Source organism: Phascolarctos cinereus, unplaced genomic scaffold, assembly GCF_003287225.1.
Source record: "Phascolarctos cinereus isolate Bilbo 61053 unplaced genomic scaffold, phaCin_HiC Scaffold_2;HRSCAF=192, whole genome shotgun sequence".
Lineage (NCBI taxonomy): Eukaryota > Metazoa > Chordata > Mammalia > Diprotodontia > Phascolarctidae > Phascolarctos > Phascolarctos cinereus.
The window spans coordinates 244,848,224-244,992,402 of record NW_027555625.1 but is presented as its reverse complement, the minus strand read 5'-3'; the positions used below and the strand labels follow the sequence as shown (position 1 = coordinate 244,992,402).

The window sequence follows — 144,179 nt, the reverse complement described above, 5'->3', positions numbered from 1 at the left end:
TACTTCCTGGGTGTGTGCTGATTCCTTCTAGCCCCCACCACATCTCTACAATATAGCTAAGTCTGGTGTTCCTTGTCAGCAGAGGTTTGCTTGATTTCCCCTGGCTCAGATTCCCAACTTCCCTCACTGAACCAGGAGTATAAGTTCCTGTGGCTGAGGCAGCCTCCCCACTTAGCTAGCCCCCAGGGCTTGCTGCTTATTGTTTAGTGGATTTTGGAAACTAGCCTGGAGATGCTTACTCTTCACAGGGACCAAACCTTTGTCCTGGGATTTTTCTTCAGATCTTCTCTAATTATCCCAGGAGGACCTTGTTCTACTCCAATCCTTTTTTATTTTCTCAGCATTCTATTTTTGCCTTGAGGCACTGTTTCATCTTTTTTTTGTGTGTGTGCAGCAAATCTTGAAAGATTGGAATTTGCTGACCTACTCTATCATCTTCCCACAATCCTCTACTACACTATTTCTTGACTTTTAACTTCATGTTGAAGTTGGGCTCTGTTCCCAGGGTGGAGGGGTGAAGAGTCCCAAGCTTTGGGTTTTTTTTTTTCTGCAGCTGTTTTTAGAGCTAATTCTGGGAGTCTGTAAGTTTTCAGTTCTTCCAAGATGGTGTGATCTAAAGAGATGTGTGTTTACAACCCTCCTGGATTGTACTCTGGTCTGTGAGTGACTACAAGCACTCTTTTCCACCCTGGAATTGTGAACACAGTTCTACCCCTATGCAGCCACAAACTTTAATGTGCTAAAGCTCCTTTTCACCCTGGGACAGTGACTCAGGACTGTCACCTGGATCTATATATGGTCTACACAACAGAGTCATGTACCCAGTGCCAGCAAAAAAAAAAAATAACCTCTGTCATCTCTTTTTGATCAGTTGTACCCTTACTATCTGTGGACTAAGAACTCCAGAAGCCAATGTGGCTAATTCATTTCCCCCAAGGCCTATTGCTATCTTGCCAGTGGTTAGTTGCACTGGACTGTGCTCCACTCTCACCTTGATGTGACAGACTTTTCCTGCTGACTTTCTAAGTTGTGTTGTGCTGGAAAATTGTTTCATCCCAATCTTTAGTGGATTCTGCAACTTCAGAATTTATTTTGAGACATTAAAGTTGTTTGCATGGGAATTTGAGAGAGCTCAGGCAAATCTCTGCCTTTTCTTTTCCATTTTAGCTCCAACAAGCAGAACTTTATTAAAAGTGCTGAAAATTTTTGTTTACATGCAATTGAGAAAAAAAGAAAATTAAAATTAAATGGGAAAGTAAAAACAGAGCAAAATTGGCCAAACAGAAAAGGAGATACAAAAACTCAATGAATAAAATAATTTCTTAAAAATTATAATTGAGGGGAGGTGTCAGTGAAGTTCCAAGATGGTTAGATGAAAGCTTGCTATGAAAGCTATTTTTTGGGTAGCATTTGGGGAGATCATACCTAAAAACCAGAAAGCCATTGCTAATGCCTTGAAATCCCATAATGAATATCTTATGACCATATTGGCTACCCTGCCTGAGAAGCCACAAGTGATCAACTGAGCTTACTACAAGGAAAACATGGCCAAGTCTGGCCTTGTGGATGAATTTGAAAAGTTCAATGAGCTGAAGATTCTTGTTCCAGAAGATAAATTCACTGCCCTAGTGGAAAGTGAAGAACAGGAAGATGCAAAAATTGGTTCTGATTTTGTAAAAGCTTCAAATGCTAAAATTGCAGAACTTCAGAAAGAGATGGAAAATCAATAATGTAATTCCTTTTGAACAGATGACAATTGAGTATTTGAACCAAGCCTTTCCTCAAACCAAACTGGACAAGAAGAAGTATCCTTATTGGCCCCACCAGCCAATTGAAAATCTCTAAAATTTGGCCTCAGAGGAAGCTACGGCCCTCCTTTCACATGCTTCTGAAATCTGAAATAAAGCAATTGTATAGTCTTAAAAAAGTTATAATTGGGCAAGTGGAAGATAATAACTCCATGAGACATAAAGAACAATGAAACAGAGTCAAAAGAATAAAAAAAATACAATAAAATATAAAATATCTCATTGGAAAAACAACAGACCTAGAAAATAGATTGAGGAGAGATAATTTAAGAGTTATTAGACTACTAACTTAAGAGTTATTAGATTCAGTCTGATATGTAGTAGAAAGAACATAGAATTCAGGAACAGAGATGTCTAAGTTGCAAGAAGAATCTACTGCTGTATTGGCATACCAAAATGGATTGCAACTCTTCATCTTCATCATATTTGATTTTTATCCATGTTGTTTTATAAATCTTTCAAAGAAAATTCTTTCCATTTGCCAGGGACTTCCTTTAATTCATTTGATATCATGGGGCTATGGTATAGCATTTGTATTGTCTATCTGTGGTTTCTGGTTCTTGATAAATGAGAAGTTTTCTTTCATTCCTTGCTTCCTTCTCTTCCTTTTCCTTCCTTCCTTCCTTCCTTCCTTCCTTCCTTCCTTCCTTCCTTCCTTCCTTCCTTCTCTCTCTCTCTCTCTCTCTCTCTCTCTCTCTCTCTCTCTCTCTCTCTCTCTCTCTCTCTCTCTCTCTCTCTCTCTCTCTCTCTCTCTTCTCTCTCTTCTTTCATACTTATCCTTGATAACATGATTTATGCTAGGTGAGGATTATATTAAATAGTGCTAATACAATGATGAAGATGAGGAAGATGGTAGTTCACATTCACAAAGATTTTTAGTTTACAAAGTCCTTCCTAAAAATAATATGATCAGATAAGTAGTGAAAGCATTATATCCTCATTTTAAAGACAAGAAAACATCTTGGTGTCATATTGGGGGGCCTTATAGTTCAAATCTCACCTTGGAAACTTACTAGATGTGTGAACTTCAACAAGTCATTTAACCCAGTCTATAGCTTCCTCACCTGTAAAACTGGGATAATAATAGCACTTATATAAAATTGTAGATGTGAGAATCAAATGTTATGATATATGCATGGTCATTTACACAATTTAACGTGTTATAAAAACACATATACATTCACATGTATTGGTCTAGAGTCTCTGGAAGATTCTTTCTGCCTCCATAAAGGGCAAATTATAATCTGGGTGGCTAAATACATCTGATAGGTGTGGAAGTAATTTCATTATTCTGTTAGTGTCAAATTGTATGTACAATCTTAGATACCCCTTCCATGTGTCTGAGACAACCTAGCATGGCAATTCAGTGCTTTCTTCCATTTTAGTCAGTGTTAATAATCCCAGTTCACAGAACACCTTGAAAATGTGCTTAATAATAACAGTAATGGAGTTACAGAAACTCATGATTTCTTGGTGCTCTCTGCATGTTGCAGGAAACTGTTTGATCATATTGCTGGCCTGTTGAGAAAATGTTTCTACTCTCACCAGGTCACTAATATTCTGTGGGTTGATTTCTTCTTATTCTCTCCGTGCATAAAAGACCTGACACCACATTCACCATTTTACTGAATAAAGTCTAAACCCATCAAGTTCAAGTCCTTTCCATCAGAGAGAATCACAACAAAAAAATGAGATTCTCTGTGTGCTGGGTATTAATTTTTTTTTTATCAAGACTACCAAAAAGAAGAAAAAAAATAGAATAATTACCTGTGCTTACTTTGGGAGCAGAAATTTTTTAATCTTGAAGTTGACATGGGAGTGCAATCCCATTAAATTTACACCAACAAGTATTCATTAAACACCAGTTAGTACAATGCTCTTCTAATTCATAAGGAAGCAGTAACAATGCAAAGAACACTGGCTCTGGGTTCAAACCTCAGCTCGAAGCCTAATCTCTCTTGGCTTCAGTTTCCTTATCTATAAAATGAAGACGTTTGACAAGATGGCTTCTGAGGTCACTTCCAACTATAGATGTATAATTGCATGATCCTAAGAGAAGAAGATATGGAAAGGAATATGATATAATCTTTCCTATTAATCTGGTAAGGTGGTAAGACAGAGGTTGGCAATCTAATACCTTCATGGAACTGTGGGTTCACCAGTACACTTCCTTTCTTATCAATGCAGATCAAAAATAAATGATTCCTTAGTAAAATATTTTGTGAGCTTTTATGACCCAAAATGTCATTACATGGTGGCCAGTCTTCCTGTAGTGAGCCTTTCAGATTGTTTTGCAGGATGACCTCTAAGGCTTCTTCCTATTTCAAAACTATAAATCTATATTCCTATTATTCCTTGACTTAACATAGTCAAATTTATATCCCTGAGTTCATATGTTAAGCATTTCTAATTTGGTAGGATCTGTGAAAATTTACACTGTTAATATAATCTTAGAAAACTTAAGTTTACTTCCACATCAGGATGAGGCAGGCAGCTACGCTGTGTAGTGTGCTGGGCCTGGAATCAGGAGAACCTGAGTCAAATCTGGTCTCAGACTCATCTGGAAAATGACCCAGACAAGGAAATAACAAATCACTCTAGTAACTTTGCAAAGAAAACCCCAAAAGAGATCACAAAAAGTTGGACATGACTAAAAAAAAATGACTAAGCAACAGCAGGTTGAGGCATCAGAGCTGGACTATAGTAGAAGAATAAGTGTAAGAGAAGCATGAGAAGAGGTATAAGTCAATGTGGAGGAGAGTAAGGCCTATTTAGATTTTGTGTCAGGTCTCTCTCTACACGTCTGTTTGCCTCTTCCCTATACCCTTTGCTCTATCATTATCATTTGTGTTCTACCCCCTAATTACAGGTGTATCACACACAGGGTTCTGTCCTGAGTACTCTTCTCTTGTCTTTCTTTACCTTCTTTATTAGTGATCCCATTAGCTCCTAAAACTTCAACTATCATTTCTGTGCAAATGAATCCCAAATCTGCATATCTCAAATTGAATCAAGTCTCTCTATCTATATCTAAATGCACATACATATAATCATTACAGTAATACCATTTGCTTTAAAAAGGAAAAAAAAGAAAAGAAAAGAAAAGGAAAGAAAAGAAGAGAAAATCACTAAAAGGCAGATAAAATGCTTAGAAATGGCCATGACCAATCTCAGTACCAGAAAATAAATGAAGAATTATCTCCCTTGGGGATGATGGGTGTGGCAGGTTCCTTCAGTAACAAATTGTGTTTCATTCAATAATACCTTGTGTCTTTTGGTTTTGATTTAATTTTTTTAGTTTGTAATGGAGGAGGCCTCCTTTGGTGGTGGTGGGAGGGGTGGTGTTAGCAGAGGAGGTTAATGTCAAGAAATGATCATGATGCAAGGAAAAAAAGTCAGTAAAATGATTTTAAAATAAATTTTAACAATATATTGCATAAAAAAGATTAAAAAAATTCTGGGAAAACATGGTATGTATGAGTACACAAGAAAAGATATACTACGAGATTTCATAACAAAAAAGGATCACATCTGGCTAAGGGCATTAGAGAAGGCTTTGGGGAAGAGATGGCTCCTTTAGTGGATCTTCAGGAATGGGAAGAATTTCAACTGGTAAATATGACAGTGGAGTGACTCTAGGCATAAGGACCCGAACCAAGGCACAGAGGTCACACTTACAGAATTTTTGTATTCTCAAATGACTTCATATTTTTTATCTATGTACAGTTTGCCACAAATCTATATTTTTTTCCAAGAATGAGATATCAGTAAGTATGTAAAAGTCAGTGTTAAACCACACACACAAATACAAAAGCAAGAGACTAAAAATGTGGAGTTATTTTCCTCTTTCAACATGCTTGCTACCTTAATGATAACTATAGTTCTTCACTGGATTGGATGTTTATTAAATCTTCTTGAATCAAACGCTAAGAACAAAGGTTAAGTATTCATTAAAACAATCCAGACCACAATTTCCTAAGAAATTGAATTTGCTGTAGAATTCTAATGATTCAAAAAGGTTGGTGTTTTGTTTGAGGAAATGGGAGGGAACCATTAGAATTGATTGATCAGATGGATATTTAGACAACTGCTTCCCCACCCCCTGATCTATTATCTCCTAATACTGAAGCTATTATTGGAAGACTTGCTATTTATATAGATGCAGAACACTGACTGGTCCAAAAGAAGAAAGAGGCTACAAGTTAGGTATGCTAATTTTGAATTTGTTTATTTCCCCCACATCACAGTCAATTCAAAGGAATCCAGGAAGTGTCTGAATGCAGTTGTAATTACTATAATTGATGACTTATCTCCTCCCTTCTGCTTACTTGCTACTACTGTTAATAACCCTCTTTGAGAAAGATTACAACTTTCATTAGGATGGAGCAAAACAAAGCCAACCTTGATGATGTTCCCAACCAAGATCCCCCAAGCAAGTATTACGTGAGCATCTTTCTGGAGAGAGTCTGTGTGCATGGAAGGAAGGTCAGACACTGTGGGAGAAGTGTGCAAAGTGCAAAGGAAGCAGAGCAGATTAGGGTTTTGTCAGGCTTTGGTTCTCTGCTTCTCTCACATCCAAAAAATCAGAGTTGTAAAGGACCTCAGAAAATGTTGATATAAGCTCTGAATTGAACAAACATGCTCTTCTGGAATATATGAGCAAAAGTCACCATCCAACCTTTGCTTAAAGGCTTCCCATGAGGGGGATTCCATCACTTTCTGAGACAATCAATCAATCAATTAGTTGATACGTATTTATTGTATCAGTCACTGACCTAGGTGCTGGGCATACAGAATCTAAATTGAAAAAATTCCAGACCCAGAATTCTATTCATTTTGCCACCTAGCTACCCATTTTGGATATAATGGTCTGTACAAAATAGAAAAAGTCAGTCAAAATGTATTTGTTAAATATGAACTATGTCCTAGGCATTGGCCCATGTTCTGGGGGAAAAAAGGCAAGTAGGTATCAAAGGTGAACCTGTGCTGAACTTGAAGTCAGGAAAAGATGACTTAAAATCCTGCCTCAAACACTTACAAGTTGTACGATCCTGGTTTTATCATTCAATCTCTTTCAGACTCAGTTTCTTCATCTGTAAAATGGAAAGAATAATAAGTCCCACCTCACAAGGTTTTTATGAGCATGTGTTATTATTAAATAGATACAAGGTGAAAGGACTTGATTTATTAGGATAAAATGCTCCTTTAAAAACTCTCTTCTGATTCATTCAACCAAATCATTTAAGATTCCTTGAAAGATCAGTCAATCAGCAAACATTTGTTAAGCATCTATTATGTGATAGACCTCTTCGAGGCAGTGGGAAATAATCCTGTTCAGTGGCCCTCTATTCATAAACATCAGAGAGAGAGAGAGAGACAGGAAGGAAGAAGAGAGAGAGAGAGAGAGAGAAGAAGAGAGGAGAGGAGAGAGAGAGAGAGACGAGGAGAGAGAGAGAGAGAGAGAGAGAGAGAGAGAGAAGGAGAGAGAGAGAGAGAGAAGAGAGAGAGAGAGAGAGAGAGAGAGAGAGAGAGAGAGAGAGAAAGAGAGAGAGAGAGAGAGAGAGAATTTATGTATTAAGAGATTAAAAGGATGGGCCCTTTTTTTTCCTATGAGAATATTAAGGTCATTCAAGGAGCTCTGTATTTTCCTGAAGATAACCTAACCTACTCTTCTCCTCTTGTATGACTTTATGTCAAATTGTCTCTCTCAAATGCACAATTTGATATAATCTATGGGATGGACTTCTTCATTCACTTATTCTTTCTTCCCTGGATTGCCAGAAGTAGCTTCAGATCTCTTTCAGGAGGCTCTGCATTATTCCAGGGCTGAGAGCAATCAACACAATGCCAACTGCAAACACTAATATCAGGAGAACCGCCCCACTCATAGGGAATTACTTAATTTGGCCTTTCTGCTGAGTCTCCATTCCAGTGACAGACACCTTTGGTGCACACACATCTATCTCTGTTTTATACCTTATCTGATGTTTATGAATAGAGGGCCACTGAACAGGACCTCTACCTTAGAAGCTTATATTCCAACAAGGGTAGTAGATAGGTGGTGCAATGAACAGAACACTGGACCAGGAGTCAGGACGACCTGAGTTCAAATCCTGCCAGACTATTTACTAGCTCTTTAAGACATGCGACCTATTTCCTCATGTGTAAAATCAGGATAAAAATAGTATTTACCACACCCTGCCCCCCGGATTATTATACTGCTTAAATTAGTTAACCTATATAAAGTGCTTTTAAAACCATAAAGTGTTACAGAAATGCTACTATTATTACAGTTACTCAAAGGGGTCCAAACTTTTATTGCATCCTTTTACAAGATAGAGATTGTAATCTCCCTGATGGTTTAGTAGGAGGTTTCATGGATTACTATGTACATCATCTATTGATGAATCTTCCCAAATTTAGCTTGATAGATCCTCAGACTATAGTTGTACACACATATCATTGCAAGCTTCTACTTTCAGTCTTTCCTCAGGGTGACCTGCTAGAGATTATATACTGTTAGCATAACTTGTGCAAATCTAGGGTCACTTCAAAGCTACTATGGGGCATTAGAGGAGTATCTGAGTAGGGGTTTGAAGGGAAAAAAACTGGCTTATTTAATTAGTCTGGGAATAAGAAGAGTAAAAGAGAATTTCCATTTAGTAGACAGGGAAACTGAGACTCATGAATAAATATTTGAAAATTGATGCTATTAGGAATTATATCTAAGAGTGTAGAAAAAGATATCTGTGCTTCTTGATCCAGAGATTCTATTACTAAGCATAATTCATTAATGAGGTAAATGACATAAAAACAGGTCCTAGGCATATAAAAATATTGATACTTGCACTTTAGCTTGTAACAAAACATTGGGAACAAAATTGTTACCTATCAATAGAGGAATGGGTAAATAAACTGATACTTGAATACAATTGTGGAAATAGTGTAGTAAAAAAAATTCTTGATTTTAAAGTTTCAGAGAAACATGCAGAACATTGTAAAGGTCAATGCAGGGTAAAATAAACAAGACCATAAAATCTATATCTCTATCTATAATTGCAGCAGCATTATTATGTATAACTTCCAAACATTATGTAACTATAGTGATCAGACTTGGTGGGAGAGAAGAGTTGAAAAAATGCACCTCCTTCCCTTCAGTGCAGGAAGTAGGAGCCTATGGATACAAAAAAAGTACATTAATTGTCAGAAGTAGTTAATATTTTGGTTGGTTTTGCTGAATTTTCTTTCAAAATTTGTGTTATCAAAGGTGGCTTACTGGGTTAAGAGGCATAAAATATATGCTTGGAAATTAATGTGATATAAAAACACAAACCATAAATAAGTTTAAGTAACAGAAAAAGTAAAAGAAAATTTAAAATTATGAAGCGAATGTTACCGCTGATTTATTGAAAAATCTATCACTCACAGAATAACATAATTTCATAGTTGAAAGTGACCTCAGCTGCCATCTACTCCCACTGACCCTCAAAGTAATTTCTGCTAAAAACCTACCTGTCATGAGGTCATCCAACCTCTGTTCAAAGCCCTTCAATGCTGAGAAACTCATTACCTCCTGAAACAACCTGTTACGTATTTGAGCAACTCTCATCATAAGAAAGTATTTCCTGACATCAAGCCAAGCCTAAATATACCTCTGCAACTTTTCCTATTGCTCCTGTTTCAGCCCTCTTGGGCCAAATGTAAGTCCAAATCATAGCACCCTTTTAGCCTTGTCTTATCCCATTAGAAAGTAAGTTCCTTGAGGACAAGGACTTGTCTTTGATTTTGCTTGTATTTATATTGCCAGTACCTAGAGCAGTGCCTGGCACAAGGTAATCTTTAATTAATATTCTATCAAATATGATCTAATTCCTCTTCCATATGTCTCTTTAAATGTTTAAAGGCAGCTCTTTTACCTTCTCTCTGCTCCAGGCTTTACTTTTCCACATCCCTAGGTCCTTAACCAAATTAATAAATGAAGTAACAAGCATTATGTCAGTGTCTACTATATGCCAGGTCTGTGCTAGATGCTACCATTAAAGAGGCAAAAAATAAAACAACCTCTTCTCTCAGGGATCTTATATTTTAACAAGGAAGACAAGTAAGTATGTAGGAAATAAATAGAAAGATAGTTAATGCCAATAAATAAAATGTAATCAAATACAAGGCTGTTAGAGAATGAGGGCATTCGCATTTGGGGAATCAGTAGAAGTTTCCTATAGGATGGTGATTGAGCTATAGCTTTATTATCATGCCTCTAGGACTTAGCACATTGCCTGGTACACAGCAATCACTTAATAAATGCCTGTTGGCTGACTGACTTACTGACCGTCTTGAAGGAAGAAAGATGTGACCCAGACATTGATCATTATGAGTTTAATGTTAATACTTCCTGGTCAGCAGCTTCAAATTCTTCTATAGTTATCTGTGGCACGATTACTTCACCCCCAACGGAACTCCGTACTTCAATCCTAGAAACCAGAATACTAATAGATAAGCTTTAATCTTTATCTTGCCCCAAACTAGGCCTTTACTTCTCTTTCTGATCACCAGTTCCAAACCATGCTGTGTAATATCCTATGACCCCTACTGTCTTCTTTCTAACTTCTCTTTATGCGTCTTTTTCTTCATCTGAATATAAACTCCTTGAGAAAAAGAATTCTTCCCTCTTTTTATGTTTGTCCCCAGAGCTTAGCACAGTGCCTGACACATAGTAAACACTTAATAAGTGCTTTGTCTATTTAACTGTATAATTATAACTCTTTATCCTCTGCTAGATTGTAAACTCCCTGAGGACAAAAACATATCATATTCATCTTTATAATACCCAGGAGTCCCAACATGACATCCCGAACACAGCACGATAGATGTTTCTTGGATGAATAATTGAATAAAAGCAACTATAAGGATTTCACTTATGTTTCTAATATTATTAAAAAGTAAGACCTGGAAATGTATGGAATATACCAGATTGGGGCATTTCCTATGAGCCTTTTACTAAAAAAAACTAGAAACACTGATGGATAAGATTGAATTTTTCCATCTAGCCAAGCTGCATATTACATTTTTATTCAGAAAAATTGAGCATTTGAGATACAGGAGACAGATAAAAGTCAGCCAGAACTTTGTCTTTTTAGCTCAAGAATTTATTCTAATGTTTGATTTCTCCAAAGATGCAATGAACTCTCCATAGCAATCCTCAGGTGCTTAAAAAAGGAAAAAAGAAAAAGAAAAAGCCAGCATTCATTTCAGTTCAGTTAAATTTCAAGATTACCATCTGGCACCAAATCAGTAGAGCAAAGTATTCATTTCATTACACTTGTATAAAAATACTATTTCTGACAATGTCAGTCATACAGATACTCCTTTGGTTTGCTTGGGAATGAATCCCATGAAAATACTTTCATTAAATAAAATCTACCAAAATTATAGTTACATTTGTTAGGAACTGCCTCTGGGAGTCTTGTTTAGTAATGGCCTTACCCAGGCCAAGCAAATTGAACTCTACTGTCTACAAAAATAGGACAATATGACTTTGCTCTTATAAATTCAAAACAGTTACTTTTTTCAGTTCAATGCACATTTGGTAAGAAAAACAGGTAAGACTTTGTTAGGCAGTGGATGCATAAAATTAAAAGTGGTCCTCAATGAGGTTTTTAAATTTTATTTTATTTGATTCAACCAAGGATAGAAGGTTGAAGAGAAGAGATATTGTCTGTACACAGTTAAATATACCAAAGTAGAATCAGAGATCAAAATGCTCCAAGAAAATTTGAAGGAAAAGAGAACACTGTCACTTGGAGGAAATAGTGAAGACTTCATGGAGCAGTTGGAAACTGAGCTGAGCCTAGAAGGAAGGCAAGGATTCCTAGAGGCACAAACATGGCAAGAAAGCATACCAGGCATGGGTGAGAAATTGCACAAATGCAAGAGATAGAGTGTTGAGTCCTGGGAACAGATGGTAATCCACTTTTGCTGGAACAAACACTTCATGAGGTGAAGTAATGTGAAATAAGAACAAAATAGCTAGTGGTAAACAGATTGTTGAAGAGCTTATGGTCTAGATGCAACTGGCAATTTGGGAAAAGAGCAGTGATATGGTGAGAAATATGTCTTAGGAATGTAATTTTGGTAAGCTTGTGAAGAACAGGATTGGAGAAGGGGAAAACAAGGGGCAGAGAAACAGGAGGCTATTGCAAATAGTCCAGGTGAGAGGCAATGAGGAAATAAATTCAGGCAATGGAAGTATGAATGCAGAAAACAAGATGGGTGCCAGAAATGTTGTGGAGGTTGGATTAACAAGACTCAGGAAATTATTGGAACTATGAATGTTTAGCCTAAAGATCAGAAATCTGGAAATTTAAGGGAGGGGGTGGGGCATGATAGCTGCCTTCAAGTATTTGAAATGTTGTCATTTGGAAGAAGTATTAGACTTGACTTCTTTGGTCCCAGAAGTAAGAAGTGAGAGCATTAGAGAGTAGTTACAAAGAGAAAAATGTAGAGGATAAAGGAAAAACCTTTTCTTATAGAGTAGAATGGTCTTTACTTGGAGTATTAGATTTGCCCTCACTGAAGGTCTTCAAACAAACACTGGATAAGTAATTACCAGGTATATTATAGTGGGGATTCTTATTCATGTATGAATAGGACTAGATAACCCTTAAGATACATCCATCTCTGAAATTCTGTGATTCTATGATTGATTACAAAGGGTGAAGGAGAGAAAATAGTTACAGGAATCTCCAAGGTTTCATACACCAAACAATCCTCACCTAAGCTGACAATACAGTTCATGTATTCTGTCATTAATAATTTACCCTTTGTTAAAAATGACTGGGCAGAACCTTCACATTTTGATCCTAGAAGTCTTTAAAATTTTTATTAGACCATGAGGAGGTTTGAAGGTGTTGTGAAATGTGGATTCTGCATACAATTCTGGTTTCTTGGTTCTGTTTGTCACTGCCAGATGACACTCATCAGCCTTGATTCTTTAAGATGAACTTAAAAAAAAATCTATCTTCCTATAGTCCTTAAGTAAACAAAAGCATCACAGTGATTCTCCCATGCTTCCTTTAATCAAAGCTGTCTATGTTGAATTTTATTTTTTTTAAATAATATTGAGATTGGCTAATGCCTTGCTGCTTCAAGTTTGATTTTTTTTCATAGTACTTTGCACTTATGTTCCACTCACCTCCAGACTGCCGACAGATTTCTCATATCTGACAGGCACACAAATACACAGTTTGTGGAACTGTGAATTGGTCCAACCATTCTGTAAAGCAATTTGGAGTTATAATTTAAAAAGCAACAAAAATGTTCACAGCCTTTGACCTAGAGATCCGAACACTAGGCTTCCTTCCCAAGAAAGATAAAGATATAAGGAAAGTACCTTGTGCATACCAAAATACTCATAGAAGCATTTTTTTTTTTGTGGTAACAAAGAGCTAGAAACAAAATAGATGCTTTCTGCTTGGGTAACTTCTAATGAAATTAATGAATATAATAGGATATTACTTCACTACAGGAAATAATAAATATGAAGATTTCTGAGAAACATAGAAGACACAAAATGCTGCAATGAAATAATGAAAATATAAATGCACATAGTAGCTACGGTAATGTCAACAGAAAGAATAATAACATGAAACTGAATGCTGTATACCCACAATGACCAGATTTTGCTTTGGAGGAAATATGGAAACATACATCATTTTTCACTGGAGAGATGGGGTACTGTGGGTATAGAATGTCACATATTTTGTCAGACATGTTTGATATGTTGATTTTGCTGAATAGTTTTTTTCTCTCTTTCTCTCTTTTAATCTTTGTTATAAGGGAAATTTCTATGTGTGAAGGGAGAGTAGTGTATTCAGAAATGAATATGATATAAAACAAAAGGCATCAAGAATATATTTTTAAATGCTCTAAATCACTATTGATTAGAGAAATATAAAATAAAACAACTCTGAGGTACTCCCTCACACTTATCGGAAATGACAAATGCAGGAGGAAATGTGGGAAAATAGCTACACTAATGAACTGTTGGTGGAGTCATGAACTACTCCAACCATTCTGGAGAAAAATTTGGAACTGTGCCCAAAACGCTATAAAACTATTTATATCCTTTGACCCAGCAATACCAACATTAGATCTGTATCCCAAAGAGATCAAAGAAAAAGGAAAGGTATGTATATGTACAAAAATATTTATAACCTTTCTTTTTGTGTTGGCAAAGAATTGGAAATTGAGGGGATATTCAGTAATTGGGGAGTAGCTGAACAAGTTGTAGTACATGATTGTGATGGAATACTACTCTGCTATAAGAAATGATGAGCAGGATGGTTTCAGAAAAAAATGGAAAGACATATATATATACATTGATGCAAAGTGAAGTGAGTGAACGAGGAGATCATTGTAAAAAGTAACAGCAATATTGTAATGATGATCTACTGTGAAAGACTTAGCTACTCTGATCAATACTATGATCAAGAAAATTTGGAGGGACTCGTGATGAGATTGCTGTTCACCTCCAGAGAAAGAAGTAATGAACTCTGAGTGCAAATTGAAGTATAATTTTCTAATTTTTTCTTGCTTTTTTATTACATGGCTAATGTGGAAATATTTTTGCATGATTTCACTCATATAATGGGTATCATATTGCTTGCCTTCTCAATGGCTGAAGAAGGACTGAAAGCAGAAAGAAAATGTGTAACTCAAAATCTTTTTAAAATGTTAAAATAAATAATAAATTTTCTATAAAAGATTTTTTTTTTATTTAAAAATTTCCAGTTTTTCTGAAACCATCCTGCCCATCATTTCTTATAGCAGAATAGTATTCCATCACACCACACCTTGGACTTGGTAAACATGCTTACTCTCTTCTTCCTTTGCACTTTAGGCCACTCAGTCAGACTGATAATAAAACTCTGTTTTCTGCTTAGTCTTTCAGGATACAATAGGAGGACAGGCAGAGCTAGGTTGTGATACTCCCAACTAGCTGATTATATGATTCTCTACACCTCAGTTTTCCTCAATGTAAAATAAAGAACTAATAGGCATACCCAATCTTTCAATTTTTTTTTCCATATAACGTTCTATGAATTTATGGTGGGTAGAACCAGAAAAGCAAAAATGTGGAGGGAGGAGTTGGATGGGACAAGAGAGAGGCAAGAGAAAAAAAAATAAGTATGAGAATTGTTGCCTAAAGGGGAAGGAAATGGAATATACACATATTAAGTGCCTACTATGTTCCAGGTACTAAGTTAATTGCTTTATAAATGGGGTGGGGGTGAGAAGTCTTGTGATGATTATTAAGAGCAATTAGCAGACCCAGAGAAAAGGAAAACGATGGAGGATATGATTTAACCTGTGACCTAAAAGAGAAAACAGGACTATTAGAAGCCAAAATTGGGAAATTCACAGAGACTGTGAGTCCAGATGGCTTGAGAAAGAGGTATAGATCAATCTTTAACCACAGGTCCAAAATTTGAGGGACGGATGAATATACCAATCAATCAACCAATATTTATTAAGCAACTCTATATCTCAATAGCATGATTCTGACTTTGTTTTTGAATCTGTCTCTCTCTGATTCTCTGCCTCTGGTGTCTTTCTGACTGTCTCTGTTTCTTTTTCTCTATTTCTGACTCTGTCTCTGTGCTTCTTTGTGACTCTTTGTCTCTTTCAGTCTTTGTTTCTGCTTGACTTTTGTCTTTTAGTCTGTCTGTTTGTTGGTTTTTATGTTTCTATCCACCACGCTCCTCTCTGCCCTCGTCACTGTCTCTCTCTGCCTCTCTCTGTCTCTCTCTCTCTCTCTGTCTCTCTCTCTCTCTGTCTCTGTCTCTGTCTCTCTCTGTCTCTCTGTCTCTGTCTCTGTCTCTGTCTCTCTCTGTCTCTGTCTCTGTCTCTGTCTCTGTCTCTCTCTGTCTCTCTCTCTGTCTCTCTCTCTGTCTCTCTCTCTCTGTCTCTGTCTCTGTCTCTCTCTCTGTCTCTGTCTCTCTCTCTGTCTCTCTCTGTCTCTCTGTCTCTCTCTCTGTCTCTGTCTCTGTCTCTCTCTCTGTCTCTCTCTGTCTCTCTGTCTCTCTCTCTCTCTCTCTCTCTCTCTCTCTCTCTCTCTCTCTCTCTGTCTCTCTCTCCTATCTCTTCTTTCCCTCCTTGCTTGAATTTTCCTTTGCATTTGTGGACCTACTAATACCTGTTTACTTTTTTTTTTGTTTCTTTTTGCTGCTGTAATAGTTGGGAAGGGTCATTTCAGCATTTACAAATGCTTAGACTGTTTTCCTGTTCCAAAGCTTAAGCCCTAAAAAGCAAAAAAAAAAAGCAATTTAAACCAAAATGTCTCAGAATAAAGGCTCAGAATGAGTGACTCTGCTGGATGGAGCTGGTAAGAAGCCATTGTTGTGATTGGCCAATGAAAAACTGAACCAAAAGCAGTAGACTAAACCTTCTCAGGCAGCCTCAAGGGAAGCAGGTAAAGCTTTCCATAGAAGGTCATCCAGTTACATGAAATGTTGGGAACACTTTGTGTCCTCCCATCTCTTTGTTCTGCCACTTATTTCTTGCTCACCCTCTGTGTTACATTTGAGGATAAAAAATAATAATAAGATAAGCAGTAGCTGGGAAGTAGTTTGGTGATCAGAGCCCTACAGTTAGAAGCCACAATTCATTTCCTTAATTACACTGAAAATCATTTGCTCTGCATGTTAACACATTTCTGAATGGTAATGTATGTAAAAGCCTGTGGGGTTTAATGAATTATGTAACATATGTTTGCTTTCACAGGGATTAGAGATTACTCGAACTTTTCCTAAACATAGGACCTTATTTTTAGAATTTGGGGAAATTTAGCTGTCAAATGATTTCTCATCATTTATTCTTTAGAATAAGACTCTTTGGGCCTAAGACCTGTAAAAAGTAACATTTAAGGAAATTTCAATAATTGATATAAATTTTTTCATCTTGGTTTTCCAAGCAGGGTCATAGAATCTCAGAATCGGAAGAGATCTCAGAAATCCTCTTGTCTAACCTATACTGGAAGCAAGAATCCTTAGTTCAACATTCATGTGGCCCTCTACCTTCTAACGAAAGATTTCTCTTGCTGGAGAGCTCAATACTGCCTAAGGCATTCCAAATTCTTTTTGATAACTCTAATTGTTTAGGATTCTTGTGGATACCAATCGAAAATCTACCTCTGTAGTTTATATGCATTTCTCCTCATTCTGACCTCTAGATCTTAGCGCAGTGGTTGGCACATAGCAAGCATTTGATTAATGCTTATTGATTAATGCTTATGACTGATTGACTAGATCCAGGCAAAGCACAAACAATTCCTGATCAACATAGCAGTCCTTTCAGTATCATTCCCCACCAATATCTTCTCTTTTCCAAGCTCACTCTACCCAGTTTCCAGTTTCTTTAAGTAGTCTTCATGCTGGATAGTTTCAAATCACCTATCTGTCATGATCACCCTCCTCTGTATGCATGTCACTTGGTCAAAATTCTTTCTAAACTGTGACTATTATAAATAATCCCATTTATCCTGAAGAATTTATCACTCCCAGGATCAAATATAAAACTATATATTTGGTGTTAAAAGACCCTCAAACCTGGCCCCATTCTACCTTTCCAATCTTCTTGTACCTTCCTAGGCCTTAGATACTTTGCTATCCAGTGACATTGCCTGTTTACTTTTCCTCACACAAAAATCTTAATTTCTCAACTCTGGACATTCTCACCATCTGTCCTGAAACCCAGAATGCTCCCTCTTGTCATCTCAGTCTCCTGACTTCCTTCAAGGTTCAGATGAAAATCCTACCTTCTACATTTCAAAATTCCCCTAAATTCTAATGCTTTCCCCTGTATTAATTATCTCCAATTTGACTTGTATGTTGTCTCCTCTATTAGACTACAAGCTCCTTGAGAGCCAAGACTATATTTTCCCTTGCTTTGCATCCCCAACACTCAGCACATTGTCTAACACATAGTAAGAGCCTGATAAATCCTTGTTTACTGACTGGTAGTGAGACAAATTCTGGAATTATCCAGAAGAACAATGATATGGAGGTCATTAGACAACCTGTACAAATGAGTATAATAAGGTTCTAGACAAGTATGGAATGAATTTTGGAGGAAGAGAGGGGGTTATTGAGTAGTGATGACAGAAGAGTTAGAAAATGGCACAAAGTAATTAGAAACTGGGCAATTCCTTCTGTTGACCCTGTGTGACCAATGTATGAGAGAAAAATCACTTACCCTTGGAGAGAGTGAGAAGTGATGCTAAGCATTTTCAGAAAAAAAAAACTAATGCAAAAATATGGATGGAGTATTCTATGTGTAGCAGAAAGAGAGAGCACTGTTTTGTTCAAGCTTCAGCTCTTCTACTTACTACCTGTGTAACCCTGAAACATAACCTAACCTCTCTGGATGAATGGATGAAACAACATTGATTAATTGCTTAATTTGTAGCAAGTGTTATGCTTAGCACTGGAGATACAAAAACAAAGTTAGAGTCAGAATCTCTCTTTAAGTAGCTTGAATTCCAATAGGAGGAGATGACACATGTTGGGAAGTAGCAGCCAAGGTACTTTGATCTAGACAATTACAAGAATGTTGAGTGACACATAGGGAAGAAGGTTGATCTACCCCATTCTGGTACAATGGTAAAGTTGATTTGCTTATTGTTACAGGATGAGAGAGTAAGGTAGAAGAAGAAGGAAGAAAGAGCAAGGTGGTTGGCAATGTTATTTGCAGATGACGAGAAAGTAAGAAATAAATCAAAATATTTCTGGGGTTTTCTGAAAATGGTAGACTAAGAGATGCCCTTCAACTCTCTGAACCTCAGTTCCTTTAGCTCTAAAATGAAGAGTTGGAACTAGATAATATCTAAGGTCTATTCTAGCCCTAAATATATGATTAATTCTAATGATTAGAGTTAGAGAAGATCTTGGAGGTCATCACATCCTACACTGATTCTAGAATCCTAATGGTTCAGGTACCTAGACAAGGTGGCTCAAAGGGTGAGGAGGAGACTTCCTCCTCCTCTTCCTCATAGTAACATACCCATTAGGAAGGAGTGTGGTGGCATAAGATGTGGGTGGTTAGCAATTGGGGGCCAAGTATTGCAGAGATGCATAACCATTGTCAGGTAGGGGCTGGGGTGTCAGGGTTGAAGGACGGTAGAAAGAATAGAAGCATATCTCATGGGGGCTAGGCCACCTTCTCCCCTCCCCATCCCATGTCTTAAGCACATCTGGTCTGACAAGGATGAAGGTTGAATCATAAAAACAGCCTGAGTCCATCATTCCTCTGGATCCAGGACCTTACAATCTGTGAGCTCCCTACCTGTCTTCTAGTTCTCTGGTACTTCCAGGTGTCCTTCATATTCAAATATTCCCATTAGTCACTTGGAAATTATTCCTAAAAGTTGTCCTCTGTTGTTGATTACTGTATTACATTATCATTGACATATATTAGTATAACGCTGTATATGCTCAATTCAAACTCCATCAAACAGAGGATAGTGGAGGGGGCTCAGTGTCATTCTTTTTGTGGCATACTTATGTTCTTACCATGTTTATGGACCAGTTCCATAGTTAATCCTTTTATTGCAAGTGATATAGAAATTCTAACTATTGTTATTGTGGCTTAGTCTCTGCTACTTTTGCGTGTCTGTATTCTTCCTATGGCTATCTTAGTCTTCCTTCAGTGCCTGTAAATCCCAGGTGTCAGTTCCAAGGACCATGAAGCACCATGTCTTCCATTCATCTTATCTCTTTCTGTATCCTTAAGATTATATTCTTGCAACAGTGTTGAAGGACCTTTGCCTCCACTTCTTTAGATCAGACCCTGTATTAGTCCTGTCTAAACTTTGGTCACTTATGACCTGGGTCAGTTTATCCCTTTGATGATCATAGCAATAATATTACAAATTAGAGGAGTCGAGTAAGCAAGATACCCTTGGAGGAGGAGGATTCATTTTGCAAGCTTAAAAGCTTCTAACTCATTAACAAATAAGAAGAGAAAGAAAGTTAATAGTGTGGGGAAAGTAGATATGGGTGTAGATAAAATCACCAATCCAATCTCCAGACAATGAAAATCTGAATCATAAAAAGATTTTTTATACATAAAATGCACAATATTTTACTTCCTACTTAATATTACCCAACTATAGCAAAATGACTAGAAGCATCTAGAGTAGAGATGGGAACAAACAATCTTACCAGATTAATAAAGGTTTTGATTTTCACTGTAAGTGTTCTCTGTTACTTGCTGCTAGAGGAGGGCCTAATGCTAGTACTCTCTTAGTTCAGGTTCAATGATGGGGAAAAAATGAGATACTCACACATCATTGAACAGTTAACAAAAGGAGATTTACTTTGCCCTAACACAGCAAGTAAATGTCCTAACATAAAGTCATTTAGCTTCTCTAAACACAGCCCCCCTCCCCTATCTCCATGTGGACATGAGCTTAGTAAGCAGGGCAGCATACAGTAACCTCAGTGGTCTTTAGAAATTCACCAAGTTGGAGGAAACCTCAATTTAATGAGTGGAACTATTTTATGTTCTTAGGTGAGCAGAAAGCTGCCTCAAAGGAAACAAGGGCCAGTCAAGTCCAGGGGCAACTTTGCTGGCTTTGAGTGTAAGCTAATTCCTTTTGCAAAAGGCAAGTGAAAAGGGGCAGCTAAGTGGCGCAGTGGATAGAGCACCAGCCCTGAATTCAGTAGGACTTAAGTTCAAATCTGGCCTCAGACCCATAACAATTACTAGCTGTGTGACCCTGGGCAAGTCACTTAACCCCAATTGCCTAAAAAAAAAAGAAAAAAAGGCAAGGAAAAGTATGTACCTAATGGGGGTAATATTGGAGCTTTACCTATGTTGTGGGAAAATACTGGTAGATGTTAGTCCCATCATAGCTGTCTTGAACAAACCTAACACAATGAAGTATTTTTGTTGTTTTGGGGAGATTGGGCAGAGATTTTTTTATTTATTTATTTATTTATTTATTTTTTGTTTGTTTTCATTTTTTGATTTTGGTTTATTTGGTTTTTTGGTCTGGTTTCTTTTTGAGAAGAGAATTTTATTTTGTTTTTCTTAGTGATATTATTGTTACCACTAATGCTTCTCTTCCTTTACGTTTCCATTGCTCTGAAATTTTTGTTCACATCACCTTTCATTTACTCATTCAAGAAATTTATCATATGTTTTATAATAAATGAATGTTATAAAGCATCATTTTCAAAAGTGATACTCACTATCTCATTGTCATACAAAGGTCCCAGTAGAATGCAAACTCTCTCAGGTACTAACAAAGCAGTAAAACCTTTAAGTTCAAGTCAAGTGATGAGGAGTGGATTATTTGTTCTCTTAGGACCAGCCTAGCTAAGTGTGGAAAGGATGACCACCAGATGATCTACTATTACTACTACTACTATTTGTCATCATCATCATCAATCAATTATCATCATCAGTAGTTTTATTGTTATCACTATCACCCATAGCAGCTTAAGAGGAATGGGTGAAATTCTGTGTCAGATCAATTAGCTAAGACTGGAGACACTATAGCATGGTTGCTCTAAGACTGTCAAGGATGGAGATCAGATCATTTTAGGGTAAATAAGAATCGAAATAATATAATGATATTTTTGTCATAGTGTTAAATTCTATATTGAACATCATGTTATAATAGTAGAATATTAGGAAGGCCTTCTTTAATAAAAAAAGGGAAAATGAAAGCTTGAGAATGGGTGAGAGGTTGGGTTAAATAACTTTGAAAATTCTTGAGAATGTTTGAGAAGCTAAGTTAAAAAACCTTGAATGTTCTTTCTCAGTGTGCCTAAAACCGTGCAAGGCACTGAGGGGAAGCAAAGGAAATGTAGGTCATTGTCCCCAATTTGGGGGCTTGCCTCTCTGCCTATCTGATCACATTTAAATCTAAAGAAATGAGGCTTGCCCATGACCTATAGGTCTCTTATTTCTCTCATGGTATAGGAAACTAGTATACAAAGGAAGGATAGACCATACTGATGTCTATTTTGAGGTGGAATTATGTTCCTAAAAGTTCCTTGAAGAGTTCTCTTTTCTTCATCTTAAGGACTCATCCATTAAGGATTTATGTGTTTCTCTGTCTCTGTGTGTGTGTGTGTGTGTGTGTGTGTGTGTATTTAATACACACCATGTACCCAATCTTGTTGAGATCATGACGTAGAGATTTCAAAAGAATATGCTTGCTGCCCTTGAGAAGCCTAAAATCTAGATGGGAAGAGAAGACTGGTACATGTGGAAGGAGCTTCTCCACGTCTCCCCAATTCTTTTGGACCAAAGAGACTGCCTGTCTAAGGAAAATATATGGGTCTGCAGTGCAGTGATGATGAAAGAGGTATAAAAGGAGCTCTAGGGAAGCCAGGAAAGAGGAAGAGGAAATAAGAGGAAGGAAATGGCTGGGGAATTCAAAGATCTGATCACCACCCACCTCACCTCCACCCCATCCTTTCTTTATCATATGTTACCTACTACTAGGTGACTTATGGATATTGAGATTTCCCCTTAGCTTCTCAGGGATATTTCTCTCTCCTACTAAGCAAGACTTCACTCAGGAGTTTATGTGATTATTGCTGGCCAGTTCTTTAGTTGACTAAACCATCCATAGCTTGGGCAGAGATTAATTCATTTAAAAAAAAAACCTCAAATTTTCTTGTGACAATAGATGATACTGACAGTGTTCTTTTATTTTTTTCCCTTGAAAATGATGGATGCCCTAATTTACTGAAGATAGAAGTATCTTACTTCTTACTTGCAAGACATTCCCAGTACTGAACTAGCTTTTAATCTAGTCCATTATTCTGATGAAAGTGAATTACCTCCTCCTTAGGGGCCCTGGTAGCCCTCAGCTTTTGGGGGCTCACCATATTGCTGGCAGACTTAATATAGACACCTGATTGACTTTGGCAATCATCGCTACACCTATGATCTCCACAGCACAAATGATCAGCCTCAGCCTCCCCAGCATCAGGAACTCCAATCACACACCATCATGGTGGCTTAATGGGCAAATCTTAAACTCTGTGAGCTCCCTAGTTCTGTGTTGTACCAATGAACCAGCCCCAAGGTCAGAAGGAGGGACATAGACTTCCCAGGATTGTAGATGTGAGAGATGGTTTGCAGTGAGAGCCTGTAAGACAGAATCTATATTTCTGTGTGTAGGAGGAGAATTTTTCTTTTCATTAACCTTGGTACTCTGCTTCATTAAAAGTCTTTTATTTCAAACCAGTAACCCTTTAGTTATTATAGTAAAAGGAGTCATATTAAAGGAAAGGAACCTGTGGTTTGGATTGAATGCTTACCTGAAAAAGATGCCGTGAATGTAAGGTAGCTTCTTTTTTTATTAATTTATTTTGATTTATCAACAATCATTTCCATAAGCTTTTGAATTTTAAAATTTTCTCCCCCTCCATCCCCACTTCCCACCCCAAGACAGTATGCAATCTGATATGCGCTAAACATATACATTCCTATTAAACACATTTTTGCATTCGTCATGTTGTAAGGAAGAATTAGAACCAAAAGAAGGAACCACAAGAAAGAGGAAGCAAAACAAAAGAGAAGAAAAAAAAAGAGGAACTAATATGCTTCGATCTGCATTCAAAATCCATAGTTCTTTCTTTGATGTGGATAGCATTTTCCATCATGAAGCCTTTGGAGATATCTTAGATCCTTGCATTGCTGAAAAGGGCTAAATCTATTAAAATCAGTTATCGAACAATGTGGCTGTTACTGTGTACAAGGTTCTCCTGTTTCTGCTCACTTCACTTAGCATCAGTCTATACAAATCTTTCCAGGTTTTTCTCAAGTCCACCTACTCATCATTTCTCATAGCACAATAGTATTCCACCTTGTTCAGCCATTCCTCAATTGATGGGCATCTCCTCAATTTCCAATTCTTTGCCACCATGAAAAGAGCTGCTATAAATATTTTTATACATGTGATTCCTTTTCCCATTTGTATGATCTCTTAGGGATACAGCCTTAGAAATGCTATTGCTGGGTCAAAGGGTATGCACATTTTTATAGCCCTTTGGCATAATTCCAAATTGTTCTCCAGAATGGTTGCATCAGTTTACAACTCCACCAACAATGCATTTGTGTTCCAATTTTCCCACATCTTCTCCAACATTTGTCATTTTCCTGTTTTATCATGTTGGTCAATCTCATAGGTATGATGTGGCACCTCAGAGTTGTTTTGATTTGCATTTCTCTAATTAATAGTGATTTAGAGCATTTTTTCCTATGACTATAGATTGCTTTAATTTCTTCATCTGAGAACTGCCTGTTCATATCCTTTGACCATTTATAAATTGGGGAATGACTTGTATTCTTATAAATTTGACTTAATTCTCTGCATATTTTAGAAATGAGGCGTGTAGGGTAGCTTCTGAGGAGTCCATGACTGAGAGGATCCTAGGCTTTACACAAGACAAGTTTTAGGGAACAATGTAATACAGAATACCATTTAGTGTTGTAATATGTGGCATAGACTCTAAGTGCTGTGGGATGATTAGAAGTAAAGAAGTCTGTGAGGTCAGAAGTAATTTCTGTAAAGAAAGAGTAGGATTTAACATCATAGAATCCCATCAGAGTATCTCAGGATTTAAGATGGAAATCATCTTAAAAATTATCTCATACAGCTCCCTCATTTTATAGATAAAGAAACTGAGGCTCAAAGAGTTTAAAATCACACAAGTTGCAAGTGGCAGAACTAGAGTCTGAATAGAGATTTTCTGATTCTAATTCTGGGGCTCTTTCTATTATACTAATACTTGTGGACATTTTAGGATATAAAAATGGCATTTGAGGGAGAAAAAAATAAGCTCATTAAAAGAAATCCACTGACCCAGGACTAATACACACACACACACACACACACACACACACACACACACACACACACACACACACAATGTCCACAAAGTCTAGACCTGCATTTTGTGCCCTAGGAGCCACTTGGTGATATTTTTATGTCACTCTATGGGAAGACAAGCAGCCTCCTTAGTTCTAGCAATTAGGAGAAAGCTGTCTCTGGAACTTATACTCATCTTGCAAGGTCTGAAGGCTGTTTTCACTAGAGTGACACATGTGTAACACTTGCTGGCATTATTGTAAGTTAGATGCACAGCAAGGACAGAAGAGAGTCTATAATGTACTGGTGAATGTGAATTAGTACACTGTTGAAAGGGATGTCAGACATGCTCAAAGGTTCTTTATTACATTAATGTCTGATCACTCTAACGTGTCTGTTATTTCTTCCTTCAGCTGGAATGTAGCATGGCATTTAGAATGGAGGATACTCATTCAGAGGTGACAGACATCTGTTTGCAGCTCAGGTGCACCAAAAGCTAGAAAGTTAACAAACAACTCATGTAAAATGACATTATTGTGATTATTTCAATGATACAAGTCTCAAGTCCATCTCAGTTAAGGCACATTTTGTCTTCTAAAAAAATGTACCTGAGTATTCACAAGAAATGAGTGATGAAGAGAATCACCTGGGGTCATTTTACTGTTTTCCTAGCTTATCTGTGATCATGTGAAAATAGGCCATTACCTCAATTTATGCAAAATTTGAAGATCCAAGTGCTTAAGGCAGGGAATCTTAATCTGGGGTACATAGACCCTTAAGAAGGTCCATGGATAGATAAAAAAGGTTACATGAACTTGGATGGTAATTTTCCCCCTTTTTTTCCAGTAAACACTAACTGAAATTTAACATTTTCTTCAATTATGAATGTAGGCATTATTCTGAGACTGGATCCAAAGGTTTCACCAGACTACCATAGGAATATGTGCTCTAAAAACAAAAGTTACAGACCCTTGGCTTAAGGACTAAAGGATGAAGGACTAGAGAAAAAAGATAAGGTCAGAAAGGAGTTAGGGTGTGACAGAAAGAAGGGGGTAGGAAGTAAAAATAGAGAGAAGGAAAGCCGCATGCTGTCTCAGTCTTTCCATATGTTTGTGAGCTCCATAGTGGCTTGTTCTGTGGTGTTAAATGCATTGGTAGCATAGCAGCTGCACTTTTCCTAAAACAGAGCTGGAAACTTGCTTCATTCCAGATGGAAGAAAATGGAGAAAAGAGGACTGACAGGAGGCCAGTGCAGCAGGTTGGGGGAGGGGGACAGAAAGAAAAAAGTGTGCTGTATATTCATATATTTTTTCCCCACTAACTGGAAACCAAACCATTAATTTATCTTTATCACTCACTCTTCAAAATCTGCTTATTTTATAGTTGGGCAGCATCACCAAGTTGTGGCAATCAAAAGGCCCTGGCCAATGAACTGGAGAGTTTCTAATTCACCAACCAAATTTATATGGCTCTAGAGGTGTAAGCAGAAAGAGTATTGTGTCTTCATTTCCTTCCTAGCACTCCATCAACCTTTTCTTCTGCTGATGTGAGAAGTCAATAAAATCCCATTAACACAAAGATCTTGTATTAAGTTTGACAGTTTACAAATTGCTTGGGTTTTCATTTTCAGTATTATCAGTCTGCTCAGCTCTGGAGCTATACCATCCTGGGCTGGTGAAATTTTGAGTAATGTTGATAGAATCATTTCATATTGTTTGTTGAGAGAGAGAGAGAGAGAGAGAGAGAGAGAGAGAGAGAGAGAGAGAGAGAGAGAGAGAGAGAGATTAAACCTCTCTGTCAATTTCACAGAGCATGACTACGTATGACTGCACAAATTCAAAGTAGAAAAGATGTCCTGCTGATCCATGGTCTCACTGGGGTACCTATATTTATAGGTGAAAGGGGCTAACTAAATCATTCAAATGACAAGTTATTGAATATCCTATCTCTGTGGAGAAACAAACCCTAACACCCTTCTAAAAATTTATACCAAACCTGAAAGATGAATTGCCAATAGGACACAAAGATTTGAAATAAGGAAAATTGTTACAATCCCAGCTCTGCCTCTAGATAATGATGTGCCTTAGATAAGTTATTTTTCCTCTCTGGACCTCAGTTTCCTTCTGTATTAAACCAAGGGATAATCTCTAAGAATAATAATAGCCCTAAAACTCTGATTATATTTAATATAGATAGCCAGGCCTATGTTTCCATTTATCTATAGCTGCTTTATTAATCAGGATTGAAATTGTTCTAGAAAGAATAAAACAGGGCCAAAAGGGGGACAATAATAAATCAGAGTATAATTTTTGGTCTTTCTGTAGCTTCCTTTCAAATGATGCAAACCCTTGTGAGAATTGTGGAGAAGAGAGCATAAATGTTCATGGATTAGTTTAGGTCCAATCAGAGGATCAACTGTTTTGAAAAAAAATTAATTCTTCTGTTGCATAAGAATTTATTAAGCATTGACTACATGCCAGGTATTGTGTTAAGAGTCTGGGAACATGAAAACAAAAAAATAATTCAGTCTTTATCCTTAAGTAGTGTGTTTTCCTTTGGAATATACATGTATATACATAAGTAATTGAAATATATAAAAAAAGAATTTGGGGTGTGGTATCAACAACTTGGGGAAATAGGAAAAGTTTGCTATAGTAGGTAGCCCTTAAGGTTAGCCCTAAAAGAGGAAGAACCTTTCAAGAATGGGAATAACCTATGTAGAGCTATAGAAGAGTGAGAAGGAATTTTGTGTACAGGTCAATTGGGCTAAAAGGATAGAGAGGATAAGGCAAAGTTATGCATAACTGGCTTAAAGAAAAAGTCTAGATTTAGATTCTGAATGGCTTACATGCCAAGCAAACAAGTCAGTTTTTATTCAGAGGCAACAGGAAATCACTGAAACATATAGTCAAATTTTAGGAATATCAGATTGGCATTTGAGTAGACTACATATGGGAGAGGGGAGAGATGGCATGCAAGAATACCAATTAGGAGTCTATTGCAATAATCGAGGCAGCAGGTAGTATGGGTCAAAATTAGGATAGTGGTGGCATGCAAGGAAAGAAGGAATTTGTGAAAAATATGCTATAATAAAAAATATGCTATAACAAAACAAATTATTTTCTAATTGATTATGTGGAGTGGCGAGGAAGAATGAAGTATTGAGACTTATTCCTGGGTTGTGAATTTAAGGACAAGAAATGTGATGATATGCTCCATAAGACTAGTGAAGTTAGGAGGAGAGGAGGATTTAGGGGAAACTAAAATGATTCAATTTGGGATATGTTGAGTTTGAGATGTTTAGGGAATATCCAGGTAGACATGTATAGCAGGCAGATGGACTACAAGTTCAGAATAGGCTATGATCTGAATATGTAGATTCACGAAGCATCTGCACAAAGATTGATTTTCAACTCACTGTAGTTGATGGGATGACCAAGAGAAAGAATGTAGAGAGAGAAGAAAAGAAGGCTCATGTGAGTGCCATATGGATATGGCACATGGCTGATGAGAGTGCATAGGAGATTAAAGAAGATCAATCAGACATATATGAGAACCAGGACAAAGCAATGTCACAAAAATTCTAGGAGAGCTGCAAAGAGCCCCTAGCATTGATCATTAATAGAGGACAGAGAAAAAAAAAGAAAGACAATTATTTTCTTAGAAACAAATTGAGAATAAATGATAATTCTAAATATTAAAGCAGATAGTGAAGGGCACAACTTTAAAGTTGGGAATTAGAGGGGATAACCACAAAAATGAAATAAAATTGTGAAGGAAGCTTAAAATTCAGCCAAAGCAAGAAAGCAAAGGAAAGTTATCACAACTCAGAATCCTCTAGATTCAAAGAATGAATACAAAGAGTTGTCACAGAAGAATGACCATGAGAAGGCAAGGCACTTAATTTAATTTAAATTTTCAGACTACTATCCCCTATATTCCAGCTCTGATTTCTAGGTTGAAAGGGATCCATATTTCCTCTTTTCCTTAAATTCAACTGCACTCAATATGCTGTACTCCTTGTTGGTCACAAGAGGATGTGGGGAGAGATGTTTTAAAGTCAGCATCTCCCTGGAGGAGGATGATGTGAATTAGTGGGATATACTGTAAGGTTCTGCTGCCACAAAGCTGCCTCCTTCCCTTCTGTTAAATATTATTTTAAAAATATTTTGTTCCAGTTAGACCAACCAACCATCTGCTCATTCAAACAACCACCAACCTTTAGGAATGATTATAAACCAAGCTACCTTGAGTTGGAGTTGACAACTAAGGGATGTTTAAATCACGTGCTGGGGTTTAAGTGCAGGTGCAGCCACAAAATCAAAGACCTTCTTGTAATAATCAGTATTTAAAAAAAAGTCAATTCCTCTTCACTTTTTCATCCATCTTTGCTTTGCACTCTCTGCCTTTGAAAAGGAAGAATAAATGAATGAGTAGATGCATGAGTGCATTAATAAGCATTTGTCAAGCACTTATTATGTACTTTGATATATAATGGTATGTTAAATACTTAAGGGACTACATGTATAAAAGTGCAGAAAGTCCATGGCCTCAAATTAAAATTACGTTTTCAATAGAAAAGACATCACATATAAAGGAAATGGTGGCCAGAAAGGGGTATTGTGGTTTGAAAAGTTAAAGGGATGTTGATTGGAGTCCCAGAAAATTAGACTGGTCCACTCTTTCCATGAGAAATGACAGGATTGAATTGATTGTGGCTCTAGACCTGGAAAATAGAAAGGGGAAATAGCAGAAGATCCAGCATCAAGGAAGGTAGGGAGAATCTTGCTGGGAATACAGTGAAGTATGGCTGGAGCCTTTAAATAGGTAGGTAGAGAGACAGAGATGATATATAGATATAGATAGATATAGATGATAAAGATATAGATAGATGTAGATATATATGATATAGATATAGATATACACATATGTATGTGTGTATGTATATGCATGTGTGTATGCATATGTATGTGTATGTATAGTGGGGTATTTGAGACACTCTTCAATCAGTACATTGTGGCCCCAGCAATCAGTAAATTGGGGCCCCAAGGCCAGAATTATAAAATTGAAAGAGTAAAATTGTCTTGGGCAGAGTCATCAAGCTCTTAGCCTGGTCGTGTGGGATCCCCAACACTAGAGGGTTGTCCAGAACCATATTAAAATGTAATTAGGAAATGTTTCCGAAAACAAAAGATTGCAATAAAGCATAGACAGGGTTATTTTAAATAAGATTTTCTAAGTAAATATACGGCCCACTGGGGTCTGTTTCTTTTTGAGTTTGACACCACTGCTCTATGACATAATCTTTGATGCAAGCAGTACAGATGGCTGTTAAGAAGACAGATGGTAAGTAAAGTGAATAGGTGGAACCTGCCAAGTTATAGTTGGCCAGGTAAGGCACTCACTTGAGGACAGGAAATATAGCACAGAGCTTGCAAATGTTCAACTCTGGATGCCATATTCTAGGAGGACTGTTATTGATCTGTACTAAATCCAAAGAAAGGTAATCAAGATGGTGAAAGACACTAAAATTATGTTATGCGAGTATCAGTTAAACAAACTGGGAAGATATAAACAGGCTGAGAGGCTGTCGTGGTATATGTTGTCAAGAATTTGTATGACTTAGGGGCAGTGAGGTGGCGCAGTAGATAAAGCTCCAGCCTTGGAGTCAGGAGGACCTGAGTTCAAATCCAGCCTGAGACAGACCACACTAACTGTGTGATCCTAGGCAAGTGACTTAACCCTGATTACCTCACCAAAATAAGAAAGAAAGAGAATTTCCATGATTGTAACATGCAGAATGGATTAGATTTTTTTTTTCGGTTCAATACCAAAGGTTGGAATCAGAAGCAATGGATAGAAGCCACTGAAAGGACAATTTAGGCTTAATGTAAGGGTAAAAAACAATAAGAGATGTCCAGAGATGAAATAGGCTGCCTTGTAAATTAATGTCATTCTTCTTTTAGTTGAGGCTGGATTAACACTTATCAGGAAGGTTGTTAAAGAGGATTCCATTTCAAGTGTAAGTTAGACTACATGATCACTCTAGACCATTCCAACACAGAGATTTTGTGATTCAATGAAATGGAAAAACATTGATATGTCTCTTGCTATGCCTTAAGGGGGAAAAACATAAATGGCATAAATGATCAGCAAATAAGTAAACACAACCTCAGAATAAGGCAGTTAGACTATTAGATAAATCATGGGATCATAAATCTAGAGCTAGCAGGCACTGACATCTAGTCCAATCCTCTAATTTTACAAATAAAGAAACAGAGGCCAGGGAAGTTAAGTGACTTTACCCAAGATCACACAATTTGGAATTTGAACCAAGCTTCTCTGATTCCACACAGTGCATTTTTTTTCTATTGTACCAAAACTGATCAAATAACTTAGTGGAAAACAAAACAAAAAAACCTCTCAAATTTTGTGCCTATAGATCACTTTCTCAAAAACCTCCCAAGGCTCATACAGAGAAGAATGCCCAGAGGTAGTATTCAAGGGTTCTCCAAGACTCAAGAACTGCATCCTACAAGAGCTTCTTTCTACCAGTGAGTGCTTAAATTCTATATTTTCCAAACTTTCCCCATTTGGTCCTTTTAATACTGGTGGACCATGATGTTCTTGTTCTAGGAATAAAAAAGGTTAAAGGCAGATTTGATTGAACAAGAACACAGCATGTTCCTTTCCACTAAGTGCTACTTGAACAGTTCATTTCCAGCAGAGACAGACCTGATGGAGAGATTGCTATTTCATCTTTCTCTGAAGATTGAATTTAATTGAGCAGAGACAACAGATATTTCTCTTACAAAAATCTACCATGGTTAAAATGGCAAGTAAGGGTTAAGGTGATCTATGCATGTATATACGTGTGTGTGTATATGTGTATGTATATGTCTATATATATATGTATATATATGTATATGTATATGTATACACACATACAAATAAATATATCCATATATACACATACATATATATGTGTGTGTATGTGTATATATGTGTGTGTATATGTGTATATACACACACACATATATGAATATATATATATATATATATATATATATATATATATATATATACATACACACACACACACATATATGTATGTACTTTTCCAAAAGTCTTTGTTGTTGTTGTTGTTCTGTCATGTCCAGCTCTTCAATACCTCATTTGGGGTTTTCATATTGAAAAGGGTGAGTAACTTAAACAAATGCACTAAGGCAGGAGAAGTCAGAAATTCTAGTTTAGCTAAAAACATTTTTTCAATGACTGTAGTAAGAAGTAAGGCTATTGAGGTAGGTTGAAAACAGATTGGAAAAGATTATTTTGTTATCCTATAAGCAATCAGAAACCTCTGTTTATTTGTTTGGTTTTGAGCATGAAATTTTTGAGATCAAATCTATTGGGAAGATTGTTAGGGTAGCAAGGTGAAGGATGAATTAGAGGAGGAGAGATGAGAGCCAAATGACCATTTGGGAAGTGAAGAGTACTAAACAGGGATGGAAGGTGTGGGTGTAGAAAGGAGGGACAAATGTGAGAGGTATTATAAGGATTCCTTTTTATTCTTGCATCTCCTTTAACTATGCCAATTACTTTGACATGAATTTTGACTGCTTTGTATAATACGTATTTCTGGTATAAGACAATTCCTCAACATAGGGACCATGGGATCTAATAGAGACAGTAGGACACCCATTCCTTTATGGTATCACTCACAGCTCTAGCACAATTCACAGTAAAGTCTTATGCTTAAGCATTTGAATAGATGCTCAAGAAATAAAGTAATTGATCAGAGAACTTTTAAATAAGTTGTTGCACACAAAATAATGGAATATTACTGTGCTGTATGAAACAATGCATATGATGAATACAGAGAAATATAGGAAGACTGAAAATATACAAAATAAAATGAACAGAGCCATCAAAATAACATACTGCACTCCAACAATGCAAATAGAAAGAGTAATAATAACAAAACAATGGAAAATGAAGTCTATAAAAATTAAATGAACATGATTGGTCCTAAGCAAGATGATATGAGAAAACATCCCATACTCATCAGCTTTTTAAGAGGCAATAGATTGTGGATGTGTAACACTGAATATGATGTCAGACATCTTTGATTTTTTGGTTTTTAATTGAACTCCCACCCCTAACCCCTACACATACTTTTATTCTTTGTTATAAAGGAGGGAGGAGAGATATATTGGGAAATGTAGGTCATGTAAAATCAAAAGATATAAAGAAAATTATTTTACGAAAGAAAAACTTCCTGGATTAAATCGAATATATTTTCATATTATTTTGTGGGTGGAATGAGTTTAAATTCTGCAATGCCCAGTCAACACTTTCAGAAAGATTCATTATTTGACTTCTCTTTTCATGAATTTCAAAGGACTAAAGGAATTACTTGCAAACTTTATCATTAATTTTCTGGGTGGTTAACTTAATAACGTTAACATTTACACCAATATATTCCTAATGGAACAGTTGCAATAATTGATTCATCATTTCAAATTTTTTCTACATAAAAGAATTATCAAGTAAACAAACATGTTCATTATGTATAAAAATTCATCAATAAGCATTTATTAAGTGCCTACTATGAGGCAGCCTCTGTGCTATAAAAGTTTTGGGGATGTCAAGGCTATAGTAAAACAATCTCTCCCCTCAGGGAGTTGATATTCTTCAGCAGAAATGGCAATAAAATATAGCATTCACATGTCTTCTACATGAGATTTTCAGACCTACAAAGAAAACCAAAGTACAAGGGAAAAATGATTAAGGAGAACTGACCATCTCCTTTTTCCATGACTCATTTTCACTGAGAGATGATAACTCAGGAGACTTAATTATGTCTATCAGAAGAATGCTTCAATACTCTCCCAGACAAGTGTATGGCAAACAAAACAAAACAAAAAAACAAGCAAACAAAAACCAAAACAAAACAAAAACCCAACAACAATACAGACTTCAGGGGTTCTAAGGGAGCTGTCAAAAGTAAAGTTTGACAGCTCCCTTAGAACCCCTGAAGTCTATTATAGCCAGTTAGAAAATCAGACCACAATATTAAATTCTCAATGTATGTTCTTTTGAGACCCAGTGCAAAGCCTTCAAGAGGTTCTGATACCATGATGCTTCAATTAGGTGGAAATTAGCACTGGATCTGTTAGAGATGCCAGAACTGCCTAGTTCTGTCTTGAGGCCAGGTGTCTTGAAGATATGATACTTTTACCTAAGACAAAGGCTCCCATCAAACCTTATGCTATTTGCCCTTTGGTGGAATCATTTTATTTGCAACCAGATAGAACACACACACACACACACACACACACACACACACATCCACATCCACCCTTCCCTCCCCCCCATGCACACACAATTTTTCTACGGAAGTAACAGATTTGGTCTAGCCCAGCATATGATGGGATTCTAATTTATGGCCACAAGCTTAGAAAGATAGATATCTTTCTTTTGTATGACTAATTCCAAGATAGTAGCTGAGTCACTGGGAGAATATGGTTTAATTTACTCCATGAAATTAAATTTCGGATCAACTTTAATAATACTACACTGCAATACAATAAACATTTACTAAATGCCTCTTACATGCAGATCTCTATGCCAGGTGTTGGGGAGATAATAAAGTTTAGATGACACAGCATCCCTGCCTTTCAAGGCCTTTCATTCTGTTTGGGGGATGATTCCAACTCAAATGGTTACTGTGCACAATGCAGTTCATTCAATTCAGTAGACACTTCTATTTTAAATGAATTTTGTTGATAATATTTGCTTTCACATTTCTGATATCTCCATCTATATTCCCCTCCCACAGAATCATCCATTTATAACAAAGAACTTTAAAAAAAAGAAAACAAAAAGAAAAACAATAGGGAAAAATCAGTATAACCAATCAATTCACTGACAAAAATAAAATGTTTATTGGCCCATACCTGTAGACAGTCCATCTCTACAAAGAGATGGGGAAAAGTGTCTTCTCACAGCTCTTATTTGTGACCAAGTTTATACTTTGTAATTACTCAGTATTCATTTTTTATTGTCTTGTTTTTGTTCTTTCCATTTACATTGTTGTAGTTATGAATATTATTTTCTTGGCTTAGCTCATTTCACTTCCCATTTGTTCATGTAAGTCCGTGCTTCTCTGTATCATCATGTTTGTTGTTTTATAAAGAATAATAATATTTCATTGTACTCATGTTCCACAGATTTTTTAGCCTGTCGATATACTATTTCTTTCATTAGAAGCCCAATCTAGCTAAGTTTGGTGAAGCTTATTATTAGAATGTTGTCCAGTCAATGACGAGTTTGTTTTGACCACAGCAATTCATGAAGGCTGGTTTATAAGATATAGAGGGGCTATAGTTTGTGTTGGTAGAAGGGATTTCCCACATTGATGAAATGAATGAATAAACAAATGAAAAATCATTTGTTAAGCTTTTACTCCATGAAATATTGGAGTAAGAAGTATTGAATATGGTGATGTTGCATTGAAAAATTCTAGGGTGAGGAAATAAAGTCTCATGCATATTCCAGTAGAGAACATATAATCACTGGCAATAAAGACAAAACAGGGTGTTAGCTCATGATGATAGATGGTTTCTATCTCCCTACCCATCTGTTATATTTCTACTTTAATTCAAGGATGTGGTTGATCATTATTATTATTTTTTATAAACACATCCCTAGCTAAAATAAATTTAAACATTCACGTATTTTAAAATTAACCATGCATAACAGATTTCTGAAACTTGATTTAATGAATCAGTAAGTCAATGCTTTATGAATATTATAATTTTTAGATGGCCCAGTTCAGGTACCTACATAATAGTACTTAGGTATGTATGTTTAAAGGGAAATACAAAAACAATAACACTAATAACAAAATAAAACACCATGTGCATAAATCTTGAGATTTTCCTCGTATAGTAGAAAGAACCCTGGATCTGGAGTCAGAGGATTTGGGTGCAAATGCCTTTAGTTCTTCCACTTACCAACAGTTGAGTTTGAGCAAGTTGCTTCATCTTTTGGGGATTTAATTTCCTCATCATACAATGAGGGAGTTAGACTAGATAGCACCTAATAACTCTTCAAACTCTAAGACAAGGATGCTGTAATCTTGTGGAAACAAAAAATTCAACAATTTAATCAAACTGGATGAACATTTATTAAGAATTTACTTCTTTAGGGGCAGCTAGGTGGCACAGTGGATAGAACATCAGCCCTGAAGTCAGGAGGACCTGAGTTCAAATCTGGACTCCAACCAAACACTTGACACTTACCAGCTGTGTGACCCTGGGCAAGTCACTTAACCCCAATTGCCTTAAAAAAAGAGTTCACTTCTTTTATTTTCTTTAGAACTTTATGCTGTATAATGACGGAGATATGAAGTTTAGATAAGACATGGTCCTGACCTTCTTGAAGTTCAAAACCACAAAAGGAAATATGAGAGAAACAAATCACCTAAAATGCAAGACAAGTACTATATGAAGTTCATTAGGGGGTATGCCATAGCAATTCACTATGGGAGTTAGTCACAAGAGAATCCAACAACAATTACGGAAGACAAATGATTAAATACATCATTTCCATCAAATATAGAAGTAAAAAAAAAACTTTTTCACTGACCTGTTTACTATTCTGTCACAGCATACTAATTGCCATTTATACTCATAATATAGGCTACTGCTCCACATAGAAGAAAACATAAAAAAGATACAAGGAAAAGCTTCCATCTTCTAGCTTATTATTGATGATAAAATTTTCCTTTTAAAAAATAAAAGAAGAGGGGGCAGCTAGGTAGTAGAGTGGATAGAGCTCTGCTCTTGGAGTTAGGATGACCTGAGTTCATTTCCAGCCTCAGACACTAGACACTTACTAGCTGTGTGATCCTGGGCAAGTCACTTATCCCCAGTTGTCTCACTAAAAAGAAAAAAAAGAAAGAAAGAAGAGCTCCAAAGCACAAATAAAAAAGAAAAAGAACTGAAGTGGCAAAAGGGGGATTTCGATTTATGTAGGAAAGTAGAACAGGGAAAAGTAAGGGTCACTGAACACTAGAAAACTGCCCCTATGGAAGTCTTGAACCCTCACACTGAGGAACAAACAGTTGCTTACTTTCCAAGAATGATGATGTGGATGCATAGCTGTTATTAGTAGAGGCATCAATCAACACTAAAATGAAGAATAGACTAGTGATGGTTGGTGATTTCTTGCTATTGGTTATCAAGGCAGATATTTCCTGATTGAATATTAGTAATACTGAAATCTATTAGAATCCAAAACATTACAAAGGATGAAGTTCTGAGGATGGAAAAGAAGGTCTTAGGCTACAATTGACATGTTCATCACAGATGCTGATCAAAAGCATGATCATTGACCCCATTTTTCTTTCCTTCTTTGTAGCACCAAGCCAACACATGAAAGTGAGGGGGAGGAAGAAGCTTAAGAAGAAAGTAAGGTAGAAATTAAGGGAGAAAAAAGTAGAGTAGGAGAGATATTTTTAGCAATACACCAAAACCTCATCCAATCACTCTGTGCAAACATCTAACTCAGGGGTATCTGTTGTAGGTATCCTTTGCTAGAATTTGAAGAGATTTGCAGAAAAAAAGGGATTAGTCAATCAATGCTAAAAACAAGCAGCAATGTAATTTGGTGTCATAAAGGAGAAAGGCATGGAGCTTAATTTGAGATACCCAAGGCAATGGGAGCATCTACAATAAAAGAAGAAGAGTGCTAGGGAAGCCAAATAAGTACCTTATTTGGGGCCAAGAACCAAAACCTGCAATGTAACAGCTGCCCAACTCCCTCACAACTGTACTAGGGCCAGTAGCTTCAAAATGGGATAACTCGCCAATCTCTCTCACACTGAGATCACAGCCAAAACTTCCAAAGAGCTAGGAAGGGACAGTAAAAGAGATAATTGGGGTATTGCTAGGGGGATTTAAGCATAATACTCTTCAGGGCAATCAGGGAATCCATGATGTTCTAGAACTCCTAGGTCCATGTGTCAAGTGTGTCTAAAGCAGTTCTGAGATCAGGAAAGATCTTGGATGTGAGTTTCTTATGTGTCTTTTACTTAAAGCAGAAGATTCCCATTCAAAAGATATGATCTGTTCCCAAACTGATGGTCAAAGGAAGAGAGCAATCAATTATCAAGGAAACTGGATATTCTCAGATCTGAATGTCCTAAATATAATAGGTATTTGAGAACTGACTGGCATTTTGAGATTTGGATGTCAGAGACAGAAGCATTTCCTCTCAGCCCCATAAAATAATTTGAACTATCATGATCTTTGAGTCAGGAAGCAGACTCAAGTCATATTAGGGAGTTCACACACACACACACACACACACACACATACACACACACACACACACACACACACACACACACACACACACAGAGTCTACAATAGAATAGAGTGGGAGGAAAATGCCAGGACTGCATTAACTGAGCCACAGCAGCAAAAGTTCTATTATTTCTCCAACTTCTTATCCCTATCCCTGTATGATGATAGACACAGATATCATCTTTACTTATTTCTTTTTTTTACATCTAAACTGCTTCCCCTATTCTAATTTTGTTTTATATAAAAACTTATCAGTCATGAAAGCTTTTATTACATTTCTATATTCTTAATCTATAATAAGAAAAGTAGAATGGAGGAAGCCAGGGATTAACTGGAAATCTACACAATTGCAATGAAGGCAAAAGAGGGCTCTGAGCTATTATGATTTTTTAAATAACTGTTTGACTGATACAAGCTGTATAAAGTAGCAGAGACAAGATCATGTGGACTTAAGGGTCATTACATAGTCCCCAAACTAAAATTAAGCAAATTGTAACAGTGTGGCTAAATACATCTCACCTTCTACTTGAGGATAGAGCAAAAAGCAAGACTGATCAAAGGGATGATTATATTCTATACCAGCTTCATGGGAGGAGATAGGCAAGGCCAGAGGATTTAGATCAAGCTCTCAGCTAAAGGGTAGAGAATAGAAAATATGCAATGCCAGCTAGGCCACAGTACTTTCCACAGTGGCAGTGGGATCTTAGGTTTTAGAAATGGAGGTATCAGCAAAGGAGAAGGGATTGGGGGATTATGGAGGAGAAAAAGGACATGCCAAATGAATAGTTTTTCTTTTTGAGACAGAGAAAAACTAGGCCAGATACCAGAAGTTTTTCAGGCTCCAAACACTCAAGATCCGAACAGATCATGTCAGGCTGAAATAGGGTTAAATGTAACAACACATTTGTCATAATCAGAATAAATGTTCCATTTTTGAGTTCAACCAATCAACTTCGACTCTGTGAGATGGAGGAGATATTTCTATCTAGCATTTCTTTTACAAAAGATCTTGGGGTTCAGTGGATGGCAAGTTTAATCAAAACAATTATATGGCACCCAGGAGGATCAATGGAAACTGTTACTTTTAGAAAAAACCATGTCGAGACTGAGAGATATGACAATCCCTTTGCATTCTGAGGTTCTGGTCAGACTACATCTGGAATACTGTGTTTAGTTCTCACAATCAACTCCATTCTTCCTCCCTCTGAATTGAACCCTACCTTATGAGAAAAAAAAAACAACTTTAAGCTAAGGCATCTTATGCAATGACCACATTTAAAAAACACGAACACTTCTTTTCTCCTAACAATCTCCTATCCCTATTTTGAAGAGGGGGACAGGTTGCCTTATTTTTTTTCCTCTAAGACTTTCAGTGTTCACAGTTAAACTTCTTTTTAGTGATCATTTTGTTTCCTTTGTCATAGCCACTATGCATATTGATTTCCTGGTTCTGCTTATTTAAATCATTCCATACAAAACTCAAATTTTGAATTTCTCATATCTGTCATTACTTTCTGAACAAAAATATTCCATTATATTTTTATGAACCATGAGTTTTTTGGCCATTCCCAAAATGAAGTTTGTTTCTAGTTCTTTACTACCATACCTGGGTACCAGCTCATAGGAAAAGCACTGATTAGCTTGATGGTGGTATAGAAGAGAATGGCAGAGATGAAGAAAGGCCTCATATCCAAGTCATACAAAGTTCAGTTGAACAACATGGAAATGCTTCACCTGGAGGTAAGAAGATTTGGAATTGGCATAATAATCAGCTTCTAGAATTGAAATGTTTTTATATGGACAAGAAATTAGATGCGTTTTGCTTAATCGTGGTGGATAGAACTAGAAGCAACTGATGGATGTTACAGAGAGGCAGATCCTGGTTGAAATTATCCAAAAAAAAAAAAAACTTCCTAAAATTTGCAATGTTAAAAAGTGAAATGGACCATTTTAGAAAACAGTGTGATTATCCCCACACTGCAATTATATTGTTAAGTGAAGATTGAATGATTACTTTTTTCGGAAGCTGGAGACAGAAATCTTGGTCAGGCATAGGTTGGGCTAATTCATCTCTGAGGTTACTTGCCTTCTGAAGTTTTTAGATTCTCTGGAATTCTAAAGAGGAAAAGATGTTGTTAGGCACTGAAGGGATGAGGGAAACATTTATGGGAAAGATTCCATCTAATTTAGGCTGACTGAAAAGTGGGAGGAAAGACACCCCAGGATTAATGAAGAGTGTGAACCATGGCACAAAGGAAGAAAAGATGAGTGTCTATTTGAGGGATAGAAATGTTTGCTTTGATTGAAGCATAGAATACATTGAAGGAAATGGGAAATATGGGACCAGATTGTGGAGATCTTAAATGCTAGGCACACAAGTTAGAATTTTTATCAGTAGGTAAAGGGAGACACATTTTGTTATACTGGTTTTTATTTATTTGTTTTTTACTGATGAATATACAATAAATATTACTCTGGCAACAACATGAGGCACAGATTGGAAAGGAGAGAAAGTAGAAGCAGAAAGATGTTACCAGACAATTGAAATAACTTAGGCAGACAAGGCCCTACTGAAGTAGAGTGGAGACAGGGGAAAGATGGAGAAATGGACAGATACACAAGATATTTCATATATATATATATATATGTATATATATATATATATATATATATGTATGTATATATATGTATATATACATATATATGTATATATACATATATATACATATATACATATATATACATATATATACATATATATATGTATATATATGTATATATGTATATATATGTATATATATGTATATGTGTGTGTGTGTGTGTATGTTAGAAGCAATAGGCTTTCTTAATTTATTAAATATGAGAAGTGAGGGAATAAGAAGAGTCCACAATAACACTGTTTATTTACATGGGACATTGGGTGTATGTTTGGTACCATTGATGGGCAGGAATAGGTTTATAAGGAAAGATAACAAATTCGATTTAATACATAATTTTGTACATATGTCTAACTTGTATTCATTAACCAGCAAGATACATTTCATTAGAACAATGTACATAACCTAAAAGAAACCCAGGATTTTTCTCCTTTTACTATTTATTGTATCAATCAATCTATTTAGCAAATATTTTGTGACTATATACTATGCTCTCACCTGCCTTCAAAGACATCATGGTCTCCTTATGTATTTAGATCGTGTGATGGATAGAATACCAGAGTCAGAGTAAGTCAGATCTCGGTTCAAACCCTGGCTCAGTAGCTTACTGGCTATGTAATCCTGGGTAACCTTTCTTAGTTAGTCTCAGTTTCCTCATTTGTTTAAGAGATAGTTGGACTTGATGATTTCTTACATCCTTTTTAGCTGTAAGTCTATGATCATATGACCATGTCCTTTTCCTATTCTCTAAGCATTCCTTCTTTCTCTGCTTCTAATCATTTTCTTAACCACTTCAATATGGGTGTTCCACAAGGGTCTCTCTTTGAACCTCTTCTTTCTTTGCATAATTTTCCTTTGCACTTTCCTAGCTCTAAGGAAGTCTAGCAAAGGAGAAGAAGAAAGCAATGCAGCCCAGCTCTTTCCCACAACTACTCCGACAAGGCCCAAGGAAAAATTCTAGATTAACTAGTGATCATGTAATTCAAGTACCAACCACAGTGAATTTTTTTTCCTAGAAGAAATTCACTGATTGAGTCTATATAGGCAAGTGACAAGGATAGGAGCTGAAGAAGTAGGGATGGGCTGGCAGCTTTACTGATCTGAAACTAGAGGGGGATCAAGAATTCAAACCAGAGTGCAGACCAGTGGTGGGCCTGAAGCTCTAACACTCTAACTTTGGGGCAAGATCCCTAACTTGGATCAGTGGCAAATGATCGGGACATGAGCTTCAGTCCTGGGATTAGTCTACAACTGAGTCTTCCAGCTAGCTGATAGGGGCTGAAAACAGCAAATGTCTACTGGAGCTCCACTCAGAAGACAGACTGCAGTCATATTGTTCAGACTCAAACTTTGGTCCAAGGACTACAAAAACCAGAGTGAGAGGGAAGCAATATGACTATGTCCTAGATAGGAATGCTTAGATTCTAAACCTTAGAATATACTGAAACTTTGCAGTTTTCTGACCTGACCACCCCTGAGATCTTTGATGAACATTGCACTCATTACCTGGAGAATGCAGTAGGAATCTTCAGATAGCATAAACATCTCCACACAATACAAATAACATTATGCAAAGCCCCAGAATTCTTTCTAGAATTCCCAATGGTGTCAAACTCAAATAGAAATGGGGGCCACGAAACCATATGTAAGGATCCCTGACAGCACATATTGACTTAGAAAGCCACATATTAATGTTATCTGTGGGGGGGTTTGCATTTGATTTTATTAAATGTTTTCTAATTATATTTCAAACTGTTTATCTGTACTAGCGAGTGTTGCTGGCTGTGCTTGATGCTTCTCATATAGCCCAACCCCCTGATTTTTATGGTTGAGGGAGCTAAAGTCTAGTGTGGTTGAATAATTTTCCCAATGTCACAGAAATAATAGTTAGAAGATCGAGAACACACATTTGTAATTTCCAACTCCCATTCTGGTGTTCTTTCTTTTAAAGCAGTTTCTAAGCTCGATATATTTTGTTTTTGTTATATTGTTTTTGTTGACTCCATGGTCATTTATACTTTGTTGTAACCTCTTCTTGAAGACCTTAATTGCCTTTTAGAGTGGGTCTCTAGTGGCCACTGACATAATATAATACATGTGTTCTAGCCTGGCTTGAGGAGGATAACACAAAGATGACTGACTATCTGTGCTGACAGTGTGTTCATAAACTTTTCCATCTGGAAATTAAGCAATGGATAGGCCATGGAGGAAGGGAGGGAAATTTCTGTCCCTGGATAACTTTAAGAATAGAATTAATAAAAATCTGCCTAAAGGCTAGACTACCAGATTTCTCTAGGATATTTCCAGTTCTAACACTCCCAGGCTAATTTACATTTCTGAAAGATTAATATCAAAGCAGAGTGAAATGATAAACAGCTAAGGTTGACAAAGAAATGGTAGGTGAAAACTTAAGATGTGGCACTTTGGGATTAGTGAAGTTCCACACATGTGATAGCTGATTTAGGTGTCCCAACATGAGTTTCATAATAGATAGTTATGGTCCTCATTATCAAATGCTGCTGGGACATGTACCACCAGTAATAGACCAGCACCCAATGAGCATGGATAAAAGAATTATCAAATATATCAAATACATGGAGTCTGTGACTACTGCACAAGAAATGAGATAGGGTGGAAGCAGAGGGAGGGAATTTATTTTATACTTGTCTTCTAGGAAACAAATTACTTTTCCAGGCACAATAGTTGAAACGAACTAATAATGTCTTTTCTGTTACTGTATATAAAATAAAAGTATAATGTGCCAATATGGTACCAACAGGACCAAAAATCCCAACTGATTCTCCTAGACAATTTTATGCCAGCTGATAAAATCTTGTTGACTTTCAGTGAACTCCCAAAAGCAGCACCAAGAGATTTCATTCCCAAGCTTCTAACAGTAGGCGTTTTCTACAAATACCAAAAAAAGTTTTTTAAAATTACAGGTGAAAAGAAGCAGGTTTCACATAGTGAAACCAGTCAAAAGACCTAGAATCTTATCTCTCCTATGCTTCATAGACTGTGAAAAGTTGTTTAACCTTTTTGTAGTTTAGTTTCCCATCTGTCAAATGAGACTAGGCAATATATATTGTTCTCTGCTGTTTTAATATTCTAGGGTTCTGTGGTTAGATTCATAACTTATCTAAGGTAATGGAATCACAGATAGAAAGCTGAATGATCTTTAGAGATATTTTAGTTTCTGAGTGTTTATCTATAAGGAAGGCATCAAATATAGTTTAACAGAATCTTAGCACTGTAATGGTCCTCAGGACCTCAGGGACTATGGTTATCTAATCAACCTTTCACCCCTTGAGGAATTCCTTCCATAATAACTCTGACAAGTGTTCATTCGGTTTTCAGACAGATACTTCTTGTGACAGATCTTTCAAGGCAGCTAATTCTCTTCTTTGAAAACTGTGATAGTTAGAAAGTCCTTCCTCATAGAGATGGAAGGGACCCTCAAAGTCAAGGTTTTCTGTGTCTAATACATATTCATTCACTTATTTTAAAAATGAAAAATGGATCCAGAGAAAGGAATCAATTTGTTCTGGGTCACAAAGCAAGATAATAACAGAGCAGAGACTATAATCTGGACTTCCTGGCCCAGTGCCTGTACATCACACTTATTTTGGGCTAAAATCCACCTACTTGTAGCAGCCACCTTCCTTGGTCTCTGTTCTGCCCTTTGAAACTATATTAAATGTTTAGTGTTTTGTTTTATTTTCCACTATGAGATAGACTTTGAAATATTTGAAGACAGTAATTACAGTCCTATTCATCTTCCCCAAGGGGAACTCAGTTTACCTCTAGACCATGTCTACAAATAATGTCTGGGTCAGCCTCTGGGAATGAACTGACCAGCCAATTGAAATGACTCTTCCTTTGCTGAATTATTTTCATGCTGGACCAAATTATTTGAATAGGTACAACCTAAAAGGAGGGGAATAAAATGAAGCTTTCTCCAAGCCTTTGACAATACAGAATCAAGCTAGTTTTTGCCCCCTACATGACACGAATTTCCAACACAGAGAGGACATACATTGCATAATGGGTAGAATGATGGATTTTAAATGAGGAACAACATGAGTTTGACTCTCACCACAGACACTGACCCTGTGTGATCCTGAGTAAGTCACTAATTACTTTGAACTTTTTTTCCTAATCTGCAAAATGACAGTAATAATATGTTGTCTTACAGATGAAGTTCTTATTTGTCAAAAACAGTAGGAATGGACAAAGTACATGTAATCTATTTGAGTTTCAAGAAAAGTTTCACAAATGCATTTTTTTTCAAGTTACAGACTCAGACTTATACTCAGTATGTTGAAGTTTAAATGAAGAATAGAAAATGCTATTCCTGCCTTCCAAGAATTTACTTTGAAGGGTAAGTACATAAGGACAGGCTCCAAAATTTCAGAACTCTGTGAGCTTGTTACCCAAGGAAAGTCATCTCTTTTCAATAAAAAGATGAACTTAGCTTAAATTCAGCCTGTCTTTTGAAATGACACTTCCTTTATTGGATCATTTTCTTGCTGCAAAGAGTAGCAAATGAGGGCAGGTTCCACATTTTCAGAATACTCCTAGTTGACACCCAAGGATGTCATTTCAACAAGAAGATGAATTGGGTAATGCTGCAACAATGACTAAGATGCTTTTTCAGGATGTTTCTACTCTTCAGATCAGGGATCTCATCAGTATGTATTCTTCCTTTAAGGGTGAAAATCATTCAGACCTTCAGATCTCAGGAGAAAGTACCCATGAGTTTCAGGTGGCCAGACTTCAAGTAAAGACCCTCCCAAATCTCAGCTGCATTGATTCATGGATAACTGGCACAGAATCTGTGCCTGGGCTCATGTTGTCCTAATCTGAGCTTGAAGTACATTCCAGTTCCATAACTATCATCCCATTGATCCCATTTCATTGAACATTTGCTAAGTGCCTATTATATGGTAAGTACTATTAGTACTATTCTATGTTCTGAGGATACAATGACAAAAATAAAACTATCCTTGACCTTGAGGAGCTTACATTTTATTGGGGAAATAATAAGTGTCTATCTATCTATCTATCTATCTATCTATCTATCTATCTATCTATTATCATCTACCTATCTATCTGCACATGTATATATATGTATATGCATATGTGTGTCTGTTTATAAATTTATATATGTATATGTGTGTATACATGTGTCAGTAAACTGATTGTGTAAGTATAATGAAATCAAGGACAACCATGTGTTGCATGCAACCATAGCATCTTCTCCATGGCCTACTGATCATTAATGGTCATATATATGTATGATATGATATATATATATAAATATCATATACATGTATATGCATGTGATGCTTACATGTGATTAGTGATCATATGTATGTAAGTGTATATGTGTGTATATATGTATATGTGTGTGTATATGTGGCAATATATGTGTCAGTAAACTGATTGTATAAGTATAATGAAATCAAGGACAACCGTATGTTCCATGCAACTGTAGCAACTTCTCCATGGCCTAATGATCATTAATGGGCTGATATCAACTCATATGGATGTCTCCAGTGGAACCCTAAGGGAGCTACCTTCACTCCAAGGGTGTGTGTGTATATATATATATATATGTGTGTGTGTGTGTACATATATACATATACACACATGTATGTATATATGTATATATATGTGTGTGTATAAATGTATATATGTATATGTGTGTATATAGATAGATAAAGACATAGATGCAGATACAAAATTTGAATGAAGCCATGGAAAGTTTTCTTGACAGATAAACAGATTACAGAAAATAGTGTAGGGTAGTCATGACATTAGATAAGAAAGTTAGAATCCTAAGGAACTTGTCGGTAGTCACATAGCCAATAAGCAACTGAGCTAGCTCTTCTGATTTTAAATCCTATTATATTTCCTAAGTATCTGGTAGATTCAGGGCTCAGAATTAATACTGAAGTTATTGCCACTGGCAACTTACAGGACAAATACACAAGAAGCTAAGTCAGTCAGTTTCACTGAACTTTCAGTCCTGGTATATGCTTTCCAGGGCACATATTTACATCCGTGGCTAATCATCCTTACAGTCTAATTGGAGTACAGAGAAAAAGAGATTGAAGTTGAAAGGACTTATTTAAAAACAGTTTAAAATTTAAGCACTGTCCTTAGCTATAAAAGCCCACTCTTGTTCTAGAGAAACATTAGGGGTTTAAAACACTATTCCCACATGTTTACACTATCTGTTCAAAGTCCTATTAGATCTAAACTCTTTGATGTATGACCAGCTTCTTCAGTTGTGGCTTTTTGTTAACTTGAATCTAAATCCAATGGGGAAAAGGACAAAGCAGTCCTTTTATCAAACACTTTCAGCATCAACTTACAATGAACCTTTTTCTTTTCATTGAAAAGCTGCATGATAAGTATATGAGCAGGAAACAATGGATAAATATGCAATAGAGAACTCGATTAGAAAATAAAATCAGATATGTCCAAGTCAAAGGAATGCACACATTTCTATTTCAGACTATCAATTACTCCAGGTTTAGTTTTTTTTTTTTTTAACCAGCCTCATTACAACTGTGTGGACAGTTTTTTTTCCTTAATATTAGAAATTAGATGCCAGTACTGAAAACCAAGAAGATTTAGACAGGATGCTGCAGTAGAAAGACCTATGAAAATAAAACAATGACCTTGGTTGGAGTAACTGGCTAAATTTGAATGCTGTCTCTGTCACTTATTATTTGGGTGACTTTCGTAAAGTCACTTATCCTCACTGGGCTCATAGATTCTTCACTTAAACAATAAGGGGATTGGACTAATTGGCTTCTAAGATGCATTCAAGCTCTAGATCTATGACACTAAATAATCAATCATGCTGACATTTCAACAGAATAGCCATAAAGCCCAGCCAAGATCTGGCAATTAACCTCAGAGATTATGAATCCCAAGGTTTCCAAGCCCTTCTAGGGACTCAAGGGGTCGTGAAGTGAGAATTTCAATATTGCTGTTTCATTTTATGCCTTGTCACTGGAATGGGATCTCACATTTAGAATCATCAGAATTGAAAAATGATCATAGATAGTCTAAAAATTCATGCTTAGTACTCTTCTTCTCATTCTCCTCTTTCTCCTCCTCCTCCTCCTTCTCCTCTTTCTCCTCTTCTTCCTCCTCCTCCTCCTTTAAAAACCATCTTTGTAGAAGTGCAAAGGGATGCACGACACTGGACTTCTTTTACATGGTTGCTATGACCAAAGGATTCATTGCCTCATGGCCAACTTCCCCATACTTAGCTAAGAAGACATAATATTTCATTGAAATTTTTCAAGACTCTGCACAATGGAAGAACTACTCAGAACTGGCACTCCATTGGCACATTAGCTACTTTAAGAACCAGGGTCACTTTATCCACAATGAAAACTGATATAAGAGGTATTTTTTGGGTGGGAGATGATATGCAGTACAAATATTATTATTCCCACTTGACGTATAAATAGAGACTTGGAGAGGTTTATCTTTCCTTAGTCACAGAGCTAGTATGAGGAAGAATTAGAATTCAAACATAGGTGGTAGAAATTGCAATGATTCTGGAGCCAGAGCACTTAGGCAAAAATCTCTCCTCTGACACTCTCTGAATGATTTTGAATAAAGTCACTTAAACTCCTTGGGCCTCCATTTCATCACCTGCAAAATGAGGGGGTTGGAGTACATGACCCGTGGGATCCCTTCCACTTGAGGATTCTATGCTCTTGTGACTCTATGAGTTTAAACCTTGAAAAAAGAATTTTATGTGGAATGGAGGAAATAAAATGGAGGATCATAGGTGAATGATGGGTGACAGTTCAACTTTAAGGATCACAAAATGTTTTCCTTATTAACACAATGGATGAAAAAGGAGAATTGGGGAGTTACAAAGATATATTTTGCCTAATTCCTAATTTTGGAAAAGGCCAACCTTGTAGAATGAAGACGCTCAGAAAGTATACCTAGTCATTCCATCACCCAGTGGACCCAATCATTCCATCAGACAGACAAGCATCCCCAGAGGTTCTTAAAGTGCTCAAAAATAGTAACAAGCTAGTGAGATGGTTTAACATAAGTAAGCAAATATGAACTCATAGGCTATTACTGATAATGGTAGGATGAAGTCCATCAGTATAATATGTCTCTGGAAGGTAATGTCCACTCTGTCCCTATCTGTCTCTTGTTTCTCATCACGTATATGTATATGTGTGTGTGTGTGTGTATGCATGCATGTGTATATGTATATGTGTATATACATATGTGTATACATATGTGTATAGACACATATAACATGAAATAAACTAACTCATAACCAAAACAAACAAAAGCAGTTAAAACCAATCAACAAATAAACCATATCTGGTAGCATATGAAATATTCTATATCTGCAGTCTCTCCTTTTCTCACATGAGAAAGTTATATTTTCTCATCTCTTCTCAAATAACCAAGATTCATCATTATAATTACATAGCATTCTGTTTTGTTTTATTTTTAATGTGCATAATTGAAATCATTATTTGTATTGGTTTCCTGATTCTGTTTACTTCACTCTGTATCTGTTTGTAAAGTTCCCTTGTATTTCTCTGAAATATTCATACTCATTGTTCATTACAGTATAATAGTATTCTCTTACACTTAGGAACAATGATATGGTCAACCAGTCCCTAATCTATAAGAACCCACTTTGTTTCTTAATCCATTTAAAACACAAAAATTCAAGATTATGAAAGTTTTGTTATAGATGGAACTTTTTTTCTGACTTTGACCTGCTGGGAATATAGGTTTAGCAACATGATCTCTACAGCAAAGGTTATGAATAATTTAATTAGATTTGTTTTGTAATTACAAATCATTTTCCATAAAGTTGGACCAATTCAGAGCTCTGCCAAAAAATGTATTTTTTATCTCTGTATTTCTGCAGTCCTTCAAACATTGACAATTTCTATCTTTTATCACTTTGGTCAGTTAGTGGCATTGTATATAAAACTGTTGTACTTGATTATGCAAGGAAATCCAGAAAGCAGGAGAACAGGATTAAAGAGGAAAATATGGTATAAAACATTTGGGTAAAGATTAATGGAGACAGAAACAGAAGTGATAGGATTATCAGAGTGTTCTAGAGACTACCTAGCCAGAAAGAGAAAATATTATGAGTGCTTGGAGAAAATATTTTCTTTTGAAGCAGACCTACTAGAGTTTCAATCTCTCTCTCTCTCTCTCTCTCTCTCTCTCTCTCTCTCTCTCTCTCTCTCTCTCTCTCTTTCTCTCTCTCTCTCTCTCTCTCTCTCTCTCTCTCTTCTCTCTCTCTCTCTCTCACACACACACACACACGCACACATATACATACACACACAATTTTTGTGGCTTGAATTAATGATAATTTAATTTTTTTTTCAAAAGTAGAGACATCAGTGATTGAAATGTATAGTTTGGATCTGCTTCTCATTACCAAGAAGGAATTGGTGAGTGAGATAGAAATAATGGAAACGTTAGGAGGATGTGATGAATCTAATTTAGAGAAAGAAGGTAAAGGAAGGAATACTCTAGATTTTGGCCAGCAGATTTCTGAGGTTCAGAAAAGAATAGAACAAGTGCTATGGACTAACTACTGAGTATGTCAGCCTAGGAAGAATGAAGAGTCCTCAAGAAGGAAATTCTGAAGCCAGAAAAGTAAAACAATTTTTGAGGAGGAAAAGAAGTTTGGGAATCAAAGAAGACTGAAATGGATGCGCAGGGAACTCATCAAGGAACTCAAGTTTTTTTTTTTTCAGAAAGAAAATACAGAATATGGAGGCAAGTAACAGAAGGCAAATACAGGAGGCAGAGTCCTGTGAGAGTGCTATCAGTGTATCAAACCTAAAAATGAGCAGAAGCCAGAAAGCAAAGTTAAATTTGGCCTACTATGGCTTGGTTTATATTTGGATCATAGACTTAGGGAACAGGGGAAGGGAAGAAGCATCTATTAAATGCCTACTAGGTGCCAGACACTCTCATAAGCCCTTTACAATTATTATCTCAGTTGATCCTTAGAACTAGAAGGAAACTGAGGCCCAGAGAACTGAAGTCACTTTCCCAAAATCACATATGTAACAATAAGTGGCAGAGACAGGATTTGAAACCAGGTCCTTTAACCCCAAATCCAGTACTTATTATCAATCATGACAATTTTGCCTTATTTGGGTTATATTGGGCAAAAGAGAAGGATTAAAAAAAAAGAATAATTACTGCTCTGGGTAAGTAGAATGATGATAACAGATTATATAGATAATTTTAATGGATAATTTGTTTAAATTTTGTTTTTCTGTTTTATCTGATAGAGAATGATATTTAGCCTGGAAAAAAATGAATAAAATAGCAAATAAGGCATAAATAATGCATACGATAAGAAAGAAGATAATAAAAGAGCAATGGTGAACCATGGATGAGTTCAAGTCATCAGTCCCAGATGAAACATATGTTAGGGCACTAAAATAATTAGAAAATATGATTGCTAAGCCACCTAAAAAGATTATGGGGGAGTCTTATTAAAAGGATAGTTAATAAACATATAGAAAGAGAATTAGTGACCACGAATTACCAGCTTGGTTGCATTTAAAATAAATCTTTTGGTTGACCCTGTGCTAATTAATCTTTTTTTTTAATTGAAGATTTGGATAAAGTCAAAAATTCTGCATTTAAAAATATATAGATGGCTTAAAGTTGGAAAATATAACTGACTTACTAAGTAGTGTAGTAAGGCTCCAAAATGATTTTAAAAGATTTTAAAAGAATGTTAGACCAAGTGTAATTAAGGTGAAATACTTGCTTTCAACAAAGACATCTTCAAAAGTAAAAGATGGGAAGTGTATGAACATCTGTTCCTTTGAGAAAATTAAAAAAAAAAAAGATAAGAGAATTTTATTGGACTACATTCACAGTATGAGTCAATAGTATGGTATGGGAGCTCCCAAAAGTCAGCATTATAATACACATAATGTCCAATACTAAAGATTATACCCTTCTCTGGTTAGATCATATCTGAAGTATTTTTTCCTAAATATTTATTGATATTTTTTCATCTCAGAAAAACTTTCCCCAGAATCCCTACCCTGGGTCTGAGAGCCATACTATATAACAAATAATAGTTTTAAAGAAAAAATAGAATAAGATCAGCAAAATAGATTAATACATGAAAAAGGTCTATGTGTATGTGCAATATACCATACCCATGGATCTCTTAGCTCTGGAGAGGAGTGAGGGTGGTAATTTTTTCAGATGTATCTTCTCAGGAGTCAGGCTTATTCTTTGCAATTTTGTGATATTATCTTTTGGTTGTTTTATGGTTGTTCTTTCCATTTACATCATCGTAGTTGTTGTGTATAATGATGTTTTAGTCTAATTACTATGCTGTTTAAGATCATGTAAATCTTTCCATGGTTCTCTGTATTCATTATATCTATCATTTCTTACAATATATCCTTACATTCAGGTATGACAATTGCTTAGCCATTGCACAATCAATAGGCATCTGCTTTGATTATAATTCTTTGCTATAAAAATAATACTACTAAAATCTTTTTGATGTATATGGTGAATTTCTTCTTATCGATGATTTCCTTTGTGAATAACTCCAATAGTATAATCTCTGGCTCAAGAAACATGGATATTTTAGAATTTGCATAATTCTAAATTTCTTTCCAAAATGATTGTATTGATTCACAGCTCCACCAACAATGCAATGGTGTGCCTATATTGTCCCAGCCCTGGCCATTCCCATGGGGATGCATGCATGCATGCATACATACATACATACACACATACATACATACACATACACACATGTATGTAAATAGATATAGATAGATATACACACATATATGTATATGTGTGTGTGTGTGCGTGTGTGTGTGTATTCACCAATTTTCCGGATGTGAGGTGAAACTACAACTTTTGTTTTGTTTTGTTCTTTTGGCTAGGCAATGGGGTTAAGTCACTTGCCCAAGATTACACAGCTAGTAAGTGCCAAGTGTCTGATACCAGGTCCTCCTGACTCCAGGGCCAGTGCTCTATCCACTGTACCACCTAGCTGCCTCCACAATGTTTTTTCATGTACATTTCTTATTGGTGATTTGGAACATTCTTTCTTATGATTGTCATTAATTTTTGTTTCTTTTGAAATTTTTTTATTCATATCCTTTGACTGAATATCTATTAGGGTATGTTTTGTTTTCTTTGTTTCATATACATACATATGTATATAAATGTAAAAGCATGTGTGTGTGTGTGTGTGTGTGTGTGTGTTTATCTTGGAAACCAAACTGTTTTCCTAAGATTTTGCTACAAAAAAAAAAGCCACATTCAACTTTTTATCCTAAGTGTTTGATCTGATTTTCTTTTAATTTTTGTACTATATTGTTTAATATTAAGGTTATGTATCCATTTCAAATTTATTGTAAAAAAAACAACATAAGGTGTTGGTCTATTTTCTACCAAACTGTTTTCCAGTTTTCCCAGCAATTTATCAAATAGGGAGTTATTTACAAAGTAATTTATGTTTTCCAGAATATCAAACATTGAATTATTGAATTTTTTTCTGACTCTTGCTTTTCTGTTCTGTTCCCTCAGTCTGATTTTCCAGTTTTTAACCAATACCAAATGATTTTGTTGACTGCTGCTTCATAATATAGTTGAGTTGTAGAAGTGATATGCCTCTTTCTTTTTTACTGAAGTTATATTTTCCTTGATATTCTAGATATTTTATATCTCCAAAATAATTTTGTTATTATTTTATGAAGTTCTATAGATTATCTCTTTGACAGTTTGATTGGTCCATTTCTGGAGCATCATGTTCAAGTACAGTTTGCATACTTTAGTTAAGACATTGCAAAACATCAATGTTTATATAAAAACATCTAAGATGTTGAATTGTCCTGAGTTTATACTCAAAAATGGGGAAGGATCCATTGAAGGAACCAGTTAAATTTTTTGTTGAACCTGAAAAATAAAAGTCATAGAGCAGAGGTTCATAAATTGTGTGTGTGTGTGTGTGTGTTTGTATGTGTTTATGTGTATGTGTGATAGATCTGTTGGCAGTCTGGTGGAACCTATGAAGCCCCTTCTCAGAACATGCTTTAAAATGAGTTAAACAAAATATTGCAGGTCATAATAGGAATCAGTCATTGACCTCAAATTAGTAACCCCTGCAGAGGGGAAACCATAAAAGCTAACTCTAAGTATACAAAAGGCTATCACATGAAAGAGTGATTAGACTTGACTTTCTTGTTTCCAAAGCACACACCTAGAAGCAATTGATGGAAAGCATCATAAGGCAGAATTCATTTTTGCTATAAGGAAGAATCTAAAAAGAATTAGAGCTACACAAAGTGAAATGACCTTTCCTAAAAGGTAGCACATATTCCCTTGAGATTTTCAAGCACAGACTTTTTCGTGGACCATACTTTAGACGGGATTCCCATTCATATCCACGTTGGACTACATCATAGGATTGGGCACCTGGAGTTAAATGGGCCTTTGAAGGGTCCATCATTTAACAGTTTAGGGAATGAAGGAACAGGAAGTGAAATTACTTTTCCAGGGTCCCAGCAGTAAGTGGCAGAGCTCAGATAGGAAGCCAGATCTCAAAATCAGGATTCTTTCTACTGGACCATGCTACCTCCACAATAATCATTGAAGTTTGAGGTGTCTTCTAACTCTGAGACTTTCTGATTTTAAGATAGTGAAATTTAAATAATTGTTGGGGGAAACAAATTATTCACAGGATCAAGTATAACGAGTATTTTGCCACCAACGTTTGAAGGGAAAATATGCAAAAATATTTTATTTAATTACACTGATGCACACAGAATTCAAGTTTCTTGAATTTTAGCTTATTCAGGACATTGAATGAATCCTCATTGTCTATCTGTCTGGGCTATCTCAGATTATTGAGTGTAATTATTCTATTGTGTTGTTCTAGTCATAGGATAATAAAATATATAACTATGGAAAGATTTCATGTCTTTGTTGTTAGATAAATTAATGTTCCTTAGGTACTCTGACCTTAACATACAAATATTGGTGAACCTCCCCACTTTCCAATGTCTCACATTCTCATAGTTCTTTTTCATCTTACTCCATTTACCACTTAGAATCCTTAAAGAGTAAATATATTTTCCCACATCTCTCTTTATAAAAATGTTTTTAAATACCCTAAATAGATGGATATTAATTTTAATAGCTAGCATTGATAATATTTGTACTGAATTTCTCTGGTAAAGATTTTATCATTATTAGTGCATTTCAAAGGAGCCTACACAGACAGAGGGCATGAATTTGAATTGACTATGTGGTGATGATCTGTAAAAAAAGTTAAAAGGCAAGAAAGAAGGGTACAACAGGAGAAAGAAAGGAGAAGTAGAATGAGGTAGAATTTTTCTCACATAAAAAAGGTTTACAAGGAAGAGCTTTCATAGTGGAGGAAGAAATGGGAATAGTGATAGTGGGCAATGCTCACTCTCATCAGAATTAGTTTAAAGATGGAAGATTATATATACACATTTATATGGGTAGAGAAATCCATCTTATTCAAAGGGAAATAGGAGGTTGAAAGGGGTCAGAGAAAGGACAGGTGGAACGATAAAAGGGAGGATACTGTAGGGGAGCAGTGGTCAGAAGCAAAACAGACTTGTGAGGAGAGAGGATAAAAAGAAAAAAAGAAGATAGAAAGAAGAAAATAGGATAGAGGGAAATGCACAGTAATTAGAAGTGTGAATGCGAATGGGATGTTTACCCATAAAACATAAGTGCACAGCAGAATGGATTAGAAATGGGAATCCAATAATATTTTGTCTATAAGAGACACACTTGAAAGAGGAAGACACTGAGAGTTAAAATAAAGGATTGTAGAAGAATCTATATTGCTTCAGCAGAAGTAAAAAAGGCAAGTATATCAATCCTGATCTCAGACAAAGCAAGAACAAAAATAGACCCAATTAAAAAGTTAAAACATAATCAGGGAAACTACGTTTTCCTAAAAGGTAATGTGGTCAATGAAGATTATATGTATGTATGTGTGTATGTATGTATTAGTTTCTCCTATAATTCCTCATTTCCCAAATAAATAGGGAACTGAATCAATTTTTTTTAAAAATGAGCCATTTTTCCCGTGGCAAATGGTCAAAGGTTGTGTTTGGGCAGTTTTCAGAAGAAGAACTGAAAGCTTTCTATAGCCAGATAAAATGATCTCAATCACTATTGATTAATGAAAGGTAATGTAAAACTACTCAGACTATGTCACACCTATCAGGAATGACAAATGCTGGAGGAGATGAAAGAAAATAGGTACACTATCAAACTGTTTTTAGAGTTGCAAACTGATTCAAATATTCTTAAAAACAATTTAAAAGTGGGCCCAAAAGGCTATAAACCTGTATATACCCTTTAACTCTGCAATATCGCTACTAGGTCTCTATCCCAAAGAGATCAAAGAAAAAAGAAAAGGCATACAAAATATTTATAGCAACTCTTTTTGTGCTAGCAAAGAACTGGAAATTAAAGGGATGTTCATCAATTGGGGAATGGATAAATAAATTGTGGTATATGGAATATTATTGTTCTAATAAAAAATGATGAGGGGTGTGGTTTCAGAAAAAATGTCAAGATCTATATGAACTGATGCAAAGTTAAGTGAGAAGGACTGGAAGATCATTGTGCACAGTAACAGCAATGCTATAATGATGAACTGTTAAAGGCTTGACTACTCTGATTAATACAATGACTGAAGATGATTCCACATAACTCAGGATGGAAAAATGTTATGTACCTCCAGAGAAGGAACAGATGAACTCTGAGTGCAAATTGAAGTATACTGATTTTGCTTTTTTTTTTTGCTTATTTTTTGCACTATGGATTATATGGAGGTGTTTTACATGATTTCAGGTATACAATAAATTGATATTATTTTGCTTAACACTCAGTGTTAATTTTTTAAAAAGAATGTTAAAATATATAAATAATAAAATTTTAAAAATTTATGCGTATGTTTTATTATATGCATTTTACTATATTATAAATATTGTATTATTATCAAATAGTGTTATAAAGAATAACGGACAATCGGAAATAAGTGAATAGTTGCTGCCAGAGGGTTTGTGGGGAGATAGGCAATCTATTGCAATGTTGGTGGAACTATAAATCAATATAACCATTTTAGAATACAACTTGAAATTATGCAAATATAGAAACTAAAATGTCCAATCTCTATTACTAATATTTTACCTGAAGGAGGCCATTGATAAGAAAAATGCCTAAAATGCCTTCAATCATGCCAAAGTATTTAGAACAGCTTTTTTTTTGTTGTTACATCAATGTCTTGGAAACAAAAGTAGCTAAAGAAATTGTAGTAGACAGATGTAATGGAATATATCTATGCTGTAAGAAATGACAACTATGATGAAAATAGAGCATCATGCAAAGATGAACTGATGCAGAATGAAATAAGCAGAAACAAGGCAAAATTATACACAATGAGTATAACAATGCAAATGGAAAGAATAGCCACCCCAAAATTTAAATTTGCATATTGCAAAATCATAAAGGATAAACATAGCTCCAAGTATTATATATGAAAGGACACCCTTATCCCTACTCCACTGCAGAAGTTGGAAATCCATAAGCATCACATATTACACATATTTAAGGCATTTTAGATATATTTTAGAGGTACTGTTCAGTAATGTTTGTTTTTCCCTTTCCTTTTTTTTCCTTTCTTTGCTTTTAAAATAGGTATGGAGAAGAGGAGGGATATTGGGGAAAACCAGGATGATACAAGGAAAACAAAAGACAATTAAAAAATCTTTTAAAAATAAGTTTAATCAAATCCTTTGAGTCTTATCATTTAAAAATGAAACTAAGAGGAGTAACATAGCAGACCAAAAATATGGGAATTTTCTTTAATAGGTATTGCCACACTTAGTGATAGTGGAGCTACTACAATTTCAATTTAACTTTGCAGTATATGATTTATAGCACAAATGTAATGTGGGCTAAAGAAAATAAAGTTAAAAATAGTAGCTTGATTAGTCCATAAATACATAGAGGAAAACTATGCTGGAGACACCAAGATTTTGAGGATATTGAAATCTTAATTCTTAAAATATTTGAAAGAGGGGAGGATATCAAACACTTTGAAAATTTTATAATAATTATTTGTATAAAAGAATGTTCAAATAAATATTAACTACAAAACCCTATGCCTATGTTCTGACTCTGTTTGTATGTATGTATGTATGTATGTATGTATGTATGTATAAATATACATATTTGTTTTTTCGATGCATAATTCCACAATACCTTTCCTGAAACTATGAGAAAAGCAGCAGGCTTTTGCAAATAATTTCCCACTATAGACAAAATCTTAGTAGTCATGAAATTGACTGAAACATAGAGATGATGAGACATCGCTATGATTATTAATAATGGAATTTAAAAAGTATAACATTATCTGTGTGTAGTAGCACATGTTTGTGATCCCTCATACTGGGGAGTCTGAGACTTATGGGTTGCTTGACCTTTAGAGTCCTGAGCTACAGCAGAACTAAAACTGATTGGGCATCCACAATAAGTCCAGCATTAATATGGTGACTGGGTAGTTCCAAGTTGACTACAGAGGGGTGAACTAAGTCAAGTCAGAGGTGGAAATGCCGAGCGTTTCAATGCAGTGGGATAAGGACTGTGAATGGCTGCTATTCCACAAACCTGAGCTAGATATGGAGACCCAGTCTCAAAAAGCAATTTGGTAGAACATATGTTGCTCTGAAGGCTCTCTTCCAACAAGAAATATCCCATGTATATGTCAAAATTATACAAGGTCCTTGAAAGATGTAACAACTTAATCTTGTCATTATTTAGTCATGTCTGACTCTTTGTGACCCAATTTGATGTTTCCTTGGCAAAGGTACTAGAGTGGTTTGCCATTTGCTTCTCTGGATCATTTTTACAGATGCGGAACTGAGGCAAACAGGGTTAAGTGACTTACCCAGGGTTACACAAGAGGCCAGATATGAATTCATGAAGATGAAACTTTGTGACGCATGGCCTGACACTCTATCCACTGTCCCACCTAGCTGCCCAATGTAACAACAGATTTGACTTTATTAAGTAACCCTCTTACTATTAATAACAAGGAAAACATAAAATAAGAAGATCTAAGTTACACTAACCACATCATGGTAAAAGTACAGTTCAGAATCCAAAATGGAAGAGCATTCCCCCTTAGATAATAGTCATCTTCTGTGGATGACACAATGCTATTTATATAAAGTCTCTGAGCCTTACAATGACCATTAAATCAAACCTATAGTTCATTCTATCTATGTACAGGAGAAAAAAAAATTGTATCATCTTGACTCTACTATGTCATTAGACAAATCATGTAGATGGACAATGAATAAGACCCATAATTATACAGGTGGATTGGATTGTCTGTGGAAAAATACTGTATTTTTAATATTTTCATTCTTTCCCCAAATTAAGATCCTTCTTTTTATCACCAATATATTTCCAATGAAGCTAGATGTTTGCAAATTATAAAATGTCATAGTGTCCTAAGGACTGAGTTTGAAGATTACTCAAACAATGAAAAAATCATGATTAATTTTATAGGATGCACCTCATTGGCAATGTAGAATCAATTATGGAAAGACATATAAAGATGTAATAAGAAAGTTGTATGACCATAGAAGAATGGTGGTTTTTCTTGAAACAAGAGCAGAGAGTGACCAGTGGATGGACTCCACTCTATGCACACATGTTCCACTGGCATTTGTACAAGGTAAATGCATATGGACAGGAGTCCCCAGTTCATTGAGTGAGCTCCCTATTAAAGATTCATCAAAGTACATGGAAAATAGTAGCATAAAATAAAAAAAATTTCATCTTTTCAATGGGAGAGACTGCCAACATGCATGAGATCACAATATTATTGAGTTATTAAAATGTTAAAGAATGAGTTATAGGAATAAATAAAAAAGGAAAATAAATCCACAATATTTGTGGGTCATAATTTCATAAAGGGGTTAAAGTAGCTACCAAAAAAAGAAGTAAATAGAGAAATAGACTACAGGCAAAACCAAACATAGTGATTGACAGAATCTTTTAACTTCAGGTTAACTGTAAGACCAAAAAGATGAAACATCCAGTTAACTGATTTTTAAAAATTTAATTGACACATCATCACAGATAAATGGCTAGACAAATGTCAAAACAGCTGAGCCATCTCCCAATGTAGACCCAACCAAATGGAAGTAGTGAATTAAGATAATAACCTAAGAACCCCAAGTCAAACCTTCCATTAGACACAAGGAGTGGCTTGAAGACTGTTTTCCCCCCAGAATGATTCCTACTTTGATCAAATTGACTAGACAAATATTTCACTCTGCCCTTGTTTTGTGACAGTATTTGGTGAGTCATTGGCTTCCTTACCTTATCCCTGGGTGCTGTCCTTGTAATGCTCATGATAAGGGAGGGGATAACTTGAAGTTTCATTCTTACAAATTCCTGAAATAGCTTCCAAATTTACGACTCTGAGGGGATAGGCTTCTTTGTCATCTTATTTCCAAATACAGTCAGTCTCTCCTGGGCGCAATACCAGCCCTCATTAAAGTTATCGAGATGTCACACCACCCCTGATTTCCAGCTCCCAGGGTCTCATTTGCCTTCAACCCTAATGGTATTCCTGTTAATGATGTGCCCTCTCCCTCACCAGAGTGAACTACTTTTTTTAGTCTTTTCCTTTTTTTCCCCCTGTGAAGAAGCTTGCTCTTCAATATTAACCACTCTGCCTTCCTGTTGCTGAAATGTCATTGGATGTCACACTGCATTGGGCATATGAGATGGAAAAGATGCCCGCAGGCAGCCTCCAGAAGTAGGTAGTTAAGTGAATACATATCTCTATTAATTATGCATCAGCACAAGGTTAAAGGAGTGCAAACTGTGCAAAAATGCATTTTTTTGGAAATAATATTTTATTTGGAACAAATTTTCTAATTATGCATGTACAAAATTCCAGATCATTTGTCTGCTGTAAATTGTCCCTCTTATAGCCCTGCAGTGCATCAACAAAACCACATTAAAATATGAGTCTATTTATTGTATTTAGCCTTAAAAAAAACAACTTGCTAATATATATCTTTTCAGCTTGAGGTTTTAATTTAATTAAATACTCCAAACTGAGTGAATAGGGCATAAATGTGCATATAGATTCAAAGTTCAAATTCTTCAATCAAAAAATTAAAGGCAATTATAGACAAGGCCTACTCAAAACAGAAATCTGGATTATGGCTCTTAGTAAAGAGACTCTCTTCCACTACAGAAAAAATTACAAAACTTTATCTAATGACAGAATAATTAAACAGACATAAAATAATCACAAGCACATTGACAGAAACACTGGTGCTTAAATCCAGTTACAAGTATCAGCAATTTCAGGTACCCAGACAGTCGTGTTTGCTTTCCCTGACTAACTCCAATCAATGCATCAGCTGCAGTGGATCGAAAGCCGCAGCGATGAAATGCCACCTTAAGAAGTAATTGCCTTCATAGATCTGGCCAAATGAGTCATAAAACTATTCATCAATATCTTTGGTTGTGCAGCCAAGTGCTGTTACACGATAAGCTCAAGGGATTCTCTGATCAGAAAAGCTTATTGTACAATACCTCTTGCAGTCCACAAATCATCATTGCTAGAGTTTGCAACTGGGGTGGAGGAATAACTAAAAATATCCCCTGCCGTTAAATAGGGGCTAACAAGCCACTAACTTCTCTGTTAATAAAGACAAGGGATTTAAACTAATTTAAGACTTGTTAAATTCCAAAGTATGTCTTATTGTTTCATTTGGTCTAAACAAGTGTTCTCTTACGTATCTTTTTCTTTTATTCTTTTTTTTTTAAATTTGTTTTTTGGACTGGGAAACTCACAAGCACATAGGAGATATGATTATAGATGTGAATTCTTTCAACCCATACTCTTTTAGCAATAGCAATGAAATAGTACCTTACGGAATTTTGGGAATATGGCACAACTTGAGAAGCAGTTTAGAATGAAAAAAAACTGAATTCAAATCCTGTCTCAGACAGTTATGAGCTGTATGATTCTGGACAAGTCATTTATTCTTTCCTGGCAACAGTTTTCTTGTGTTTAGAACAAAACGATTGGACTCAATGTCTTTTAAGCTACCTTGTAGCTCTAAAGCTATGACTTTATAAATTTGTGTATAGCCTACTTGAAAATGTGAACCACTTACAAGAGTAAGACTTTTATTGTGCCAGGAAGCTTTCTTAGAAAGCTGTATAATCCTATGGTTTATAGCTAGAGTTGCCAAATCTCCAAGACAGCTAATGTGATGATTTAAGGTCAAGTGGTGAGAGATATGGGAGAGTACTCCCATACATATGCTTTAAGAATACAAGTGACTCTATAAATTTGGATCTTTTGAACTCTAAGGAAATGGATTTGAATCGCCACCTTAAATATTTAGTCTACATGTTCTATTATCCCAGTGGAATTTAGGTTCCTTGAGGGCAGAGACTTTCTTAGTTTTGTACTTTTATTTCTGGCATCTAGGTGGTGCTTTGTACATAGAAAGTTCATAATAAATAAGGAATGAGCTGACTCAAAAACTTGTGAGTTCTCTCTCACTGATGTAAGTGGAAAAATTCTGAAAATTACACCTATGCCAAAGTAGAGTGGACTGCCTTGAGGGATAGTGGGTTCCCTCTTCCTACAGAGTTTTAAACAATGTTGGTTTGCCCTTCCACACACACTTCCCAACTTCTCAGTACTCTTCTTAAAATATACCACCTATAAGTGGACACAATATTACATATATAGTCTGTTATGAGTAGAGTATACCTGTACTCTTATTTCCTTAAGCCCAGAAATAGTGCCTGTTTATAAAATCCAAGAACACATTAGTTTTTTGCTTATCATATCACACTATTAACTCATATTGAGGTAGGTGGTGCAATGGATAGCATCGTCCCTGGGGTCAGGAAGATGAGTTCCAATCTGGACTCAGATCCTTCCTAGTTTTATGAGTTTGGCAAACCACTTGAACTCTGTCTACCTCAGTTTCCTGATTAATTAAATAGGAATAATAACTCCCAGGGTTGTTGTGAGGATAAAATATGATAATATTTATAAAGCATTATTCAAGTGTGAAATTTAAATGCTTATTATAAATATAGCCCCCCAAATTTCCAGAATTTTTCAGAAAAAAATTCTTGTCATGCCTTATATTGTGAAGTTGATTTCTTAACTCAAACATGACTAATTCATGTTTGCCCCTATTAAATTTCATTGTATTTGATTTGACTCATTATTTTAATTTATAAGAGTCTTTTAGCAATTCAATCATTTGGTATATTGGCTATACCTTTAAGGTTCATATAATCTTTAAAATTGATAAGCATTCAATTTATGTCTTTCTACAAATCATTTATAAAAATCTTAAACAATTCGGGACCAAGCACAGACTCACATGTCACTTCACTAAAGATCCCTTCCAAGTTGACATCAAATCATTAATCTATCAAATTACGTCTTTGTTCTGATCTGAATTTGTTTAATTGTGCTGTTGTCTAACCCATATCCCTACAACTTATTCTACAAAATCAGCACAGCAAACTTCATCAAATACTTTAATAAAAACTAGATAATCAATATTTATATCTTTTTTATTTTTTTATTTTTATTTTTTAATGTAACTTTATTATTTTTAGTTTTGAACATTCACTCCCACAAGTTTTTGAATTCCAAATTTTCAACTTATCTCCCCCCTCCCCCCACCCCAACATATCATGCATTCTGAATATCCCTTCCCCTAGTCTGTCCTCTCTTCTATCTTTCTCCCCTTCTCTTATCCCCTTTCCCTTCTATTTTCCTGAAGGGCAGGATAGACTTCTATACCACATTTCGTGTATTTATTTCCCAATAGCATGTGAAAACATTTTTTCAAACATATGTTCTAAAAACTTTAGGTTTCAAATTTTCTTTCTTTCTCCCTCCCCACCCACCGTCATTGAAAAGGCAAGCAACTCAATATAGGTTGTACATGTGCAGTTATGCAAAACACGTCCATAGTAGACATGTGAAAAACTAACTCTATTTCCCTTAATCCTATCCTGCCCTCCCCTTTATTCTATTCTTTCTTTTGACCCTGTCCCTCCTCAGAAGTATTTGCTTCTGATTACCCCCTTTCCCAATCTGCCCTCCTCTCTATCAGCCCCCTGCTCTTTTGTCCCCTTCACCCCCTATTTTCCTGTAGGGTAAGGCAGATTTCCATACCCAATTGAATGTGTATGTTATTTCCTCCTTAAGCCAAATCCTATGAGAATAAGATTCACTCATTCCCTCTCACCTTCCCCCGACTCCCCTGCAATGTAAGAGACTTTTCTGGGTTTTTTTTGTGAGATAATTTATCCCATTCTACCTCTCCCTTTCTTCTTCTCCATGTATAATCCCCTCTCCTCCCTTAATTTTAATCTCCAGATATGACCCCTTCATCTTCAACTCATGCTGTGCCCTCTATCTATCTACATATAAATACATATAATTTTTTTCCTCCAACTACCCTAATACTGAAAAAGGTCTCATGAATTATAAATATCATCTTTCCATTCAGGAATGTAAACAGTTCAATCTTAATAAGTCTCTTATGATTTCTCTTTCCTGTTTACCTCTTCATGTTCCATTTGAGTCCTGTATTTGAAAGTCAAATTTTCTATTCAGCTCTGGTCTTTCCATCAAGAGTGCTTGAAAGTCCTCTATTTTACTGAATGACCATTTTTTCCCCTGAAGGATTATGCTCAGTTTTGCTGGGTAGGTGATTCTTGGTTGTAATCCTATCTCCTTTGCCCTCTGGAATATTATATTCCATGCCCTGAGGTCCTTTAATGTAGAAGCTGCTAAATCTTGTGTTATCCTGATTGTGTTTCCACAGTACTTGAACTGTTTCCTTCTGGCATATTGTAATATTTTCTCTATGACCTGGGAACTCTGGAATTTGGCTACAATATTCCTAGGAGTTTTCCTTTGGGGATCTCTTTCAGGAGGAGATCTATGGATTCTTTCAATTTCTATTTTTCCCTCTGGTTCTAATATATCAGGGCAGTTTTCTTTGATAATTTACTGAAAGATGATGCCTAGGCTCTTCTTTTGATCATGGCTTTCAGATACTCCAATAATTTTTAAATTCTCTCTCCTGGATCTATTTTCCAGGTCAGTTGTTTTTCCAATGAGATATTTCACATTGTTTTCTAATTGTTCATTCTTTTGGATTTGTTGTACAGTGTCTTGATTTCTCATAAAGTCACTGTCTTCCAATTGCTCTATTCTAATTTTTAAGGAAGTATTTTCTTCAGTAATCTTTTGGACTTCCTTTTCCATTTGGCCAGTTTTTCTTTTTATGGCATTCTTCTCCTCATTGGCTTTTTGGACCTCTTTTGCCATTTCAGTTAGGCCTTTTTATTTATTTTTTATTTTATTATTTTAATTTTAGTTTTCAATATTCACTTCCACAAGTTTTTGAGTTCCAAATTTCTCACCCCTCCCACCACCCCAAGATGGCATGCATTCTGAATATCCCTTCCCCTGGTCTGCCTTCTCTTTTATCTCTCTCCCCCTCCCTTCTCTTATCCCCTTCCCCTTATATTTTCCTGTAGAGTAGGATAGACTTCTGTACCCAATTTCCTGTATTTCTTATTTCTCAGTTGCATGTGAAAATATTTTTTTAAAACATGTGTTTTTAAAATTTTGAGTTCCAAATTTTCTCCCTTCCTCCCTCCCCACCCACCCTCATTGAAAAGGCAAGCAACTCAATATAGGTTGTACATGTGCAGTTATGCAAAACACTTCCATAGTAGACATGTGAAAAACTAACTCTATTTCCCTTAATCCTATCCTGCCCTCCCTTTATTCTATTCTTTCTTTTGACCCTGTCCCTCCTCAGAAGTATTTGCTTCTGATTACCCCTTTCCCAATCTGCCCTCCTCTCTATCATCCCCCTGCTCTCTTGTCCCCTTCCCCCCTTTTCCTGTAGGGTAAGACAGATTTCCATACCCAATTGAATGTGTATGTTATTCTCTCCTTAAGCCAAATCCTATGAGAATAAGATTCCTCATTCCCTCTCACCTTCCCCTGTTTCCCCTCCACTGTGAGAGACTTTTCTTTTCTGTTTTTTTTTGTGAGATAATTTACCCCATTCTACCTCTCCCTTTCTTCTCGAGTATCATCCTCTCTCATCCCTTAATTTTATTCTCCAGATATGACCCCTTAATCTTCAACTCACCCTGTGCCCTCTATCTATCTATATATATCATACAATTTTTTTCCTTCAACTACCCTAATACTGACAAAGTTCTCATGAGTTACAAATATCATCTTTCCATGCAGGAATGTAAACAGTTCAATCTTAATAAGTCTCTTATGATTTCTCTTTCCTGTTTACCTCTTCATGTTCCACTGGAGTCCTGTATTTGAAAGTCAAATTTTCTGTTTAGCTCTGGTCTTTTCATCAGGAATGCTTGAAAGTCCTCTATTTCACTGAATGACCATTTTTTCCCCTGAAGGATTATACTCAGTTTTGCTGGGTAGGTGATTCTTGGTTGTAATCCTATCTCCTTTGCCCTCTGGAATATTATATTCCATGCCCTGGTCCTTTAATGTAGAAGCTGCTAAATCTTGTGTTATCCTGATTGTGTTTCCACAGTACTTGAATTGTTTCCTTCTGGCAGCTTGTAATATTTTCTCCTTGACCTGGGAACTCTGGAATTTGGCTACAATATTCCTAGGAGTTTTCCTTTGGGGATCTCTTTCAGGAGGAGATCTGTGGATTCTTTCAATTTCTATTTTGCCCTCTGGTTCTAATATATCAGGGCAGTTTTCCTTGATAATTTCTTGAAAGATGATGTCTAGGCTCTTTTTTTGATCATGGCTTTCAGATAGTCCAATAATTTTTAAATTCTCTCTCCTGGATCTATTTTCCAGGTCAGTTGTTTTTCCAAAGAGATATTTCACATTGTTTTCTAATTGTTCATTCTTTTGGATTTTTTTTACAGTGTCTTGATTTCTCATAAAGTCACTGTCTTCCAATTGCTCTATTCTAATTTTTAAGGAAGTATTTTCTTTAGTAATCTTTTGGACTTCCTTTTCCATTTGGCCAATTTTTCTTTTTAGGGCATTTTTCTCCTCATTGGCTTTTTGGACCTCTTTTGCCATTTGGGTTAGGCTATTTTTTAAGGTGTTATTTTCTTGAGTACTTTTTTGGGTCTCCTTTAGAAAGCTGTTGACTTGTCTTTCATGATTTTCTTGCATTGCTCTCAGTTTTTCCTCTACTTCTCTTACTTGCTTCTCAAAACTCCTTTTGAGCTCTTCCAAGGCCTGGGACTGATTCCTCTTTTTCTTGGAGGCTTTGGATGTAGGAGCTTTGACTTTGTTGTCTTCTTCTGGTTGTATATTTTGATCTTCTTTTTCACAAAAGTAAGATTCTATGGTCTGACTTTTTTTGTGCTGCTTGCTCATGATCCCAGCCAATTACTTGAGTTTTAAACTCTTGGTTAAGGTAAGAGTCTGCTTCCAATGTGGAGATTGTACTGTCCCAAGCTTCAGGGGTTTGTATAGCTGTTTTCAGAGATACTTGTAGGGACCTGTAAATTTTCAGTTCTTCCAAGGTGGTATGCTAAGGGACGAGGTGTTTACTCCTTTCCTGGCCTGTGACCACAAGTATTCCTTTCTGTCCTATAACTGTGAAGAAGGGTTCCTCTCCACAACCACTCCAAGCTCCACCAGCTAGTGCTCCTCCTCACCCCAGCACCACCACCCAGAACTGTGACCCAGATCCAAACATGGGCAAAGCAAGAGATTCCTGCCTCAGCACTGGCAAAGAGATTCCTGCAATCCCCCTCTGATCAGCCACTGGATTCCCCCTCAGTCTGTGGGGAGAATCTCGGGAGGCAGCTGCCCCCCACCCCGGCCACGCTCTGGAATGGATCTGAAACCCCACCTCTCTGTCTCAGCACCGACAGAAACAGACTTTTCTCACTGAAGTCCTAAGTTGTCTTTGGCATTCATGGATTGAGGAGTCTGGAAACCTCCACAGATGCTCGAGATTCAGTCCTCTGAGGACTGCTCCAGGTTTTCTGTGGCCTGCGCACCCAACGCCTGGCTGCACTGTGCTTCCAGCCCCGCATGATACTCCTTTCTGATCAATCATCCAGGTTGTCTTGTGCTGGAAATTTGTTTCACTCTGTCTTTTTGTGGGTTCTGCTGCTTCAGAATTTGTTTAGAGCCATTTTTTATGAGCATTTGGAGGGGTTTGGAGGAGAGCTCAGGCAAGTCACTGCTTTCACTCTGCCATCTTGGCTCCACCCTCAATATTTATATCTTTAATGAAAACTCACACCCAGCTACATATGACTCTCCTCACAGATGGAGATTGATTACTCAGTGCTCCATACCTGCATGAGTGTTGTGAGAGAGTAAAAGCGAGATCTTGTTATTCTGGCTTCCAACTTTAAGATACAATATATGTGGTTCAGATTCTCTTCATAATGAATTCCCTGGAGGGAAATGAAGGCCCTGTAAAGAATCTGACATGTAGAGGAGCTGGCGTTCCAATCAGGTCCCTATCCCCAGGCTATAGGAACTTTGAGGAATTTGTCTTTGAGTGAAATCTCTCTAGATATCGTTTGGTATATTATTTCTGTACAACTCTCATTTCTCTTTGCTATTGACTTGGATAAACAGGTTTGTTATTCACTATGTGCATCCTCTACATTACTAGCATTTGGTAGGAAAGGAGCTAAGCCTTGGAAATATAGTTTAGACCCCTCTTTTCCAGATAAAGGATAGTGATCAGGATCTCAGCCTGAACCTAAATATTGTTTCACTTAGACTAATAATGTCATGGTTGTTCAGTCATTTTCAGTTGTGTCTAACTCTTTGTTACCTCATTTGGGGTTTTCTTGGTAGAGAGATGGGAGTGGTTTGCCATTTTCTTCTCCAGCTCATTTCACAGATGAGGAAATTAGGCAAACAGGGTTAAATGATTTGCCCAAGATCACACAGTTAGTAATTATCTGAGGACAGATTTGAACTCAGGTCTTCTGACTTCAAGCCCGGAGCTTTATGCACTGTGCCACCTTGCCTGTCTAACAAAATTTAGGAAAGTGATGTATTCCCAACCTTGTATTTCTTCTCTGAAGAGAACAAAGCAGCCAATCATGTAGCCCTATCTCCTGCTTGCCCCTTGTAGTAGGAATCAAAGACTCCCTTGGAGGAGGGTTGGCAGAAAGGACTCTAGAATTATCTTCCTGCAAGCCAGATCTATATAAATCTGTGGGATTACTCATACCTTAAGTGGGCAAAACACACAGAGATACACATCATTTCCCAGCTCTTCCAGTTTAGCTATCTTGTTAAGAAGAGAATAAATTTAGTCTGGCATGACCTATTCTTGCTGAAGCCATTTTATCTACTTATAATTACTGCTTCCATTTCTAGATGTTTAGTGAACATCCTTTTACTAATAAAGTTTAAAATTTTACTGGAAATTGAAGTCAATATAATTTACCTATAATTTACCAGTTCCATTTTCTTCCCTCTTTTAAATATTTATGAAAACATTTGCTCTTTTCCAAAGCCTATAGGAACTTCCCTCATCCGTCATAATCATTCAGAGATTAGCAATCTGGCACCAAAATACAGTTCACCTGAATTAAATGACTTGCACTAGTTAAGGACTGTTAGGTACTCTCTAACTATTTATTTAATTACCTTATGTGTCAATTTCCTAATGGGCATATTTATGTTATACTTTTCCAGTCCAAAGGTCATTCTCTTAAAAAAAATTACTTTGTTGATTCTATTGTCCTTTTACATAATTATCACCTCCCAATCAGTTCTCAGTAGAGACATTCTTTGCCCCAAGTATAGTCACATAAAACAGTTGGTCATATCTGAATATGTATGTTTCATTCCATAAATTTAGTCTATCTCCTGTCTCTTAGGAAGAAGATGGTATGTTTCGCCAAGTCCTCTGAAGTCAAGATTGGTCACTATCTTAACCAAAGTTTTGACATCTTTCAGTGTCATTCTTCAGTTCAATATTGTGGTCTACAAATAAATGGTTCCCTTGATTCTGCTTACTTCACTCCATATCAATTCATACAGGTTTTCCCAAGTTTCTCTGAAGCCTTCATATTTATAATTTCTTATAGCACAATATTTCATCATGTCATTTATATACCATAATGTGTTCAGCCATTATCCAATCAATGGGTGCTCATTTTAATTCCAATTCTTTGTTACTACTAAAGGTATTGTTAGAAATATTTTTTTTGTATATATGGTATCTTTCCCTCTACCTTTGACCTCCTTGGATGATACGTGTAGCAGTCATATTACTAAGCTAAGAGCCAATTTAATGATTGTTAGTATAATTCCAAATTGTTTTCCATAACAACTGTTCCAATTCATAGTACTAGCCAGATAGCATTAGTATGACAGTCTTCCTGTAGTTCTTCCAATACATGACATTTTCATTTTTCATCTCATTTGCCACTCAGTGCAAGATAGAACCACAAAATGTGATTTGGAGGCTTGTTTCATATGGTTGCTGAAAGTTCATATTTTCTTGTTTGAATACTATTTGTATCCTTTTACCATTTATACATTGAGAAATAGTATTTGTTCTTATGTATTTATATCAATTCCCTAAATATTTTAGATATAAGTAAAGGCTATTCATGCTGACAAAAAAGGAAAAAAAAAGTAAAAATTAAATTGTTCAATCTTTTGTCTGTTATTAATGATCATTCTTTCCACACTGAGAATATTTCTGCCTTCTTTGATACTTGTCCTTTTACCAATATACTTTAAAAAGGGGGGGAAACAACTCTTCTTGTTGTTAGCTTTCCTGTAGGATCATAGATATAGTGAGACTGCAGAGACCATCCTGTATTTTACGGTTACTCCCTAATTTTACAGTTTTCCAAACTGAGGTCCTGGGAGGTCACCACTTGCACAATGCCATAAACGTAGAAATCATGAAAGGTGAGATTTGAACTTCAGAGACAATGCCCCCTTTCTCACTGTACCATTCTTAGTTGATATATTAGATTGTAAGCTCCTTCAGAGCAGGGACTAATTTTTGCCTATTTTTTGTACTCCAGAACTTAGCACAGGGCCTGGAACATAGTAGGTACTTAATACATGTTTATTATTTGATTGATTCTGAGCTTCACAATTTTTCTTACAATGTTACTCCATGCTTCACATTAATTTCTATTGCACAGCCTTACTTCCATCTTCTCTATATCTATTTTCAAATTTAATTTAAAATTATAGATTCATTGGTGAGATTACTATTCATTCACTGGATTTCTCAATTGTGAAATATGACAGCTTCTTTTCAGCACTCATTCTTCTTGACCTCACTGAACATTCTGGCACTATTAACCAGCCCCTCCTCCTGCATACTCTTTTTCTTTTTTTTCTTTTTTTTTTACCCATTAAACATATTTTCACATTAGTGAAGTTGTAAGTAAAAATTAAAACCAATAGGAGGAACCATCAGAAAGATGAAACAAAACTCAACTGAAGGTAAAATTAAGTGAGAGTAACGAGACTTCCATAGTTCTTTCTTTAGATGTGGACAGCATTTTCCATCCTGAGGCCTCTGGAGATGTCTTAGATCCTTGTAATGCTGAAAAGGGTTCAGTTTAACATTCTTAGTCATTGCATAACGTGGCTGTTATTGTGTACAAATCCTCTTGGTTCTGCTCACTTCACTCAGCATCAGACCATATAAGTCTTTCCAGGTTTTTCTGAAGTCAGCATGTTCATCATTTCTTATAGAACAATAGTATTCCATTACATTCATATACCACAACTTGCTCAGCCATTCCCCAATTGATGGGTATCCTCTCAATTTCCAATTCTTTGCCACCACAAAAAGAGCTGCTATGAATATTTTTGTTCATATGGGTCTTTTTCCCATTTGTATGATCTCTTTGGGATATAGCCTTAGAAGTGCTATTGCTGGGTCAAAGGGCATGCACATTTTTGTAGTCCTTTGGGCATAGTTCCAAATTGTTCTCCAAAATGGTTGGATCATTTCACAACTCTACCAACAATGTATTAGCATTCCAATTTTCCCACATCCTCTTCAACGTTTATCATTTTCCTGTTTGTCATGTTGGCCAATGATAGGTGTGATGTGGTATTCAGAGTTGTTTTGATTTGCATTTCTCTAATCAATAACGATTTAGAGCATTTTTTCATATGACTATAGATGGCTTTAATTTCTTCATCTGAGAACTGTCTGTTCATATCCTTTGACCATTTATCAATTGGGGAATGGCTGGTGTTCTTATAAATTTGTCTTAAATCTCAATATATTTTAGAAATGAGGCCTTTATGAGAGAGACTGGTTGTAAAAATTATTTCCCAATTTTCTACCTTCCTTCTAATCTTAGTTGCATTGGCTTTGTTTGTGCAAAAACTTTTCAATTTAATGTAATCAAAATTATCCATTTTGCTTTTCATAATGTTCTCTATCTCCTGTTTGGTCATGAATTCTTCTGTTCTCCATAGATCTGGTAGGTAAACTGTTCCCTGCATACTCTTTTTCTACAGCTTTTCTCACACTGCCAGCTGTGCTGGATCAACTTCCATGACCTCTTGGTGTCCTCTGTAGCTTTGTTCTTTGCCCTCTTCTCCCTATATATTCACTTTTAGTGAAATCCTCAGATCCCATTTAATTTTATTCCCATCACTACAAGGTAGAAGTTTAAATCTATATACCCAGCCAAGCCTAGTTTGCTCTCATGAACTCCAATCCCTCATTTTCTACTACCTGCTGGACATTTCTAAGTGGATGTGTTATAGCATCTCAAACTTTCGATTTCTAAAGCAGAACTCACTATATTTCCTTCCCGAACCCATTTATCCTCCAAATTTTCCTGTTTTCTGTTGAGGCCACCACTATCTTTCTCATCTCCCAGGTTTGCAACTTGAGAACTAGACTTGATTCTTCCTCCTTCAAGTACCCTATATCCAATCAACTACCAAGCCATTTACAATTCTAATACTACATTGCCTCTTCCATTCATCACACTTTCTCTTTTCTCACAGCACTAATTTGGCCAAGGACCTCATCATATGTCACTTGGACAATAACTTACCAATTAATCTCCTTACTCTCAGCCTCCCCCTCCCCAATTCCTCCTCCATGCAGCAGCCACATTGTTATTTCTAAAAAAAACATGATCAGCTATTCCTTCTTGCCTCCAGGATAAAATAAATATTTTTTTAGCTTAGTCAGACTCCTACTCACTTTTTCCAATCTTATTTCATAATACTCATTTCAATTTATGTTCCCATATAGTAGCTGTTCCTTGTTTACATAGTGTAGAGTTGGTAAAGCAAATCCTATAGTCTTTTCTGACCCCTCTCCCTCAATTGTTAGTGCTATCTCTCTCTCTCTCTCTTGAAATTGCCTTCTATTTTAACCTGTTAACATGTTGCATACCCCCAATAGAATGTAAGATACTTGATGGCAGGAACTTGTTTGTTTTTGTCTTTGTACTTCCTGAACCTGGCCCAGTATCATGTACACAGTAAATATTCTATAAATACTTGTAGAATTAGGATTTGTTTTCAGTTTATTCATTCAACACTGATTAATGCTCCTTATGTGGTAAATCACTCTGAGTTATATAAAAATGAGCCAGTCTTTACCAGTACATTAAGGTCCCTAAGTGAAGGAGCTCTAAGACAAGTACAAAGAAAGGAAAGAAAAGAGTGATTGGTTCTCATACTTAGAACTGTGTTCTCTACCCCCAACCTTGATATGAATATTGTTGTTGTTGTTATTCTTATTGTTTTACTTTCTAGGATGAGGTAAAATGCTACCTCTTCCATTAATCCTTCCCCTTCAATAAGAATGGATGAATGAATGAAAAAGCATTTATCAAGGACTTAACTAGGTGGGCAGGCATGTACTAAGCATTGGAATTACAAAATGCAAAAGAAAAGACAATTCATGACCTCCAGGAGCTTACATTCTAATATCAAGAAATACTTTCATCATCCTCTGAACTTCCATAATGCTTAGTACTTCACCAGATACACCTCCAAATATCTCAATGAAAAATGCTCTTCAGGGCAGTATTCTTAGAAAGCCCTCTATTTATTCCAGTGATAATTACTCTAAGTATGTTTCAAATTTCATTTTGGGATTGACCTTTGGAACTCCTTTACAAACCACCAAGAAACTAAATCTCATTACTTAATAATCAAACTATGCATAACTAATTTGATTTGTTCTCTAACAAATATAGAGAGCTCTAGGCCTCCTCTTAAGTAGCTCCCCTTACTTCTGCTATTTGTTACTCCTATCATAACATTTAAATAATGTTAATATATACTTTGCCAACAAAATAGTCAAAATAACCCTCCCAATACTGAATGATCACAAAATCCCCTTAAGTCCTTTTATTAATCCTTTGAAAGGACAATATGTTCTGATATAAGACTTGTCAAGATGTCTTTCCTAGGTGGCTTAGGTTAAAGCTGTGCTGTTATTTATTTTGTTTTTGTTTTTTTTTTTAAGAAAATTTTAACAAGCATTAGCAAGTGATTTGATTTCCATATATATTATCATAAAAAATGCCTGAAAGCCTAGAACTGTAGTAAATTTGTAATTAGTTTTGCTTGGACTCTCTAAAGTTAAAATTGGGTATCTAAAGGTAACTTTCTTAAATTCAAGCTGGAAAACAAGGATCTTGTGACTGGGCATTGATTCCACAATTAATGCCCATGTCCATTAAAATTGATTAAAATATAACTGAAATGAATTATAATATTGAAGTTTCATCTGAAGCAGTAAAATGAACACTGGTTTGGGAATCATAATCATCAGTGTTAGGTAACCAATTTTGCAGACTGAGAAACTGAGGCCCAATGAGACAGAGGTAATTTTCTTTGAAAATATTTTGTTCCATAACTAGTATTATAAACCAGGACTTCTAAAACACTTTCCTACAGTGACATTCATGATTATTGAACATTGATAAAATGATATAATTTTTGTAAAGTGCTTAGGAGAGAGCCTGGCATAGTAGAAGCCTAATAAATGATTGTTTCATTTCCTTTTTTCTTTCCCTCACTGGATTCTTGAGGTAGCTAGTGGTAGAGCAGAATGTTGGGCTTGGAGTCAAGAATACCTGAGTTTAAATCTGGCCAAAGACACTTACTAGTTACATGATTCTGCGCAAGTCATTTAACCTGTCTGCCTCAGTTTTTTCAATGCTAAAATATGCATGATGATAGCACACACATCCCAGGTTTTTCATGAGGATCAAATGAAACAATGCTTATAAAGTGCTTCACACTGTTCTTGAAATAAATGTTTCTTCCTTTCCTTCTTTGAATTTCAGTTGCAATTAAATTTGGGGACTATGTATTCTAAATGTTTCTTTGGCTGTTAAAAGTTCAACCTTCTTACATGAAAGGTGACTAGGTGCAATCCAACTGTTTCAGCTGGGGTGTATCAGAATTGCTGATATGTGATGGAAGAAATCCTTGGTTTCTAACTTACAGCTAATTGAGACTTTGCTTTCCATCCGTAGCAATATGGTACAGTGGATAGAGAAGAAACCTTGAAATTGGGAAGGCCTCGACTCAAATCCCACCTCAGTCACATATTGACTATGAGGGACAGGGTAAATCATATTATCTCTCAGCAACTCTCTAAAACTCTAAGTTACAGAAGAGTAGGTGATTTATATTTGCATGCAGTGTTTAGTTTCCTCACCTGGAGTTCCTGTTCCATCCAAAAATGATGTCATTATGACCAACAATCCTACAAATAATAATAACTGTCAAATCACTTTTCAGATATTACCTTGTTTGAGCCTGTGTGGTATATAGTGAGGTGCTGTTCCTCATTTTACAGATGAGGAAATTGAGGCTCAACGACATTAAGTCTCTTGCCCAGAGTCACACATATTGTAAATGTCAGAGGTAGAATATGGACAAAAGTCTTCTGGGTTTCAAGTCTAACACTCTATCAAGGCCTCAGTCTGCATTTCTTTGGAGATTTCTTCCTTTCCTACTGTAAGCAAGATAGCTAAGTTGCTGGCTTGCTCCACAGACTCCAGGATATTGAGGCTTCTAATTCTGAAAATAATTCCTACAAGAACATTAGTAATGTACAATATGTTATATGTCTTATAGAAATAATAAGGAGCTACCAAGCTGTCTTTAAATTGAAGTATTTCTGTTTCATGTTCATTGTTATTTTCTTTTCTTATCTTTAACCTCGACATTATTAAAACTGCACCAAGAAATCTATTTTTAAAATCTTTCCAGTGACATTTCAGCAGTAGAAATGACCTTACCACTTTATAGGTACTGCAGTAATTTGGCAGAATACAACTTGTATTTTTCCTTCAGTAAATCAGCCCTCTAGAAAATGCTTGTTTTAAAAGGCTTTGTAAGATGCAATAGGGTATAGTAAAAAAAAAAAAAGGCACTGAATTTGGAGTCAAGGGACTTGGTTGTAAATCAGGACTCTGTCCTCATTATTAGCATGTGAACTTTGATAACAACCCAATCCTCATTTTCCTTATCTGTAAAATGGGAAATTGAGAAGGGATTGAGTTGGACTAGATCTGTCATTCCTTTTCTCACCGTGACAATCTAGAAATTCATTATTGTTAGAGCTATGACAGTCTATGATTCCACTCTTTTAAATCACAGATCTTAAAATCTAATAATATCACTGATGTTGGGCTAACAAACCACAGAGCTTGCAAACCCGAGGTGACATTTCACTGTGTATCAATAACAAGTTAGTTGTTACTTTGGAAAGTAACAACCTGTCTGGGCCTCAGTTTCTTCTGTAAAATGATGGTCAATCCAAGATTAACATCGTATGAGCCATGACTACAGATTTAAGGTCCTAGATTTCCATTCCTCATGGAAATTCTTGCAAGTCAACTCCCTTGAATATCAAATAAAATATTCTCTTAGGTGAAAAGATTAAGGTACAACAAGGCTTTGAGTGTTTTGGTTTGGCAAGTCCAACAAATCCATAGCTACTGTAGCTCTTTCTATAATGCCTGGCATTTGTAGCTCTATACCCCCTTTTTATTATGTATATAAAAGCATACTTTGACTACGAATGCTATCATTTGTTGTAAGGAATCTGCATTGCTTGCTATAGAACATGTATATAACATTATACATTTGTACATAACTATATTAATAAATAAGAACATGATGGTAGAACCAAGATAGTAGAGAAAAGGCAGTAACTAGCTTGAGTCTCCCCTAAACCCCTCCAAACACCATTAAGTAATGTCATGAAACAAATCCTGGAGTAGCAGAATCCACAAAAGTACAAGGTGAAACAACAGCCAAAGACAACTTAGAAGGTCAGCAGGAAAGGGCTGTCAAATCTGGGTGAGAGTAAAGCATAGTCCAGCTAAGGCTGTGCCAGTATTGGTGCTGCCCCCATAAACCAGGAGCAGACCTTGGGAACCACTGAATCATCATCATCAGCAATTAGTGCCAGAGGTCTCAGCTCACAGATGGTAAGGAGGTCAAACAACTGGTCAAAAGGAGTTTACAGGGAGCTCTTTGCTAGTACTGAGGCAGGACTCTCTTGCTTTACCCATACTCAGATCTGGGTCCCAATTCTGGATGGCAGTCCCAGGGTGAGGAGGAGCACTAGAAAATCACAGCTTGCAGCCACAGGGTAACAAGGACTGTCATTATATTTTCAGGGACAAAAAGAATGCTTGTGGTTTCTCACAAACAAGAGCACAGACCAGGAGAATAGTAAACACAACTTTTCTTAGATCATACCACCTTGGAAGAATTGAAAACATACAGGTCCCTAGAAGTATTTCTGAAAACAGCTACACAAAACCAAAGCTTGGCACAGTGTACCCTCCACCATGGAAGCAGAATCATACTTTAACAAAAAGTTAAAAGTCAAGAAATAAGCTGGGAAAATGAGCAAACAGCAACAACAACAACAACAACAACAAAATAGATAGTTAGTATGGTAACAAGGAAGATCAAAACATATATTCAGAGGAAGACAAAGTCAACACTCCTACATTTAGAGCCTCTAGAAGAATATGAATTGGTCTCAAGCCGCAAAAGAACTCAAAAAGGATTTTGAAAATCAAGTAAGAAAGGTAGAAGAAAAATTGGGAAAAGCAATGAGAGTGATTCAAGAAAATCATAAAAAAATGAGTCAACATCTTGGTAAAGGAGACAAAAAATACTGAAAAAATACCTTAAAAAACAGGCTAAGCCAAAGGGTAAAAGAAGTATAAAAATTTGCTGAAGAAAAACAAAACAAAACTCCTTAGAAAGTAGAATTGGCCAAATGGAAAAGGAAGTACAAAAGCTCACTAAAGATAATAATTGCTTAAAAATTAGAATGGAGTAAATGGAAGCTAATGACTTTATGAGAATTCAAGAAGCAATAAAACAATACCAAAAGAGTGAAAAACATAGAAGATTATATGAAATATCTCATTTGAAAAATAACTGATGTGAAAAATAGATCCAGGAGAGAATACTTTAAAATTATTGGACTACCTGAAAGCCAGGATCAAACAAAACAAAACAAAGCAAAACAAAAAAAGCCTAGATGTCATCTTTCAAGAAATTATTAAGGGGAAAACTGCCCTGGTAGTCTAAATCAGAAGGTAAAGTACAAATGGAAAGAATCCACCAATCTTCTCCTGAAAGAGATCTCAAAATGAAAACTTCCAGGAACATTATAGCCAAATTCTAGAGTTCCCAGGTCAAGGAGAGAATATTGCAGGCAGACAGAAAGAAACAATTCAAGTATCATGGAGCCACAGTCAGGGTAACACAAGATTTAACAGCTTCTACATTAATGGTTTGGAGGACTTAGAATATGATATTCCAGGGGGCAAAGGAGCTAGTATTACAACCAAGAATAACTACCCAGAAAAACTGAATATAATCCTTCAGGGGAAAAAAAATAGATATTCAATGGAATAGAAGACTTTCAAGCTTTCCTGATGAAAAGAGGAGAACTTAGTAGAAAATTTGATTTCCAAATACAAGACTCAAGAGAATCATAAAAAGATAAACAGGAAAGGGAAATAAGTGACCAAATAAGGTTGAACTGTTTGCATTTCTACAGGGGAAGAGAATACTCATAACTCATAAGAAATTTCTCATTATTAGGGCAGTTAGAAGGATTATATATAGGCAGAGGATAAATATGTGATTTGAATGTGAATGTATAACATCTAAAAATAAGATTAAGAGGTGAGAGAGGAATGTATTATTTTAAAGGGAAAGGGAGAAATAGAATGTGGTAAATTATCTCACTTAAGAGGCAAGAAAAAGCTTTTACAGTGGAGAGGAGGGAATGGGGAGGGGGAATGAGGGAAACTTACTCTTATCAGAATTGTCTCAAAGAGGGAATAACATGTGCACTCTATCTTACCCTAGAGGAAAATAGGAGGGGAGGGCATTAGAGAAGGTGGGGGGGTGATAGAAAGGAGGACAGATTGGGGGAAGGTGTTGTCAGAAGCAAAACAATTTTGAAGAAGGGCAAGGTGAAAGAGACAGGGAATAGAATAAAAAGAGGTGAGGAATAGGATGGAGAGAAATATAGTTAGCAATAGTAACTGGGGGAAAAATCAAATCAAGTTTCTCTGATAATGGCCTCATTTCTCAAACATATAGAGAACTGAGTCAAATTTATAGAATAGCTATTCCCCAGTTGATAAATGATGAGAAGGTATGAATAGTTTTCAGATGAAACAATCAAAACTCTCTATAGCCATATTAAAAAAATGCTCTAACTCACTATTGATTGGAGAAATGCAAATTAAAACAATTCTGATGTGCTACCACATATCTATTAGATTGATGAATGGGATAGAAAAAGAAAATGACAAATGTAAGAGGGGATATGTGATTAATTCATTGTTGGTGGAGTTGCGAACTGATTCAACCATTCTATAGGGAGATTTGAAGCTATGCCAAGGGCTATAAAACCATGCATACACTTTGACCTAGCAATACCATTACTACCTCTCTATTGCTAAAGAGATAAAAAAGCAGACAGGAAAAGGACTTCTATGTATAAAAATATTTATAGCAGCCCTTTTCTGGGAGCAAAGAATTGGAAATTGAGGGAATGCCCATCAATTGGAGAATGGCTGAACAAATTGTGGCATGTGATTGTAATAGAATTCTATTGTGCTGCAAGAAATGATGTCAGGATGTTCTCGGAAGAAACCTGGAAATACTTCCAGGAGCTGATTGAAAGTGAAATATACTGTATGCAAAGTAACGGCAGCATTGTAAGATGATCAGCTATGAATGACTTAGTTATACTTAGCAATACAATGATCCAAGACAACTCTGAAGGATTTATTACTTTATTATGAAAAATGATATCCATTCCCAAAGAAAGAACTGCTGATTTCTCAATACAGATTGAGATTATTTTTCTTGAGGGTTTTTTTTTTTTGGTCTATCTCTCCTTTCACATGAATAACATGGAAATATTTTAGATGACTACTCATGTATAACCTATGTCAAATTGCTTGCCTTCTCAATGGGAATGTGGGAGGGGGAAAGGAGGGAGGAAGGGAAAGTATTTGGAACTCAAAATTTTAAAAAGAAATGTTAAAAATTTTTTTACATGTAACTGGGGAAATATTAACTATTTTTTAAAGTAAAAATAAATAAGGGAATGTTATTATCCTTGCATTTGGGAGCTTATATCTCTCCTCACCCCTGTGAAATTTGAATTAGCATTTCACATATAGAATCTCAACCCTTTATCTCCCCTGCAAAGAAAAACAACAACTTAAGCACCTCTGTCAGATCTTTGATTACTTACTTAAAAGACTAAACAAAGTCCTTTCTTCTGTCACTTATCAGATAATAGGCATGTATCCCTTACTTTTTTCACCCCTAAAATAATCCAAACTTCCACTTCTTTTCCTATCAATTTCATAGATGAATTTTCCTCAGGTCCCAGAATCCCCTATGACCCCTACCATCATAGTTAATAACTTCCTTCTTAGTCAACTTTGAGTAAATCATGGAACACTAAACTCCCATTCCATACCCCCTCAAGCTTTACTATATTTGAAGATCCAGAAATCAGCAAATAACACCTTCCTTTCCATTATTAATCATGATAAAATAACTCCTTCCCCCACAAAAAAAGAAGGGATCAGCTCTAACACACATCAGAGACAGGGCATTTCCTATGGAAACAAGGAAAGCTGAGGAAATACCTTTGGAAATGTCACAGATTCCCAGGCTGGGGAATTACCATACCATTACCCCTCCTAGACAGAGATTTGAAGACCCACAGCATCATTCACTTGTGTTAAGATGATTGAAAAGAATATATTTTAATAAATCTCTTTTGGACACATAAATCTGGCGCATGAGTTTATTTTTCCTTTTCCTATTGAGGAGGTGTGGAATAGTTTATACTCACTTATTTGGAGAGGTACTTGACGCCAAATGAAAGATTCAAAATGGGTAGGAAAAAACTGATCAAATCTCCTCCCTAAGGGATATTAAAAAAAAATTTATCAGCCTCCAGAGCCCTCATTCTAATTACTTCAGTGAATGGCACTAATTTATTTGATTCCCATTTATGAGCTCGAGGAGAGAGGGACAGAATCAGCAGCAGCAGGTTGGCCCAGTGCATTGCATACAAGCATCCAAATGGCCAATGTTCAAGAAATATGGAAATAATCTGAGACTCTCAGAAAAATGGCACATAGGCATAAAGCAAGCTCTCAGTTACCCAGGGTGGTCTATTCACTTGGTGAATTATTCCTGACTATGTTTCAGTGCCTGCCTCACTTCTTACCACTCAGTAAATTCTGGGCTGCTTTTGCCCACCTTTAGGGAATGCACTTGTCTTAGCATCACCAAGCTGGATAGAATATGAAACTTATATTTGATGCCAAAAAAAAAAAAAGGAAAGGGAAAAAAAACATAAGGTACAGTCTAAAACAATATAAAAATATTTTGCTATGGGTTTTCCTGGATTTTTCACAGCATAGTTCTTTTATTAGCTAGCCTGGCTAATTGGAAGTTGACTACATAGAACATTTAAATAATGATTTGTTAAAAATTCATTTGTTCATTCAACAAACGTTTGAATGTTAATTACAAGTAAAGAAGATTTATGTCACTGTTGTTTTCTACTCCCTCTTGGGAAAGAGCACCAAGAGATTTGGTTAAACCAGGCTGTGGTTAAAAAAAGTCCCATGGCTTTTGGGAAAGACAAACCCTGCCACAGCTAAGCAGTGGCAAGTTCAACATTTTGGTAAGTAATTATTTGGAGCTTGGTGGCCTGGGAGGGATTTAGTTACTGTGGGAATGAGCTCTGCTCTCTGAAGCATTTCATTGAAATCCTGGCTTCAAATTAGTATTCTGTAAAGGGGAAACTGAATTTTGAGTTAAGATTTCAGAGGTTCAGCACCAACAGAATTTAATTCCCACTTCTCTTTAAATTTCTTTATAGGAGCCAACATTTCTATGTACTGAAGCTGGGGAAAATAGTCTTTTAACTCGTATATATTTTTATTCTTTCTGTTCATAGCATGTTTAATCACTCTTTGAAAGATTAGTGAACTGTCACCAAGACCTGGATTCTTACTTTGACTCCTTTCCACAACAGCAGATAGCCATCTAGACTTCTGGCATGTGTGTGTGCATGTGTGTGCATGTGTGTGCTTGTGTGTGCATTTTGGGTCATGTTTATTTCATTTTGGCAAGAAAAAGTTTTATTTCTTGAATAAAGCAATTAATTTCTATGTATATATACATTTTGGTATGTCCATATATAGATATATATTATTTACTTAATACAAAAATATATAGTAATTTATGTGTATGTATAGAACAATTGTTTTATATGTACAGACACATTTACACATTTATATGTATGTATATATTCACTGTTTGTTTCTTCCTTAATATAAATGCATATTAATTTATTATGCACATACATATAAATTTTTTTTTCTATTCAACAGATTAAAACGTATGTGTCTTTATATATATAATTCCAACCTTTGTGAAATGAAATTTTGAAGAAAATTTTGATCTTGCAATGAGATCACAGAGAATATAGAGGAAATGATTGTTACCACAATCAGAAAGTCAGGGCAGTTGAGCTCTTGGGACAGAAGCGAGCAGCTGCTGTCAGTATCAGTGACAGGTGCACCAGTTTCTCCACCATACTGAGGCAGGCTGAAGCTAGCACATAAAACCTGAAAGAAAAAGGATTCTCTGTGGCTGTTTGATGGCTAGACAAGTCACACTGCTAGCACAGGAAGAATGTGTAGTCAATGGAGAAGGGGAAGAGAGAGGGTCAAGTGGAATTTCATAATGGCAGGACAGCATAACTGTTATGGTCTGGGTGACTTTCCCAAGGTGTCCTTATTTACATTCTCCTATATTTGTCCCCAAAGAAGTCTTATTTTCAGGTCATGCTTCTAAGGTGCTTATAATATTAGGCAGAGAGAGCACTCTGTGCTTTTTTGCTCATATGAAATTCACCTCGTACCATGGTCTAACTATCTAACACATCTTTTAATGTCTGTCTCTTCTATTTCTTTGCTCATTGCTAGTGTGGGAAAGCTCCCTTTACAGATCTCACATAGTACTTCCTCGCTGAACTTATATAAAACATTGCATATTATAAATATTTCTGTTTGCATCCTATCCCCCTACCAGACCATAAGCTGTATGAGGGAGGAGAAGCATACTTTACATAAGTTTTGCATATGAGAATAATTCATGAAAACTAATTATATACAAGCACAGTGGATAGAGCACAAGACTGCAGTTCAAATCTGACCCCAGACGCTTAATAGGTTTTTGACTCTGAGCACATTACTTAACCTCCCTCTGCTTTGGTTTTTCCATCTGTAAAAATGGAGACAATAATAATAATTTTTTAAAAAAACTCTCTGTGTTATTGTGTGTGTAACATGAAAAGTAATTAGATGAAGTGGCATTTAGGAGAAATTGTAGAAACAGAATAAAGATTATGAGAATTACCCATGACCAGGAATCAGCAGGATAGAATTTTAAACTAGCAGCTCACTCATTTTTGAAATTGACCCCAGTTTGGGTAGAGATAAGTCTTCGAAGTTAAGGGATAAAGATCATGATAAAAACAAAAAGTAGATTCCATAAGAGTGAGGTAATTGAAGAAGTGAAAATTATACTAGAGAGGGGGATTTTTGAGAATATTTAACTATTTATCAATTATTGTTTAATCTGAAAAGGAGGTACAAAAGCTCACTGAAAAAAATAATTCCTTAAAAATTCAAATGGAGAAATGGAAGCTAATGAGTTCATGAGTATTCAAGAAACAACAAAATAAAACCAAAATAATGGAAAAAAATAGAAGACAATGTGAAATATCTCATTGGAAATAACTGAACTAGAAGATAGATCCAGAAGAGACAATTTAAAATTAGTGGATGACCTGAAAGCCATGATAAAAAAAAAAAAGAGAGAGAGAGCCTCAACATCATCTTTCAAGAAATTATCAAGGAAAACTGCCCTGATAGTCTAGAACCAGAGAGTAAAATAGAAATGGAAAGAATCCTCCAATCTCCTCCTGAAAGAAATCCCAAAATGAAAACTCCCAGGAATATTACAAACAAATTCTAGAGCTCCCCAGTCATAAAGAGAATATTGCAAGCAGACAGAAATTAAAAAAAATCAAATATCATGGAGCCACAGTCAGCATAACAGAAGACTTGTCATCTTCTACATTAAAGGATCAGGACACTTAGAAAATGATATTCCAGAGGGCAAAGGAGCTAGGATTACAATCAAGAATCACCTACACAGCAAAACTGAGTGTAATCCTTCCATGGAAAAATGATATTCAATGAAAAAGAGGTCTTTCGAGCATTCCTGATGAAAAGATGAGAACTGAATAAAAAAAATTGACTTTCAAATACAAGATTCAAGAGAAGCACAAAAAGGTAAACAGGAAAGGTAAATCATAAGGGACTTAATAAGGTTAAACTGCATACATTCCTACATGAGAAGATGATACTTGTAACTCATAAGAACTTTCTCATTATTAGGGCAGTTAGAAAGTTTTTATATATAGACAGAGGGCACAATTATGAGTTAGTTATGAAGGGCTGCTATCTAAAAATAAATAAAATAAAACTAAGGGGTGAGAGCAATGTACTGGTAGAAAGAGAAAGGGAGAAGTAGAATGTGGTAAATGATCTCACATAAAAGAGGCAAGAAAAAAAAGCTTTTATAGTGGAGGGGAAGAAGAGTGGGTGAAGGGGAGTGAATAAACCTTACTCTCATCAGAACTGGCTCAAAGAGGGAGTACTACACACACTCAATAGGTGTAGAAATCTATCTTGTCCTATAAGAAAGTAGGAGGGAAAGGAGATAAAAGGGGGTGGAGGGCATAGAAGGGAGCATAGATTGGAAGAGGGGATAGTCAGAAGGAAAACACTTTTGAGGAGGGACAAGGTGAAAGGAGAGAGAGAAGAGGAGAATAGGATAAATGGGGGGAATAGAATGTTGAGAAATACAGTTAACAATAGTAACTGAAAAAAAATTTGAAGTAAGCTTCTCCGATAAAGGCCTCATTTCTCAAACATATAGAGAACAGAATAAAATTTATAAAAATAAAATCCATTCCCCAAATGATCAGAAGATATGAAAAGTTTTTGGATGAAGTATTCAAAGCTATTTAAAGCCATATATAAAAATACTCTAACTCACCATTGGTTAGAGAAATGCAAATTAAAACAATTCTTACCTACTTTCTCATATCTATTAGATTGGCTAATAGGACAAAAGAAGAAAATGAGAAATATCAGAGGAGATGTAGCAAAAATGGGACAATGCATGGTTGGTGGAGTTGTGAAATGATTCCATCAATGTGGAAAGCAATTTAGAAATATGCCCAATAAAACCATGCATACCCTTGGACCTAGCAATACCACTACTAGGTCAGTTCCCAAAGAGATAAAAAACAAAAAGGAAAAAGACCTATACGCACAAAAATATTTATAGCAGCTCTTTTCAGGGAGCAAAGAATTGAAAACTGAGGATGTCCAATAATTGGGGAATGACTCAACAAATTGTGATATGTGATTATGAGGGAATACTACTGAACTATAAGAAATGATAAGCAGGATGCTCTCAGATAAACCTAGAAATACTTAGATGAGTTGAAGCAAAGTGAAATGTACTGTGTACAAAATAACAGCAAAATTGTAAGGTGATCAACTGTTAATGACTTAGCTCTTTTCAGCAATACAATGATCCAAGACAACTCTAAAGGACTTATGATGAAAAATGCTATCCATCCCTAAAGAAAGAACTGATGGTGTCTGAATACATATTGAAGCATACATTTTTAAACTTTCTTTATTTTTATTTTTCTTTAGAGTACTTTTTGTCCATGTTTTCTCTCACTACAAGACTGTAATGGAAATGTTTTGCATGACTACATATGAATAATCTATATTGCTTACCTTCTCAATGGGTAGGGGGTTGGGGTGAAAGGAAGCAAGAAAATTTGGCACTCAAGCTTTTAAAAATGAATGTTACAAATTATTTTTACATGTAACTGTGGACATATAAAATCTTAAAAAAAAACCCATTGTTTAATCTAACCTTGCTTCTCTTTCCATATTTAAGTAGGAAACAATATTCTAACTCAGCCTAAATATTTTCCCCTAAATTAAAACAGTTCTTGGCAGGTATAGTAGTCAAGTTCAGACTCTCAAGGCATCAAAAGCCCTTATGGTAGTAAGAGAGATACTTGAGAACTTTCAATTTTATGAAGGAGAGAGACAGAGAGTATAAAGTTACCTTGTTAGCATTTCTAATTTCTTCCTTCATTCTCATCACCAAGAAGAAAAGTAGAAAAACCTTCAGTAGCATTTGTTTTTTTCCTTATAAAAATCTGTGTTCATCTTTTTTGAAACAGAACACTTTGAAAATAGCTGTTTTAAGACTCATGATTGAAAATTCTATCCATATCCAGAGAAAGAACTTATCAGTCTGAATGCAGATGGAAGCATCTTATTTGCTTTCCTTTTCTTTTGTTGTTTTGTTTTGTTTCTCCTTTCTTATGGTTCCTCCCATTAGTTCTAATTCTTCTTTATTTCATGACTAATATGAAAATACGTTTAATATGAATGTATAATTAGAGCCTATATCAGATTGCAAGCCATCTTGGGGAGGTGGGAGGAGAGGGAGGGGAAGAAAATTTAAAACTCAAAATCTTATGGAAGTGAGTGCTGAAAACTAAAAATAAATTAATTAATTATAAAAACAAAAGGGAAAAAAAGACTTCAGAAAAAAAGGTATAAGAAGATTTCTTCGAAGTATCCCTCAGGATCTCACTTTCTGCTAAGGAAAGGATGAATTAATACAAGTCAAGATGTTAACAATTGATATAGACTTAATGTGTCAATCAGTCAGACAACTAACATTGTTCTACTATGTTCTGTATTCTACTAGCATACATTCCTACTATGTGCAAGGCACTGTGTCAAATACTAGCAATACTTGAATTTAACATATACCTTCAAACTTAATACAAGGAAGTTGAATCTATGATAAGAATTTGATATATAGAAAGATTTCTCTGTATCCTGGGCTCCCGTTTATTTTTTCTTTATTTAATATTTCTTTCCTCAGTTGCATGTAAAAAAAAAATTTAACATTCATTTTTAAAACTTTGAGTGCCAAATTATCTCCCTTACTCCCTGCCTCCCAGCCCCACTTTGAGAAGGCAAGCAATTTGGTAGAGGTTATATATTTGTAGTCATGCAAAACATTTCCATTATAGTTATGATGTAAAAGAAAACATAGACAAAAGAACCCTCAAAAAATAAAGGGGAAAAAAAAGAATGCTTCAGTCTGTATTTGGACACCATTAGTTCTTTCTCTGGGGATGGATAGCATTTTTCATCACAAGTCCTTCAGAGCTGTCTTGGATTGTTTTGCTGAGAATAGCTAAGTCATTCACAGCTGATCATCTTACAATATTGCTGTTACTTTGTACACAGTACATTTCATTTTGCATCAATTTATGTAAGTCTTTCCAGGTTTTTCTGAGAGCATCTTGCTCATTATTTCTTATAACTCAGTAGTATTCCCTTATAACCAAATGCCACAGACCTAGTATTGGTATTCTAGGTCAAAGGATATTCATGATTTTATAGCCCATTGGCCTAATTCCAAATCACTCTACAAAATGATTGAATCAGTTCACGTTTCCACCAATAGTGCATTAATGTCTCATTTTCCCCACATCCCCTCTAACATTTGTCATTTTCTTTTTCTGTTCTATTAGCCCATCTAATAGATGTTAAGGAGTACCTCAGAATTGTTTTAATTTACATTTCTCCAATCAATAGTGACAGAGCATTTTTCCACATGGCTATGCATAGCTTTGATTATTTAATCTGAAAACTGTTCACAACTTTTGATCATTTATCAATTGGGAATGACTCTTATTTTTAAAAATTTTACTCAGTTCACTATATGTTTGAGAAATGAGGCCTTTATCAGAGAAATTTTCTTCATTTTTCCCCCTCAGTTACTATTGCTAACTGTATTCCCTTCCATCTTATTTCCCCTACTCTTTTCTCTCTCCTTTCACCCTGTTCTTCCTCAAAAGTGTTTTGCTTCTGACTAGCCCTTCCATGAATCTGCCCTCATTTCCATCTCCCTCCTATCTTATGCCTTTCCCCTCCTACTGTCCTGGAGATTTCTATACCCATCTGAGGGTGTATGCTATTACCTCTTTGAGACAGTTTTGATGAGGGTAAGGTTTACTCACTCCTCTTCACCTCCCCCTCTTCCCCTCCAATGTAAAAGCTTTTTCTTGCTCCTTTTATATAAGATAATTTACCCCATTCTACTTTTCTTTTCCCTTTCTCCCAATACATTCCTCTCACTCCTTAGCTTTTTTTAGATAGCATCCCTTCATATTCAACTTACACTTGTGTTCTCTTTCTATATATACTCATTCTATCTGCCCTAATAATAAGAAAGTTCTTATGAGTTACAAATATCATCTTCCCATGTAGGAATGTAAACCGTTTGACCTTATTAACTCCCTTAAGATTTCCCATTACTGTTTACCTTGTTATGTTTCTCTTGAGTCTTATTTGAAAGCCAAAGTTTCTATTCAGCTCCGGACTTTTCATCAAGAATGCTTGCAAGTCTTCTATCCCACTGAATGTCCATTATCCCCCTCCCCCCAAGGGTTATACACTTTTTTTGGTAGGCAGGTGATTCTTGGTTGTAATACTAGCTCTTTTGCCCTCCAGAATATCATATTCTAATCCCTCCAATCCTTTCATGTTTAAGGCCATAAATCTTATGTTATCCTGACTGCGGCTCTATGATACTTGAATTTTTTCTTTCTAGGTGCTTGCACTATTTTCTCCTTGACCTGGGAGTTCTGAAATTTGACTATAATATTATTGGGAGTTTTCACTTAAGAATCTCTTTCAGGAGGTGATTGGTGGATACTTTCCATTTCTATTTTACCCTCTGGTTCCAGAATGTCAGGGAAGTTTTCCTTGAACATTTCTTGAAAGAAGATGTCTAGGCTCTTTTTTTTTTTTGATCCTGGCTTTCAGGTAGTCCAATAATTTTAAAATTGTCTCTCCTGGATCTATTTTCCATGTCTGTTGTTTTTCCAATGAAGTGTTTCACATTGGCATCTATTTTTTTTCATTCTTTTGGCTTTGATTTATTGTTTCTTGGTTTCTCAGAAAACCATTAGTTTCCATTTCTCAATTCTAATTTTAATGAATTATTTTCTTCCGTTAGCTTTTTTACCTCTTTTTCCATTTGGATAATTCTGCATTTTAAGGCAATCTTGTCATTGGCTTTTTGTACCTCCTTTACCATTTGACCTAGTCTTTTTTTTTTAAGGTGTTATTTTCTTAAGTCTTTTTTGTTTGTCTCCTTACCAAGCTGTTGACTCTTTTTTTCATGATTTTCTTGCATCACTTTCATTTCTCTGCCCATTATTTCCTCTACCTCTCTTACTTGGTTTTCAAAATCCCTTTTGATCTGTTCCATGATCTGAGACAAATTCATATTTTTCTTGGAGGCTTTGCTTATAGGATTTTTCATTTTGTTATCTTCTCAGTGGATGTTTTGAACTTCCTTGTCACCATAGTAACTTTTTCTGGTCAGTTTTTTTTTCCTCTTGTTTGCTCGTTTCCCCAGCTTATTACTTGACTTTAAACTCTTTGATAAACTAGGGCTCCACTTCCAGGGTAGAGGATGCACTGTCCAAAGCTTCAGGGGTTTTGTGCAGCTGTTTTCAGAGATATTCTAGAGACCTGTAAGTTTTCAGTTCTTTTAAGGTGGTAAGATCTAATGAGAGATCTGTTTACTATTCTCTTGCCTTGTGCTATGGTCTGTGAGTTACCACAGACACTTTTTTCTGCCCTGGAACTGGGATGTTCTTTTCTGGGTGAAGGCTCTGGTGTTCTGGTGTTCCTCCTTGCACTGAGACTACCACTCAGGACTAGGACTCAGATCTGAATATAGGCAAAACACCGGAGGTGTGTCTCAGTGCTAGAAAAGAGATCCTTGTAATCTTTTTGACCAGTTTTTCTACTCCTTTACCATCTGTGGGCTGAGAGCTCCAGAAGCAGCTGCTCCTTCTGCTGATTCAGTGGTTTCCAATGCTTGTTCCTGATTTGCTGGGGTTCAATCCGTGCTGGCATAGCCAGAGCTGGACTATGCTCCACTCTCACCCAGGTACAGCAGACCTTTCCTGCTGACCTTCTCAGTTGTCTTTGGCATCTGTGGGCTGAAAGACCTGGAAACCATACTGCTGCCACTGATTCAGTCACTTGAGGCCTCCTCCTGGTTTGCTGGAGCCAGGTCTGCATGGCTTAGCCTCTGCTTGACTTCACTCCTCTCTCACCCTGTTTCAGCAAACCTTTCCTGTCCACTTTCTAAGTTATTTTGGGCTGAAAACTCTTTTGTGGGTTCTGCCACTCTAGAATTGTTTATAGTCATTGTTTAAAGGTATTTGGAGGGCTTTGAGGGAGAACTCAGGCAAATCTCTCCATTTACCCTGCCATCTTGGCTCTGCTTCTGGGCCCCCATATCTTGGTGTATTGCAATTATTCTGGAATGGAATCAAGGAGGTTAATATGAATCCTTGTTCTGACACTTATTATTGTGACCATGGAAATGGTTTATGCTAATTTTGAAACATCATTTTTTATCTGTAAATGTGGATAATAATATTTATAATATCCTCTCTAGAAAATTCCCCCAATATGTACGTGCATTTGTGCATTAGATACCTTGATTGTAGCTGTTCTCTTGGGTATAAAGCTGTGTACTGCTGCTCCTAATCCTGAGCCCCCACTGGTATGCTTCCAATTAAATATCATACAATTAACTCACTGAACTTTTAAAAAAGATATTCAACTAAGCTAAGTTTTATCAAAAAGAGTTTATATAAACATTTTCCCCATCATAAACCTAGAGTGTATTTTCCCACAAATGTGCACAGTGTCAATAGGGAGAGTAGGTTCAAAGTTAGAGTACAATATCAGTGAAGCACATGTATAAAATACACGTGTGGCAAATGGTAATTCAAAATTCCTGGTACTTGAAGTTATTTTTCACTTTGTGACATTTTCTTACAGTTCCATTTGGTTTCAGCTCTCCTGGGCACTCCCAGGTTCTGTTTCTTTCTTGCTTCCATGACCAAGACTCTTCTCTCATATGGTGGTGTGGAAGAATCACATTGCTTGAAGCTGCTTGCTGGTTTCCAGTGACTATAATCCCACATTCATGAATTTAGTGTTTTCTCCAACCCAGACAATATGGATAGTAAGGAGCTGGATGGGAAAATATCCCCTCCTCTCTCTGCCCAGGTGATCACCTCCAAAAAGTGTTCACAAATCTGGAACTTATTTTTATATTTATCTCCAAAGGTCATTATTGATTTAGTCAAACAAATAATGTTTCCTCTGTGATGCCAATTTTCTTTATCCAATGTTGAAAGCCCTCTATTCCTATCAGATTGACTGAAGAATTAATCACATGTTTTGGTTGATTTGTACCAACTTTACAAACTGTGCTTACATTCTAGGCATTTTATTGTTGCCTATTTGATGTTGGGATTGCATCTCATTCCCTTACATTTTTATACTTCTCATTTTATAAGAGTGTTATGATAATATGCTTTGCAATCCCTAGGTATTTCAGTACTCCAATGGATCCGTAAGCTCATGGTTGTGGGTAATTTCTCCAGTGGCACAGAAAACAATTCGTCCATACTTTTCCATCTGTGTACCTTGTGTCTGTGTCTTCCCCTAACTCTGCCCCATAAGGTCTATCAAATGTAATGTAAATATGTATATGGGATCTCTCTCTGTCACTCTCTCTCTCTGTCTCTCTCTCCCTCTTCCTTTCCCTCTCCTTCTCCCTCTCCCTTAGTTTTCTCATCAGTAAGATTATAGGATCACTCTCAATGGTTTCTTCCAGTTCTAATGAGACCCCTTCCAGCTCAGGATTTATGATCCTCTGGTCCTATTGATTTCCTTAGTGGGAGGCGGAAGAGGTCTAATACTAGAATAAAGAATTGACTAATGTTCCTTTTTGATATACAGTGTAATTTAATTTGTCTATGGATCTTATTGAAGTTTACAAAAGGTGTTTCCTCCAGATACTAATTCATTTGCTCCTAGATTATACTCTGAACATTCAGTTATAAGCTCCAGGGGTTGAATGTAATTCATTTTATTGTTTTTGATGTTTTCAAAGTATAGAAAGACCTGTCATCTTTTTTAAGTAGCGCTCAAATGCAAGTAGAAAATATTAGAGATGTTCAGAACGTCTATTAGCATCAGTTTAGGTCTTGATTGACCTCAGTGGCATCAAAGTGTCTATTAATGCTCGTTACACTCTTGGAAGATATGCAGTTTATGTGGTTTCTCTTTTCTAGTCCATTTGACTTGAAAATACACTGAAGTTCAAAATTTATTGCAAGAAAGGAGCTAAATAATAAAATTTAAATGACAAGTCTACCTAAACTAATTTACTTATTCAGTGCCATACCAATCAAACTACCAAAAATAATTTTATAGAGCTAGAAAAAATAATAAGATTCATTTGGAATAACAAAAGGTCCAGAATATCAAGGGAACTAATGAAAAGAAATGCAGGGAAAGGTGGCCTAGCAGTTCCAGATCTTAAATTTTATTATAAAGCAGAAATCATCAAAACTAATTGGTACTGGCTAAGAAATAGAGTGGTGGATCAGTGGAATAGGTTAGGTATGCAAGAAACAGTAGTCAATGACTATAATAATCTACTGTTTGATAAACCCAAAGACCCCAGCTTCTGGCATAAGAACTCACTATTTGACAAAAAAATACTGCTGGGAAAACTGGAAATGAGTATGGTAGAAACTAGGCATAGACCAAAATCTCACACCACATACCAAAATAAGGTCAAAATGGATTCATGATGTAGATATAAAGGCTGATACTGTAAGCAAACTAGGAGAGCAAGGAATACTTTGCCTATCGGATTTATAAAGAACAGAAGAATTTATGACCAAACTAAAATATATAGAGAATTAAGTTAAATTTATAAGAATACAAGTCTTTCTCCAGTTGATAAATGATGGATGGAAGGATATGAACAGACAGTTCTCAGATGAAGAAATTAAAGACATCTTTAGTCATATGAAAAAATGCTCTAAATCACTATTAATTAGAGAAATGCAAACGAAAGCAACTCTGAGGTACCACATCATACCTATCAGATTGGCCAACATAACAAAAGAAGAAAATGATAAATGCTGGAGAAGATGTGGGAAAATTGGAACACTAATGCATTGTTGGTGGAGTTGGGAAATGATGCAACCATTTTGGAGACCAATTAGGAACTATGCCCAAAGGGCCATAAAACTATGCATAACCTTTAACTCAGCAATGGCACTTCTAGGGCTGTATCCCACAGAGATCATACAAATGGGAAAAAGACCCACATGTACAAAAATATTTATAGCAGCTCTTTTTGTGGTGGCAAAGAATTGGAAATTGAGAGGATGCCCATCAATTGTGGAATGGCTAAGCAAGTTGTGGTATCTGAATGTAATAGAATACTATTGTGCTATAAGAAATGATGAGCAGGCAGACTTTAGAAAAACCCTGAAATATTTGCATGGACTGATGCTGAGTGAAGTGAGCAGAACCACGAGAATGTTGTATGCAGTAACAGCCATGTTGTACTATGACTAATGTTGATAAACTTAGCTGTTCTCAGCAATGCAAGGATCTAAAACATCTGAAAGGTCTCGTGATGGAAAATGCTATCCACATCCAAAGAAGAAACCATGGAGTTTGAACTCAGATAGAAGTACAGTACTTGCTATTTTTTCTTCTTCTGTTTTGTTTTGTTTTCTCTTTCTTGTGGTTACTCTTATTAGTTCCAATTCTTCTGTACAACGTCACTAATGTAAAAATATGTTTTATAGAAATGTATATGTATAGCCTATATCAGATTGCACACTGTCTTAGGAAGGGAGGAGGTGAGGGAGAGGGAGAAAAATTTTAAAATCAAAAGCTTATGGAAGTGCCTGTTGATAAATCAAAATAAATTTTAAAAAAGGGAGCTAAATGTATTATATCATATGAAAAAATAGAATTTATTTTGACTACACTGTATTTTAACGCCAATAATCATTGTTGAATCCCTAATGATCTGAGAAATTCCAATTCAAATGTAGCCTCTTCTAGGAGGTCTGCCCTCATGTTTCCAGGTAGCAATGATCCACCATCACCACTTGTAACTCATATAGCACTTTTCTTGTCCAACTCTTAGGACTTGAGGCTACCAGTCTTAATCATCTCTAAGATGACTTCAAAGATCATCTAAACTAATCCCTTACTTTTAAAGGTAAGGAAGTTGAGGCTCAGAGAAATCAAGCAGCTTGCACATAGTCCTTGCAGAACCAAGATGTAATCATAAATCCTTGGAATCTGTCACCATGGATCTTTTAACTATACCGTATTGTTTCATTTAATTTATCATGTATTATTTCATATTTTTGGTATTTTTTATTTGCTTTGTGTTCTAACTTGACTATAATCTTGATAATATCATTATAACAACGTCTTATATAACTTTGTAACTCACCAAGTACCCAACTGTGTAACAATCAGTTCTCCCTCCCAAAATTATACATAATTTATATACATATATACACATATGTATACTCACCACACACACACTAAGCATAATCTGAATTATTAACCTTTTGTCTATCTCTTTCTTAAGTCGAGACAATGAAATTGAAGTGTAAATTCTCAAACTAAAAATCTAATGATCGGCTCTCTTATTCCAGTTTGAGCTGGCTCCTCCACACCACTGGTTCTGCCTATCTTCAGCACTTAATAGCAAATTGGGATTTCTATAATTATTTAGTAGTTCTGGATGTGAGTGATCAGCGATTGTAGACCTCATATACAGTTTTATATCTTTCTGTATTTTTTAGTATCATTGCAGAGATGGGTGAATCTATATCATTCACTCAAATTTGATTCTCCGAACACTTCTTCCTACCCACTTTCCACCTCTTGCTCTGAGAACTGTAACCAAATCAACAACACAATAATCTCAAATCAACAGTACCAATGGATGTCAATGTACTGTCTGTGTTACAATCACCAACTTTGCAACTTATGCCATAACTCCCTTTCTTGGCCAACACTCTCTTTTCTCTGTTGTCTCCCCTTTAGAATGTATGTTCCTTGAAGACAGAGATTGTTGGTCCTTGTTGGCATTTATATGGGCATTTATGTCTCCAGTGCTTAGCACAGCACTTGGCAGATAGTATGTGCTTTATTAATTGATTTATCTATTAAGCACTTAATAAATATTTTTCATTTATCTATCCATCCATCCATCCATCCATGAATCCATCCATCCATCTGTCCATTTGCAGCCCTGACACACTTGCAAGTTGAAACATCACCATCCTGATGGTTCTCTTTGAGAACATGGGATGAACAACTGCAGTATCCATCCATTTATTTCCCATCAAGAAATTTGGCAAACGATTGCTATTATGCTTGAGACTCTTTTCAAATGAGAAAGGATTCACGTTCTCTTCAAATCATATAGTAGTAATAGTAGTAGTAGTAGTAGTAGTAGTAGCAGCAGCAGCAATAGTGGTGGTGGTGGTGCTGCTGCTGCTGCTGCTGCTGCTGGTGCTACTACTACTAATAATAATAAATGTAATTAATTGAAGTTTCTTTTATACTTTAAGGTTTAAAAAACATTTTACACATAGTTTCATTGCCTAGTCCTAGTATGTTATAATTAAGGATTTTTTTCCATTGATGATTTTCTTTGGAGGGTTTTGGAGGAGAGCTCAAGCAAGTCATTGCTTTTACTCCACTATCTTGGCTGTGCCTCCCCATTGATGATTTTCTTATTAAAACATTTGAGTTTGGGAATGAGGGTACATAAAATCTTCTTTAAAATACTTTACCAAATTCAAATAGCACTCCCCATTCCTCTCATATTTAATATATTCATACATATTACACATATATTAATTTTTAGTATGTGTCTTTTTCACTTCATGATAATAGGTATTTCAGTAAATAGAGTGTTAGATTTTGGAGTCAGGAACATATTGACCTTGAATCCTAACTCAGAAATTTAGTAACTGTGTGACCCTGGGCAAGTCACTTAACCACTGTCTTTCTCAATTTCCTCTTCTATAAAATGACAATACTAATAGTGCTTAGCTCAATATTGTTATGAAGACCAAACAAGATAAGAATATATGCAGTTCTTTGCCAATTTCAGAAGCACGAATAATTATTCTTATTATTATCTTCAATTTCACTTTTTTTGTGGAGATTTTTTATTTGAAGTTTTGAAACCTAGTTTGTCAAAACAGGAAAGAAACTGGTCCACAAGGGTCCTAGTCCTATAAATATTTTTGATCCAAATTAGATAATCCACGTAAATAGAGAGAATTCAAGAAGGCCCTTCAAATTACTTGGAAATTCTATTTGGCAGCAGGAAAATTCATTAGCTTTCCATTTCTGCAGTCTAAACACTCATTTAGAGGAAAAATGAATTGTTTACTTGGTGACTACATGTCATTAGAGGGGCATTTTTAAACAGTGGAAGCCAAAATGCATTTGTAAAACTTCTACACCCAGACATCAGCTCTCATAATGTGAAGGCTATTTGTTTTGGCAATTATCAGGTCTGAGACAGATTTTCTGAAATTGGGAGTAAAGAATTTTCTGGAGGGATCCCAAAAAAGTGCTGAGATTATCCTAGATGATGGAGATACACAACTCCAGTTGTTTAATGATAGTGGCCAAAGGTAATATGGGCTCTTCTACTTTGTCTTATTTTAACTTCATGTTGTGTTATGCTATTATACGCTACGTTGTCGTGTCATATAATTTCATATGACATCATGTCATGTTATACTCTTTTTACTAGTTAGAATGAGGGTTATTTTTCTTATTTCCAAAGAAAGGTCACCCCACTGTCAGAGATATTCTCTCCACTCTTCCACCTCATTGAATCATTTTCTTTCCTTCAAGAGATTTTAAGTACCACCTACGTGAAACTTTTTATGCTTGTCTCTCTCTGTCTCTCTCTCTCTCTCCATTTGTGTCTCTATTAACTTGTATTTAACCATTCTATATTTATTCCCTCTACTCATTTATGTTAATTTTTAGATTATTCCTTTCATTTGAATGGAAGCTCCTTGTGAGTAAGAATTCTTTCTTTCTTTGTATTTGTATCCCAGTAGCTATCACTGTGCTGGCTAAATAGTAATTGATTAATAAATAATCATCGATTTCAAAAATCATTGATTTTGAAAGATCTATTATTGTATTTGTGTACATACTCCTTGAACAGACTGTTACCATAAACAGAATCAGGGTAGTTGATCTTTGGGGGTGGGAAGATAATAATTGCTGTTCATGTCTTTTAAAGGGTATTAGCTTTTCTCCCTTCTGGTGGCTTCCTACAGAGGTAGCATATAAATGCAGAGATAACTAGTGTTGGTGCTGTTTTTTGGTTTTTTTTTTTTGGTTGGCCAACTCTATTAGAGCTGGAGAACAGTGTTAGTTGGAATGAGGGAGCAGGAGAAAGCCAAATGAGAGTTCTTTGAGCCAGAATAAGGTGGATCTATAGAGTCTGGTTACCTGAGTGACTTTCCTTGTATGAATGTTTGTGATTCTCATGTGTTTTATATGTCCCCAGAGGAGGATTATTTTACAGGCTTATTCTGAAAGTGAATGAAGGTCTTCAGTAACATACTGAAAGGAACAGTGAAGGTGACTGTATTTCTCAAAGACAGTGACAGCTATAACCTTGGCATCATCTCTGGGTCTCCTACATTCCATTAAGTGTGACTCTGTCAGATGTTATAGGATCCTAGTAGCCAAAACTATAAAGTGTACACACTGCCATTGATTGTAACATCTCTATGTTTCAGGAATTTCTGTGGATAAAACAAAAATCACCATTATGTGGGCACCTTTTTATTAATGAAACTCTGAATGTAGATAATTTCATCCTTGAATAAGAGAATTTCTATGGGACCATAATTTAAGATATGACATTTTGTTAAGTCCTACAAGAGTTTAGTGCATGCTCCACTTTTTAGCAAATCTTTTGGTTCAAAATGAAGAATTGATATTATTGCTTCAACAGGACATATTAAATGTCTGCTTTATGCCAGGCATTGTGCAAGGAACTGGGCATACAAAGGTAAAAAGAAAACAATATCTGGCCTCTGAAAATTTACTTTCTTTTGGAAGGAATTAACACAGATAGACATAACTGAATATTAGAATTTTGCACCCTTATTAAACACCAAATACGATGTCAATAGAGAACACATGAAATAAAATATTTGCTTCTGTGTTAATTCCATACAAAAGAGGATTTATGTTTTTTATTTCTTGTGCATTCCTAATCATGCCTGGTATGTAGTTTAACACCCACTAGATGCTTAGTAAGTTCTTTGCAACTAATTGAGTAATACTAGTCTGACAACTGTTCCTTCTGCCTCTTTTATATTCATTTTCTGATGTTTGAAATGTCAAGCCTATAAAAAAAAGTTTGGTCAGTTGTCTTTTGAAGGAATTTTGAGATATAAAGAAAATATTGTAAATAACTTGGACTATTTTGATCCTTACTTTTATTTTGCTTTTTTGTTGCATTCCCTTTTTTATGTCTTCTCCTCCCTTGTTTCAACTGCTGGTGCTTTTAAAGCAATTGAAGGAAAGAAAAAAAAATAATCTGCCAACTCTTATATTGTCATAATCCAAAATGGGTGTTTGGTTTAGCCATTAGTTGAAACTCCAGGAAGATGAACAGTGAATAGAGAGTAAGAAGAGATGGGGGAGCTGATTAATTAAAATAGTTGAAAACTAAACCTGTTTAGTTGTTTGTGTAGTTTTTGTTGTTGTTGTTGTTGTTGTTGTTTTGTTTCAGTGAGATTGTTACCTTTACCATCATAAATATATGTGCACATTTTATTTACTATTAAGAACTGTAAGCTCCATGAGGGCAGAATTTTGCTTTGTTTTCTTTTTGTCTTTGAATCTCTAAAACTAATAAAATGCATTACACATGATAAGTGCCTAATAAATATCATTGGTTTAAATTGAAATGAAGTCCAAAAGACCAGCTAAAGTGAGAAAGGAAACATAGTTAAGTAGCTATTTTCCTTAAAATGAGGAAATGTTTCTCCAACATACAACTCAGAAATAGAATAAAAATACAGGAATCCAGGAAACACTACACAGTATTAACTTCTAGAGTTAGGGAGTTATTATTCACCTTGGTAAAGGCAGAGAATCGGTTAAGACTCAAATTTTAAAAATAATAATAATAATGATCATTTTAGAAACAAGTAGATGTATTGTGAAATTAAGAAAAAAAAAATATACTGAGTGCTTAGGTATCTTCTACATTTACCAATATTGCCTAATAAACTCAGAAACAATATTACTACAGTATTCATCAACTTCTGGATTCAGAACTCATTAATTCTCTGCAGTAACTCATTCCTTCTGTTCTGGAGAAAGATCGATGAACTCATCTGATTCCTTAAAGTGCTCTAGAAAAGAAAAAAGCAATCTTTGAAATGTGGAGACAAATGAATTTTTGAGGTCCCACAATTCAAATCAATGCAATTCATTGCAATAAAAAAGTAATTTAATAAACATTTATTAAGGACTGCACTGGGAATAAAAAGGCAAACAAAAAATTGTCTCTGCATTTAAGGAGCTTATATTGCATTAGGGGAGGGCAACATAGAAGGTAACACTTTTTAAAAGTACTAATTGTGTTTCTTTTTTCCCTATGCTTATTCCCTGAATTTCTTTTTTTCTTATTTTATTGCTATAATTAGCTTTTTTAGTAGTATGTCAAATAGAAAAGGTGGCAATCAGCCTTCTTCTTTCACCCCTGAATTTATTAGAAAGAATTCTACATAGCCACCATTGCAAATAATGACAGCTCTTAATTTTAAATATATACTATTTATCATTTTAAGGAAAAGTCCATTTATTCCTATGTTTTCTAGTGTTTTTTTAACCAAAATGGGTGTTGAATTCTGTCAAAAGCTGTTTCTACATCAATTGATGAATTCTATAGCTTTTGTGGATATTATTATCTGTATGGTTAATTAAGTTTATAAATGTCCTAATATAAACCTAATCCTGCTTTGCTGGTATAGACCTGAACTAGTTGTAGTGTAAAATCTTCTTGACATGTTGTTTTAGCTTCATCGATAATATTTTTTAAATGTTACATATGTTAATCAGGGATATTAGCTACAATTTTCTTCTGTTTTTTATTCTTCTTGATTTATGTATCAAGAATATATCTGCATCAGAAATAATTTGATGAGATCCCTTCTTTTACTATTTCGGCAGCCAATTAATATAATATTGTGTTAAGTTCTTTGAATGTTTGATAGAATTGACTTATGAATCCATTTTTCCCTTTTAAAAGTTTATTTCTAGCTTGTTAAATTTCTTCCTCTGAAATTAGGTTGCTTAAATTATATCTTGTTCTGTTAATTTGGATATTTTATATTTTTGGTAAATATTCATTTATTTCATATAAGTTGTTGAGTTAATTGACATGTAGTTGGACAAATAGTTTCTAAGTATATTCTTTATTCTTTCTCCATTTGTTGTGAATTATTCTTTTTTATTTTTGATATTGGTAATTTTATTTTCTTCTTTAAAAATAAAGTTAGTTTATAGTTTATCTATTTTATTGTGTTTTTAAATAGTTCCTCATAAATTTACTGTTGGTAGACCAGTAAATGGGTACAATCACTCTGAAAATCTTTTTTTTAGTTATACACCAAAAGTTACTAAACAATATATACCTTTTGACTCTTATAATCGCAAGGAGGAAAATCTTTGAAAAAGCTCTGAGAACTCTGTTCAATACAATGTTCATTTATGAAGATTGATTAAAAATGCTATCAATTACAGAGAGGTGATAAGCTAAGATGCAAAATAATTAATAATAGTAACACAAATAATTCATATGTAGATATTAAGGGGATTTATTTTGCTTACTGTGCATATTTATACAATAAAATTGTTTTTCTTTTCTTTTTTTCCCCCAATGAAATAGGAGGGAGAGAAAATATAATGGTTGTTATTTTTTTTTAGATAGAGAGATGCTCTAGTTGTGAAATGCTGCATGCCATTTCAGATGAAATCACTGTATTATTAGTTTTATGCACTTTTTTTTTTGCTTTGTTGCAAGAGAACCCTCATAAAATAAGAGTAAATCTATAAAGGTCTGCAATGTAAAAAAAAAATTACCAATAAAACTCAAAACAGAAAAAGGTTGCATTGAATTACACAATGAAGGAAGTGAGGGAATCTAAGAGGCAGAAATGAAGTTTGAGCATTCCAGACATGGTTCATGGCCAACTGCCTGTGAAAGAGCATTTTGTGCTAATTTCAACTTGACCCAGAAAACCATACTTTGATATATTTGAAACTGACTTCCAAAAAATGTCCTTTTAATGGCGACACGATGAGAAGAGTAATAAAGATTCAATGAAAGCTATTTAGAAGTGTATGCTCTCTAGGTAGCTTTGATACTTTGGGGGCAAATATTTTTGACAGTCAGTCAAAAAATGGGTATTTATTAAGTACCTAACATGTGCCAGGCATTTTGTAGATTAGTGTTGGGGAAACAGAAAACAAAACCAAATACAAAAAAAATGAAGCAGCCTCTTCTTTCAGGGGCAAGAGATCTGGAGAGAGAAAAACATTTACGTATCTAAGTACATACGATATAAATATATACTGAATACATGCAAAATAATGAAAGAGGTAGCTGAAATGTGAAGTAGTAGGGAGAGGGAGATGAGCTGTTGGTGGGGCAGGGGCAGGAAAGGTTTAGGGTTGGAGGTGATGATTAGATTGATTCTTGAAGGAACTAAGGGAGTTTATGAGAAGCAAGAACTTTCCAGTGGCGGGGGAGAGCAAAGTCTTAGAGATGGAACAGTGTGATATATGAAAAGGGCAATTTGTAGTCTGGTTTAAGCAGACTGCAGAAAGGAGGATAATGTATAATGAAGCTGAAAAGATAGTCTGGCAGAGTCTGCTTTGATACCTTATGGGACCCTATATTTCTTTGGCACAGGTACTCCTTCCATTGATAGAAACCACAAACCCTCCAAGTTTACCAGTCTAGTCCGAATCTTCTTCATGTTTCCCGTGACCCTTCAATAGGGGGCCTCCAGTACCTTATCATTCCCTCACCCACCCTTTTTAGGAATATTTCAGAGGGCACCAAAGTACCACTCAGGTTATCCATCTATTGTCCTTCATTCTTGCTTTGTGACCAAATTATCTCCTTTCCTGGTGATACTGTATTTTAAATCTTCAACAATAAATATAAAGACAAGCATTTTTAAGTGCCAGAGTTAAAATTTCATAGTGATATTTGGAGTAAAATAGAGAATGTGGTCTGTGTCTTAAATCACTCCACCTGCTTTTCTTTTCTTAATTATGTATGATATCAAATTCTATTTAAGGGACATAATAGAAAGCTTAGAGCTTTCCAATCAGCTTTTGGTTACCTTGGTATTGTTAATTACCTGTTTTGGCATTAATATGTTTTTAACCTTATTTAGATAAAACCTTAAACAGTAGTTAATTAAAATGATTATGAGAATTAGGTTGCTCTAGGTTACCTGACATTACATTAGCTAGAAACTGACTGTGTGTGGAAAGGAGATGTTTTGGCTATTTTTATTATAGGTCAGATAACATGCCCCAATTTTCAGCATCACAATCAATTCTGAAAGGCTGAAGAATTTTACTTAAAGCATGAAATAGAGGTTATGTTGTTTAACACCATCAACAGTAAGAGTTACAGAAAAAAGAAATTAGGTTCATGTATTTGATAGATTCATGGAAGTGGGTACCAGTTGAAGATGAGAGAGAGACAAGTGCACATCTGCTTAAGAATCCAGATCACTCTGAGAGAGACATGAGTAGGTTATACAATTACACCTTGTTGTAAGACTGCAGACAGTAACACAGATTTGTATATAGTACACATGAAGCCTTGTCCTAGGAAACAGTCAGTTCTAAGTATTTTTGTGTTTTGTTTTATTTTTAATAACACAGTGCACCTGCCAAGTGAGTGTTAGTTCTTTTCCTGACACTAGTGTTTTTAAGGAGGCAATGTGGCCTGTGATATCAATGTCTTCCATGTCCCATTGTCTTACAGTTTCATAATTAGCTTTGTTAATTGGCCCTTTAGAATCTGTAAAAGGTAAAGCAGAAAGGAATAAATATCTTCCCTGCAGTATTTCCCCTATGGATGAGGCCATCTTTGAACACTGTTTCTCAAAAGGGGAAGCCAGTTCATCTAATCTAACTAAAGATATAGGCAGTGAGGGAAAACTTTGGTTCATGTAAATGACTAATTGTCAAAAGTGCCAGTAAAGAAAATAAAACATCCTTTATATTAATCTATTGGACAATTTAGAAGCAAATTTGACATTGTTAAGGTCCCTGGAAAATGCTGTCATTGCCAAACATTCCAGTAATTTGTTCTTTCTTGTGGTTTCAGTGATTACATTAGAAGAAGAGTTCTGACTCTGGGGTCTGTGAACCTCAACTATAGATAGATAGATGGATATGTGATGATAGATATGTGCTCACGTGCGCTCTTGCACATAGCCCCATCCACACACACAAACATATATACATATACTTACATACTAATTGTATTTTAATATAATTAGTTTTTTCATCATCCTGTGTATTTTATTTTATGAGTGTAAATACACTATTCTGAGAAGGGTTCTATAACCTTTACCAGATGGCCAAAAGGGTCAATGATACAAAAGAAAACTTAAGAACACTGGTATTGTAAAGTATGGCAAATTCTGTAAAGTAAACTAAATTCTCCTTTTCCTTACTTTGCTGGTTGGTGAACTTGGTATCAGATGAGGAGAACTATTTATTAGACCAAAGGAAGCTTTAAGATAAGTAAGAGATCAAGGTACTGGCCATGTCACCAAACACTACAGAAAATCAGCCACTTGTCCATGGCCTTTATACAAGGGCATCTGAAAATCCTATAGGGCAAAGTGACCCCAATCTGGGGAATACAGTTGGCTTATCTCTGATACTGCCTGTTTGACTTTTAAAGATTTGAAATCTGCTCAAACATTCAATGCAGAGTTGTTGTTGTTTTTTCTACAGATGCATTGGCTAAAGCTGATAGCCTAAACTTTTTCTGATCCACCTTGTGATCTCAGTCTGAGTTCCTAAGGGCACCACTAAAGATTAAACTTTGGTCCTGATGCACGATAACATTACCCCTTTAAGTAGCAGAGGGAATATGACCTGTACTTAAGGACCCCCCCCCCAAAAAAAAAAAGGGACAGCCCATTTCTTTGAAGCTCACATGGCATATTTGGTTTTCCCAATTCAATTTGGTCTATGCCTCTGATTCCCACTTTTGAATGAGTGAATGAATGAAAAATCATTGAAGTGCCTACTATACTCTAGGTATTGTACTAGGCCCTGGGAATATGGGGAAAACATGATAGTCCCTGTTTTCTAGAAGCTTGAATTCTAATTGCAGAGACGATATATTGGAATGGCCAAGGAAGGGAGATTTTAACTGAGGAAATCCAAGAATAGCAAGTGGTATCACAGTACAAGTAATTGTCATATCCTGTATAGAAGCAGTAGTAGTATTGATTTGATATCAGGCTTTTCTCAGGACACAATGTAGAAGGTGAGAGGTGTCTTGGGGGAAGTGACAGAGCAAGATAAATGTAAGATGTTGAAGGATAGATGTGAAATATGGTCTGGGGGAAGCTGAGGAAAGATGGTCTCTCTATTACAGGTGGTGCTGGGAGTCACTCATTGGCAGAATAAATAACAAAATATCAATTCTACTCTCTTTGGCTCTGATTTCAACTAAGACCCAAACTCAAACCACAGGTTGGTTGTCTTTTTTTTTTTTTGATTCTGATACAGAGCTTCTTATCCAAATCCTACCACACCCCCATATAAACTTATCCTCTGGTTTCTGATCAATGCAAGGTGACTAGCTGTGACATCAAACTTGTAAAGACATGTGCTTTGAATTTCAAAGGGGCTGGGACCTAACACTGCCTGAGATTCTTTGAAGCTGTTACCACTGGATAGAGTTGAATGTGACAGGGAGGTATTGTTTCCTAGTCAATAGGGAATTTTTCACTTTGAATTTAGCTAGTTAAAAAATAAGTATTTCTTACAAATAACGTGTTAGTATATGCATATGTCATGTAGTTAAAACATACTTCTCCAGACTTATTCAATCATAATATCAATATAAAACAAGAAAATATCCTCACTGTCAAAGAAGATATTTGTACAATATCCAAATGGAAGAGGAATTCCCTATAGATGCACCTCCAGATGGTTCAGCAGATGCCCCTGCTTGCACAGAATATTTTGCTGATTACATCAAACCCCTGGATCAAGGCTTCTTCAGTGATATATATAACCACTCAAAAGAGATAAAATGCATAATCTTCAGAGGAAAAACCAAGTGGGTTGTTTTTAAAATTTTATTATTTATTTTTAACATTCTTTTAAAATTTTGAATTCCAAATTCTCTCCCTCACTCCCACCCCTCCCTCACCCACTACGAAGGCAAGCAAAATAATGTCAATTATACATATGAAACCATACAAAACATATTTCAATATTAGTCATAACACAAAAAAGCATAACAACAAGAACAACAGCAACATAATTTATATTCATATGGCACTTCACAATTTGCAAAAGACCTTACATTTTATTCTAATAAAGAGTCCCATAGGTGTTTTGATGCATAGAATATAGGACTTGGAGACAGGAGGACCTGAGTTCAAATCCTGCCTGTAATATTTGCTACTTAGTTGAATGGCCTTGGCCAGTCATTTAAGTTCGTAGACTCAGTTTTCTCATCTGCAAGATGGGGATAATAATAGCACTTGCCTCATAGAATTGCTGGGAGAATTAAATAAGATAATATATTAAGCACTTTAAAACCCCTACAATCCTATATAAATTCTAGCCAAAACCAACCTTGTAAAAGTGGTGATATTTTCAGCTCCATTTCACATATGAGGAGACTGAAGTTAAGTAAAAGGCTCAAGGTCACAGGCAGGGACTTTCGGAGGTAATATTTGAACTCAAATTTCCTTAATGTCAAACAAGTGCTTTATCCATTTTACAACAATGTCTCACTTGTCTAGATTATGCTGTGCAATTACATGGGAAGATTTAGCCTTTTGGTACAAATATTTTGGCCACATATACTGAACAGGCATTGAAGATGGCAATAGCTATGAGTTATAGCTCCAACACCTGGGAGATTAAATGTGAAGAGAAAACTCAGCAAGACTATAAACTGGGAAACTGCTTGGCATTTTTTTTTACTCCTTTTTTTAAAATTTCTTTTTAGTTTTCAACATTCACTTCCATATGATTTTGAGTTCCAAATTATCTCCCCATCTCATCCCTCCCCCTACCCTAATATGGCATGCATTCTGAATACCCCTTCCCCTAATCTGCCCTCTCTTCTATCTTCCCCTTTCTTCTCTTATCCTCTTCCCCTTCTGTTTTCCTGTAGAGTAGGATACATTGCCTGTATATCTTATTTCACAGTTGCATGTGACAACAATTTTTAACATTTGTTTTTAAAACTTTGGGTTCCAAATTTTCTCCCTTCCTTCCTCCCCAAACACCCTCATTGAGAAGACAAGCAACTCAATATAGGTTATACATGTGCAGTCATGTAAAACACTTACGTTGTGAAAAACTATATTTCCCTTTATCCTAACCCACCCCCCATTTATTCTATTCTCTCTTTTGACCTTGTCCCTCCTCAGAAGAGTTTGCTTCTGATTACTCCCCCAATCTGCCCTCCCCTTTATCATCCCCCCCTCCCCACTCTCTTATCCCTTTGCCCTCTATTTTCCTGTAGGGTAAGATAGCGTTCCATATCCAAATGAGTATATATAGTAAACCCCCCTTAAGCCAAATCCGATGAAAATAAGATTCACTCATTCCCTCTCACCTTCCCTCACCTCCCCTGCATTGTAAAAGTCTTTTCTTGTCTGTTTTATGTGACATAATTTACGCCACTCTACCTCTCCCTTTCTGCTTTTCCCAGTATTATCCTCTCTGACCCTTTAATTTTATTCTCCAGATATCACTCCTTCATCTTCCACTCATCCTCTGCTCTCTATCCATTCATCCATCTGTCCATCCATCCATCCATCCATCTATCTATCAACCCACTTATTTGTTTCCTTCCAACTACACTAATACTGAAAATGGTCTCATGAGTTACAAATATCATCTTTCCATGCAGGAATGTAAACAGTTCAACCTTAATAAGTTCCTTAGGATTTCTCTTTCCTGTTTATCTCTTTATGCTTCTCTTGAATCTTGTATTTGAAAGTTAAATTTTCTATGCAGCTCTGGTCTTTTCATCAAGAATACTTGAAAGTCCTCTATTTCACTAAATGACCATTCTTTTCCCTGAAGGATTATACTCAGTTTTGCTGGGTATGTGATTCTTGGCTATAATCCAATCTGCTTTGCCCTACAGAATATTATATTCCAACCCCTCTGGTTCCTTAATGTAGAAGCTGCTAAATTTTGTGTTATCCTGATTGTTTTTCCACCATATTTGTATTGTTTCTGTCTGGATGCTTGTAACATTTTCTCCTTGATCTAAGAACTCTCATATTGGCTACAATATTCCTAGGTGTTTTCCTTTGGGGATCTCTTTCAGGAGGTGATTGGTGGATTCTTTCATTTCTATTTTACCTCTGGTTCTAGAATACCAGACTAGTTTTTCTTGATAATTTCTTGGAAGATGATGTCTAAGCTCTTTTTGTTTTTATTATTATGGCTTTCAGATAGTCCAATAATTTTCAAATTATCTCTCCTGAATCTATTTTCCAGGTCAGTTATTTTTCCAATGAGATATTTCACATTATCTTCCATTTTTTCATTCTTTCAGTTTTGTTTTTCAATGTCTTGATTTCTCAAAAAGTCACTAGTTTCCATTTGCTCCATTCTGACTTTTAAGGAAGTATTTTCTTCAGTGAGCTTTTGGACTTTCTTTTCCATCTGGCCAGTTCTGCTTTCGACAGCATTCTTCTCCACAGTGGCTTTTGGGACCTCTTTTGCTGTTTCGGTTAGTCTATTTTTTAAGGTGTTATTTTCTTCAGTATTTTTGGGTCTCCTTTAGCAAGCTGTTGACTTGTTTTTCATGATTTTCTTGCATCATTCTTATTTCTCTTCCCAGTTTTCCCTCTACTTCTCTTACTTGCTTCTAAAAATCTTTTTTGAGTTCTTCCTTGTCCTGGGACTGATTCATATTTTTCTTGGAGGCTTTGGATGTAGGAGCTTTGACTTTGTTTTCTTCTTCTGGTTATATGTTTTAATCTTCTTTGTCACCAAAGAAAGATTCTGTGGTCTGACTTTTTTATGTAGTTTGCTCATGTTCCCAGCCAATTACTTGAGTTTTAAACTCTTTGTTAAGGTAGGGGTCTGCTTCCAGTGTGGAGAATGTACTGTCCCAAGCTCCAGGGGTTTTGTGCAGTTGTTTTCAGAGATATTTCTAGGGACCTGAACATTTTCAGCTCCTCCAAGTTGGTATGATCAAGGACGAGGTGTTTACTCCTTTCCTGGCCTGTGCTCTGGTCTATGATTGAACACAAGCATTCTTTTCTGCCTTGGAAATGTGAGGATGACTCCCTCTCCACCATCACTACAAACTCCACCACGCCAGTGTTCCTTCTCACCTCAGGACCACCACCTAGAACTGTGACCCAGATTCAAGCATGGACAAAGCAAGAGAACCCTGCCTGATCACCACAAAGAGATCCCTGTAATCTCCTCTGATCAGCCACTCTACTCCCCTTCTGTCTGTGGGCCAAGAGCTTGTGAAGCAGCCTCTGCCCTGGGGCTGTGCTGGGATTGGGGCTGGGATGAGCTTGTCTCTCACTGCAGTCATAGCCCTTTCCTATTAACCTTCTAAGTTTTCTTTGGTATTTGTGGGTTGAGAAGTCTGGAAACTGCCACAGCTGCCTGTGATTCAATCCTCTGAGGCCAGCTCCAGGTTTACTGAGGCCTGGTCTTTGCCTGTGGAACCAAGCTGAATTGCATTTCTCTCCTGGCCTGGCACAGTATACCTTTCCAATCAACTATCCAGGTTGTCTCAGGCTGGAAATTTGTTTCACTCTGTCTTTTTGTGGGTTCTGCTGCTCTAGAGGCTGCTTAGAGCCATTTTTTACAGGTATTTGGAGGGCTTTGGGAGAGAGCTCAAGCAAGTCACTGCTTTCAATCCACCATCTTGGCTCTGCCCCTGGAATTTTCAATGCAGTTAAATTAAGCCTTGTTATCAAGAATCACATTTTAAGCATCACCATTCTATGTATAATGCTACACTTTGTAAAAATGCTATGAATCATGGAATGCTAAAATCTTGGAAGAATCAAAGTTGTAGGAGAACTAAAAGAAGAGATATATGATGTGCTTAGGTAGCCTGCAAGTACATCACCAATATGATTTATCTTTAAAAAGTGGTGTAAATAATAATGACGACATATAGAATGGACTTGTGATTTCATTGATGTAGGGAATTGTCAGAAAAAAAATGCCTTCTAGAAATGTAGATTCACAACTGCTCTACAACCAGCAGCATTGAAGAATTACAGACAGTACTAAAAGAGTAAGTGATTTTTCCAGGGTCACACAGGTAGGATGAGCCAAGAGACCTTGCTGATGCTAAGGCTGGCTCTCTACTGAGATGAATGAAAAGCCTGAAAGACAGAGTTTCTGGGTAAATAATAATTAATTTATTAATTAAGTTACCAAATAATCAATATATTGATGGTCAGTGGTCTCTCTCCTTAACCAAAGACAAAACCATCGAGATCCCTCAATGCTTAAATACCTTTGAAAAAGGATATGTCCCTGACAGATGAAAAACAACCCTGATTGGTGAACAATTAATGAGGGTGTGGACCTATTAATGAGGAGATGGGCTAAAAGTCTTCAGCTCCTCCAGCTGATAAAATGACTTGATCATGAGTCTTAGCTCCTTCCAGCAATCTGGACCAAAAAATCCATCTCCACCGAGACCACTCTGGTTGAACAATGGGGAGTTTCAAGGACATGAGCCTAATACTTGAGGGCTAGAATTCAAGTAGATTAGATTCTATTTACACTTTAATCAGAAATAAACTCTCCTAGTTGGGTGGGATACCACCCAAGATTGAGGAGAATGTTCCTGGAGGATTAGACCAATTTCATCATCAGCCCTGTTCTTCAGAGATTAGCTGACCTATAAGGACTTGTCCCTGAATGAGGAAATAGAAAAGAAAAGAAAAAACCTCAATACTAATTTGGCTATTAATATAATAGAAAAATATTCATTTTCCTCACTTCCCACCACTCAGTTGTGGGTACTACTCAAGGGCTTATATGATCAGGAAAGAAGATTGATCTGCCAAACAGCTAAGTAAGGAATAACAGAGGGACACAGCAAGTACTACAAGAGTATCAATGAAACATTAAAAGCTCACCCCAAAGAAAGAAACAAAGAATGCCTACAGAAGCTTACAAAGACTACAAACTATGCTTCTGTTTTCTAAGCATACGGAATAATAGGAACTGATGGGGAAGGAGATGTCCTGCCAGACCTGCTTGGATGAATAGATAAAATGATCATTTGTCATAGGTGTCACAATAATTTGCATGCAAATGGCTGTTAACTGAAGTGCATAAAAAAGTTAATTATCTTAAATGGAGTAAATATTCCTCCTGAAGTCTTATTCACAATCTTGAATGTGCTTACAAGTTTGTTTTTTTGTTTTCCTCCCCAGTAAAAATAGAAAGGATGATTTAAACCTGGCCTAAATTATAAATTTCAAATGATTGGGGTGAAATCCAAATTTATTACATTTTGAAAAGCATAAGATATTTTTTATAATGACAAATAAATACATATAATAAAAGCTGACATTGAATCTATGATCTCCTAATAATAATAATGCATCTAATGACCTTCTAATCGTTTTTCCTGATTCTAGCCTTTTCCCTCTTCATTCTATCCTCCACATATAGTATAAGAAGGATGAAAATCACTTTCCTAAGGTACAGATCTGACTATGTCAGTCCCCCTGCTCAAAAATCTTCAGTGGCTTCCCAGTACCACTAGAATAAAATACAACTTGGCCTCACATTCAAGACCAATCATAATCTGAATCCCACTTTGTTTTCCAGGCTTATTTTATACCACTCCTCCTCCTCCTCCTACTACTAATACAGTCTAGCTGTCATTTAATACAGGCTAGCTAGTATTTATATTTTTTTAAGGTTTACAAAGCACTTTGCATATATCTCATTTGATCTTCAAAATAATTCTGGAAGGTATGTTCTATTATTATCTCATTTTACAGATATGAAAATTAGGTTGTCATATTAAGTGATTTGCCAAGTTTCACACATCTAGTAATCTAATGTCAGATTTGAAATCAGGTCTTACTGAATATAAGTCTAGTACTCTACCTACATAACTGACTATGTTCTAGACAAACTGGTTTAATGACAATTCTCTGTGTTTTCTTCACCCATTAGAATATAAGCTCTTTCAGGACTGGTACTATCTTTCTTTTTGCTAATGTTTATATTCCCAGCACTTAGCACAGTACCTGACACATAGTAGGTGATTAATAAATGCTCGTTGATTTGATTAACTGTTTCAAAAACTCTACAGACCCTTTTCTACCTCCATGCATATGTATATCTCTTAGACCTGGGATGTATTTCCTTTTCAAATTTACTTTTCAGAATACTTGTCCTCCTTGAGGTCTCAGCAGAGGATCCATTTCCGATGTGAGGCTTTTCCGGCTACTACCTCTCAATAGTTTATGCTCGTCATTTTGTAAGTGATAAGTATGTATCTATATCATCTATGTCATCCAGATCTAACTCTATCAATTCAAACACATATAAAAGAATATTTGAATATGTTTATAAGTGTATATTATATATGCTCAGACATGTATATAATGAAATGGATCTATAGATGTATATATTTGTGTGAACATATACACATATATTAAAAATATATATATGTACATATTTATATATGGTTGTATAAATGGCGCTATCCCTCAATAGAATATAATATCCTGAAGATAAAGGCTTTAATTTTTTTTTCCTTTGGATTGCTATAAATTTAGCACAATGCCTTGCATATAGTAGGTATTGAATAATTGCTTATTTAATTGAATTTATTGAATCTCATTGGTGGGAATATTACCTGCTTCTCATCTTGAACAATTCTTGTCCATGTCTTGGGAAAACCTCCATTGAGGAATTACCCAGTGCACCTTTCTCTGGTTTCTCTAATAAAACACCTTGAAAGATTTGAGGTAGAGAATATGATGTCCAAGTCAACTTCTTTTTTCTCTGAGTCAGAACGAGCTTGCCTACAATATAATGTATCTAATGTTTCTAAAGATGCAATCAGGATGGATGGTAGCATTAATCAAGATGTTCAACATCCTCCTGAACCAGGGTGAACAGCTTTGGTGACAGGTAAACCATCTTGGTCTAAGCAAGTTTGTCTCATCTCTGGTAGACAGATGTTGCAACTGATTAAATTTGAAGGAGAAAGAATACATTTAATTTCATTATCTTCTCTGAGTGGGTGTAAGCAGAGATAATCTTATTTTCTCAAATGGATGAATTGTTGCAATAAGTATAGTGTGATAGATATTAATGACACTGCCTAAGTAGAAGTTGGGCCACATTATTCCCTCTTTCTTTAACATTATCTTAGGGTGTGTGTATATGTGTGTGTGGGGGGTTTGTGTGTGTGTGTGTATGTGTGTGTAAAATGCTTAGACATGCATAGCATGGTATATAGTAGGTCCTTTTTGGGTGTCTCCAAAATATGATGCATTGTTTATAAGACAAAAATTAAGATATTCCTTTGGTGTTCTGGTTCTCTCTCTGTTTCTCTGTCTCTGTCTCTGTCTCTGTCTCTCTGTCCCTGTCTCTGTCACTGTCTCTCTCTGTCTCTGTCTCTCTGTCTGTCTGTCTGTCTCTCTCTCTCTCTCTCTCTCTCTCTCTCTCTCTCTCTCTCTCTCTCTCTCTCTCTCTCTCTCTGTCTCTCTCTCTCTCTCTCTCTCTCCCCCCTCTTTGGAAAAACATTTTGTAGATGTAAGTAAAGAGGTAGCTTTATTATCTTGTCCAAGTCTTTAACTTCCTAATCATTAAATGTACCTTTCTTTTTATCTTGTTAAGAACAGAAAAGTTCTATCAGAGAGAGTCCTAAAGAAACCAAAAAGTGGCATAACTTTGAACAAGGCTCTAAAATACTCTTGAAAACAGATGGGAAATGTGTCAGCACACCAAGTGGTTGTATACAATGCCAGACTGTTTTGTTTCTTTGCTCTATGCACCACCTCTCAAATAAACAAAAAAAAAATAGAAAAACAAAAAATATTTTTTACTGAAACTTAAGATTTACAGAAGAATTTCCTAGTAAGCAATACAAAATGGTCACAAGCTTTTTTTAAGGGAGATTTCTCCACTTACAAGCAGAAACACAACATTAGCAAGATATTAATTTTGAATGTTTCCATTTTTGTTCAAAGATCCAGCTTGCTCATCTGGCAGAGATATTATTAATGTGTGTATGTATGTTATGGATGCCTTATGCAGGCTCATGGAGCCTATGGCCCCCTTTCTAAATGTATAAAATACAATATATAACATTACGAAGGAAATCAGTTGTGTTATTAGTTATGTGTGTGTGTGTGTGTGTGTGTGTGTGTGGCAATCGGGGTTAAGTGACTTGCCTGGGGTCACACAGCTAGTAAGTATCATGTGTCTGAGGCCAGATTTGAACTCAGGTCCTCCTGACTGCCGCTACTCTGTCCACTGTGCCCCCTAGCTGCCTTTTATTTGGATTTTTAAGTTTAATTTTTTTTTACTTTATATTTTAATATTTATTTTTTCCAATTACATCAAAGCAGTTTTCACATGGTTTTTTTTTTCAATTCTGAGTTCCAAATTCCTTCCTTTTGTTTTCCCTCATTGAGAAGGCAAGCAATTTAAAATAGGTTATACCTATACAGTCACACAAAACATATTTACATATTACTTATATTGCGGGGGGGGGGGAAGCACAGAGACCAAAACAAAAACAAGACAAATAAAATTTAAAAAATGGTTCAATTTGCATTCAGACTCCATCATTTTTTTTCTCTCTGTAGATGAATAGCATTTTTCATCATAAGTCCTTCAGAATTTTCTTGGATCATTATATTGCTGAAAATAATGACATCCTTCACAGCTGATCATTATACAATATTGTTGTTACCATGTGTAATGCTCTCCTAGTTCTGCTAATTTCACTTTGCATAACTTCATGTAAGTCTTCCCAGGTTTTTCTCAGACCATCTTGCTTGTCACTTCTTATATCACAATAGCATTCCATCACAATCACATACCACAGACTGTTAAGCCATTTCCTAATTGATAGGTGTCACCTGTATTTCCAACTCTTTGCCACCACTAAAAGAGCTGCTTATAAATATTTTTTGCACATACAAGTCCTTTCTTTTTTCTTTTTTACCTCTTTGGGATAAAGACCTAGTAATGTTATTACTGGGTCAAAGGGTATGCATGTTTCTTTTTAGCCCTTTGCTCATAGTTCCAAATTGCTCTACAGAATGGCTGAATCAGTTCACAACCTACCAGCAATGCATTAGTGGCTCAACTTTCCCACATCCCCTCCAACATTTGTCATTTTCTTTTTCTGTCATATTAGCTAATCTGATAGGTGGTACCTCAGAGTTGTTTTAATTTGCATTTAACTAATCAAGTGATTTACAGTATTTTTTTTCAATATGAGTATTGATAGCTTTGCTTTCTTCTTCTGAAAACTGCCTTTCATATCCTTTGGCCATTTATCAATTGGGTAATGGCTCTTTTTTTTATATAAATTTGACTCAGTTCTATATATATTTGAGAAATGACTTCTCTATCAGAGAAGCTTGTAATTTTTTTTTCCCACAGCTTTGAGGACTAATTGTATTTCCCTACTTATTCTAGAATCAGGCACTGATTCTGTTGATTCAGTCATTCTCAAGGTCTGCTGCTTGTTTTCTGGGGTTGGTCAGCCAGTGCTTCCCTCTCACCCCAGTGATAACCATATAAACTGTTTCACCATTTTTTTTTGGTTCTGCTACTACAGAATTCATTTTGAGGCTTTATTTTAACGTTGTTTGAGTAAAAATTTGGGAGAGTTCAGGCAAGTCCCTGCATTTACTCTGACATCTTGGCTCTGTGCCCTCATGATTTTTAAATTTAGTTTAAATTTTTTAATTTAAAATTTTAAATTGTTGGTTTTTAATCACAGACTTTAAATTAAGAACACCTGATGCAGTGTCTAATGAGTTAGACTTGGATAGAATGTAATTTCTAAAGTATAATTGGTTAGCTGAATTAACCAATGCAGTTAGCATCACCCTAAAATGTAAATGGAGCACACATAACTGAAAAAAGTCACCACATTGCAACTAGCTGACAAAGACTTTCATTCTCCATGCTTATCCTTAAACTGTAATGAGTGAGATGAATGAAAGTGGAGACATGTAACTGCTTTTTTACAATTGCACAACAAACCCAGGTCCTCTGACTCCAAATCTACTGTCCATTCCATGTCCCATGTCAAAAAACTACTGTAGTTCATCTTGTATCAAGACACAAAAATATGAAGTGCCAACCCCATTTGGAAGGAGTAAAATCAAGTTGTATATAGTGAGCCCAAATATCTCCCAATATTTTGAAATAAGTTGTGGAATATTAGGATCAGAACCAACAAGGAAAGCTTCACTTTAACAAAACATATGAAAGTATAAATTTGAAACAATTTTAAATTCAGAGGTAATTATTCACATTCCACAAAGCATTCTAGGCTTTACAAAATGATTTCCTATGGTCTTCCTTTAAATACTGAACTTTCATGATACACTGATGGGTTGGCTTATATTGGGATCATCATTTGCAAAGTGTTTTAACAAATTTTATCTGATTTTGTCTTCGTAACAACCCTGAGAGTTAGGTACTATTGTGAGGGTCATCTGGAAGATGAGGAAACTGAGGCACATAGGGGTTTGGCAACTTGTCCAGGGTCACACAACTAGGGAGTTCTGAGGTAAGATTTGAACTTGGGTCTTGTCTCCTTCTCCTCCTCCTCCTCCTCTTCCTCCTTCTTCTCCTTTTGCTTCTCCTCCCTCTCCTCCTCATCCTCTTCATTCTTCTCTTCCTCTTCTTCCTCTTCCTTCTTCTACTTCTTTCATTGATTTTTTTAATGTTACAAATGTTTCCATATTATCTTCATTCCCTAGTCATTCTTGCCACAAGTTATCTTTCTTCTACTCGTGTCCTTTCTTCTTCTTTGTTTTTATTTAGCATTTTATTTTTCCACAGTTATATATAAAAACAATTTTTAACATTTGTTTTTAAAATGTTGAGCTCCAAATTCTTTCCCTTCCTACTTCCCCACCTCCCACCCATTGAGAAGGCAAGCAATTTGATATAGGTTATACATGTGTAGTCATGCAAAACATTTCCATAATAGTCATGTTATGAAAGAAAATATAGACCAAATAAAACCTCAAGAAAAATAAAGAAAGTAAAACAAGGTATGCATCAATCTGTATTCAGACACCATCAGTAATTTCTCTGGGATGGATAGCGTTTTTCATCATAAGTCCTCCAGAGTTGTCTTGGATCATTCCCTTTCTTCTTGTCCAGTATCCTTATTTTGTTCTTCCTCCACAATTTCACTGTCTTCTCATATCTGGAAACTTCATCACCAGAAAATTCCAGTTGCTTTGATAATTGGCAACTACTTTACTGTGATATCTAAAATAGCAAGCCAAGCTGGAATACCTGAGGGAGATTCTGTCCTCATCATAAAATACCTGGCCCTCTTCTATGTCAGAGAACGTCCTTGTTACACATGACGAAGAAGGTTTGCCTGTACCAAACTAAGAGTAATGAGACTGTGGCATAAACTACTTTCTGGTTTTGAGAGAATCTCTCTTATAATCATCTATCACCTTATTACCTTTGTCATGGCCTAAAAATCACTCTTGCCCAAGAACTGGACATTCCCATACTAAAGTTGTGTCCTGTCCCCTTGAAGACATGGACATATTATGTCTCTTAAGCATGACTCAACTGCCCTTCCCTTGCTTCCCTTACCCTGGGATTCATGACTCCTTGGTTGTCTTATGTGAAGTGCTTTTCCTTGTACAAAGAAAAACTGTGCCCAAAATAGAAGTCATCACTTTTATTATGATTGACTTTAGAGCTAGACTGGCAGGCACCATAGAGGTCACTTAGTCCAACATCTTTCATTTTATAGAAGAATATGAAGTCCTGAAGGATAAGTGACTTAAGGTCACACAAGTGTAAGCAGCAAAACTGTGACTTGAATCTAGGTTCTCTCACTCCACATCCAGAGTTCATTCCTAATAGCATAAAGCAAGTAAACAAACAACAACAAAACCACTACTGTAGTAAATTCTGTATCAATACATAAATAGGATGAGTGCTAATCATGTTTGTTGTTGCCCAGAAAGGTTCAAAGATCTGCCCTTGGTAACACAGGTTCCAAGTAGCAGGGCCAAGATTGAGCTTAGGCCCTATGGCTCCAAGTTCCATTTCTGCTACAGTGCACTTCTTCTCATATGGAAATCTCCTTGCTTGAAAAATCAGTTAAGGACTCTTTAGGAGAACATTTCTGGAGTAAGATACGCGTGATTTGTTTATGACTTTTCCCCATGAATGATGCTGCCTACTTAAAAACCACTTGTTTAGACCATGCAAATTGGCTAAGTGCTCTTGTATAGACCAATCTCTTGATAGAGAACACCTTTTTCATTTTGCTCAATAGGAATTGTTGATTTAAAAAAAATGCCAAGGTCAGTTGTACATTTGATCAGAAATGTCAGTATATTAGATATATTTTTTCTATAAGTTGAAAATTTTAGTCCAAATTAAGTCTTCCACAAGAGGGCAAAAAAAGAGAGACAAAAACAGAGAAAGAGACGGAGAGTCAGAAAGAGTGAAAGAGATTAACTCTCTCTATAAAAGCTAATCTATGATTTAAAAAAAAAGTTCAATGCATCCATAATTATCTGAGAATTAGATATGAAAAATAGAAGCTTCTTTATTTAGACCTTCCTACTTAAATAATGCAGCAATGGGGAGTGATTTCACAGGAATGTACAATTTAATATAATTGAGTAAGGGAATTAGAATGTTACATTCACTCTGCTATTAATGGCATGGTTCTTAAGACAGCTGAGGACATTATGTTAAAGCCAGGCAGAGATTTCCCAGAGAGCAAAAAGTGAAAACAGATACAATAGTAAATCTTAGACACAAAGGACATGAATGGAAAAGTGGAAAAGGAAAGTTTCATAAATTTAAGGAAAGTATGGCCAAACAAAAGGCATTATGGAACAGTCAAGATAAAAGTTAAATTAGCCAGCAAATAAATATTGAAGGCTAAGCATTTCTCCCAGTTTGTTTTCCTTTGAGAGCTCCACCACCAGGGGAAAACATCAACCTTCTTTGACATGCAGTCAACATTGTTGTTTCCTTCGATGGGAACATAGCTGCGTTTTTGCAATGTCATTTGCAGAGTTTAAACTAAGAAAAAGAAAAATCCAGATTAAATTAAAGTTGGGTGGCAAATAATTTATAGTCATAGAATTTCCTAGGTGAGAAGAGCATTAGATAATTAAATCCAACCCCATCATTACATGGATGGGAAACTGAGGAGAAGATAACGCATTTAAAGAGAATTAGGATCCAAAAAGATATTGACTGGTTACAAAATGGGGCTGAACCTAATAAGATGACATTTAATGGATTTAAAGATAAAATCATACATTCTGACTAAAAAAAAAATAATTACAGAAGTAAGGAGCAGTATAGAGTGATGGAAATAGCACCAAGTTTGGAGTCAGAGGATCTAGCTCCAAATTCAGTCTCTGCCACTTAAAACTTCTGTGACTTTGAGCAAGTGACTTCACCTGTCTAGGTTTTAGTTTCCTAGGTGGGTAGATAAGAACTGGACCTGGAGTCAGGAAGAACTGAGTTCAAAACCAGTCTTAGACACTTACTAGCTGCATAAGCATGGGCAAATCATTTAACCTCTATATGCTTCCATTTCCTCATTTGTGAAATGGAGATTATAATAGCACCTAACTCACAAGGCTGCTGTGAGAATAAAATGAGGTTATATAAATTTAAATGCATATATATTTACCTATACATATATGTGCATATATATGTAGTTTTGTAACCTTAAAGTATTATATAAATGTTTATTATTATAATTTTTTTTTTTGGTGAGGCAATTGGGGTTAAGTGGCTTGACCAGGGTCACACAGCCGGTAAGTATCAAGTATCTGGTCTGAGACCAGATTTGATATTACTATAATTTTTAATGAGGAAGTTGCATTAAATATTCTCTAAGGTTCTTCCCCTCTAAATTTCATAATTCTTTTGTTTTCTTCTTTCTTTTTTTTTTTTTGATGAGGCAATTGGGGTTAAGTGATTTGCCCAGAGTCACACAACTAGTTAGTGTCATGTGTCTGAGGTTGGATTTGAACTCAGGACCTTCTGACTCCACGGCCACTACTCTATCTACTGGGCCACCTAGCTATCCCTATAATTCTTTAAATAGAACATGAGGGAAATTTTTCATGAAAATAGTCCATGTGAAAAAAATCTGTAAGTTCCATGTGTGTCAACAGAGGGAGGGGAATTTCCAAAGCAAACTTAGACTACATTTAATTTCAATTAAAAAAGAAAATTTCTTAAGCACCTACCTACTACATATAAGATGTTGTTCTAGGTTCTGGGGACACAGAGACGAAAATGAAAAAAAGCTCACATTTTCTTGGGGGGAATATAACCACTTACAAATAAGTGAAATGAAATGAATTTAACTGATTATGAATTATCAATGTGATATGACAGACAAAAAAAATTGTGTGTGAATTTAGCTCAATTAATAGAGTCAGAGGATATAGAGAGGGGGAACTGAGATTTCAGCTGCACTGATTCCTAGTCAGATCTCTAGAACATTAAGCTCAATTCTGAGAGTCATGTTTAAGAAAGCCTTAGACAAGCTGGGGCTTGTGCAAAGGACAGTCAAAATGGCCAAGGAGCCTCAGAGCCATGCCATATGATTAGATGAAGGAACCAGAGAGGTTTGACACAGAGAAGATTAAGGAGAGATTATTCGCCCCGGTAGTACAGGTAGAAATAATGGGTGAAAGGCACAGAAAAGTCTGTTTTGGTTTCCTATAAGAGGTCATACAGTAAAATAGAAAAAGCACTGTATTTCTGATGTCAGATTCAGTCAGTCAACAAGTATTTATTAAGTGCTTATTGTCAGTTCAAATCCTGCTTCTGCTGCTTACCACATCTGTGATGCTGAGCAAGTCATTCAACTGTACTAGCTCTCTGGTGTTGAACTGTGAAATGATGGTGTTGAACTAGAGAGCCTTTGAGGTTGCTTTCAGGTCTAAATATAGGGTCCTATCATCCTCAAAAAGATAATTCCTCAAGTCAAGTCAACAAGCATTTATAAGGCACATGCTATGTACAAGGCATTATGTCAATACTGAGAATACAACAAAGTGGGGGGTGGGGGAAGATGGCAGAACTTGCTTTCCAGGAGCTCACATTCTCTATGGGGTGAGGGAGGATATGCAATGCAAACAACTATGTAAAAACAAGATTGATAGAGGGTAAATTAAAGATAATAAACAGAGGGAATGTACTTGGATATACTTCTGGCAAATAGGGATATATATAGTTATAATTATATAGTTATATATATATATATATATGTGTATATATATATATATGTATATATACATATATATATGTGTGTATATACATATATGTGTGTGTATGTATACATATGTGTGTGTGTGTATATATACATATATACATACATATATACATGTATATATATACATATGTATACACACACACACACACACACACAGTTATATAGTTATAGTTAAGGTTATCCAAAAGAAAAATGAGCTGTTTTAGGAGGTGTGTGGTATGTGTGTGTGTGTGTGTGTGTGTGTGTTTAATCATTAAAAGTCATAAAAGAGAGACTGTAATTTACTCATTTGGGGGATACCAAAGAGAGAATTACTTACTCTCCTGGCATGAATTAGGTAGTCTTTGACATCCCTTCTACCTCTGAAAGTTTCTGTGATCTACAATGTCCAAAGAAGAACTAAAATGACTTACGTAAGATTCATATACTGAATTAGTCACTATTTTAAGACTAAAACTTATGGCTGCTAGGAAGCATGTGGATAGTGGAAAACCTGGACATGGAGTTAGGAAGACCTAGGTTCAAGTTCCAGCTCTTAAACTTATTCCATTTGTGGCTACGGGCAAATCACCTAACCTTTCTGAGTCTCAGATTCCCCATCTGTAAAATGAGGATGTTAAACCTGTAGTACCTCTCTTATAGGATTATTATGGGGCTCCAGTAAGACAATGTATCTAAAATTCTTTAGAAACTTTTTCCCCCAGAAAATATCTAAGCAGAGAAGAATATGATGGTAATACCAATTCCCTCTTTGAATGAAAGAATAAAAAGCATTTATAAAATGAATCCTATATGCCAAGCACATAAGGCTTGGGCATAAAAATACAAACAAACAAATAACTAAAACAGAGTTTCTCTCCCCAAAGAACTTACATTCTAGAAGGAGTGGTGATTTGGTGTGGATGTTTTGGCCTGGTAAGTCATATGGGTGGTGATTGGAACCAAGAGGGAATAAGCTAACAAGGCCCTTCTAGAAGCAATGGTAATATTGATTTGATTTTGGTCACTAGTACAATAGGTAAAATGAGAAAGGTGGTAAAGAGAAGTATGGGCTCCATAGTATGGTAAGCAGATGGCTGAAGTGGACTGTTGGATGGGATATAAAGAATAAGTTCTGGGGTTGGCTAGATATAGTGGACTACATCTCTTTCTAGACAGTATTAATAGTAATTAATAAAATACTTAATAAATTAATAGAAATTAATATTTGATTCATAAAATAAATAGTAGTTAATAAATTTGCTTAATAAAATTAATATTTCAAAATTTAATAGACACTATTAACAGGGGGACTATTAATCCTCCTAAGTCTAAGGCCGTATTATACATTTTTTTCTTCATCACACAGTATTTGCTCATTCAATTCAATTCAACTCAATTCAATTTATTGTATGCTGCATTTCTTCTATAGAATGTGTCTAATAAATGTGCTATGGAGATGTCAGTTATTATTACTGACTCATTTCAGAGTTCTGTCTTTCACCCAACATGGTCTCTCTGGAACATGTTCCCGATATTCTAGGTGGGAAACAAATAAGGGTTAATAAAAGAAAGAATAAGTTTCCCCAGATTGTCATGATATTTGTCCTCTTACCTCTTCTCAAGGTGAAGGACCAATGTTTTCTGTTCCTTCTGTATCCACATGATTTTTGCACCACATTTGGCAAATAGTAGATGCAAATTAAAAGTCTGATCACTGGCTCACATATTAAATTATCTTTTAAAGGGAAAACATGGGAATTTTTTTTTTTAATATGAGGTTTTAACATCATGGAAAGGAAATTGGGAAAGTTTATGAAAGAGTCAGTGCTGGAAAGGCTAAGCATGTTAATGCACTATAAGCTGTGGATTGATCTGGAAAGTAGTTTAGAATTATGATAAAAAGTAGGATGACTAAGATTTCCATACCCTTTGACCTAGATATATGCATGCTAGGCATGTACCCAAAGGAGATCAAAGATGGAAGGAAAAGCCTCATATTCACCAACATATTTATAGCATTTATTTAAATATTCATTCTTTCAAATATCAGCTAAAATTCTTTCTGCAAGAAGCTTTTTCCAGACTTCTTAATATTAATTCCTTCCCTTTGAAATGACCTTCTAGTATGTGTGTATATACCTATGTGTGTATGTATATAAAAAAAATTTATATATTATATATATATATATACATAGCCATATATGTATGTATCTATATTCATGTATATGTATATAACATGACTATATGTATATATAGACATATATTTTTATCTGTCTAGTAATCCAGCTAGCTAGCTATTTCTTATTTGTACATAGCTATTTGCATATAGTCTCTCCTATTAGACTGTGAGCAGACTGAAAGCAAGGGCTGTTTTCACCTTACTTTATATCTGTAGTGCTTAGAACAGTCTCTGCTACATAATAAATGTTCACTAAATTATCATTGATTCCTGTTGACTAAACATCAATCCATGGTAGCAAAGAAATATATACAAAGATGTTCATTCCCTGGGGAGTTGCTAAATAAAATGTAGTATGTGAATAGTAGGGAATATTATTGTAATATAAGAAATATAGAATATGAAGAATTCAGGGAAGTATGGAAAATCTTTTATGAACTCAAGTGGAGAAAAAAAAAGAGCAATGATAATTACACATTATGCACAGTGACTATGACAAAGAACAACAAAAATGAAGCTGTATCCAGTGTAGTGATAGGACCAAATTCAACCTCTGCAAAGAGTTGAGAAAATACATCTCCTTTCCATCTATACAAAGATGGAGGACTATGGATGTGGAATATTATATATGCTGTCAGATGGATGAAGATATTTTCTTAAACTACTTTTCCTTTCTTCTTAAATTTTGATATGAGATGGCTCATTCAGTAGGAAGGGGGGATGGATATATTTGGAAGTAAAAGGTAATATAAAAATATATTGATAGATATCAAAAGATAAAAAGATATCAAAAAAGATGATTTTTTTTAAAACAGGGCATTCCTATACACTCTCTGTGCCAAATTGAACTTTCCTTATAGGATCATAGAAGTAGATGTAGAAAGGATTTTAGAAGCCATCTAATCAAATTGTCTCATTATACAAATAAATAAACTAAGGCCCTTTATCTAGAAAACCCTGGCATAGAATTTTATATATATATTACATCTCATTTGAATCTCGCAATAATTCTGTGAGACAAATACTATCAGTATCATCATTCCCTTTTCACAGATCAGTAAACCAAGGCTCATTAGGGTAAAGTGATTTGAACATATTCCATGGATAATAAATGTCTGAGGTGGGATTGGAACCCAGATTTTCTAACTTCTTGCCCAGTGCTCTATCTGCTATATCACACTACAGTTCCATTGACATAATATTTAGTCTTAAATTACAATTAGTTATGTGGACCTTAGGGGAAACATTTATGTCTCTTCTTTGGGTTTCTAAGAATTGTTCAATTAAGTCTCCAGGGTAGAATAAAATGTAAAATAAGATATACTTGTGGAAAAGAGTATTCCAAACTGCTAAGGGTTTTTTTTCCCCTTCTGAGGATCACTTTCCATGGAAATTGTGAATATGCAAAAAATATAAACCATTTCAAAGAGTAGAAAGAATTTGAATTGTTTCCCCATGGTATGTGAGCCCTCAAGGAAAACAATTTTACTTTTAAAGGCTGAAAGTCCCCATTGAAAAGAAGCTGGATTCAAAATCCTTATTGGAGGATAGCAAACTGATGGCAATTGCTTTGTGAGCTATTTCACCTTTGGTGTCAAAGCAAATATCCTGAGAATAGAACATAGGTAGACAGCCAGAGATATGCACTGCTGATCAGGAGTAATCTGGTAAAATGCAATGAGGAAATATCCCTGGACTGCTCCACATTTCCTAGAACACTAGAAGGTCTGATTCTTATCACAGGGAATCTTTCAATTCCTAGTGACGTTGGGACCCTAGGTAGTTATCTTGACCAAAGCTTGAGCCTGGCAAGCAAGACCAGAAAGCCCCAAACTTTAGGTGTCTCAGCTGAAATGTCTGAGCTATTCTTCTCCAAGAGAGGTTGGGAAAGGATCTATTTTAGAAAGGTGACTGAGTTGGAAAAGGTCACACATGTTATTCCCCAGCTCCAAAGAAATGGAGTGGTTTGTACCGTCAGTCACCAGGCATTAAGCAAATGGACTTGCTTATAGCAGCCTTGCTATTAAAATGCCAAATAGAGGAAAAGCAGTATCATCTGGCAGCTTTCATTAATACACAGGAACATGGTTTGCATTAACGATGTGCTACTTGCTTGTACTTACTCCCAATTTAACAGGCCCATGGTTTAAAGGGGCATTATCTAGCACTGTGGGACTTATTACATGAAGCAATAGGCTTTTTCAAAGTAAGAGTTGCCTATAAAGTTAATGGGGATGGCATTATGACTGATGGAATATTTCATGGCGCTCTGTCCCCTAAGGATAGGAGAAGACATATGGATGAAAGGATGTATTATGCCTTCAGGCTACCAGCCCTTTTACCTACACCCTACACTTCTATCCATGCTTGAAACTGAGCTCAAATGAAACCTTCCCCCCCCCCCACAGTTATTCAGTGTTCTTTTACTAAAGAACTCCTCTGATGCTCATTGAGTTCTCAAAGACTCTTTAAGGCTATGTCATTTGGGACACCAGCTCTGGCAGGTCCCACCAACATGGAAAGGCTTCAAGTATCAGACCAGAGACTTTATCCAAAGACCAGCCTAAGTAATGCAAATGGGCTTATCACCAAGGGCTGACCTCCAGGTGGTAAACTCTTCTGCCTTGTCAACTCATGAAACATAGATGATTTGTGACGTTTATCAGTGAAGGAGTATCCACAAAAATAAAACATGAATTTTTCAAACTAAGTTCTTTGTTAGGACAGAAAGGAAGGAAACAGAATAGTATGTTATAGACCCCCTTATACTCAAACTCTAGTTTCATGTGGAAGGAGAGAAATGCTCAGAGTCAAGAGAACTTGGGTTCACATCTAGCCTCAGATATATACATGGTATGTGACCCTGGAGAAGTAACTTACCCTCTTTGTACCTCAGTTTCCTCATTTGCAAAAGTGTGGTGTATGTCCGATGGCTTCTAAGGAAGCTTCTAACTTCAAATCTCTCATCTTGCCTTTGCCACTTTTTATCTGTGTGACCTTGGCCTAATTACAATCTCTATGGGCTATTTCCTCAACTGTACAGTGAAGGAGTTGAGCAAGATGATCTACAATCCTATAATGTAGTCCCCAAGTTCAGTTTGTGTCTCTCTCCTTAAATTTCCTCAACCTGGCTGCATAACCTTTAGAAAAAGAGAAGGGAATAAGCATTTATATAGTTACTACTAAGTGCCAGGTGTTTGCTAAATGCTTTTTATAATATTTTCCATTTGATTTTCATACCAATCCTGTAAGCTAAGGACAGTTATTCTCATTTTATCACTGAAGAAACTGAGGCAGACAGAGATTAAGGGACTTGTCCAGTCATGTAGCTAGTTAATGTGTGAGGTTGAATTTGAACTCAGGTGTCCCTGATTCTAGGCCCTGCACTCTATTTAATTCACTACCAGCTGCCTTGGGAGGTTCAGAATTATGTCATTTTGATATAAAATCATTGTGCATTCATCACTATTCCTAAAATTCTGCGATCACTCCATAAATCAATGAAATCAATGTGCACTCAGTTTCTTTGGTTAGAGGCACAGTATGGGGTACTGGTCTACAAATTCCACCCGAATCCCCATTCTGCCCATGCTCCCTAAATCAAAGTTCACCCTAGAAATAAATCCATCCCTCTAGGGATCAAGACCCACAAACTGCCACAGATCCTCATGGGAATATAGACACACTCTCAAATCATGGTCACGAACCCACACTCTCTGAGCATCCACAGTTTAAAAATTCTTTCTCTTCACAGATCCAAGATACAATATCCATCTCTAGACTAATATCCCACTGTCATGCTTAACAACTATCCCATAATCTGACTTCATGAACCCAAGGGCCAGCTACTCAGTCATATCTTCATCAATGTAGAATATCCTAATTAATTTGTTGTTACAAAGAGAATAAATAATAACTATAGGCAAATCCTTTTCAGATCTTTTCTCACAGCTAATTCCTGTTTCATAGTCAATCATAATAATGTGCAGGAAGAAAGGCAGCTAGAATACAGTCCTGGCATTTTTGCTTTCATGTTAGCTGCCTGTAAGTAGTATTTTTAAAAGGGAGTGGCAATACAATCCATTTTAATGTATATGAAATGGGTACTATCCTGACTCTACACACAGAGCAAGAGAATTGAAAGAACTGAGGAAAAGGAGCCCAGTGTGATCTTATAGTCTAGCTACAGCGTTCCAGTAAGGTCCCTGGGACCATTCTCCTGTATGCTTGAGTTCATATTCTCTGGTGGGATCTCTCCCTTCCACAAAGTGAAGCAGCAGGGTATGCCCTATTTGTGTTCACTCAGAAAATCTCACATGTGATGACTGCGCTGTTGAAGCTACTTTGAGGCCTAGGTATTTAACAAACCATCTGAGTATCAGACTGTGATGAATGTATGAAGCAGGGTCATTGAAAGTGGTGCCTCTGAAAGTCTGGTCTGAAATCATTCTCTCTCTCTTAGGGTGTGTTTGTGTCAGAGATCCGGGACGTTTGATAAATGTTTTCTTTTTTGTGACTTCCTATCTGAAGAAGAGAAGCTGTTTTTTTAGTGAGAATGCTGAAGAGTACAATTCTTTGATACTCCTCAGAATCACTGATATCAGAGACACATTTAATACATCCACTCAGAGAGAATAGAATTGACAGTCATTTTGCTTTCCTTTGAACTCCTAGAGCATATTACTTGTGCCTCTCTGGTGCCCTTTCCTCATCTCCCTTTGCCCCTATCATATTCTCTCTAATATTATATTTGTGTGCATGCTCTATCCCCTCTTGGTTATAAACTTCTTGAGAGGAGGACCTGTATTTCATCTTTATATCCCATACACCTGACACAATGCATTCAATTGCAAATTCAACAGACATTTATTTATTATATGCAAGGTGATGGGCTGTGTGCCAGTGTATAGAAGGCTCTAAACTACAGTAGGTGGATAGGAGGCTAGCCTTAGAGTCAGAAAAAACCTGGGTTCAAATCCTATTACTATACACCTACTAGCTGTGTGAAAATGGGAAAGTTGATTAGCTTCTCATTTTCCATAAGAAACTCTCTAGTTATCAAATTATGCCAATCTACATCAGAGAAGAATTTTTCTATACTCAGAGTTTACTATCCTGATTAAATAACAAGTCTAGATTTTTTAAAAAAGAAGTAATAATGTGCAAGGCACTTAAAGAGAGGTAATAAGAACCTGAACTCTTGTGATAGCCATGTGAATGGAGAGAAGGGCATATTTGTTATAGAAAAAGAATCAATAAGACTTAGCTACTAATTAGATATGGGGAGTAAGGGAAAGAATGACTCCAGGGTTAGAAATATAGGTGATTCAGGAGGATGTCCTCAAAAGAAATATGATATTGGGAGGAGGGGTGTAGGTTGTGTGTGTTGTGGGGAGGGAGAGGGGAAAGAGGTAGATAATGAGTTTTGTTTTAAATATTTATTGAGTTTGAAATACACATCCAGGTACAGATGTTGGCAGGCAGTTGGTGACCACAGACTTGAGTTCAGAAAAGATATTAAGTTTAGATACATACACTTCAAGTCTATACATTCAGTTGTGAAGAGATGGCAATTGCACCTATGGGAGCAAGTGGGGTCACAAAGGAGAGTGTAGAGAGAAAAGCAGACCTGAGATAGAGTCCCAGAAGACACTTATACCTTGGGGGCGGGAGATGGATAATGATCCAGAAGAAGACTGGACAGAAGGTAGGAGAAGATCTGAGAAAGCAGAGTCACAAGTACAAGGAGAAAAAAAAGCATCCGTATGAAGGGGATAGTCAATTATGTCAATAGCTGAGGATATTGAGTACGAAGATTGAGGAAAGGACATATAATTTGCCATCAAGCTCATTTTTAGCCTTTGAAAAATTTGTCTCACTACAATGGTGGGTTCAGGAGCCACATTGCAAAGGATTGATAAATGAGTAGGGACTGAAGAAGTGAAGGTGACTTTTCCTAGGAGTATGACAATAAAAGAGAGGAGAGATAAAGTAGAAAAATAACTTGAGGGGATTCAAGGGTCAATGAAAAGTTGGTTTTTGTCTGCTTTGTTGTGTTTTCAGGATTAGGAGAATCTGGACATTTTTTGTAGGAGGATATAGAGGGAACCAGTGAATGAGGAAAGCCTGAAGATTAGATAGGAAGAGAGAATGACAAATAAGATAAACCCCTAGAGGAACTGGGAAGGTATACGATTACGGGGACAAAGATGACAAATAAGATAAACCCCTAGAGGAACTGGGAAGGTATACGATTATGGGTACAAAGAACAGTGTTAGTTTTAGCCAGGAAAACTCCAATCTCTTTCTCCAAGAGGTAGAAGAAGATAGGTAAATGTGAATAGGGGTTTTGAGGTGTGCTGTACAGGTGACGAGGGATTTTGTGAAGGATAGCTTCAATTTTCTCACTAAAATAGCTGGTCATATGCTAAGAGGAAAGTGAGTAAGGAGATCGGACTCTTGAGGAGAATAGGAAAGGGTTAGAACAGCTGCTGAGAAAAGTATGATAGACAGCCTATCTGGAGATAATTAAAGGTTATACTGGGCAGTGAGGGCCCACTTGTAATTAGATGATGTGAATTTGTGGCAGAAACAGTCAGCATGGTTGGATGACTTTCTCCAGAAGCATTCAGCAGCATAGGACTTTGTTTAGGTTTTAAAGCCCTTCACAACCTGGTTCCCACCCCATCTTTCCAGTGTCCTTGGACATTACTACCCTTTCCACATTCTGCAGTACATTCAAACTGGCCTTCTCTGTATTGTTCATTCCTGATACTCTGCTTGCACTTACCACCCCTCATGTTTGGAATGCCTCTCCATTCTTCCCACCACCATGCAGAGTCCTTCTTCTCCTTTAGGAGATACCATGTCTTCTGCATGAAGATTTCCTCTCACACTCCTAAATATTAGGGCCCTTCCTCCCAAATCCCTTGGATTCACCTGCTTTGAATGTGTTTGTATTTGCTAATTTTATATTTAGGCTGTATATGCTTTTATATGTATTTCTTGTCTCTCATATATTAGAATGTAAGCTCATTGCAAGTAGGCATTATTTCTTTCTTTGTATTTGTATCATCAGCGCCCGACATATGGCAGATGCTTAATAAATACTTGCTTATAATTGTTCATAAATACTTGGTGATTGATTGCCATTGGCAAAGACTTGACTCTGTCTTAGGCATTGGCCTCAGAGACTTGACTCTGTCTTAGGCATTGGCCTCAGAGATGGACCTGAGAAGGACAGGTGGATGATTCAATGGTAGAGGAAAATACATAATTGAACTGCTTAACCAAAAGATCAAGATAATTAGAGGAAGAAAGTGGAACCAAAGTAGGACTATTGCATACACACATGCATGCATAAATATACGCATACACATAAACATATATACCTATAATACACGAAAGCAGAAGATTGGGGGAGGACTGAAGAATATTTTGAGTCAGCTACTGAACTCCATGAAAAAGGAGGGAGAGGGGTGTTATGATCCTCAATAATTCAGAGTAAGAGTTTTCAGCATAACACCTCTCCTCAGAAAAGCAAGAAGGATACCAAATCTATGGCTAATAAAAGTTCAAGGAGAAAGGACAGAATCATCTTCATACAAATGTAAATCCTACCGAAGTAATATTAGAAAACTAAGCTACCTAAGATCCCTATTCAGACTTACTACACACAGATCACCTCCACAACATATGCCCCATGAAAATAACCACAGAGGTTTGTGTTTCGTGGATCTGTCAGGGGCAGGGTCCTATTGTATTCCCATAATAGCAAAGACTCAATCTGAACCCTCTTATTCTCATAATCAAACACAAAAATTTGATAATGACACTGCTTTGCTGTCTGTAGTAATGTTAAGAATAATGTAGCCCCTCTATTTAGATAAATACATGCCTGTACATATATATGTCAATTTTAATTGTTTCCTTGATTCATATCATGATCACACTTCAATTTTATGTGGGGGGGGGCAGTCTAATACTCAGTAAATTTGTTCTAGCCTTTCATTTTCACTCTGAATGCCATTGTGTTTCAAAAGTATTTCTTGTACATAATGTAGAACCCCACAAATCCTAATTTGAAATACAGTTATGTTCTAAAAAAGAGACAAACAAAATTAGGGTGTGCGTGTACACAGTTCAATTTCTCTCAATCTGGCTTGGCATGTATTGCATGGGAATTCAGTCCAAAACTGGGCCTCTCTAAGGGGGCCAGTTCAGAACTGGCTCGATTTGGGATTTGGGAGTACAAGGTTAAATACTCTTCAAAGAGTAGGTGTTCCCAAGGGATGCCAATCAACTCTGGGAAGTGGGCTGTATTAAAAAGAGGCTCTTTGAGTACATGACCAAGGTCACTCCATCCTGATCAAAGAGACATCAATTTCCACGTCACTTGTCTTGACAATGGGGAGGAACCAACATTTTCCCCGACCTGTTTTGGCAACATAATGAGCAGGAATATACCCCTTTAAATTAGATTTTAATATTCTTCTTATGAGGTTAGAGTTGGGAGAGATGGTTCAGGTGTGAAAGAATAAGCTTAGATGACTTTCTGTTAACCGAGGGGAACTTCACTGAAGCAAAAGCAGAGGGCTAGCTCTGGAAGAAGGACTAGCAGTTTTCAGAGGGATTGGGGCTTGTTTTCATACATAATTTTTGGGCACTTAGCCAAGAGCTCCTACTGAGTGGTTAATCACAGGAAAAAGGTATCCGAAAGGGGAAGCAGGTGTGCTGTTTACAATTCAAAGATGTGATCATAAAACAAGGAACTTAGCTGCCTATGTTTGGTCTGGTAAGAGGGCTAATAACATACATAGAGTATGGGCTAAGGAAGCAAGGTTTTTGTTATCTGACAGAGCTTCCTGTTACTGAACAGATTTAGATGAGGCCCTTATAATTTCTGGGAAAAGCTAGTCTCAAAGGTTCCCATTTTTGCTGGGAAAAAGTTAGCCTCATCATTCCCCCCTCTAACTATTGATACTGTTTGTATCCACATCACTTCTGAAGAAGGACTGAACTTTGAAAGAAAGTGGGGTGGGGAAGCTCTGAGTCTCCAAGATAATGTTTACTAAAAAATCATTTTTCACAATAGCAAATTTTTGAGTTTTTTTCCTATTATTCATCCTTCCATTCTCCTTCACTTTATTGGAAAGCTTAATTCATCCATATTTAAAATGATAATTGTTAGGTTTATATTTTCTTCTTTTGATTAATTTGTATTTGTTCTTATTTTTTCTCTCTGTCGTTTAAGTCAGCACTTTGTCCCTCTAAATAAATATGATTACACTAATTTGATCTGTCTTTTCCCCAAAGTTTTCTTTTTTCTCCTGGTTCCCATTTATCTCTTCTATTCTAGGTTATTTCAGTTTACTTAAATTATTTATCTTCTTTCTTTCCCTTCTTCCTTCCTTCCTTCTTTCTTTTGTTCTTTCTCTCTTTCTTCCTATCTCTTTCTTCCTTTTCTCTTTCTTTTTCTCTTCCTTCCTTCTTTCTTTTGTTCTTTATTTCTCTTTCTTTCTCTCTTCCTTTCTTCCTTTTTATTGTCTTTCTTTTTCTTTCTGTCCTTCTTTCTTATTTTTTCTGCTGCACTCCCAAATTTCTTTCTATTCTATTCCTTCACTCTCTCTGCCGAAATAATAATATAATTCCATTCTCTCCCACTGCTGGGCTCCAGCATCCTGAGTAACATTAATTTATGGTGCCTTTTTCAAAGAATTGCTGCTTTACTCTGTTTTTCTCTATATTTCAATATCCAACTAGGTTATTCTGAATTATCATTTCCATTCATGGTTTATACACTTAAATGGTTCTTACTTATTCCCTCTTTATCCCTCATATGGAGAAGAGCCTCTGAAAATGAGAAGCTATGCTTTATTCTCTATTATATTTTCATATTTTCACGTTTATAGATCTCTTTCCTCCCTTTCATCTTTATAGATCTCTCCCTCCCTTCTCCATATTTTTCTTGTGATGTGTGCGTGTGTATGTTGTGTGCATGTTTGGAAGGAGGGAGGGTAATTATTCTGTTGTGCTTCATGCCTATAAATATCATTGAAATAGGCAACGCAGTGTTTTGGGTATTCCTCTGAGTATTGAGCTGTGGAGACCAATCCTTACTCCTTTCCTTCTCATTTTTTATTTATAATCTCAAGTCCTAGATGCTGACTGCCCCCTGTGGCCCATCCATTATGCACCACCTCTTCTGGGAAGGAAGTAATTCCTAGGCATTCCAACCTTTGATTGCCAAAAGCTGACACCCAATCATTATTCTGAAATAACATGCATTATGAAACCCCTGGCAGTCCTGCCACTCCATGGGAATATCCACCAATGTCTTCCCGGTTTTCTCGCTTCTTGGTCAAGATTAGTCTCCTGCTCCCACCAGTTACTCTCGGCTCCCCTCTGCTTCTCTTATTCTGCTCCCCCACTGGATCTCCTCCCAGGACTATCACTGCTGTCATGATTCTCCCATTTCTGTGACACGTGCTTCTCAGTTTCCTTATTCTTATGCTGTCCCCATGCGCGTGTGTAAGAGAGGCTTTTGTCCTTGGCCATCTTTCCTCTGTTCTCTACTGCTTGATCATTTCATCAACTCCCTTGGATTCAAGCCCCTTCATTATGCAGATGACTCATATCTATATATACAACCACCATGTCTGTGATGAAGTGAAATCGTACATCTCCAGTCTTTTACTAGATATCTCCACCATTATAACCCGTAACCATCTCAGGCTCAATATATTATTAATTATTAGTCTTCTCCCCTAAATCCTTTCTTTCTCTTAACTTCTCCATGCTGGGGAGAACAGCACCATTTTTCTAAGTAACCGAGGATCAGTTTAACCTAAGAGTCTTCCTCAATTCTTCCTTCTCACTCATACCCTACATACCATTAGTACTTGTTCCAGTCTTTGCAATATCATTTGCATTGTCCCCTTCTCTCCTCTCATACAACAACCATTCAACTTCTGTTCTTCGCCAAATCTTATCTGCATTGTTGCCATAGTGTCCTAATTGGTCTCACTATATTTAGTTTCTCTCCTTCTCCAATATATTCTCCCATATAGCTACTAAATTGGTATTCTAAATCACAAATCTTATGTCACTCACTTCATCAAGAAGTTTCAATGGCTCCCTATTGATTCTAGAATAAAATACAAATTCCTCTGTTTGACGTTTAAAGCCCTGCATAATCTGTTCTCAGTTTACCTTTCCAGGTTAACTAAACGTTATTTTCCACCTATATAGTCTATTCTCCAATCAAATGGCCTGGAATATAAAACGTTCTGTCTCTCACCCTGCTTTTCATGCTAAGAATGCTCTTTCCTCACTTTTGACTTTTGGAATCTCTAACTCATTTTGAGGTTCAGTTCAAGTGCCACCTCCTTGCAAAGTTCTTTCCAAATACACCTTGTTCTTAGCACTACCTCACACCAAATTACTTTATATTTTTTATAAAGTGTATGTTGTATTTTTGTCATATATCTTGTGGTTGAGAGGCAAGACGGCATAATGGATAAAGACTTGACTTCACAGACCAGAAGATCTGTGTTTCAGTCCCATCTCTGACATAATTCTGTGTGACTGGGCAAGTCACTTGATCCTCTAGGTAAACACTATAAGATTACAAGTTGTATAGAAGAGGACAAGCTATATTGATATAGGGAGCTGTGGCATCTGAGAGTTCCCTATACCAATGAAATTCAAGTCCAGTCTCTATCCCTAACCTATAATTTGTATTAAATTATCTGTACACTAACTGTGTTATAGTCTATCCCAACTAGACTATAAACTTCATGAGGGCAGGTTTTTTTTTTATCCCCAGAGACTAGAACAGTTTCTGACATATAGTAGCACCTAAATATGTTTATTAATTTGTCCAAAGATCAAAGAAATCATTATTTCTTCTTTTATCACATCAAGACAGGTGTTATCGTATCTCTGTCTCCTCTGTGTCTTATATTCCTTCATAATGTAAAAGCAATTACTCTTGACATTCTACAATGACATATGCATATACATACATATATATACACATATATACACACATGCATGCGTGTGCGCACGTGCGCGTGTGTGTGTGTATAAATGTATAAATACTATATCACAGGGATTGTTGGAGGAGAAGTGGAACAAGAGAAGTAACAATTAACTAGGGCTATCATACTCTGGGGTCCTGTAATGATATACGATAGAGTCATTAGGAATAGAGAATGGCATTTATCCATCACAATGTAAATTTTATTTGAGGCATCAGCACTATATTCTCTTCCTAAGAAAGTAGAGTGTGATAAGAAGAATATTTACCAAGGACCCACACTATGTAGACTAAGCTAATTCTTTTCCTTAAAAGGTATTGAAACTAACCTGGAGACAATTAGCTCAGAAGTTTCTTGGTTCCCTGAGTTAAAAAATCCAGGGCAAGGGAGCTCAAACTGCATCCTCAGCTTTCACTAGCAGACCAGCTCGGACAACACAGAGGCGGGGAAAGTGATTGACTGAATGAAAACTGTATCTTTGTAGGATGTGAGATAACTAAGTGAGCTACATTTTATTAACTGTCAGGTGTTCTACAAGTTTATAATTGTGTTCCATTCTTAAATCGGAGATACCAGACTGACCTAGGGTAAGATGGCCTATTATATAGGGAATGGAATCTACTCACAGGAAAACCCAATGGGTGAAGTTTTCAGGGGAATTTAGATATATGTTTGGACTGGGCCTGGTGATTTTGGGTTGGACTCTGGGCCAGTCAGTTCTGGGATGGATACATTATACACAATACACATTTAATAAACGTTAAATAAATGAATGGGCTCTTTCTTGCATTAGAATTGTTGATGGACATATCTTTTGGCTTACACTTCAAAGAGATTTATACTCTAATAGAGGAAATACCTAATTAATCCTTAAATCATACTTAAGCACCTCATATGGTATGTTGCTCAAAGTAGACACTCGATAAATGTTTGTTGAATGATGAATAGATAAGCAAATGAATAGAAGGGGAATTATGCATTTGCTAGTAGAAACCATTTTATAGGCAAATAAACTGAAGTTTTAGACAGGGGAAGTAATTTAGACAAAGTTGTACTGCCAAAAAGTAGAAAAACTAAAACCAAAATTTAGGCATCCTAATTCCTAGTCTGCTGTTTTATCTTGCTACATCTCAGGATCAACATTTTTTCAGATTATCATGATTTCAAGTTCAGATAGGTCTTGCCATTTTTTTTTTGGCATTTTTTGAAAGGATCCCCCTCATCATTTCTTATAACTAAATAGTATCCCAACACAATCATATGCCAGGAGTTAACATGCATTATCTTCCCATATAGTAATGTAAACATTTTAACTTTATTGAGTCCCTTAAGATTACTCTATCATGATTATGTCTAATGCTTCTCTTGAGTCTTCTGTTTGAATGTCAGATTTTCTGTTCAACTCTCATCTTTTCATCAGGAATGCTGGAAAGTCCTCTGTTTCATCAAATAGCTATTTTTCTCTTGTTTAGACTCAGTTTTTCTGGGTAAGTTATTCTTAGATAGAATCCTAGATTTTTTGCCTTCCAGAATATCATATTCCAAGTCCCTTAATATTGAAACCACTAAATCTTGTGTGATCCCGACTGTGGCTTTATGATATTCATTTTTTTTTCTTTTTGGCTTCTTGATGTATTTTCTCTTTGACCTGGGAGATCTGAAATTTGGCTATAATATTGCTGATCGTTTTCATTTGGGGATCTCTTTCAGGAGATGATTTAATTCTTTCAATGTCTATTTTATCCCCTGGATTTCTTTCTTTCTTTCATTATGGTTTTCAGATAGATCAATAATTCCAAAATTATCTCTCCTCATTGTATTCTCCAGTAAGTTTTATTTTATTATTATGCATTTCACATTTCTTCTATATTTTTTCATTCTTTTGACTTGGTTTTACTGTTTCTTTATGTTTCGTGGAATCATTAACTTCTACCTGTCTAATTCTAATTTTTAAGGAATGATTTTCTTCAGTGAACTTTTTCTGCCTCTTTTATCATTAGTCCAATTCTGTTGATTTTTTTTAGGTGTTATTTTCTTTTGCACTTTTTTTGTTCATCTTTTACCAAGCTATTAATTCTCTTTTCATATTTTTTATAAAACTTTCATTTCTTTTCCCAGTTTTTCCTTACCACTTTCATCTTTTTCCTTTAAATCTTCCTGGAATTTTGCAGGCCTTGGTTCCAATTGCATTTTTCTTTGAGACTTTGTTTGTAGCTGTTTTTACATTGTTGTCTTCTTCTGAGTTTATGTATTGGTCCTCACTGTCACCATAGTGGCATTTTATGGTCAGATTCCCTTTTTTGTTGATTTTTGCTCATTTTGCCAACCTATTTTTTTTCTTTGAAATTTATGTTAAAGTTAGGCTCTGTTCATCTGCGGGTGGGAAGACACTGAGGAAAGCCTTAGGCTTTTTTGTGCTGCTGTTTTCACAGGTAGTTCTGGGAGTCTGCAAGGTTTTGATGCTTCCAAGGTTGTGTGATGATAGGAGTGGTGTGGTAGTTGTTTTCCTGCTCTGCTCCCTAGTCTTTACCCAGGAATGACCCATGGTCCCTTGAAACTGTAAGTGCTAACACTCCTCTATGCTTTAATACCTGTTTCCTTGTGACTAACTACCAGGGCTCCTCTATGCCCCAGAACTGCAATCCAGAACAACAAATGTTAAATGTATTATTAATCTAATTGCCAATCAGTGTTAGTTGCATCCAGTGAAGCAAAGGGTCTCCTGTAATCTCCTTCTGACCATTTGTCCAACTTTCTTGCCATTTCTGTGCTGCGAACTCCCAAAGCTGCTGAAGCAAAGTGTGTTGACTTCAGATAGGCCTCTGCCTCAATGCCACAGACTTCTCCTACAAACTTCTTAAGTTTTCTTAGGACAGAAAATGTCTCACCCTAATTTTAGTTGTCTCTATTGCTCCAAAATTTGATTTGAGGTATTATTTTAAAGTTGTTTGGAGGGGAATGTTGGGATCAGCTGTAAAATCTGCCATTTTGTCTCCCCAGGTTTTTTTGTTGTTGTTGTTGTTGTTTGTTTTAGGTAAAGTGCTACATTTATTGTATATCTTCTAGTAAGAGGAAGAGTGCTGGTGCATCTCCACTCATACATCTCCTTCAGTTTCCTACAGTGTTGTGACCTCTAGCCTTGTGCACTAGTCATTAATTTTGGCAGCCCAGCCCATGGGAACCAGGGAAAAGGCCTCACAGCAGGCTAAGCATCAGCCTGAGGCCTTGGATTCAGCCACTATTTATGACAGCATTTCTTAACCATATAACACATGTGAAACTGTGTTACCATTTTTATTAGGTTCTTAAATTTTTTTTAATGTGTCGCTGACAAAGTTTTTGAGTGTTACATACCTAACTCTATTCTTCTCATCAGCCACGTGATTTTTATTGACCAATTTTGCATAGCTGTGATGATTTTTAGAAATACACACACCCACACCCACACACACACTCACACACTTATTTGTTTGTTTGTTTATGTGCAGTTATAGAGATCCGACTGTCCTCCCAGCAGCTGCTTACAGCAAATCAAAGGGCAGCTGCATTTCTAACCCCAAAGACAAAAGAAGAAAATACCCAGGGACCCAGACCATATCTGCCACTCTATTTCGATAGTGCCTTGAAAGTACCTCCAGTGCTACTATGACTTATACCCCTCCCATCTCTCTCTGCATCCCATTGTTCTGCAATAACAATTATGCTTATAGTGGTAGAGAAATGCATGCAACTAGAGAAACCTTTTCCCAAAATCTCTAGTGTGTATGAACAGGGTGTTAGGCAGCTCCTCTATGTATATACTAAAATTTACAAGATTATAGATTTAAAGCTAAAAGGGAATTTAGAAGTCAAATGGCCCCATTTCCTCATTTTATAAATGAGGAGACTGAAGCCCAGAGAGGGTAAATTTCTTTCCCAGGGCCACATAAAAAGGAAGAAAAGAAGGAAAGAAGAAGGAAGGAAGGAAGGAAGGAAGGAAGGAAGGAAGGAAGGAAGGAAGGAAGGAAGGAAGGAAGGATGGAAGGAAGGAAGGAAGGAAGGAAGGAAGGAAGGAAGGAAGGAAGGAAGGAAGGAAGGAAGGAAGGAAAGAAAAAAGGAAGGAAGAAAGGGAAGAAGGAAGAAAGGAAGGAAAGATTTATCAAGCACTTACATGTTCCAGGCACTGTGATAAGTATTCTACAAATATTATCACATTTAATCCTTACAACAATACTGTAAATTATATTATCATCCCGATTTTATAAGTGAGCAAACTGAGGCAGACAGAGGTACAGAGACTTGCCCAAGGTCATACAGCTATTAAGTGTCTGAAACTGCATTTGAATTATTGACTCTAGGCCCTAGCTGGCTCTAGAAAACTGTCTGGTTTTGATTTTTAGGCTATTTGAGTGGTAACTTATGTGTATAGTAGGTGTGTAATTCAAGCCAGTTCAACAAACATTTGTTAACTCAAGTTTCTGAGAACAAACACCTAATAAATGCTTAGAGCTTACGGTGATAATGGTGATTTTACTAAATCATCCTACCTTGATATAAGTTCATTTTTTTCAAAAATTGGGCAAATTTTTACAATTAGTTTATGTTTCAACTTAGACTGTTTCCAGGCTATACTGTTTTATTCTGTTTAGTTGTGCTAGTCAGTGGGGAGAAGAAAGAGACTAAAAAATGATTCTGCTTCCTTTACTTAAAGCTAAAGTATTTCTCAGGGAATTGGGAGATAAATGAGATAAGTGTTAGAAATATCATCAAAAGGACTGTCTGTGCACTTAGTAGATTTGTGACAAGTCCATTCCCATGTTGTTTCGGAGAAAAACACCAATATCAAAGAATTATGCATTAATTATGCAACATCTCCACTACGCGTTAATGTCCATACTCAGTGCCAACATAGTGCATTTCTTGTGGTCCCTGGGTACTATATAACTCTATGAAATCCTCTTTATAACATAAACAGAAATGTCATAGAATTCAGAAGTCCTGCTTCTTCCTCATCTTTACTTCTCTTTTCCAGTTCTAGAGGTAGTTGGAGAAGAAAATGTTCCCTCTTCTTCTTAGGAAAGTACATCCATTCTCTGCCCATGTCCTCCTCCACCCCCACCCTCATCTACTCAATTCACTTCCCTCCTCCCTCAAAAAAAAACCCTCCAAAAAACTACACACACACACACACACACACACACACACACACACACACACACACACAGCACATGTTAGCCTCCAGTGGGCAAGACCTTTTACTGTGACATTTCATCATTGTATAAAGATCTTGAATCATTGTGTTCCATACCATTGAAGTGCCACCTCTAGCACGTCACAGTATCATAGATTTTAAAGCTTTACAAGATATCAGATAATATTTGATTGAATCCCCTAATTTTATAAGAGAGGAAGCTGAGGCTCAAAGAACTTGTCATTATCAAGTCATTAACAAGTCATTGTCGAGGTCCCAAAGGAAGTAAGTAGCAGTACCATGATTTGAAACTAGGTCCTCTGACTCCAAAGTGAATGCTCTTTCCAGTACATAATTTCCTTTATAGGTTCAGTGATGGATGGCATGTCTGTTGTCTGAGGACCAGTATACCTAATTTGGGAAGAGGTTATCACTAGGTTGGCCACAAAATAATGTTATTTTTAAGTATGTAAATTCTCAAAATCAATCTAATAATTCATAAAAGAAGAAGGTATAGTCTTCATTAGTGGAAAGAGTACAGACCTTCATTCATTCGCTTATTGACTCATTAATTCAACAATCATTCACTGCATGTAAAGCCCTGGGGAATATGTGGAGGAAAAAAGTAAAAGAAAAGATGAAAAATGACTTGGGTCTTGCCCTAAAGAAACTTACATTCTAATAAGGCATTCAAGATATGTACACAGGTAGTTATAATACAAGTTTAGAAATTATTAATGCTACTTTTTAAGGCTGTGCTGTGGACCTGTGTTTTCCTGTTGAGGGGAATCTATCCACAGATGCAGATTGGAGGCTCATCTGTGGGGTGACCATACCCCCCAGACAACAAGAACTGAACTTAGGTCCTCTTGATGCTAATGCAGACCCTCTGTTGTCTACCCTACCTTGTTTCTCTGTCAGTTGCACAGGGAACGTCAAAAGAATGGTTTAAGAGAATCTAGGAGGGAGTGATCATTCTTGTATTGAGCTGTGTCAAGCAAAGGAATTAAGGAAAGATTTATAAAGGAGCTAGCACCTGAATTGGGTCTTAAAGCAGAAAAAAGATGTCAATGTTCACAACTGTTGGGGGAGTTCATTTGTGGCATGGGGGAACAGCATGTGCAAAGCATGTTTAATAGCATGAGCTGAGAGGAGGAAGGAAAATACTTACCTTTTCTGGGACATTTTCTTCATACCAATAAATAAGCCATCATAATTATAAATGCACTTTAACTCTGACTTTTTCCTGGTACTTTTGCCTAACTCAGAAGATCAAAGGCTCTGCAATCCTTTTAATCCAGTCCCCAAAATAAATATGTTTAGGATACCTTTCAAAGTACTTTTGTTAAAAGAACCACTTCCTTTAGATGCTCCTTCGGCGAGAATAGGGGCAAACAGCAACCAAAAGAATCTTTTTTCTCCAACATTTGCTTTCATTTGTTTGTTTGTTTATGCTGAACGGTTCTCTGAGAACCAGAGGCTGCTCATTTGGGATTCTTTGATCCTTAAATAGCTAAAACAGGAGCTCTGAACTTTTCTTTCTAGAACTGAAAAAACATGAGCAAAAACACTCACTCAGACCTAGATTCATAGATCTAGACCAAGAAAAGAATGTAGAAGCCATTTTGTCCAACTCCTTAATTTACAGAGAATAAAACTAAGGTCCAGGGAGGTTGTGACTTACCCAAGATAGCAAGAATAGTAAGAAACAGTCGTAGGATTCCAACCCAGTCCCCAATTCTAGAGCCACATTCTGTTAGTATCCTTCACAACACTAGCACAATTAACAAAAAGAGGAACAGGTACCTACCATAGCATTCATGTGCCACATGCCAATTAGTAACTGCTCATTCTGGCGCTTTTGATAGTCACAAACCAGCCATGCTTCCACTCAAGGTATATATTCCTTCTGTAATCTACAACAATTAAGGTTTGGAAATGATAGTTTCTGATAGTTGTAATTTGAGGACTATTTAGACAGAACTAGATGCTCAGGGAAGTATTTCCATTTTGTAATCCTAACCTGGGATCTGTCAAAGGTCATAAGCTTTTGAAGCCTCCTCAGGATCCAGGAGACTGGGGACTAGCATAAGGGGAATTCTGGAGGAGGTGATGCAGGGAAACACATTAATCAATAAACATTTACTGACCCACCTACTGTGTGCTAGGTACTGTGCCAAGTGCTAGAAACATATTAAAACATAACAGAGAGAAGTATTTCTGTGTTTTCAACACAGGAAATGATTTTTTAAAGTATGTTGAAATATGGCAGTGTTAACATCTAGTCTAATAAGAAAAGATAAATGGTTGAAGTCACGTTCTCTGAATATCTCACACCTATCCACAAAACTCCAAAGACAAGACTTTAGAATTGGAAGAGTACTCAGAAATCATATAGTCTACCTCCTTTGTATCACAGATGAGAACAATTATATGTCAAATCACTTACTGTTGCTCAATAAGTTGAGGAGTGAATGGGGGAGATTTCTTCCTTTTATTCCCCCCTGTTGTTATTATCCATGTAGGGACTATTGGGCAACAAGTGACTGGTTCAGTGCCTGGCCTCAGACCAGCAGTCATTGCTGTCTCATGCTTACTTTGAGTCCCAGAGAATAAAGCACGAGGACCTATCAGTTCTGGGGACTTCGGTGGCCCCACTCCAATTGGTGCCTTTCAGTAGAAGCACCATACCAAATAAAAACTTCAGAAAGACCATTGAGAGAGAATACAGAAAGACCCATGAGTCAGGGCAATGTGCTATAATCCAAAAAAAAAAAAAAAAAAGGAAAAAGACAGTCACAGCTGTTCTACCCTGATGAAGGAGAAATAAGTAAAATTTACTTCACATTCTCCAGACGAAAATGATTAAAAATAATTGAGGCCGTGCTGTTTACTGGGGATGAAAACGGTACGCTTAGAATGGAGGTTTTGGGACTACACTGAAGGGCCTTTAAGGAGTCAGAACAAAAGTTCTGTTCCCAAACTTGAAAGGATTCTTAGTGGGAAGTCCTAACTCTGAATAGTGTGAAACTTTGGCAAGTACCGTGACACTTGAGATTTAGTAAAATAATAAATGCTTTTGTTGCATCCAACCTGATCTGGTGTCTGATATTGATTTCTCTTGGGTGGACAATGGGGCTACATCAGGGTGCATGATCTCCAGCTGTACCACTGACAGAAGCAGATGAAACTTGTTGGTTAACTGACTTCTCTCTTCCCTTTTGCCTTGGAGATCTGGAAGGTCAATCTCATTCTTGTTACTTTCCCCCCTCCTCCTCAATCTTGACTGAAACTGAGAAATTCAGCTTTATATGAAATGGAAGTGCTCTTTGGTAGCCAAAAGAGAGGGGGAAATCAACTTCACTAAACATGATATGCAG

General features: G+C 36.1%; 1 pseudogene; it reads left to right on the top strand.

The window, feature by feature from the left end:
* The first annotated feature begins 1,364 nt into the window (after positions 1–1,364).
* Positions 1,365–1,845, top strand: LOC110205058 (ATP synthase peripheral stalk subunit d, mitochondrial pseudogene; annotated as a pseudogene).
* The last annotated feature ends 142,334 nt before the right edge of the window (positions 1,846–144,179 follow it).